Source organism: Lycorma delicatula, chromosome 2 (genome assembly GCF_047948215.1).
Source record: "Lycorma delicatula isolate Av1 chromosome 2, ASM4794821v1, whole genome shotgun sequence".
In the NCBI taxonomy this organism is placed as follows: Eukaryota; Metazoa; Arthropoda; class Insecta; order Hemiptera; family Fulgoridae; genus Lycorma; species Lycorma delicatula.
In genome coordinates, this window is record NC_134456.1 from 100,709,505 (window position 1) to 100,853,683 (window position 144,179).

The 144,179-nt window shown below is 32.1% G+C and overlaps 1 protein-coding gene across 1 annotated transcript; it reads left to right on the forward strand.

Annotated features, from left to right (window-relative positions):
- Positions 1-98,048: 98,048 nt before the first annotated feature.
- On the forward strand, positions 98,049-98,351 carry LOC142319919 (uncharacterized). Its single transcript, XM_075357593.1, has one exon. It carries the CDS (start codon positions 98,049-98,051, stop codon positions 98,349-98,351), a length of 303 nt encoding a protein of 100 aa, XP_075213708.1.
- Positions 98,352-144,179: the final 45,828 nt, after the last annotated feature.

Below are 144,179 nucleotides of genomic sequence, written 5' to 3' on the forward strand. Positions count from 1 at the left end.
TTACGGAGTGCCCAACCCGAGCGTTTGACGGTGATATCTGTGGACTCTACATCAAGTGGTCTGGACTGGTTGTCAAATATGGACATTTCAATCTGATTGTGGATAGTTTCGTATACTTGTAAAACCATATTTATATATATATATATATATATATATATATATATATATATATATATATATATATATATCAGAAACAACTACTTGTATGACTTTTACGGAACACGGCTTTAGCCGCGAGACGGGAAAGTCCTGCAATTGTATTTTCATCGTTTTTTATCAGTATATGATCGTCGTTAACTGATATAAAGTTTGAAGAAAAAGACAAAATTTAGTAGTTTCTACATAATCCTTCTACTCTCTTAAATCATATAAGATAAAAAAAATTCCATCCGGTTTATTGAGTTTCTTAGTTGTCAATACATGAAAACTGATGATCCGGTGAAAACAGCATATGCCCAAATTTGACCGATTACAATCCTTTCTCTTCTAGAGCTATAGCGCTATCTAGACAGGTTAGTTACTATTACATTTTACATAGACTAAAACTAAATATTTTTCAACAAAGTTAGACTCGACCGCAATCGGAAATAAAAAACCACATTATTTGTAAATTAGTAAATTAATTTCGAATTAATTTTTATATTTAAGAATTTAACTCCTTTACAAATTTTTACAAACCCAATGACAGCTCTTTATGTATTTAATCTCTTATTCAGGTGAAACATTCCTTGAGCAGTGTCATTAACTGAATCCCTAAGAGCAAATTACTTCTGTATACGAGCGTTCATATAATATTAGAAAGTAACTAACACATAAGTTAGATTTTAATCTGTAACCTGCAGGATCAGACAACCGCTTTGTGATAATAGGCGACAACCGCATACCAAATGGTGAATAACAATTTTTTTGTCGTGAAAGAAAAAGATATGGTTTTCTTAAATAATTAAAATTCTTTTAAATTTCAAATTTTAAAATATAACTGTTTTTTTTTTTTTTTAATTCTTTTAAGTTGTTTCTTAAGTTGTACGTCTAAGCTCTTTAATTTTCTTTTTTTTGAAACGAGGAAGATATTGAAATCTATTATGATTTTATTAGCAGCAGATTTTTTAATGGCATCTAATAAATTACAATCTTTGTTGTGAAATATTTTGCAATTTAAAAAATATATATTAGCAATCATATTTTTATCTATTTGAATAAAATAAAATACATTAATTTTATAATACTCTACTGAAAAATCGATCCCAATATAATATTTTAACAAATAAAGAAAGACGTAACTATGCCATAATTTTTTTCAAAAAATTTAAATATTTGTTTACAACAAAATTAAAAAATATCGAAATTTCCAGCTATTGTCTTAAATTAAATGATCTAAAATTAAATGATTAAATAAATGATTTAATATTATGTACTGTTAGTCTTATGCTACTATTTAAAATAAAAAAATAAAAAATAAAAATATACGCAGAGGTGTACGAGGGTTTTTGTTTTTGATCACGTTAAAAATAAGCTTATTTGATGTTCCAAAAAAGGAAACATAAATCAAATGAAAACAAGTCGATGATAATTAATATAGAAATTTTTATTAGTGACAAATTATCCAGTCAGATATTAGGCGATAAGTAAAATGATACAAATATTAAAAATACATTATTTTAAAATACATTTCAAAATTTTGAAATAAATTTAAAAATGTTTTATTTTCTGGTTAAATATTCCTGCTTTTATGTTGTTAATAATTGTAAAGATAAACGATATAATTACTTTTTCAAGTTTTTACGATTAAGACAGTATAAATAGAAAGATTTTTTTTTCAAAAATGTATTTTCTAGTTAGTTGGCTAGAAATTGAAAATAACTGCTACGTTATTTATACGATGCCTCAGTACTTTTAAAAACACACTCACACGCGCGCGTGCCTTAAACATTTTTTTTTCAAAAACTTGAAAATTGTTAATTTATTTGAAAGTAAGAAAAAATTGAAACTGTATTCTTTTCCCAGTATGTACAACAAGCTTGTTCAACAATCAAGCTGAAATTCTATATCAAATCCTTGTTTCTTGTAGGAGTTATTAAATTATTTTTTTTTATACCGACTGATATAAACTCAAGGGTAAAGAAAGGAGTATTAGTTGTATGAATAATTAGCGGTACCAAACATTAGTTGAACGAAAGTTGAGTTGCACTAAGAAATTCGGTGGTAAGAATTTCAATTAATTTTCAGGGAAGGTAAGCCCAGAAATTTATAAAAATTATACGTATTATCTTCAAATAGAAGTTTTATAAATTTAAATTCAAATTTAACTGATTTAACCAACAATTTATCTGTATTAGGATCAAAAAGCTGACTAATACAAAATTGTCTCATTAAAAACGGCATGAATTGGCGGATGACTGTAGACTCCTTGAAGTGGATTACAGAAAATGTTTATAGATTTTATTAAGTAAATTTAATAACTTCATTATTCACTGTTGTATATATCCGATGTGATCAGTAAGTTATTTATTTAGTTTTTTCTTCGTGCAACATGTTAACAACTATTAAAATTGTTGTCATGGTTGCAACAGGCTGACGTCCAACAGTATTTACTCTGATGGATGATAAATTTTGTAGCATGTGAAAAATCCTACGTCTAGCTGGAACAGGAATAAACAACCTTAGTTGTACTATTTTTTTAAATTCATAAAGACACTGTATAAAAATATAAGACACTCTTTATATATATATATACTAAATAAGTTATAAAAGAAGACGAAGAAGAATAAGTTAGTTAGTTAGTTAGTTAGTTGGTGTTGTTTTTTGTCATTTATAGTTTGTCTTGATAAAGTCCTAGATCTTGGACGACCCGTCGAGGTTTTCTCCTTTTGTTTTTGTTGTTTTGTTTGTTTGGTTGTGGACCTAATGAATTGCATTAGAAAATTTTCAATTATTTTGGATAATTTTAGAACTTATTTAGGTTTTTATATATTTGTCTAACCAAAGAATAGAGTTTAGTCTTTATTTTATATATATATATCTGTTTAATCGGTTTATTTATTTATTTATTTTTTTTTTTTGTATCACAATTTGTTAACTTACAATCGATTCCAAGGAGAAATCATAAATAAATAGAATTACAATAAGAGCTTTATGAGGGGTTTGCAATGAATCTTCCTCAATAAAATAAACATACATAAGACAATAGTTCAAATATGATACAAATATAAGACGTAAACAAACACAAAAGGCACAGTTCCCGTGTATAAATCCGCTTCCACAAATTCACTTCGTAAAAAGTACAAAACTCCGTAAGTCCGTAAAACCCTAACAAAAGACAAAAAATCAAATAATATTACAAGACAAAGGGAAAGAAAAACAAAACGAAACGTAAATCGCTTATGAAAAGAATTTTGGCCCTTCGTCAGACACAGAAAAGATGCTTGTCACTTAAACGATCTCTTGCAGCCCAAGAGTCACTCGGACTACCACGGTCCAGTACAAGTGAAGGAGTTTGAGTCACCGGACATCCTTAATGTTGTCTAGGAGATCCAGCGCTAGATAGTTCACATGATTACCTAGCCGTTGTTTGTAATGTCAACCGAATCGTTTGATTTCCTCGCGGACATAAGGCGATTCCAAATAGTTATGAATTACTTCATACCGAGCAAACCACAGCGCCTCTGTAATGATTTTTGCCGATTTCTTCTGGAAGCGTTGTAAAATTTGATTGTCGCTCTTGCTCGTCGTATGCCATAGCTGTAAACCATACATCCAAATGGATTTTTTAAATCGTAAAAATGTTCCTTTTTAATTCGCCGGTATAAATCTTACCATATTTTTATGTAATTAACTTATCCAGTATCTAGAATTCATCTTTTTGATTTTAATAATTTCAGTTAGCGAAATCTAAACAAAATAATTCTATAGAAGAATAACGTTTGTGAAAATTACGAAGGCAACACTTCTGACGTTAGGCCGAAATACGTTTTGCGGTTTAACCGAATTATATTAGGTTTAACTGGAAATTACCGAACAAGAAGTAAAATGTATCGACAAGCCACCCATAAACCAGAGGTCTTTATGTAGGCCTCATGCACCAAGAACGTACTTCTTTGTTTATGACACACACAAAACAAAAAAGACAGCCTTTGTTGTCTTTTTTCTTTAAGTTTAAGACGAGTATTTTGCTTTTTATACCTAATAAGTACGTGTGGAGTAAAGTAAAGATGACTAAAACAGTTTTGAAAATGAATGTAAAATAATAAAACCTTTTGCAACAAGTATAATTTGTACTTTGTTGTAAATATAACTCATTATAATAAATTAGAATCCGGTATTATCACTCGCTGATATAATTTTCATTGAAATTAATAAGATGTAACCCGTGGGAAAAATATTTTGATTGTATCGTTGTTGTAATAATATTTAGCGAAAAATTCAATGTGATATTTCAATATGGAAGCGTCCATTATTTAAACACGCTAGTTTTGTCTTTCGTATATACATTCCACACAGCATATTGTCTTCTTCATAAACAGTCAGTATTCAGCGTATCGTATCGCTTTCTCCGACCGCAAATGTATGCAATATATATTTCATAGAGAGAATAACGCATGCGCGACTACTATTTCTAATTATTAGTTACATACCTTTTACTTTTCACGCTTTATAAATAAAAGAGTGTAGCGTCATTTTAAATTACCATCACTTTATTACAACACTCCTATACGTTATTTTAAAAAAAAGTTAATTTTAATTTCTTGTAACTCATGAATGTTTTATTTATATTATCACCCTCGTTGAAACAATACAAACAAATGAAATATTAAATAAATAATTTTTACTTTCATAAAACGTGTATGTTATTACAATACTGGGAAATATATTTCGAAATGCCTTCGATAGAAAATAAATTATCAATACGATATTACAAGTTTGATAAATGGAATCAACATAAACAAAGACAACGGTTAACTAACAATATTACAACTAATTATTAAATAAATATAATACTTGGTGGGTACAGACGGGTTTTTCTTGCTCCGTGTATTTGCTGTTGTTATTGCATTTTTTCTTTACAATTTTGTGGTTTTTTCTTTGTTTTGTTGTTCAGTTTTCGTTATTTTGTGTTCTTTTTATTGATTTTTTGTGTTTCGGTGCTGTTTTTTTGTTTACGTTAACCTATATTTGATTGCGCGCAATTTATTCGTTTTCCGTATTTTTTAGTTACATCTAGTTTTGTGTTACATTAAATACTGTTTACGGTGTTTACTTTCTGTTTTGTCGTTTGGTTTAAATTGAATAAGATATTTTAAATTTTTATTTTGTGTTTGGCCTGCAGGTTGCCAAGGTCTGCTTAGTTAGCATATCAACCGTCATCTTTTTCTTTCTTTCGACTTAAAAATTTTTTTTTTTTTTTGGTGTTCGGTCTCAGGAAATTTTTGGTAAATTTTCTCATCGCGTCGCATCTTGGGTGGTCGAAGGGTTCGAGCCCGCCTCCCGGCGATGATGAGCGTCCCTACTATGATGGTTTTCCATCCGGATTTCGTCCGTTCGCGGGGACGAGGGGCCGTCGCAAGACGAAGACTGTGGTAGTACAGGAGGTTCTCGCTGATATTAGTAGGACAGATAGCGCTGCAGAGGCCAAGGCTGAAGAATATCGGCGTATGAAGGCGTCCCGTTTGGAGTCCAAACGTAGGCAGAGGAAGACGAGATCAAATGATGAAATTGGGGGTGAACAGCTAGCTGGCTTCGAAACCAGCGGGACGCCTCCGCTTTCCCGATGGTAGCACAGGATTTTGGCAGTGTATTGCCCTGAGGATTTTGGGCTCCTCTACCCTCGTTGCCCTTGACAAATCGTATACCAATATTTGTGGCCTCCGCTTGGCCAGCAACTGAGCCTTCAGCCCATTCTTCCTAAGAACGTCGGCCTCCACCAGCCTCTTCGCCTGCGGCTCATTAACAACCTCCAAGACGACTCCATGGTTCCCTTGTTTTTGTGACCCGGAAAATCTGGAACCTTTCCTTTCGCGGGTCTAGGAGACCATCTGCAGGGCCTGCTCTGTCATCGCAGACGAATCCCCCGGACCAGGCGGTACAGGGTGAGTGAAAATGAATTTTATTTACGTTTTGAGGTATGTGGGGTACAAAAGTACCAGTCACTTAAATTGGGTTTCCTTATATATAGTCTTATGTGTATAAACTTTTACGGCAGAAAAAATCTCCAAAACTACACGTTCATTTTCATTGAAATTTAGAAATTCTGCAGCGGAATATTTGTAATTGTGCATGTTAAAGTTTAATGAGGTTTTGTTGAATAGTTCTTGAGTTACACTTAATTTAAGGCTCAAATATTTTTGCTGGAAAATGTCTAAACTACTCGATCAATTTCATTAAATTTAGATATTTTCGATAATTTAAAAAGTGACAAAATCTATGAATATTTCGAAAGTTGCTTCAAATATTGTACTTAAAATCAAAATAAATATCAGCCCTGAGTGGAATTCAAAAATTTTAAATGTACAAATAAAATTATAGTTTTTTTTTCTTTAAATGACAATTTATTTATGATGTTATGTGAACCCATATTTTTTATTCTTTTCAGTACACAGATTATGAATTCATTAGTGATGCCCAATTTCTAACATGGGATATAATTTTCAAAGTCCATTATACGTATAAATTTTTTTGGTTGATATTTACCTTACCAAAGTTATAGACTAATCGACAAAGATAAATAATTTTATTTGCTTAAACGTATTGTAGAATATAGTCCTAAATTTGCGATGCTGAATAAATGGAAGTATATTATTTAAATGCAAATTTTAACAAAGTGGTCCTATTTACAGGTATAATTTATGTAACCGAAACAACGGATATATCTAGTGTCATTATTCGAATATAGGAGTATATATATATATATATACCTCATAATAGGTTATATCTCAATATGCAATGTTAAATAATATATAACCTAAATCACAATCAGATTGTTATACTGATATTTGAATTTTGATAGGACCTATTAATTTTTTTTTTATTCTTTTTACATAGTCTAGGTTATGAGTTCACGTATACTGCATGAAATACTTAAGTACATTTATCAGAGTCAGAGTCATTAGAGATGACACGATCGTGATGTAGAGAAACGAGTCTCCCAGTATGTTACATGCGATAATATCTAAGTACCTCACCTTAAGTCAGATTAAAACCAGCTACCGGGGCATAACATTCATTCATTCACTATTAATGTATCACGTACCTAGACTACTTATTCTTTAAACTGAGTGAGAGAAATAGAATGAAAGTTAATAAAAAAAACAAAGAGAGTGAATATGAGACGGGGGCTAAAAGAGCAAAAGAAAATGAAAGAGAGAAGTAACTTCGCTATCTTCACTTTACACCACGTCATGGTGGTCTTCCTTTTTAGATTCACGACAGATTAGATTGTGTTCAGACATTAATTTATTAAAGTACGTTTACCACAATGTTTTATACACACGTGTAAAACATCTCTTTCTCTCTCCCCGCGCGCGCGCGTGAGCGCGCGCACGGTGAGAGAGAAAGAGCGAGAGACAGACAAATATTTAAGTAAAATGTGTATTTATGTCTGTATAAGAAGATACGCGAACGCAGAGAACATTTATTATTTTAAATGATGACAAAATAATTTAAAAGCTATTTGCTTTTAAGATTTTGAGAAAGAATTAAAAGATTTTCTTTTTGTCGGTATCAGCCCATTTATGTCTGTCTCACTGCGTTCGAACGAAATCTTTTAATATTTTACAATTAGGAAGTGGTAGGCTTAGTGAATGATGTCAAAATAAAATAATTATTTATGAAAATTTTCGGTAGCATAGATGATGATGTATTTGCTTACTTCAACCTATAGTTTACGGTAAGCATCCTATAGAAATTCCACTTACGCTTGTAGGTTTTATTGGAAATACGATTATAATTGTAGATCCTATAGATTATTATTCTGACGAGTAAATTTCATAGATCTCCAGAATTTATTCCGTGGAATAGATAATTAGTTATTTCTCATGTCCAAATTACTAACAAATTATTTTTCAAAGTTTCTTATACTAACAACATTATAAATTCATCTACTGTTGAAAGTATTGTCCTCTCTAGAGTCCACTAATCATCTAAACTTCTCCCTAAAGTACTGAAGAAATCAGAAAAATGCCTTGTGGTCCTAATTTTGAGGAAGGGAAATTCTGCACTTTCACCTCCCCTTGTTAGAGAGGCAACGATTACACAAACTGATTATGGTAATAGGTATTAGCGACTAACGAAAGCTGGGACCGAGCATCCCCGGGGATACGTAAATCCCCCTCTACAAACGCAAACAACCTCTATGGAGGGTAGAGAAGTGATACAAAGCAGAGTAAGGAGGTGCCCTGCTTTGCGTCGCGGCATGAGACCTTACCGTAGGTGCGGGAGGGGTTGTACTCAGTGATACAGAATAGATGGACCGAAGGTGCATCCATATCAGAGTGGGTTGAGAGATAGACTAAAGAATGATTCCTGAAAGAGGAAACTCTTTCAGTAGTTGTTAATGGCGTAGGTCAGGAAAACTTCAACATATCAACATCGCTCAGTCTTCTAAATACTGCGCAACTGAAAGGAATGGAAAACTACAGCTGTATTTTTCCAAGAAAATGTAGCTCTTTGCATTTTCATGTAGCAAAGATGGAGGCAGTTTCCTTGGTAAAATTTTCCGTAGGTAAACTAGTCCCCCGTTCGGATCTCCGAGAGGGGACTGCCAAGAAAGGGGTCATCAGAGAATTAAAAAATAACATTCTACGATTCGTAGTGTGGAATGTAAGACGTTTAAAAAAGGTTCATAGGTTAGAAAGTTTAAGAGAGAAATGTACAGGTTAAATGTAAATGTAGTAGGAATTACCGAGGTTCGATGAGTAAAGGAAAACAACTTTTGATCAGGAGATTATAGAATAATTAACTCAGTGTCAAATAAAACCCATGCAGGAGTAAGTTTCGTAATGAACAAGAAGATATGGCAGAGAGTAGAGTATCTCAAAAATCTTAGCGATAGAATTACTGTATTCAGGATAAAATCAAAACCTAAGTCAACAACGATTTTTAACGTGTATATGCCTACAAGTGTCCATAATGACGATGAGGTAGAGTGTGTATACGAAGAAATTAAACATATAAAAGGGGATCAAAATTTAATAATAGTTGGAGATTGGAATGCAAGCATCGGAAAATAGGAAATATTGTGGGTTAATACGGGCTGGGTAGAAGAAATGAAAGAGGAGACCGGCTTATTGAATTTTGCACGAAGTATAATTTAGTAATTGCCAACATCCCCTTTAAAAATCATAATAGAAGAATATACGCGTGAAAAAATCCGGGCGATACTGCAGGGTATCAGATAGATTATATCATGGTTAAAAAAAGATTTAGAAATCAACTTGTCAACTGCAAAACATATCCAGGAATATATATTGTTAGCGACCATAATTTAGTGATAATTAAATGTAGGTTGGGGTTTAAAAACCTGCAGAAAAAGTATCTGATAAATCGGTTGAATTTAGAGAAGCTTGAGGAAAACAAGGTAAAGAAGATTATTGAGGAGAACATCGCAAGAGGACTGAATAAAAAATATAACTAAGATAATCGTGAAGAACGATAGAATGTTAAAAACGAAATTCTTAAAGCAGAAGAAGCGAACATGGGCGAAAAAAAAGAGAACTGATAGAAAACCTCGGATAACAGAAAATATTTTGCAGCAGATGGATGAACGTAGAAAGTATAAAAATGGAAGTGATGAAAGAGGTAAAAGGAAGTACCGGCAATTAAAAAATACTATAAACAGGAATTGCAAATTAACGAAAGAGGAGTTGATTAAAGAAAAGTGTTCTGAAATGGAAAGAGTAATGATAATTGGTAACATAAACGGAGCATAAGTTAAGCAGAATTTTGTGGTACATACATTAAAATCTTATAACGTGTTAAGATAGTACACCGAACTATAACCTAAACGAAAAATAGGTGTGTGGAATATATTGAAGAGTTGTACGGAGTAAATTATTTTGAAACTTACAGATGAAGAAGATGAAGTCGAAGAGGATGAAAAGGCAGATACAATACTGAGTTCTTAATTTAATAGAGCATTAAAGTATTTCAATAGCAGAAAGGCTCCTGGAACAAACGAAATACCTGCAGAATTACCGCGTAGTGCAGGTGAAGAAGCGATATATAGATTATAAAAGCTGGTGTGTAATATTTCAGAAAAAGGAGAAGTTCCGACAGACTTCAAAAAGAGCGTTATCATGATACCGAAGAAAGCAGGAGTAGGTAAATGTGAAGAATACAGAATTAGCTTAACTACTCATTCATCAAAAATTTTAACTGAAAATCTATACAGAAGAATTGAGAGAGGAATACCTGTTAGGAAAAGACCAATCTGGCTTCAGGAAAAGTATAAGGACTAGGACTAGGAAGCAATTTTCAATAGGAAAGTAGACTAGGAAGCAATAAGATGCTGCCCATTAAGATGAGAATGATATGTACGACAGATAAATGAGGTGTAGTCTTGTACAGACTCAGGGCATTCCTGAGACGTTTCGTTAACTGAACCCCAACCAACAGAGTACACCGATATTCACTATCTAGTATTCAAATCCGTAAAAAGCAACTAGCTTTGACTAGGATTCGAATCTCAGAACCTTCGACTTCGAAAATCAGCTTCGACTTTGAAAATCAGCTGACAATATATATCTAGTCTTTCGATTCTGAACCCCGGTTGTTTGTTACCGTAATCATAATAATGTACGATAATTCTTTAAATTCTTTTATCAAATGGATTTTGTTTGATTCTATTGTACTTACATCAACTTAAAATTTGTATGGTTTATTTGATTTCATTCTTTTTTGGTCGGATAGTGTCACATTGAAAAAAAATCTTTGTAATGCTGTTAATCGGTTGATTTTTAAGTAGCCCATTATTTTTTATAAACTTCATTGGTGTACCTGTGTTCAGTTTTAGGATTCAAACGGCTGGCAGGCTGGTAACCATGATCATGTTATCTCATAGGCCTGGTACTATAGTCTAAATTTCTAATTATTATATTTTAATTATATAATTTTAAGATATCTATTTGTAAGCAATAATGCTTAGTTATATTTTTTCATAGTTTGGAAAATTGTATAGTGTTAGGAAAATTTAATTAGTACAGAAAACAAGGGAACGATATAAGGGTGCGATAGGTAAAAATCACTTGGCGCAGTTTCCTGTGTAATAGGAAAACTTATCTCATATATTACCATACCTGAAAAAATTTTAATTTTATCTTTTTTCTGTTTTTTTTCTATTAAAAAATTTGCCTTTTCATAATCATCATTTAATTGAAATTTGATGTGTAACATTTTAAGTAAAATAAACAAAAATTAAATATTTTGTCCTCATTCAGAATTATGGCCGACTAGATTAATTGCACATTATTTATTGTATCTAAATTAAATATATTCCTGTATTACAATGTTTTTTTGTTTTATATATTTCCTCTAAATTACGGAAAATCCCAAATATTTTTTCTAATTTGTGGAAATCTATATCATTATGTATCAAGTAATGTTTTCTTAAGAATTATCTTAAAGAATCTTCATCGAAATAACTGCTATAATATTACTTGATTTCAATCGGTGGTTGGCTGGTTAGCATATACACTATACTAAGTCATAACCGTTTCTAAATTTGTATAAAATTTTATCGATTGATTGATTATTGTTACAGCCAGCTATCTTTAGTATATTTCATGGGTGTTTATGCATCTAATCCTTTCATTCCGAGTGACAATTAGCCGGCTAGCATAATCTAACTACGTAATAATTATGTATGGATATTTTTCTTCACATATTATCGAACAATTTCTTAGATTTTTATTGTTTGATCATATTTCTGCATATCTCACCGATTTCTTTAAAAAGATTATTTTTTTAATTTACTACATTTGCAATAATATAAAAAATATACAATCTTTACTCTAGACCTTTGGTCTGCGTAGGCGGTTGAGGGAGTTTCCCAATCAATAGGAACTTTATTCCCCACATTCGTTAAAAAAATAAAATAAAACGTTTTCAAACGTTTAAGGAGTTTGTATCAATACTAGTGTAATCTCGTATTACATCAAATTACGAACAAAATCATCTCAAAACTATCGTTCAGTTGTATCTTAGAATAAGTAATTATAAATTAATAGTTTATTTAATAGAGAAATTATAAACTTTAAATGTCTTGGTACATCATGCTTTTTACGTACCCCCAAAAGAAGAAATCCATCGACGAGAAAATCGGGACTTCGCAATGGCCCAGCCTATCCATCCTTTTGAGAACCTGTCGTTGAGCGCAATTCACACAATTCTGCATGATGTGCAGGCGCTCCATCCTGTTGGAAAATTAGGTCTTTCATATTTTCAGTCTGCGGAAATACAGAGTTCTCTAACATTTCCAAGTATATTATGCCCGTAATAGTCTGCTCGTGGAAAAAAATAATGGCCTAAAAATTCGATTTTGCATGATACCACACCAAACATTCACTTTCGGACAGTTTCGGACGAATTCTCCCTATTCGTATGAATTCTGTGAGCTCCATACGACAATTATGGCGATTTATAATTCTTTGAACGTGAAATATTGCTTTATCAGAAAATAAAATGCTCTGCGGGTATTTTCAACACCGCAGAAAAGGTATAACTTGATTGTTAAAAACTGGACTCTTTGTGGCTTATGATTAGATTTAATTTTATCGAAGAGATGCAATTTATAAGTACAAAGTTTCAATCGCTTGGAAACATGGATACTGCTTTTAGGAATTTTTAATTGAGGAATATCACCACGAACTGAACGTTTTGGACTTCGTTAGAAACACATTTGAATTCTTACGTAATTTTCGGTACCTGGTATTTTAGTTCTATCTTGTGAGTGTCCTACTAAAACGCTTTTTTCACACATTTCCGTATGTTTTTGTCATTCGGAAAACGGTAGACTCGCGTAAAATTTCTTTGCACGACAGTGACTGATTTTTTCTCTGCGAACACGCAATGTGCTTTCTGTTGTAACCACGCCATGGTACTTAAGCCCGAGGTAATAACAGCTTGATCTGTGCGACAGTCTAACGCAGCTGTTATCTGACGAAGAATGTGTAAAGCTTAGTTATTATAGCTTCAAAATTACGAGTAAAAAACTGCTGATTACAGTAAAATAAAGACTACATTAGATCTTGAAATCCCAAAGATATATTTTGGATTCCCAGTATTCTGCTAATGGAATATTTTTCACGATTAAAAAAGTTATTCACATAAATGGATTTTACTGTAAATTACAAATACTATCTTTACATTGTTTTCCCCAACCAGTTCTTCCAGCTACTGCCGGATCACTCTCTTTCTCTCTCTCTCTCTCTCTCTGTGTGTGTGTGTGTGTGTTCGCGCGTGCGCGAGTGTGTTTTAGCAACCACAACTTAGAGATTAACAACTGCAATCACCGGTACCGGCTTGCCAGGCCTGACGTAGCTTCAGACGTCGTGCAATGTAAGTGTAAATGTACTGGTTAACATGTATACTGGTTAAATGTAGTCTTGAACACACTCAGGTCGACCACTCCTGAAACGTGTGGTTAATTGAAAATTAACCACCAAAGAATACTGGTATTCACAGTCTAGCATTAAAATTCCTATAAATGCAACTTTAAAAGGATTCAAACTTTAGAACTATCGACTTCGAAAATCAGCCGATTTTACGATGACGAATTTAACCACTAGACCAACCCGGTGAGTTAATTATGTTTCTCAGATGATGACTTTAAATATTATAATTCTGATTACTGAGGTAAACGATGTATGTGTGTCTGCGTTGTAATTCAATTTTTCAATATCTATTTTTGTAAATTGATGTTGGTAATAGGATCAATTACAAGTGAATTTTAATTTAAAATAAGTATTTCCACTACAGACATAATAAAAAAGTTAAATTTTTCCTTAGATATATATAACATATTAGTCTAACGTTTTATACTTATAAAACAAACTAATTACGTGGACATGTTCTTGCCTCTCTCATTATGGGTTGCGCGCGTGCGTGTGCGTGTGTGTGGTTAAAAAAATAATCTTTTGTTTTTGTGTTTGTTTGAATCTCTGCGTTTATATTACGATTTCGGTTACTTATAGTTATTTGTTCTCTATCTAGTCTTTAATTGCTCCGATGTGATAAAAAAATGGCTAAACCGTTTTACTATCTTATAGCTACTAAAGGATTAAACTACGATACGTAAAACTTTTTTCGAACTATTCTTTTCTTCTCGGCGATTCATGTTTTATCAATCAAGATATAATCATTTTAGAGAAAATCTTGGAAGACCATAGATCGAAGAGTAAGTAGCATACAAGCACGTCGTATAAAATATTTTGAAAGTTTTTAGGAGTAGATCCAAAACTTAAAATAATAATAATTATGATGGCTATGATAGTGGTGGTGGTGGTGGTGGTGATGGTGATGAGATAATAATAATTCTTATATGTTTTATAATAGTAATAATAGTTATAACCGTTCGACTACTTTCATTAAAAATAAAGAAAATTTAAAAAAGGATAAAAACTCCCATTTTTTCATTTTTAAATAAAATATTTCCTACATAAATTTCAATTTTTTTTTTTATTTAATTAAGACATATTTAATTCGGTCAATTTTTAATTAAGTCATAAGAATTTAATACTTGCTTTTATGCGTATATCACCTTAACCCACATCCATATTAAATGGTTAGACACATATATTAAAATATTTTTTTCAAATTGTCGCATATGCTTTTGAATTACGACGAGCATAATTGCTTTCACATTCTATTAGTAACGAGGTCGTACAAGCGGATAATTATTAATAAATGTGTAATGTTATTTTTTTTATGAAATTATAAGTAATTCAACATTTTATTACGATATTAATTTTTAATATATACGTTTATATATTTAAATTATTATATTAATTTAAAAATAAAATTACATCTATTTAAACAAACATATAGCAGCGGTTGATATAATTAACCTTACAGGGACCATTATTTCAATTATTAGTGATCAGGAGTTATCTTTTAATCTGATAGCGCGAATCCTGAGACAATGCCACTGATTTACTACCCAACAGTAATAATAATAATACATTAGAAACGTTGGAAATCCCATCGAATTAAAAGAAAATATATCTTACATACTTAGATTCAAATTGAAATCTTCTACTATTACAACAAGAGCTGTCCGACTCCGATCCTAAAAATAAAGATTAAAATCTTTACCGATTAATTTTTTTTTTACATTGTTTTATTTACAATCGGTTTTCCAAATAACGAAAATGTAAGTAAATTGTATAAATCAATGATGATGCGAAAGAAAGATATCCACTGATAATTCCCAAGACAATATAATAAAAGTCTGAATAAAGTATAATACAATTAAAAGTACGACGAATAAAATATAACGAACAATACTTACAAAGCAAAAAAGGATAATGGGTCAACACCACAGTTAAATTATTAATATAACAAAGAAAGGGACAATATTAACCGCACAACTGTCTCAAGACCCAATTCATGCACCTTTAGATTCGTCTCAGATCCTCACTGTTAACATCCAATAGGTTAACAGCCAGATGATTTTCATGCGTGTTAAGTTGACGTTTATACTTTGAGCTCAAGCGATGATTTTCTTTAAGAATAGAGGCAATCCTAGAAATCGCGGATCTTGTTCGCAAAACATGGAACCTCTACTATGTTCCTCGGCAATTTCTTCTGGAACCTTTGGATGATGTCGATATTGATATTGCTTGCCGTACCCTAAAGTTTTATCGCGTAGGCCAGCGTTTTTCAATCTTTCAGTACGTAGGATCCAATTTTCGATCGTAATTTTCATCGCGCCCCTCTCTCACAAAATAACAATGCGTACAATAATAAGTTAATTTTGAGTATTTTGACGCTAAAGCTACACTACACCCTTATCTAAATTGCCAAGAATACGTAAATTTATTGATATTTGGCAACACCGATCTGCAGTATTGACAAATCCACAATCGATGCCTCTCTATTGCCCTTTGTCTTACGTCTACCATATCGGAGATTCTCGCGGCTTCGCGAGAAATTTTGATTTGTCTCGAACATTCTGGAACGTCTGCACAAACGTGTATAAATATACCTCGTTCGATTCCAGCCAGTCTCAGTCGAATCCATCCTTCTATCGCTATCGAATCTATCGTGAATGTGTATGTTGTAATTTTCGTGGTAATTGCGATTCACGATGTTAAATATTCTCGGCAGTAGATTTACTACATGTAAATGTAGAATCATGGATAAATTTTTAAGCGGGCGTAAGCGAGCATTAGACGATAGTGAAGCATCAAGTGCACAGAAGCATTAAAATCAAGAAAATATTCTCGACATTACTTAAATCTTGAGTTAAAATTTTCAAGCATGGCACCGTTGGTATATGAAATTAGTTATAATATAAAAATAAAATAAAAATCAACCTTAATAATATTATGACTCTAGCCTTTCAGTCATCCTCAGAAGAAAACCTGTTTCGTAATTTAAAATTTGAATTAATGTAATTATGGAATATTGAAAGGAAAACAACTACTTGTTTACATATAAAAATAATTACATCAGTAACTTAAGATTGTCTCAGTTGTTATGAAACATTGGTGAAGAGCTTATTCTACAAGCGGCAATTGAGATTGTAGAAATTACGTTTGGAGATAATTTTGCCAAACAACTGCAGTCCATAACTCTATCAAATGATATTGTTGTCCGTCGAATCGGCGATATAGCTGAAGATGTAAAACATCAGCTTTTCGGGAAGTTGCGTGACAAATTGTTTTCAATTCAGCTTGATGAGACAACACATAGCAATAAAATTGCTCATTTCATTGCCTAAGTTCGATTTTGTGATGGTATGTCAGCAGTAGAAGAACTACTTTTCTACAAACCAATAGAACCCAAAAGAAACAGCAATCGCATTATTTTGGTATCATATGATTTTATAAACGAGGCAAACAGAGTGGAAAAATTGCGCTCGAATATGCACCGATAGTGCTCGTTCAATATCTGGAAGATTACAAAGTATACAAGCACTAGTGAAACAAAAATCTTTACAGTATGTCTGGACGCATTTCACAATCATAGAGAACCTCTGGCTTCCAAAGAAATGAGTCCTGATTTGAATATTGTGGTAACGACGGTTGTAAACGTAGTAAATTATAGAAAAATGAGGCTTCTAAAATCAAAAGTTTTTTCTGCACTTTGTTAAGACATGGATGCAGTACAATCAGCGTTACTATTTTACTGCGAGGTAAGATGGTTATCACGTGGGGAATTTTTGCAACGTGTTTATGAATTAAGAGATGAAATCGTCATTTTTCTAGAAAAGGAAAACCGACCGGAAGCCGAAAAGTTTCGAAACGGGACTTATTTGTGATTAAATTGAGCTACTTGGTCGACATATTCAAGAAATTATATATATATATACTTTGAGTCTTCAACTCCAAGGAGAAAATACACATTTATGTTGGATACGAGTGATAAAGTTAATGCTTTTGTAAAAAATTGGAATTGCGGAGCAGAAACTCAAAGAAAAAACCTAGAAATATTTGCAAATGTGAATGAATGTGTAAAAACTTACAAGGCTTCAAAACATGTAAAAGTTGTTTTTGCAACCGTTGATAATCATTTAGCCATGCAGGTAAAGAATTTTAAAAAGTATTTCCTTCCTGACAACACTTGGTAGCAAGTTACGATCCATTTCAAAGTACTCCCGAAGGGCTCTCAACGGCCAAAGAAGAAATCTTCGTAGATTTCACGGAAGTAGCGAAATCAAAAAACAATTTAGTAATAAATCACTAATTGAATTTTGGCCAGATGTGGATGATGGGTTTAGTGCAGTGAAAGCAAGAGTATGTTACATACTATTATCATTTTCAACATCCTACCTTTGCGAAACCGGATTTTCTGAGGTGGCTGCTTTGAAAACAAAATATAGATCTCAGCTAAATACAGAGAAAAAGAGCGTTTATTTCTAATATTAAACCTTCCTTCAAAACTTTACTGTTCAAGACAGGCTAAAGAAAGTCACTAATAATTATTAAACTTGTTTTTGATTTAGTATTCAAATAATCTTAAATTTAGTATTAATAATAATAATTTAATTATTATTGTGCAGAACTGTTACAATCCTATTTATAAGTGCATTATATTAGCGTAAATGTGTATTTTATTATTTATTATGTCAAAATGTATTTTGTTTTGCTTTCCTTTCAGTAAATTAATACATTTTTTAATAATTTTTTTTCGGTATCTTCGCGTCCACCATTTATTGTTATCACGCCTCCCTAGAGGAGCGCACCCCAGAGGTTGAGAAACACTGCCGTAGGCCTATATTGACTTTAAAAACGCCTTTTACGGCAACAATTTGTAACTTAATGGCAACACGGACCTTCTTCTTAGTAATCATTTCAACCGCCTAAGCTCAATATTCAACTGCTTTTTCTTTTCCTTTACTTGATTTTTCTATGTTATACGACCTAGGAAGTCCTAGTATCGTACGTTGTCCGAATGAGGGATGTGAACTCCATCTAGGCAGAATTATTACCAATTAAATCACATTTTTCTTTCAGAAATTTTATAAGCTGTTTTTTTTTTTTTTTTAATTAGTTAGAAAAAACCCATCAAGGTCAACAATATTACAAAATAATTGTCTTGTATAATTATAAAACACAAGGGATATTTTCACTGACTTGATTGCAGAAAAAATACACAATTTAGCCTATAAATCTTCAGAAAATTATTTCTAAACGGCTAGTGGAAAAGGATACGAAATATTCGTTTTTAAAAAATATTACTTACGAGTAATAAAATGTTAATGTAATTTATAAGTAAGTAAACACTTTATTACATATAACAATATGCAGTAAAGTATGAATTATGTATAAGACTTTTGTTCGTATTTTTAGCCTATTTAACACTGCCCTCCATGATGTATATAAACCAAAAACTATATTTCAATAATTTTTTATTTATTTCATTTTCTTACCAACAATTAACTCCTTTCATTTAAGCTTTATTCTTGTCATCCCGTATATTTTTTAATACTAAATATTAACTGTATCTTTGGATAAAACATAATAAATATAGTATGGCGTAGTTATAAATAGAATGATACAAGTAGTAGTAAATACAAATTTAAATTTCAATTTTTTTTTTTTAATAATATTATTATCTAAGTGATCAGGTACATTATAAATTAATCAATAATAGATAATCTTTTTTGTTTTGTTTAATGATACCGCCACATAAGCTCGAAGCTTGTGCTTGAGATATGGAAGAAATTTTTGTAGCGTATGAAAAAATGTCATGTCTGACCGGGATTTTACCCGGGACTTCCGGGTGAAAAGGCGAGACGCTATCACTTCGTCACAGAGATCGGGATTTAAATTTATAAAACGAGTAATTATACAAAATTCTTCAGTTAAATATATCTTAACTAAACAATAACGTCAGAGGGTATAAATTCACATTATTGGTGTCAAAAACTGTTTTTTAGCTGACCGACGAGCTTTCCTTCCAGCTATAAGAAGTGGCGTCTCACAGTTGTCACATGTAAATCTGTTCTACTGGCTGCTTATTCTCCATTTAAGTCCACAGCAGATGATTCTGGATCAAGTTTACTTTTTATCGCTAATAATCGATCCTGTGTTGGAGTAGTTTTACTTTTACGGCCAAAGCTGGCTTTCTTTTGAGGTAAAAAGAAACAGTTTCTTTAAAATGTTTTAAAATAGCATTCACTGTCCCTAGTTCAACACCACCATCAGAAGTTATTTGTCGTGTAATACTGGTATGCTCAGAAAGAGAACAATTTTCGCTTTCTTGAAGATATCTATTATTATATACTCAATACACACGGAACAAATATATGAAAATATGATTTTGTAAGAAAAAATGAAATAATCTTTCATAAAACAATATTTATAACGTGAAAATTGCCAGATACCCTCAAATTAAACAGACATGGAAGATCCAAGTGAATGGATGTGGTCAAGCAATGTAGCCACAACAGAGAGATAAACAAACAATTCCCTGTCTTCGGATTAATTTCACGCTAATGGTGAATTAATCATAAAAAAAAGATGTATTCCTCTCAAACAAAGCCTTAACCATACTCACGTAAATCAACGTTTATTTGAAATTATACTGATGAAAACAATACTCAAGCTTTTTTAATCACCTCCGCTATTATGAACAGCCCCAAAAGGCGGTTAAGCTGACTTTGAAACAGGTATTTAAATCCATACTCATCTTCCAAACAAAACAACCACATTTACTACCCAAAGCCAACACGTTTAGTTTTTATAAAAAAAGAAATATATACATTTCTAAATTTTCTGAAACTAAGAAAACACATACACACATCCACTAGTGTTAATTATATTTAACTATTATGGATTTATAAATTAATAAATAAAAGAAATAATATAAACTGATTTAACTCTAATTATTATAGATAATATTTTCTCACTTATTTATAACAGACGTAGTCTTTTTATGAATAGTAAGACATTTAAAAAAAATAATAATAGAAAGGTGATTAATTACAAGATTGTAATAAAAATAAAAGAGATACTTTATTAAAAGATTATATCTCGGGAGGTAAAAACATTACTACAATGCCCACTGTTAGCTATTCTTTACCACTGCCAGAGATAAAGAGATCTGAGGATTGCATACGATAAGACAGACTACATAACAGAACAAGTTATTTCAAGTGATTTTGTTTATTTATTTATTCATCTTAAGTCAGCTATGATAATTAAAGGAGAAATTAAAATGATAAATGATGTCGTATGAATTTTTTTCAGCCGGTTTTATTGTGTAATCAATCCTTGTACAGTAGACGAGATGTCTTATAATATAATCCAGCCGGACCATCCGTGTTACAATCTACATATTATCTCAAACGTCTTTTAGCAAGAATCTCTACTTACTTAAATATTTCATTCGTTATATTTTTCTCATTTAATTTTTTTTCTGTAAAATTTGTAATTTATTCTTGTAACCCGTTTAATGAATGCAATTAAATTTTCTGATGCAATCGGATCGGTATGTAGAAATTTTCGTGAGAATTTTTAAATTATTTGTTATTTTTTTATTTAACCTGATTTTACATGATTTTTTTACAATAAAAATCAATAATTTAAAACTAATATAAGAAATCTCTTTTTTCTTATCGGCTAATGTATTTGACAATAAGAGCAACTCGATGTTATTAGATTTGCATCTCATAAGACAGCACTGTTCGATTATTATACCATCGCAAAACCTTATGCTCATCAACAACCATACAAAGAACAATGTTAAGGGTTTCTAAACGTATTAGGGAAATGCGTGTTCTGTAAAAAAACACGTTTCGTAAATTTCGTGATTTTTTTTATTCTGCCCAATTACTTAAAAGAGAAAATAATTTGTTATTTAGTGTATAAATTTTAGGAACGGATCTTTTAATTCATATACATACGCCTGAGCTTCATCTTAGGCTTGGAGTCAACCAAGACATAAAATCATTCATTAGAATGGGGAGTCATGCATATATAAATATATACCGGGTATATATATATATATATATATATTTACCGGATGGCTGAAAAGAAGCATTCATCCTCATCTGACTTATTTGTAATTCAGATAACTGGATACGTTTTGTGGCATTCTTCCTTGTACAGAGGGGTTATTTCAATGAACGTATATTTCACTCTTTTTGATTTTCGGACGGTGAGGGGTAGGAGGCAACACAGTAATTTCAAATAGTATAAAAAAAATGTAACTCTGATTCCACAGAAGCGTAGAACAACGGTCATTGTATGTGCAAAGGTGTTCATTATCTATATGTATGACTCCCTATTCTAATCTTGGTTTTAAATCTTGGTTGACTCCAAGATTAAGATGAATCTCAGGTTTATATATATGTATATATTTGTTATGAACGATCTCGCCTGAAAACCGTTAACACGTTGTGGTAGATTTTAGAGCGAGCTTGGACTGTATATTCATAGGTGATGCCTTGTTGCTTATTGAATAATGGTTTAATGAATTGTCGTCTTGACGGTTAATGAAATGAATCGTAACATAACGTATAACTTGACATATAAAAATAAAAGATATAAAATTAGATAGAACATTAAAGCTAACGTTCATCCGAACAAAGAATGGAGTCCATCCGGAATAAGAGTATGACGTGACTGCGTTGGATCAAATTCGAACGGCAAAAAAATAGGTCGCTACCTCATACTGACCAGTCTCTGCCGCATTATGACGTAGGACATAGCGTGTTCAGATCGCCTGACCAAGCTTGCCGTGAGGACTCTAGCCCTCGCTAGTTAGCAGCACCCGACGGTGAAGTGGAAGTAACAATTTTTTTATTTTTTTTTACTGATGAATTAGTTTATCAAAGAAGCTACGTAGTAATCTGAAAATGGAAATGTGTAGTGAATGAAAAATTCTATGCTTTACCGGGATTCGAAACCGAAACCTCCGTATGAAAGGCCGAAATGCTACTACCCCACAGCGGAGATTACATGTATTACCTTTCTATATTTCATTATTAATCTCATATCAGAAGTTAAAATGCGGAATGAAAATTAAAAGTTATTAATGTAATACGAAATAAATGTACATTCATATCAATTTTTAACGTATTCAACAACAAAGAATGACATTCATATCAACGCGTATGTTTTTTAAGTTTAATTCAAGAAAATATACATTAATTTTGATAATTCGTACTTTATTTTGTTAAGGAAGCCTTTTTAAATAAACTTGTAATAGGTTTTTGACATAAAATTTATTTTTAAACAATAAATACACGGTCACGTAGAAAATTTGAAAATATCTTCTATTGTTTCGTCTATCTAGGTGGTGTTTTCATTCCACACAACGTTCATATCTTGGGCTGCAGCTTGATTGGTCTCATGACATGGAAAATCCAAGCGAGGGGAAAATGTAAACAGCTCATGTTTAAGGCGTTATACTTGTTGCTAGGCAAGAGTTCGTAGTTAACCATTTTCCAAAAAACTGTTAATATATAGAATTATTCTAACACCGTTTCAGATATATGGCATCCAACTATTGAGCACAACGAGCAGCAGCAACTCTAAAACATTATACAACATTTCTAGAGTATGTTGGCGGAAAATCATATCGGAGGCGACGTGGAAACAAGGAAATTTACTAAAAACAAGGAAATTCATGATTATCTGCGATTATGGGAATACCTTATGTTCGAAAAGAAAACCAGATGTTAACGCTAAATACAAACAGAAATTAAATAATCATGCATACTATCTATCTCTAAACCTTCTCGACAATAGAAAGGATGTCAGGCGTCTGAAACGCCTTCATGTACTGGACCTAAGCGAGTTTGCATGATTCTCGGGTGGGATCCCTGAGTAGTGGTGTCACTTCGAATACTTCATGGGAAGGCTAGTGTCATTATTTTCTCTTTCATCTGTTAATGTTTTTCCTTTTCTTTAGATTGTGATATAATTCGGTTTTCTTGCCATACTATTCATGTTACTGGACCTAAACTTTTGATAAGTTTTTACTTGCCCGTTTATATAGCGCTCTAGCAGAGCTGTAGCTATAGAAGGAACAATATTGTAATCGGTCCGATTTGGGCATATGCGGTTTTCACCGGATCTTGACGGAGTTTTTTACACCTAAGGAACCCCAAAAAAAAAGGATTGAAATCTTTCGGATGTTAATTTTCACACCGAACATTAACAGCCTCTAAAGGCGAGCGGTAGAATTAAATAAATGAATAATATTTAAAGTGTAAAAAAGTAACTCGGTCTGGCTGGGTCTCGGACTCGATCGCTCGGTTTCTGGTGCAATAAGCCTCGCGCCTGTACCATTCTACCGACCGTACGAGTGAAATTTGTTCTATGTAAGTCACGAAATTACATTAGTTTAGTTAGTACTGACCGTCGCTGCTAGTATCCACGCGAATTAAATACAGTATTCGCGTGTGCCTTAGTTAGAATCATTGAATTAAATAAACGAAAAACTATTATATTTAAATAATATGTTAAATATTTTAAAATACGTTTCGTGTGCATGTATTTGTCTATGTGTCTGTATGTGTAAGCAGTCCATCAGAAACAACCCGCAATTGTAGAACTTTTTCGGATCGTGGCTTTAGCCGTGTGACGGGGAAAGTCCTACAACTGTGTTGAAAACCGTGTTTTCTATATGGTTTTCTTATATGTGCACTATTTGATTTGTGTGTATTTCTATTGAAAATTCTCCCTTCATTTAAATATTATTATTAAATTTATTATGGTGACTTATAAACGATACGTATTATAAACAAAAATGGAGAGACAAAAAAACTGTTCGCCATCATTACTTACTATTTGGTAGTTATAGTATAGTAATGGTCATATCGAAACTTATTTTATTTAAATTACTTTTAAAATTTAATTAAGGGTTGATAAGTTCATAATTACTTTTTTTTTGGGATACAACAATAAAAATGATGTTAAACTTTACTTTTAATACGTTAATCGAGTCGATTTAACTTTATTTTTAAATTTATCTTATTAAATATCAAATAAATTATTATGTTAATCGTGCATATTTTTCTTTAATTATTTATTATTACTGTACTATTGTATACATTTTCTTATTTATAATCACAAGCACATTTAAATACCTTAACGCATCCACAAGTATAAAAACAAGAGTCAACTTATTGCGCGTATATACTTTTTCAAACTGTATCTAATTTTTATTGATTTTCAATGGTAATTTTTTAAATTAGGGAATCTAAATTAACATATTCAACCGTAAATTATTCATGAAAATATTAATAATATAACGATAGGAAATTTATATAATTTAATAAATAGGCTGTAACAAAATTAATATTAATCTAATTTATTGAAAATAAAATAAAAATATTCTTTTAATGTCCTAATAGAAATGCAAATTTGTTTTCTACATAAGATTTTCATGTTTAATTGATACTTTGTAATACTACAAATATATATTTTTTAATGCGACTAATAAGTGTAACGTAATATACAAAATATAATTATCTACACGCCTGAACGTTCGTTAAATTTAAGAAATTTTAAAATCTAATCATAGGAACATAATTTATTTCAAAATACTATAGTTATAATATTAAATAACATAGCGTAGTAAATTAGTTACATAGACGTCATCAAACAATTATTCCATATTTAGATAATTTTTATTGTCAAACTATATGATAAATTTATTCATGTCCTTACAAGAATTTAATTTCTGTCAAAAGGAAGTATTACTTGTCTTGTTTCTAATCAAAAGGAAGTATTACTTTTCAGTGCTGTGAGAATTCGAAACAAAAAATTAAATAATTTTCCAACTGACAACTTTCATGACGAATTTTCTTAGGTGTTTGACATTGGTAGCATAAGTAACTGATGAAAACATATTTTAAGTTAAACTTATTTTTAACATAACAGTATTTTACATGGAATTTAGTGCGTTCCATTAACAATAAAAATATTTCAATATGCAATAGAAAGTAAGTATGAAGTGAGTTTTCTAAAATACGTGTATAACATGAATTAAGAAGTTAAAAGTTAAAATGAAACCCGCTTTTTAAATTTACTTAATACATCTCTTCATGAAATTCAAAAAGGTTTTTAGAAATACTGACTTCTTTCAGGCTTAGATTAAGATTCATATTTATCGGTATTATTCCTTGGTATTGAAAGATGGGACATTAAAAGTATCTACAATGACAAAAATAGAAGCCTTTGAAACACGGACTTATCACAGATTACTTAAAATATCGGTGGAGGTAAAAGTAAAAAATTAGAAAGTTTTAAAAAGAAAAACGGGTCAAAATCGAAGCTATTGACTACCGCTACAAGAAGGAATCTTTCTGAAGATCCGGAAAAGCTGAGAAATGTCTTTATGGTTTCAGTTTCAACGATGGTGAAATCCTGACACTCACCTCCCCGCGATAGAGAAGGAACAACGGCTGTTAATAGCGTGTTGTTATATGCGGGCGGCAAACGAACTAAGGGACTAAGTATCTTCTGGGATAAGAAGATCCCATCTACCAAATGCCAACAACCTCTTTGAGAGGGTAGAGGTTAGGGCACTGTACTGTCATTTGGGCAGAAAATCGACCCAAAAGGCGGCACAAAATTGGTCAACGGCATTAGGATGCAGAAGGCAACAGTAAATCGCTGCATTAAAGATCCTGATAGATATCCCTTTGTGTTCACGTGGCATAGCTCTGTTCAATGTATCACATTAGGAGCTGGCTACGTAAACCGCTACAGAAGTTAGCGGTTCACATACACTACACGGGTAACGAACACTAGAAATAACGTCATCCAAGATGGCCGACCATCGCTATCTTGGATGGCATCATTTCCGGCGACGTTCTCCAATTTCCATACTACTATTATATTAAAAAGGAGTTATCTAGATGAAAACTTCGGTAAGACTTTCCCGCAAACGAACATTCTACATTGTACATTAAGCTATTTATTTTACGTTAAGGTTAAATAAGTCGTTAAGGGATTATTTTTATGATATTAAGTTTTATTAAGTCACGTCATCACTATAAAGAGGCCGATCAAATCAGTACTTAGATGTTATATTAATCATAACTTATAGTTTTATATGTGATTGTTTTTTCTTTTTACTATCTGTTACGATTTAAAAGTTACGCATTTTTCTAATTAAAATTTAACATTTTTTTTTAAAATGTTGTAGGCGGTACAAATGAGTTTATATGGTTTTAATAAATTTCTATTAGGATCCTACGTAAGCTAAATATAATTTATTTATATCGTGTTTTGAAGCATTTATGGCATATTTTATTTTTCCAATTATTAAAAAGTTAGTTATTACGCCATTTTGAGAGATGTTACACTTGATTCACAAAATTGGTATTTATGTATTTTATGTATTATGTTAAACCTTATATTAATGCATTTTAACCAAATCGATACTTTACACCGTTGTTGCGTAATGATCATTAGAAAATTTTCATTTTGGCGGCCATTATGAGGTGAACCTGACGGCCGATCGCGGCCATGTTTATATTTTAGTAATCCTCTAACGATACTTAAATCGAATCCGAGACCAAATTCAAAATCCGAGATAGAAAGTGTACACAAATATTTACACTGAATTCAATAACGAACTGTTCGTATGTAGAAAATTTTCTATAAAATAATAATAGTAATAAATAATGCGTATTTGCGCATTCCAGACATCGTTATCTGTCGCGCCGTAATATTTATTTAACGTAATTTTATTGTGTTTGTTTTCAAATTATTAAAAACAGACATTTTATCTCGTATTTTTGCAGTTTCGTGGAACGATTTATTTTTTCTTATGTCAGCGTTTCATTTGAGGTAGCTTCCAAAACCATATATCTATTAAAGTCAATTGTACGATTTACTACCAAAAGCGTTCATCTGTTATATTTTCGCATACATAATTTTCAGGTAATTCCTACTTGAAGAACTCTGTAGGTTACATAATGTTACGTTCAATTGCTTTATTTTATACTACGTATAAGATGTAGGGCTCTGCAGGTCACCTACTGCTTTACATTACTTTCTTGTAAGTAACATATACGATTTTCTAAATAATTGTTTGTAGTAGTCACGTACCCACACGTTTTCAATCAACGGTGAATTTTTGGCTATAGTTTTTAATGGGATTAGTTGGTGCGTATTTATTTGTTACTTCTGTTTTATTTACGAATGAATCAGTAGCATTTATAATTCAGATTTATTACAAAAATATTATTATGTTAAATAATGTAAGTCAAAATTAGCTAACCACAATAATAATTGCACAAAAATCTGAATTCAAATTAATTAAAAAAAAAAAAAAAAAAAAAAACTACTTGAAATAAGTAGTAAAATTATAAAAGAGAGAAAAATCTCCCACCAATTTTTTTTTTCTATTTTTAAACAAATTAAAAAAAAATGAATAAACAATATAAATCTCATATTTATAATCCTTAAACAAGAAAATAAAAAAATGTTCTTAATTTAAAAACCAAATTGTTAATTTTGTAGGTAAATAATGCAAACTATCATATTAAGATATACCAAAACAGGTATTATATTATTTTTATATTTTACTAAAGAATGTTTTTATTTCTAAGAATACTTACTAAACCTAAAAGAAAAAAATAAGCTTAAAGAAGTAAAAACCTTATAATTTTGCTTCTAATACTAACAGTAAAAATAAAAATTACACTATCTATTACTTAAAGTAATAATTACTGTAAATTGTGGGATCTACATACATTAAATAAGAAAACGTAGAAGGTTTTCAGAGAGATCAGAATAAAACGTTTTACTATTAGAAATTTATCAGTGTTAACAGAAAATCTTTAGGGATGGCACAGTATTATTTATCTCATCACAAAAATTACGAATAAATTATTTCTGCTAATGAAGCTTCTAGAAGTACAGACATAAAGCTGTGGATTTACTACTACTTGTTTTATAGCTCATTATTAAAAAAAAAAAATACTGAAGGTAGGAATATATGGCATTCCTACCACTACTTCCTTCCTACTTCACGAATATATGGCATTCCTAGGTAATCATGGATCTTCTTGTTCCTCGCAAATCATGGCGCTTCCGAAATCTTCCTCAGCAGCACTTTTTTCTGGAATCTTTGGATCATGTTGAAACTGCTCTTGCTTGCCGTACTCCAAAGTTTTATCCCGAAGACTCATATTGGCTTTAAAAACGCCTTGTACAACAGTTTGTTATTTTACGATAACACGGTTTTTTTTCTAATAACCATTTCAACGTTTAAGCTTGATATTTAATTATTTCTCTTTTCTTTCACATAATTTTTCCATGTTAGGCGGCGGTCCAAATGAAGTCCTAGGTATCGTACGTTGTCCGAATGAGGGATGTGATGTCTATCTAGGCAGACACGCGGGTAAACTCCTCTCCTCATCGCAAACGTTACACGACTCGACTTTGCATTATTAATAACTACTTTCCGATTGACTAGCGATTCACTAGGTTCAAATCCGATTGCAGTTTCTCCGACGCTACTGTTGGGTTAACGTCAACCGCCATAATCGCCATGTCATCAGCAAAGGACGCAAGAGTGATATTTTTCATACTTGGAAGATCAGCAATTCTTAAACATTGAAGATGAAATATTCAGGTATATTTGCAAAAAAAAAGAAAAAAAAATATTTTTAAAAATAATTTCCATATTCGTTGAGGCTACTTAAAGGCATGATAATTTTAATAAACATTTTTAAAAAAACTTTTTAAGTAGATGATTTAATTTAAGTAAATAACAATGGTAGTTTCGTAAATAAAGTTAGTTTAATAAAAGCAGTTGCTTTTATTAGTATTTTTTAGTATTCAAATCATGGTGTAGTGGTTCACTCGTCGCAAATCAATTGTTTAACAGTTGTTTTTTTGAAATCGGAGTTTCTGAGGTTCAAATCCTAGTAAACGTTAATTGCTTTTATATGGATCTAAACAGTAGATATCGGTGTTCTTCGGTGGTTGGGATTCAATTAACCACAAGTCTCAAGAACGATCGACCTGAGTTTGTTCAACAGCTACATCAACTGATCAGTCGCATTACACTGATATGACTTTAATTTTTGATGCGGCTATAAATAAAAATATTAAAAAATAAATTAACTAGAATTTTTCATATCTTAAATTTTTGTGAATTAAATGAACGTGGCATATTTTAAGGTATTGTGTTTTGTAACCCAAAATGAAAAGTAGCAAAATTGAAATTAACGTAAATCAAATAAATAGAATTGCAGATTGGCTGACCTTCTTCTACCCTGGCCAAGTTTAATATAAACGACACGCAATTTAACATATATTATTGTAAATATTATTACGAAATTAGTTTTCGTTTTATGAAATTCAGGGTTCAATAATTTATATTCGATTATGCAAATTGCGATTAAAAATTGTAATTGATATGAAAGTATTAAGATATAAAGTACGTTTTATTAATATATAAATTCGTAAAAAGCCTTTGAATAAACCGAATATTAACGATTTTTAGTGGTTAATACAGAAATTTAACTAATTTTTAAAATAATGATATAAAATTAGCCTTGAGAATCTTCATGATGATTTGCATCTCAAAGGTGGTCCGATAATAAAACAATAATTTTTTACCATTAAATATAAATTTATACTATCATTATTAAACAAGAAAAGAAAAAAAACAGACATCAAGTAATCAAAATTTCGGTTTAATTATGTTTTAAATTTATCTGACCAGCATAATTTTTTTATCATTAATCATACATATGATTAGTTTTGAAAAACAGCAGACTTACTGTAATACAAGTAATGGAAATTAGATTTTAATATTGTTTGGTAATAAAAGTTCTTGATATTTAAGCTATAGTTTTAAAATATTTACCTAAAACTCAAAAAATACAAGCAATAATGATTACAATACAAAAAAAAATGATTTTTATATTTGAATTTTGGGGACAACTTACAACTATTTTGATATTCTTCAAGTAAAAGATACATTTTGATGTGAATTTTATTTTACCCACAATAAATAAATATCTACTGTAATATAAAGAAGTATATTTCTTGTTTAAGATTTCATTTATAAACATTTCACTAACAAAATTATATACCGGGTGATATTTAATTAAGGAAACTGCTTTATACTGCATATTGGTTTGGTTGGCATTTCTCCCGCTAACACCCCATTCGGTCGCACTAAAGCATACGACCGAATCTCTGTTCCACAAACGGCTATTGAGCCTCGAAACAGTTTAGCGACCAGTATCCTAAATAGCTCCTAGAGCTTACCTAACAGCCTGAGCGGACTAAGCGCGGTGGCATACACCACCGGCATACGTGTCCCAAACGCTCACTTGTCATATATTTGCTAAAATGGGTAGGCGTACCCCGTCAACTACTAAAAATATATATGAAATCCATAAATTAAAATTCATTTCGTTTAGACAGCAATTCGCTTCCACGTCTAGGTCGTTGAGTTCCAGTAAGTACCTGTCCACCATATTAAAGCGCTTGGAGCCTTAATTGGGCGGTGGGCAGCCATATATATCTCACTAGGTTAGCTTCACACAGCAGTGCGGTAGGAGTCTTTTCCCTTAGGTAAACTACTGATGTCGGTTGAACAAAGCAACCGCATCAAGCAACTTCCACACGATCCGACAATGCAGATCTCGCCACATTGACTCGCAGCTTGTGATTGGCCAATTTTTCCCTTGACCTCTATGTTTCAGGGTGGCCCGGTCTCTGGACCCGCCAAGAGCAGGGCAGTCAAACATCAGGTATTCAATTGACTGGACCTCCCCATAGACGCACAGCTCATCAGCTGCCAGGTAGAACCGAAACAGATATTGGTTTAAATAACATGGTTGGTGGAGTACCTGGGCACCCGTTGCCCTTAAAAACGAGCTTGAGGCATACCATTCCCCCAGATCCTGTATAAATTTATACAAGGATCTTTCCTTTGTCGTGGTGTGCCATTCCAGCAGCCATGCATCCATCGCGAGGCTCTGCAGCAGTCTTTTCCGCAGACGGGAGATGGGCAACTGAACGAAATTAAGATCCGGTGCATTGTGTTCCGTTCCGGTAATGGATATTTAAAACATAACTGCATATTTGAGAGGTATCTGGAAGTAGAAAGAAATGGGGTTCCACACATTTAAAAATATTTGTATCAGAGTGGGTTTATAATTTTTGTCCGCCATATTGAATCAAACTTAACCGTTTTAAATAGGAAGGTGACATATGACATATGATTTCGATTTAAAGTTTAACAAGAAAAACAGTAATGAAACCTGCTTTATTGTTAATGCCTTCGTTATCGAGTTATAAGAATTCAAAGTTACAATGACTGCAAAATAGTGTAAATAATAACAGGAGGTAAAACGCGGTCCACGAACAATTTATTGCTTTTTATATTCGTAATGCTTACAATAACGAACGTTAAACAGCGCTATACTACTGATAATAATAAATAATAACTAATAATTAACAACAAATTAAACGCCTGCAATTGATATCATTTACTTTAAATATTACAATATTTATTTAAAAATTTTAAATAAATGCTTTCCATCGTAAATTACTAATAAAATAAATGTTGGAAGCGTACCATTGTAAAATAAATGTTCAAATTGCTTTCCTTGTACAGCTTGGTAGTATACTAATCTAAAGTAATATTCGTTTGACTCGCATCATATCTGGTGGTATACGACCAGTTTCGGTTTCTTTTAAAGATTCATTGTTATTTGAAGATTTAAAATTAAATAAATAAATTAGGAAACTAATAATAAAACTTTCACCAAAAAAAAAAAAATGAACCGCTAGGCCTACAACTTAATTTTTACTAGCACTACCAAATTTTACCATTACAAGTATGTTGAAGTAAAAAGGTGAAATGAGGAGTTAATAAGTTGCACTGTTTCAACGTAATACAAAGTGTATCGTTGTAAATTAATAGCCGATTTACTTAACTATATTTGTTATATATTTCTAAGTAAGTATTTCCAGCTGATTTGTTTCATTTACGATAAGTAGCTAATAACAGTTGATATAGACTTTTAATTTGTTGTTAATTATTATTTATTGTTTATTATTATCAATATTACAGAGCTGTTTAAAGTTCGTTATTGTATGCATTTTAAATGTAACATTCAACAAAATTGTTTATGCAGCGTGTTTTACCTCGTTTTATTGTTAACTCCATTTTTCCATCATTGCAAATTTGAATACTTATAACTCGATAACAGAAAAACAGGTTTCACCATTGTTTTTCTTGTAAAATCTTTAATCAAAATCACGGGTCATATGTCCACCTTCCTATTTTAAAAAAAATTAAGTTTAATTCAATATGGCGGACAAAAATGAAAAACCCACCATAATGTGTTTTTTACTATGTAGAACCCTATTTCTTTCTGCCTCCAAATACCTCTCAGATACGTAGTACAAAGTTGTTTCCATACTTAAATATACCCGGTATAAAAGAAAATTATTGTTACGTATGTAGATAAACCGCTGATTGCCGCATGTGATATCAGAGATAGGTAAATATGTATAAACATTGTGTAAAATATTTTAACTTGGTTTTACCATTAGGGTTTGAGTAATTATTAATAAAAATTTATTTAAAAACAATTGCGATATTTATGAATATAATGCAATGAAAGTTAATATTTTAAAACACTAAATTGCAATAAAAGGAAAATGGAAGCTCAAATTAAATAAAAAACTTATAAAAGAGATATAAGGATAAATAATGAAATCCAGTCAAAAACCGCGTGAAGATATAGTGGACATCGAAAAAACGATAAGTAAAAAAGAGATGAGATTCCAATGCCATTTGAACTGAATGGGCGAACAGAGATTAAATTAAAAAATATTTATTAAACTCTGGAAACAAAGTAGCAATTACGGGTACTAATAAAAATGAAGAAGAAATTACAGAACATAGGGATCCTCCAAGAACAAGAAATAAAAGCTCTTCAGCCAAAAAATTGACGATTACTGAATTTGAAACGGTGAGAAAGAGAGAGAATTACACCAAGTGAAACGGTTGGAAGAGAGAATAACCAAATACGTAGAAAAATGATAAAATACTGGAAGAAAATACAAAGAAGTCAGAAGAAATTGTATTTACGTGGTCCAGAGTCAACCTAACAAAAAAAAAAATTAAGGAATGTTAAGTGAGTATAAATTAAAATAAGTGGAAAAAAAATTATGCAAACTATAACAATTTTTTTTTTACTATTATTCACACGAAAATACAAGAGAAATTGAGATATTAGATTAACCAATAGTAAAAGAGGCAGTAATATAGGCTTATACGTCGTGTAAGTATTGTATTGATGTTATAAAGTATCTTTTGTTCAAAAATTAATTATATTATGCTCGAAGAGGTTGCTATCGTTAATTTATATTCTATTACCGTAAATTAAAAAAGGAAATTGTAATTTTTAATACCGTTTCAACAGTTAGTAGCTGGTAAACTACAATTCAAATCAACATAAAAGACACAGTTTATTCTATTTGAATTTCAGTTCTATAGTTAGCAGTGTACTCTGATGAGGAACTGTGTTCAAATTTAATTAATGGCAGCTATCATAAATGTTTCGTCTAAAATAACACAGAAGAAAATACTAGAATAGAACTGAACTTACAATCCATCGTGTAGAATTACTTAAAAAAAATTGAGTATTTAAGATCTCCACATAACAGCCTATATATAATTGTTCTAAAAATTGACGCTAGAAATCTCAAAAGAAGCAAAAATAAGAAGGCGGTAAGTGCATAGTGTGTATACTAATGTAGTTGTAGAATCTATCAACATGGTTTTTAATGTGTGTTGATGAATTTTTATAAATATAACATAATTAATTTAATAAACAATTTATTGTATATTTATCTATTGAGAAATATAACAGAAGCGCTGTGATTTGCGAAAAATACACGATTATCCGGATTTCCAGAAGTCACCATTAATCGCCTGAATAACAGCGAAAATGTTAGGCGCCTAAAGCGACTGCTTGTATTAGAACTGTAATTTCTCTGAGATTTGAGATGAATAAGCTACTCTAGGTGTTGTCATCGGTAAAATTCTTCATTTCGTTTCGTCACTTACTTGTTTTTGTTCTTTGATTTGTTTCACTGTTTCTTTGTTGGATTAGTTATTCTTTGTGTGATTATAAGATTATTTTTAACGTTTTCTTTGCTTTTTATGTTCTGAACTTTATCAATGTTCTTTGCACTCATCTTTGTTTATACTTATTTATGTGTACTAGTATAAGATGTATAACATAAGATACAGATAAGATACATAAGATAATTTGAATACATAAGACATGTATATATATATATATATATATATATATATATATATATATATATATATATATATATTGTCGACAAATGGCTTCGAGGGCACGTAATTCATAACCTTGCGGTAGCCCTGAAAAGAGCCATTTTTTAGCGCTAGCTCTGAGAAGAGCTGTTGGGTCTGGAAGCTGGTCTCCGGACGAAGTCGGGAAGTTGCGGCTCGTCCATTGAAGTCCGACCGGGCTTTTTCCTCAGCGGCAGTTGGGTCCCCCCTGCAGCGTGGCAGGGGTGGGCCCCGCAGTGTCGGGTCGGCGTCGGTCATCCTTCGCTGGCGCTGTCGAGGCGGTTCTCTCCAAGCGATCCCATGCTGGGCCAGCTCTTGCTGCTGAGCCCGGCAAGCTGGAGCTGGAGCGGGAATGTAGCGTCTGCGTCCAGCAGTTCCCTCGGCGGGCCGGCCAGGCATGCTGCTCCGGCGGGGATGTTGGTACCCGCTGGGAGGTCCCACATTGAGCCATCCAGGGGATTTCTTCTTCTTCTAACGTCTTCTTCAGGTGGTGGTCGATATTGAATTGCAAATTCACTTTCGTGCACGCTCTTTCATTGGAGCCTGAGAGTGGTGGGGCTGCAGCGCTGCTATGGTGGGAGAACTGCGCGGTGGGAGTGATGCTTGAATCCGCGCGTCCGTATACTGTGCGCTTGCTCACATCGTTGCTACCGTTATCGCCCGCAGATATTAAATTAGGCACATATGTGGTAACAATATATATGTATACATATGTGTACACGTATACCGTTCTTTGAGGGATTTCAATGGTAACCCCAATTTCTTTTTTCGTTGTATTCAAATTTTTCGGTGAATTGGAACCGATTGTAAATTAAGCACTGCGGAAAAAATACACGTATATATAATAAAATATTCTATTATATAATTTCAATGCTTATCAATAAAATATAATTTTCACGTTCCAGATACAAACCAATGATTAAAAAAAATAAAACAATTTATTCCTTTAAATTTTAACAAAACAAGCTACAAGCAATAAAAAGCATACGATTAACTAGAATAAGACCAGAATAATATGGCATTTCTTAAGTCTCATGCAATATTTGAGTACAGAAACAACAAAAAGTACAATAAATAGTATTAGAAGTTAATGTACTGCAGAATCCATTATTCGTCGTCTTAATACCACCGCATTATTATGTTTACATCAAACCATTTACGTAAATAGTTGTTCTCATTTAATATTGAGTTCGTGTATTTGATTATAATAATTATTAAAATGTTTACAATAAACTTTTTCTTCTATTCCTTTCTTCTTTTATGATTAAGGGACGGTCAATTAATCTTTAAAGGAGAATCGGCTTCAGAAAATACTTCAGAGGGAATGTTTATAAAAAAAAAAATTCTTTTTTAAATTTCGTATAAATATTACTTTCATGGCGAATATAGCTAGATTTGCTATATTAAACGGGAAAGTACGGTGATCATGTTAAAAGTGTAATATCGGGTTTTTCAAATCTATGTTTTAGGGTCAAACTAGTTCTCATCTACCCCAAAAAAAAACATATTTACATGCGTACGTATATGTGTCACACTAATTTTGCCTTATATTTCAGGATTGACGGAACCGATTTTCTGTAAATGTGTTCAGATACTTTTATATATAGAGGCATTGATCATATTTTTTTTAAATTTATTAAAGGGGTAGGGGGATTACGCGAAAAAACAAATTTCTATTATCTTCGAGGTATTTCAGAGAAAAATTTATTAAAGATAATTTGTTACCTGTAATCCAAATACAGTATAAAAAAATCCAAAAAAATTTTTTCACAAAATCAATCCCACCTCTTAAAATTGAAAAATATGTTTTTTTGTTATTTACTGTATCTCAATTCGGTTTCAATAAATTCAAAATTTGTTGAAAGAGTACGTACTTCACATATACAGGAAGAGTTATTTTTGTATTAAATATTTTTGGTTAAAGCGTGAACAATTAATTTAAAATGTATGAAATTAAAATTTGTTACGGTTTTCTTGATGTATTATAGTATTTTATACTTTAACTTTACGCAGACTTATATAAATCTGTCAGATTATTAATCAAAATCATTTTAAAAAATCTTATGATGAAGATACTACATATTAACAGGGTAATTTTAACAGGAATAAAGAACACAAAAACAAGAGAAAAAACCATCCAAATTTATGTTTTTATTTAATGAATTTGTATAGCTAGTTTATCATTTATTATTCCTACAATCTTTTGGGACACTACAATGTTTTTTTTTTTTAATTTTGGATTTTGGACCTAAATGCAGACAAGTTTTTGAAAATTTTATTTTAGCTTTTATTAAAGGAGATTTTAGATTTAGAGAAAATATTTCTCAAGCAAATTTATTAATTTGCGTTTTTTTTTTGTTTTTTTTTGGTTCTAACCTAGTTATTGTTATTATTAATTAATTGTTATTATTAATAGCCGGTAAAGTCAGCAACACTTTTCTACCTTTTTCCCCTTTTTTCCTGTATTTCCTTAATTAAATGCTTAAATAGCAGTTTGTTCCACAGAATCTCTTAGGAATAAAAAATGATAAACTAGCTATACAAATTTCATAAAATAGTAACAGAGACTTGAATGCTGTTTTTAATTTTCCTGTTTTTATAACAGAGTTAAAAATATTAATTTATTTTTTCGTTGATGAAATTACACAGAACCTTTAAAAAATCTCGTAAGTGGAATACGGTAAAGGAATTTTTAACATATGAAAAATGCTAATAATATAACAGTTACCTCTCCATCATCCGCCTTTTTCTTAAATATTTTCATTAATAAACTGATAATTTGAGATAAATCTCAATAAATTATATAATAATTATATTAAGGAAACAGAACGGACTTTAATTTCATATATAATACGCTTTACACGCTTTAATCCAAAATATTTAAAACAAAAATAACATTTTATAAAATAAACTTAATTAATTTTAACTAATTGCTTATAAAAACCATTAACTATTTACGTAATTTAAATTTCACGAAGTAGTTTTAAATATAACCTTCAACTGCCCACAAAAATAAATGAATGTATTAATTACAAACAAAATTATAATTAAACTAATATGCATTACTGATGAGCAGACTTGCTTCGTTTAATGATAAATATAGCAACAATTTCATTACTACAATACTAAGACTAACAGGAGATAATTAAAAAATAATATATATACGTGTGTGTGTGCGCGCGCGCTCGTAAATGGATATCTCACGTTTGAGGGACAATTACAAATGATTATTATACAGTAATATTAAATACTAACATTACTGCAGTAGTACATGAACCTAAATCTTGTACACATTTATTTAATAATAATAATAATAATAATAATAATAATATATATATATGCGATAAATATTCATGAACAAACGTAATATTCTTCCTGTATTCCTGTGTATGTATTATAATTATACTACACTATACCAATAATTGTAAGCTATAAAAGTAATTAATTATAGGTGTTTTATAGAGAACCAGATACCATGAAATAGCCACTGGAATCTAAAATGTTAATGTTTAATTATTATTATATTCATTACTTAAACATCCCAATTAATTATTCACAAGGTTTAATAATATAGAAAAATTTTATTAACTAACATTTAGTTATGGTAATTCGATATTATTATTATTTTTGTTTTTAATATATTCTAAAATACATATTAAAAAAAGATTATGAAGAAGAAGGAATGGAAGATGATGTATTCTAAAATCAGTATTGTAGATAATATATATAGTTGACATGTCCACTTTATAATGGGCAAAATACAATGTAATTATGAATAATTTGCATAACTGGTATTATAATAATATATAAGAAAGCAGTCATAAAAAAAAATCATATTGTAAAATATTAATGGCAATATATACATATATATATATTAAAATAAATATGTAAATAATTATATTAATAGAAATAAGACTATAATATAAAAAGAAAGTAAATGTATGTTATTATTATTATTATCGATTTTTGTTTTTTGTTTTATTAAACAAGATAAGTAGAAAAGCTACACACTTAATCCCTGATAATACAAAGTGAATTTATGTGTTCTCTAACTGATATGTTATTTAGTCTATGTACTTTCACAACTAAGGGTTGAATTAATAGATTTACATTGACAAGATAAAATAATTTCATTATGTTTTTATCAATGTATCATTACTCCACTGTTTCAAATAGCTGAATAGCGATAATTGCACATGAATTTTCAAAAATCAAGCGTAATTTTCTTAATTCGGAATCCACAGCAAGCTGCATTTCTTAGTTAATTAATGATTGCACCTTTAGCTTGTTATATCTAAGGATCCCCAGGCAAATATATTATTACTTAGTATCTAATAATAGAACGGTATCCAGAGATAAAATAAAGAAGCTCTTAGAGTGAAAATAAGTGTTGGCCGGGCTTTGAACTACTTACTTTCAGTTGAGGAAATACCATCCATAGGATTAATCATCTGCTCCATTTTAACACGACAAATTACTGTAATTTTGAATGACCAAAAACTGAACTATCATTGAACACTTTCAACCTTCAAACAAACATTATTTTCAAACAACTTGAAACATTTACTGATTATTCTACAGAAATATTTTACGTGTTTGAATGTGTAAATTGAATATCTAATCTACTAGAACTTCAAATAAAGTAATTTTTATATTTTTTTTTTATTAAATATTATAATAACAAAGACAACAAAGAAGTAAGTAGAGGTCAAAAATTAAAATATCTGGGAGAAAACATAACACCGAATATAACTGAAAAAAATGCAAGAAGAATACTGTATGAAGTAATACTTACTATCAGTAAATAGAAACTGCCTACCGTATCACGAAGAACATTTACAATAAAAAATCCCTGTCTTATAACTCCAAATTGAGGTACTATAACACTGTAGTCCTACCAACAGTACTGCACGGGGGAAAATGTCTGCAGTCTTTTTTGGAACGTGAAATAGCAAAAGTAGAAAAAAGAATTTTAAGAAATATTTATGGACCAAAATATGAAGATTGAATTTACAAATGAAAAAATGAAAAATGAATTTACAAACGTATAAAAAAATAGGGAACTTATAATACGTAAAAGAAGACTACAGTTTTATGGACATTTATGTAAAATGAACAACCAAAGATCGACAAAACAAATATTTAATTTATACATAAACAGAGCTACAAAGACCAACCGATTTAAAGAAATAGAATCAAATCTAAAAATATTAAACTATTCTTAGGATCTCTGTAATGACAGAGATAAATTTAGAAAAGCGATTTGAAAATCTAAAAAGCTTGCAGAGAGAAAAATAAATATGGGTGTAAACCTAGATAGATGGACGGAAGAAAAGCGAAAAGAACGCAGCAAAAAATAAAACCTTTTTGGAAGAGAAAAATAAGTCAAAAATATGTAAACGTAATTCATAGTGGTCAGAACGAAAACATATGTATATATTATAGTAACAACTTAAACTCTCTTCAAAACTCCTTTCAACTGATACTAATTACCAAAATGGCAGCAAAAAAATAAAACACTTTTAATTTTTTTTTTAAATTCGCGAATGTTTTCAGTTATATTTTTGTCGGCGATTGTCGTCGATAATTGAAAAATTACGTATTCTGGATCATCATTAATTACGTATTCTGGATCATCATTAATTAGAAGAAGAGTCTTCAACTCTTCTTCTGTTGTAAAGGTAGGAGCGAAACGTTACGTGTCTCGTAAAAAATTGTGTCACCCAGTAATTAGTTCTCCAAAACCTATTGAGATCCATGTTTTTATAACCTGAATCAGGCGGCGGGTCCAACGTCCAGTTAAAGACGTGTCCCACCTTGCTTGCCATTCCTGTATCATCTATCTGTACGCCGTCTCCTTATTGCAGCCTGTCATTATCGCCCTTCTCATAGTGGCCAATTGTTAATTGGGGGGAATCGCTGTTATCACCAGGATAGCTTCCATAGATACGGACCAGTAGGCCAAAGCCATACGTAGTGCCATCTGTCGTTGGACACCTTCAACTCTGTCTGTTCTTCAACTCTAGAGTCTTCCCCAGACTGTAACACCGTACAGTAAGATAGAATCTATGGCGTGGACGTACACCCGTCTTTTGGACGTTCGGGAGGTCGAGACGTGTCCCAACAGTCTGCTCAGATGTTTAACTATGTTAGCCGCTTTCACCGCGGTCTCACACATGTGTGTTGAGAATGTCCGCCGCCGATCCAACCACACGCCTAGGTATTTCATAGGTGTCACGGAAAGAACGGGTTGGTTGTCAATCCGTATCGGAATTTCTGGTAAAGGCCGCCTTCCTGCCTCGTTATAATTATTCTTTATCCAGGAGAGAGTGTCAATCCTCTTTCACGCATCCAATCCTGCATCAATGTGAGGAATTGATTTGCCGCCGTTTCTACGCCCTCCGTCAAACCAGCCCTCACGATCAGGACGAGATCGTCGGCGAAGGCGATGGGGATGACCCACCCCCTCCGGATACCTTAACCTTAGAACTTCATCACAAATAATATTCTAAATAATTGGGCTCAATACCGTTCCCTGCGGTACACCGCAAGTGACTCTGAAGTTTATTTGTTTATCCTCCAGCTGATACACAAGATGTCTATTCTCGAGATACCCCTGGATTATCTTCCTCAGTCTGCCATTGAAACCCCTTTCGGCAAGGGTCCAAAAAACAGCGTTCCGGCGCAATGAGTTGAACGCGTTGTGGACGTCCAAAAACTGACCACAGGTATTTCCTTCTTGCGCCAGGTGCTTGCCGCCATTTATAAATTAATAAGTCACATTTTCAGAAACCATGTTGAAAAAAGTCACATGTCACATGTTCAAAAAACCTAAATTAACAGCCGTTTTCATTCACACCACTTGAAACTACCCTGCCAGACTCTGAGTTGAAGACATAAAATATGTATTAAACTTATCCATGTCACCTGAAGAGACCATTCGGAGAGAAACCACTACAAGTGTAGCGTAGAAAAATGAGTATAACAACACATTACACTAACGGATACATTAAAAAATGGATATTGACAAACTCCTACAAAAATAAATAAATAAAATAAAAGTACACCAAAAATAATAAAAAAACAAAACAAAAAATATATATTAAAAATTCTTAAAATATAACTTAAAGAAAATACTTGTACTACACAAACTTTAATAATCTGGATAAAACGTCATAGTCGGGGAAAGAAATGAAAGAAGAGACAAACCTTTACACACAGAATACCTTTCACCACAAAAAGACAATGCTTCAGGAATACGTACATAGATTTAATGAGGATAAATTTTCCTTGTAGTTCATAATATTTATAAAACATTGTGCTCCAACTGCGGAATTTAAAAAAATTTAAATAACATACACTTAGAAGCCCTTTATAACCACAGAATTAAACTTACCAATCGTCTTACAGGCGCACATAACCAATTTATCAACATCAACAAAAACTAATATATCATGTATATTGGTTTGCTTGCCATTTGTTCCGCCAGCACCCCATTCGGGCGGCCTAAAGCATAAGACCGAATGTCTGTGCCACAAACGGCTACTGAGCCACGAAACAGTTTAGTGACCAGTATTCTAAATAGCCCCTAGAGCTTACCTAACAGCGTGAGCGGATTAAACGCGGTGCCATATCCCACCGGCTTACGTGTCCCAACTGCCCAATTGTCATATATTTAATAAAATGGGTAGGCGCACCCCATCAACTACTAAAAATATATATGAAATCCATAAATTAAAATTTATTTCGTCCAGATAGCAATTCGCTTCCACGCCTAGGTCGCTGAATGCCAGCAAGTACCTGTTCACCATATTAATGCGCTTGGAGCCTTAATTGGCTGGTGGTCAGCCATATATCTCTAAGTTAGTTTCAGACAGAAGTGCGGTAGCTATATTTTCCTTAAGTAAACTACTGATGTTGGTTGAAAAAAGCAACCACATCAAGGAAGTCCCACATGATCCTACAATGCGGCTTATGCCAAATTGACTTGCATCTTGAGATTGGCCAATTTTCCCCTTGACCTCTAAGTACAAGGGTGGCACGGTCTCTGCCCCCCCCCCCCAAGAGCAGGACAGTCAAACATCAGGTGTTCATTTGACTTGACGTCCTCGCAGACGCAAAACTCCTCTGCTGCCAGGCGGAATCGAAACAGATATTGGTTCAAATTAACATGGTTGGTGAGCACCTGGGCACCCGTTGCCTTAAAAACGAACTCGATGCATACCACCCACTCAGATCCCGTATAAACTTGTACAGGGATCTCCCCTTAGTCGTAATGTCCCATTCCATCTGCCATCCTTCAATTGCGAGGCTCTGCAGCCTCCTCAGCAGACGGTAGCCTCATTCTGCAGCCTCATTCAGCAGATGGACAACTAACGAAATTTATATCCGGTGTATTGTGATCACCATTCCGTTCCGGTAGTGGCCCGGCCCGAAACTGCATCCTAAATATCTCGGCCTCCCGGCATCTTCACAATCTCCACATGGCTGCTCGAACTTTCACCACTAAATCGATTGGGAGAACCTTTCCCAATACGGTGGCAGCCTCGTAGGAGGTTGTTTTAAAAACACCAGTCCATACAATTAAAGCTCTGCGCTGGGCACTCCTTAAATTTTTGAAGTGCTCTATTCATACCCAACTTATGCGCCCAAACGGGCGCCGCCGAAGAGGTCATGCTTTCGAAGAAACCTCGGTACACCATGTACATTTGACGGCCAGAAAACTCATAGTCCTTCCGAGCAATCCAAGGCAAGGTTTGTACTCATTTACTTCTTGACATCAACTAATCATGAAATATTTGTGAAGCGAAATACCAGCTGATAAATTGAACTTAATCTTTCAATTTCAATTCATCTAAGGGTAGTTTATAAAATTATTTCCGATTATAAAATTAATAATTATATTATTAATATACGACTGATAAAGCATTAATAACTTTTAAATTATGATTCTTAACGCATTTTAATAAACAAATGAATTAAATTAAATTGATACATTGACCAATTGTAAACATTTAAATGTAACATTAACCTATTTTTTTTTTCAAATTCTAATTACAATCGTTTGTTTTTTGGAACTTGAGTAAATTATATCACATGTACTCACATTACAATAAAATTTACATTGAGATTCCTAAAAAATTACAAAAATAAAAACGAAAATGAAAACGGAAACAGAGAGGAAGGAAATGAAGGATTTATTAACGCACAACACTTAGCGAATGTAATTAAACTGTAGTGTTACAAAGGTCCAGAACGAGTAGCCGCTTAATTCTTCTAACATTCTCATCGTTGTGTACGGGGGTTGTCCCCAGCTCTTGCGCGGACCGGAATGAGGTTACATTCCCCTTGTTAGATGACCTGAATTGTAGACTTATTTGGTTGTAGGTCTGAATTTCTTCACGTCTGTTGCGTAAGACATAATTTTGATTGGTATAAGTGTAGCACGATTTAACTTTAAACTCGTTCGTTTTCTGAGGCATTCACAGTAACGAACGGTGCTGTCAAATCTGGTCTAGTCGCGAGGTGTGCGCTTCCGTGTTTTCGGTCAGTTAGTTTGAGGGAATCGTGTTAGGTTGGAAGTGAAGATGTCCGTTTGAGGCTTACGTGAAGGCAAAATTTGATATGTATTTTACCGATCCAAATGTCTGCCGAGGCATTTACATCGGTGGCATCCCGATTGAGGCCTGGCTGATGAATGTGAGATGTAATCAGTTAGAGGGTCTAAAGAGACCTGCGGTAAAACGACTCAGGGCTTGGAACGGAGGGGGTGGTGTGGCGACCGGTAACGTCACAAGGTGGGTGTCTTCCCCCTACGGGGTTGGGATGTCTACGAGGGTTACAGCCAAGTAGTTAATGGTGATCTAGTCGAAGTTCGTGTTTCAAACTGAAGTATTGTATTTCTTCCTTGACGTACCGCAGAACCAAATATTTATGGATTTAGCAAACCACGACGCCTCAGCTATAACTCTTAGCTAGTTTTTTTTTTTTTAAAACCGGTGTATAATTTCAACATCGGTCTTGCTTGTCGTCCCCTATAGTTGGCGACTTATGTCCATATTGGTTTCAAAATTGCTGAGTATAAAAACAGCTTATTAGACAAATATAACAGACCTTTTGTCGAGCAACCGGTCCATTTCCTTGAACTTCATGTTAAGTTTCTTTCTCCTCTCCCTCCCACTTTAAGAAATTATTAATCCAATTAAAAAAAAAAAAAAAAATACTACATATATTACATTAAATATTGTATTTTCTTCACATACTGGTACTATTAATTTTAAGATTTAACCGAAATTTAAAAAAAATATTATTTTTTCCTTTTCTCAGATAACTCAGTAAGTTTCTATTAGCTGACATTTTTAATCCGGTCCAGGAATAATAACGGAGAATACTGCAAAAACAAAAATATGATGCGACAACCCCGTCGAAATCAGAATGTTTTATTCTCTCCTGTTTCTATTTAAATTAATTTTTATACTAATTATTCATTCAATTTTTCATAATTATATTCATACGTATGTGTCTAAATTTTTTGGGCTATTCGTAGTTTTTACTTAAAGATTGATAAATTAACAAATGTAATTAACGCATTAAAGTAGGCATTGTCTATTTAGATGTTTAGATTCAGCTGCAAAGATATGCTTTCGTTTTACAATGAACAACGTTGCCCTTTCTCCTTGAACCGTTTCATTTCATTGTAGGCTATGTAATTCTAATTGTAATAAAAAATAACTTGCGTTAGTTATATTATACAACTTGACATAAGATGAAGGATACGTGCTTTTAACTTAACGTTGTTGCGAACATTGAGTTACATAAAGCCGTGATTATAAGAAATCGTGATAAATTGAAATTAAGATACGTATCTCATAATTGAACTGTAAAAAATCTACTTAAAATAATGAAAACCTAATGTAAACTGTAACACTTAAAGTATATTATAATTAATAGATTTTTATTACAAAATGTAGTGTCAAATGCTTGGCGATAATAAATAACTCAATTAGTTATCGGAATCATAAAAATAACGGAAGTTTGTTTATAATGCTTTACGTAAGTAATATAACAATATTTTATCTTTGCTACGGTATACGTTATTTAAAAAGACAAAACGAGAATTACAACTACAAAAGCCTAATTAAAGAAAAATCATGTTTATTTTTTTTAGTTCTATAAATTGATTTGTTGAAACGATTATTTATGAATACGGAAATTAAAAATACGCTATTGGAGAATGAACTTACAGTATTATTTCATGCAATCTGGCTCTTCGTTTAGGTGGAACAGAAAATACTCGTGTTTATTTAAATAGCTTTTTGAACATTTAGTATGAAATAGATAATTTATTACGAGACGAAATCAGGAAATATAAATACAATATTTCATAAATTTATGAAATTAGTAGTTTCTTTAAGATAGTTTTTAACTTTAATTATTAGATTTAAAAAATTTATTAACTATCGATCCGGAGTGCAAATTAAGCAGAAAATGTTAATAATGATTTCTATCGAATTTTATAAGAAAACAAAATTGTAACAAAAAAAAATAATAGCGTATATCAAGTACGTTGTAACTTATAAATAATTTATTATTATGCTAAAATATTTAGGAATATTATATTGATATTTTATTTCGTAATATGGATATAAACATCACTAAATAGAAATAATGAAGAAAATAAGTTTTAATATTTTCTTTATAAATAAGTATGTTTATTTTTAAATGAAAAAAATTATCTATATAGCATTTAAAAGTCTCCAGAAGGAATTTACAAATATTTATTACTATTTCTCTAATGTGTACATTGCAATCTGTCTAACTAGTGAACAACAAGCAACCCCCGTAGGCCCAATGAGATGAGGGTGATATGTAAATGAGGTGTAGTCTTGTACAAACTTAGGCCAACCATTCCTGAGACGTATTAATTGAACCCTAATTACCAAAGTACACCAGTATCCATCATGGACTGTTCAAATCAGCATAAAAGCAACTAACTTTACTAGGATTTGAACTTTAGAACCGTCGACTGGAAAATCAACTGTTAAACAACTGATTTGATACGAGTTAACCACTAGACAAGCCCGGAGGGCTATTTATAAATATGGAAAGAAATAAAATTTTATGGAAAAATTGTTGTAATATAGAGAAACCGTTTATAATTCTTACACGAATTTATCGTTATAAGAAGAAATACAAACTCCAACTGAGAAATATATAAGATGCTAATGTAACCTATCACGGTTACTTTTCAATTTTTATCTAAGTAGGAAAAAATCGAAAGGAAAAATTTAGTTACGAGAGAAAACAGTAATTTTATTACTATAAAAATATACAAAAAATGGATATAATAAGTAATTAATTTGGAACCTTTGACAATTTTTATCTTTTTTTTTTTTTTTTGACTTATATATTACCACAGAAGCTTATACAAGAAAGCTTGTACGTGGGAATATAAATGTGGAAATTTATAGCGTATGAATTATCCTATGCTTGACAGGGATTCGTATCCAGAACCTACAAATGTAAGGCCGAGATGCTATCACTTCACCGCGGAGTTCGTTAATAAAATATAACAATATACTTTTATGATTTAATATATTTATTTTACTCGCTTCTAAAGATTAAAACATTTTTAAAGCATTCTCGCGAATAGGATAATCTAAAGTGACTGGAACAAAAGAGCGGGGAGTTAAAACGTGTTTTTGGAATATTTTTTACTGGTTACGTTAAAAAATAACCAGTTAGGATCTTAATTTGCATCTGATCCGAACTTTTTATACTTAACCCCTATGTGAAGTAGAGTTTCTTCCTGAATATCTTCATAAACACGATATTATAAAAACTAGTCGAATCAAAAGTTTTATAGTAATTTTTTCCGAAAATGATAACTTCTTTTCTTTGTTATATCTTCAAAATTGAATAATAATGGAAATAAATAAATATACAAAAATTTGTTTCTTAATTATTTTTCTCAAAATTAAAAATAGGTAAACAAATAAATTTTCTGATTTTTTTCTGGTTAATAACTCTTTTCACACTGATAGTGCTCTATATCCTAAACTATCAAATTTAAAGTTAAAAATAATTCCGCTTAAAAATTCTAGTTAAAAAACAGTAAGTTTTTTATTAAAAATTACTTTTTTTTAAATCTTATGAAAACATTTTTATAGATTCATAAAATTATTACCATATTGAAAAAAGTTAAGAAAAACGTAGAGACACAATTGCTTTCGGGTATTTCAAAATAATACATCGACTTACGAGGATGAGTAAAGTTCTCCATTATATGCTTCCAATGCCAGTTTCAATTAATTACTGAATGTAAAAGAACTTTCTACAAATTGTTAAAAGAATAATAAATTAAAAAATAACAATAGTTTTCTTTCCCTGAATTTTTAAATAATACCAGTTAATAATAATAATAATAATAATAATAAAATACGAGAAACAGTACCAGGATTATTTGTATCTCCATTTATAGTAAGCTCAACGTTTTTTCATAAATGCTTTCTAAATCATGATTTATTTTGAAATTATTTAACATTATTTTATAAATTTTACGTATTTACTTCAAATTATTTTATATTATTACTTTAACCACTTCCGTATTTATTATATAATTATTTACAGATTTTTTGATGGTACTTTGACCAAAGTTTTAACCCGGTTTCACTTGATCCATGTAGACAAATGCTGGGGAATTTGTTTATCGACGGAGAAACATATCTACTCCAGTCCAGTATTCATCTATGCAATATGTTATTATTTACCCGTCAGAATAAAATATGTATTTACTTCTTTTTTTTTTTAAACTAAACTCGCTGTTACAGATTTATTCCTAATAAATATACTGTAACACGACCGGTATAAAGGACCTGAGTAACGGATTCCTGCCGCTTAAGAAGAAAGCAGTAGAAAATATAATAATGGAAAAAATCCAGAAGGGGACTAAAAAGAATCCTTTTCGTAAGACCAACAGATCCGCTTAATAATGGTTCTTTGTAATACTGCCCGCTGACAAACCTACGACAGATGTTGTTCCATGAGAAGAATTACCGGATCAGAGTAGGAATTCACGGGAAAGTATAAGAACTCGGACGTTGGTTCTCACGCTTCAACTTCGGTCTGGTTTTGCACGTAAAGAGGATAGGAGTATAATTCCCTGGAGTATACTCCAGGGAAGTTATGTTTCCGATGAAGCGAGTATTACGCGATGAGTTCTAAACAAGGAGTTATTATGGGAGTTTGAAGCGAGCGTATCCTGCGAGGAGGTCGGTGAAGAAGCGAATCTCTAGTGCATATTTGTAAAACGTCTGAAGTGGCGTCACAAGCATTCTGGGAGGACAGTGGGAGATCGCAAGGGGTTGTTCGGTGAGTTACAATAGCCGATAAGTGAAAGGGATAAAGTATAGAACTCATTCAAAATTGTTAGGGTAGTATTATTTGTAAACGGCCAAGATACGTACAGAGAATGGTATTGAATTTCACTATACTTGTCTTCTCTATTGTTTTATTGTAGTTAATTCAGGACAAGCTATAGCTATAAAGGGTAAGTGTTAGCGGTCATTATAATGTATTTCGTCAATAGACCTGAATTCTGTACGATTCACCGCCTGTAAATAAATCCTGACCTTACCTTAAGTTCTCTTTTGTATGTAATCATTGTTTATTATTATTATCGACACATCATTATTTTTGTTATCACTATATTATTTTTTTTTTCTATTATTATTATTATTATTATTATTATTATTGTAATTTTTATTATTACTGATTTGTTTTATTTTAGTTATGTTCTATATTATTAATCAATATCCTGATCGATCCAATAATATATATATATATATATATATAAATATATATATGTTTGTGTGTGTGTGTGTGTGTGTGTGTGTGTGTTTTAAAGAAATGATTTCTTTCATATTTTGTTCTAAATTTGGTTAGTTTGGAAGGTAAAGTAAGTAAAATAAAAAAAAGCAAGTAGACTTCTTTTAAAAATGTTGTTTCAAATGGTTTTTCTTTAGATCCTTCGTAATAAAGATACTCTCGAGTGATTAGAAATCAAATATCAGCAGAAAATCTCTTTCACATCGGGGAAGAAATCATTTGACACAAAAAATTAAAAAGCCATAACTTGGTTATTGTTTATTACAAAATAAAATTTACAAAAAAATCATGGAATTTTATGAACTTTAAAAATATCTTATAAATATTTTGTTAAAATAAATTGTTTATACAAATTTGCAACAAAAAATTTACTCCCATTTCTCACTTTCGTCCTTCTGTGGACTTCAGTTTTCGCTAGGATTATCAACAATAGTAATAAAATGGATATTAATTAAAATAAATTATCAATGGCACTCAATCGATTTCTTAAGTAATGTCTATTTTTATTGTAATATTTTCATACGATATTCTTCTTTAATGATAATTTATATTTCTTCAAATTCATACGATATTTCTTATTAATGGAAATCAAAAATGAATTGTAAGAAATTAAAAAATGTTAACGAGTAATTAATTTGATAAATCTTTATTGAAATTTAAATATGAGTAAATTAAAGTAATGAGAATGGCAAAATGGTGGGGAGGTAATAAGTTAAAATTTAGGATAGAGTAACAAAATATACTTCAGTAGATGTGTTACATAGGCAGTAATTAGATGGATAGTCGAAATTAGGGAGACTATAATTAAACACAAACAACGCGAGCTTTCCACGAAGTACATTTGTAAAGGTTTTCTATAAATAAATAAAAATTCTTCGCAGTTCTGCGCAAGAAATATACAAAACTTAAACCTGAAAACCGAACAAGGTATAATTGTTTTTATCTTTCTATTTAATATTCTTATAAAACAAATTAAAATATTATAACCACAATTTGGTGAAATAATTAAAAATAATAAGTAGACTCCACACGCAAGTATCAAATTTTAGCTAGCTCAGCACTAACTCATTGCATCTGAGCATATGAAAAATAAAAGTCAACAAAACCTCAATTTGAGGTTATGCTGTCTGTTACCGACTTTAAATTGAGTGTAATTGAAGAACGTCTTATCCAATTTTCATCAAATTCTCACATCCACAACTTTAAATACACTACTACGGAATATCTAAATTTCAATGAATTTGATTTAGTAGTTAGGAGATTTTACACTTAAGCATCACTCTCTCTCTCTCTCTCTCTTTAAAGGAAATCCAATTTTACCCCCCCCCCCCCACAACAATCACTTCCATGCGACCAAAAGCAATACGGTACTTTTCTTCGAAAAATCGGTAAAAAAATATGTATTCTTATATTAAATTTAAAATTACTGACAGCGAAACACGAACAGAATAAACAGAAAAGCAAAAGATAGATTACTTTTAATTTCTCTTTTAGATGTACGTTGAAAATTAAGTGGACTAGTCAAATTCTATATGAAGAAGTTTAAAGATGATTAAGAGAATAAGGTTTACGGAAGTATTTAGTAAAGAAAAACTACGTTCATATTTAACATTTATTAACATACCTAGATTTAGGTAATTTGGAAATGAGTGATTATCACAAGAGTAAAACTACAAAGGAAGGTAATAATTATAATATATATAAAAAACAAATAAAGAATATAAAAATAGTTATCATGATCATAACCGAAAAAAAAATTTTCATCAAATTATTGATGACAAACATACGTAAAAGAACATAAATATAAAGAATATTAAAAACTAATTTTCAACCGTTGGAAAGTTAGGCTACCGTTTAGGTATATAAAAAGGATTGATTATAATAAATGCTTTGGAATCCTGAACTGTAACCAATTCGTTAAAATACTTCAGTTAAACTCAATAATAACTACACGAGTTTATTCAACATAATTACCTAACTAAACGAAATTCTTTGAAAGTAGTTTCATAATCTGAAGATCAAATGATTTTATAAACTGCAGAGAGAGATGAAATTTTATAAACATTACTAATATTTGAATCGAAGATCGTACTGCTAAGATGAGTAGATCAGGATAAGAACTTACAGAAAAATAACAGAAGGTTTAATAAAGTAAGATAGTAAGAAGTAAAACAAAAACATAGTAAGGTAGTAAAGTAAGATAATAAGATATGCAGAAGCACAATAAATAATTTTTTTCTATTAGGATCAGTTTTCTAATCGAAAAGAAAAACATTTCTAAGAGTATAGTATAATGATTAATTAAAATCCCTTCCGTCGTACATACATTCTCCAATGTTTTTAAAAGCATTTTAACCTCTCGTACACGAGCGCGCAGCAACACACACTATATATATATATATATATATATATATATATATATATATATATGTATGTGTGAGCGTGTGTGTGTGTGTGTGTGTGTCCTCTAATTCTTGTTCTTACTAATTTTTGTTTTCTGTTTCCTGAAGTTATTACTATTCAATATAAAAATGACACAGGTAAATATTATATACCCATATTCACACACGTTTAAATTTAAAATTACAATTAACTACAATTTCTAAAGTTTATGCTTACCAAATTAAAAGTTTGTCAGTTGTCACGTGTAGTAAAACGTCGAAAAAACTGGACATGTCGAATCAGGTAAAACGACTAGTCTCGGTTAAGGCAAGCCAGACGGAGGCGGCGCATTGTGTTACCGAGTATTAACACTAGAGGCGGCCAGTGGGCATGCGCCGAGCACCTCTTGCAATTAAATAGCTATACTAACGTGTTTACGACGCTGTCCAGTCACTCTTCAACAGACGGCGTTTAAAGTAAACTCCATTGCTGCGAACGGTAAACTGATTATACGATTGATACAGCGTACATATTCGTGTTTACACATTTATATATGGACGTGTGCGTACTTCCATATTCAGCATTATATCTTTCTAAAGCAATTTGAAACGTAACACTGTAATCACCTCGTAACTATAAAAACCGGAAAGTCCTTATTTTATTCCCTAACAAAATAATAAATAATCGATAATATATGAAATTACATTTAATTTATATTTAACGTTGTTAAAAAGCCGGTACGACTTTAATACATAACATGCTTTAAAAATCATAAATATATTTTGAAATTTTTTTTATGTAAAAAAAACAAATGAATTGAATTTTATAATATTTATTCATATAAAAATTATGTTTTTAATATAAATACATAATAAAATAATTCTTTTTAATTCATTGATAACTTTTTTTAGTAGCGAATATCGTTAACTATCCTAAAATGCTCTATTACGTTTTTGAAAATGAACTTATTACTTCTGAACTCCATAATTGTAATTAATTTTCAGCAGAGACAGAATTTTGGATTTAAATATTTTTTTCAGAAGCTACGGTGTTACAATTCATGGACCCATTGTTTTAATAATTTTTCAGGTAAAAATATATTAAACTATCAGTTTTGTCACATAGAATCCTAATAATTTCAGTACAGCTTTAAATTATAGTTAAAGCAGAAATCAGGGAAAAAACCTTCGCTAGTCGTAACCTAATAACGAAATGAATTTCTAAACTCACGATTAAACAACTTTTTGGTCTTTTTTTTACGAATCCCGTACCCTGTTTTTTGTCATTTTTCACGGATTTATATAAAATTACGGATGTAATATCGTTTAAATCACCCTGTTAAAAGGTGAAAGAGTATTGTAGATAAATAATTCTATAAAACTGTTACCTGTATTTGGCCTTTACGGCTTACACATAAGATAGTGATCATTACTGAGTGTCATCAGCATACGAAAAAATTAATGGTCTTTTTGTTTTGTTATTAAAAACGAAGCACAATCTTACAGATTATTAATTAGTTACGTCCAGCCAGTTTTTTTATTAAAATAATTTTAAAAGCCGGCATTTAGGTTATTTAATATAAAAAATAAACATGATTGAACATAAAATAATGTGCCCTTGCCAATCGTTTTACTGACGTAATATTTTTGTACATTATATCTGATATTTAACGATCTGGTATTGTCTACCTGTGCGCAATGGTAATAACTCGTACAAAAGTTGATGTGTGAGCATAATAACTTCCCGTTCTTCGAAGGACTGCTTTGGTTACTTTAACTAAGTTAAGCGAGTAGAATTCGTTAATGTGTTAATGTGTGCAATAGTTTTTGTAAGTACTTTATAGTTTATTTTTCTACCTACGGCAAATGTGCTTTTCGATGATCTAAAAACAAAAACGGTATATGCATTTGGTTAATATTCCACTGTTGTATGTTTGTTTGTGAAGTTAAGGTGATATTTCTTTTTTTTTCCGTGTAACATTACCTTTAAAACTGTTGTTGAAAAGCCTTGTTATGAATGGCACGACTACATATTCTATATTACTCTAAATTCTCAGTGACCGAGTGGAAAATTGCTAGTCTTATGTTCGGAATAACAAAAATACATAAATAACGCATAAAAAATCAGTGCAAAACGAATAACAGAATAGATCCTGAATTTTACTTGTAATCTTCAAAACGAAAAAAAAAACAACGTTTGTTAGCCGAAAAAGGTAATGTCTATTATTTTAAAGTATTATAATATTAATATGTAAAGAATTAATTTGTTTTAACTCTTTTTATAAAGAAATAATTAAATAACAAAAATTGTATAAAAAAACTGTATTGTAAATTTTATTTCATTTAGCATTCAATTTTAAAACTATTTCTCTTTCATTTACCTACAAATTTTTTTTCATCAATTTCTTAGATTTTATTGAAAAACAATATTTAATTGGTTTTAATTATCGACATGCAAAGAAATTACAACACATACACACACACACACACACACACACATACATACATATATATATATATATATTTAATAAGTTGATTTTGAGTGTACTACGAACATATAAGTAATTACCATTTTCTTTTTTATAAAATATTTACTACTCTAAATTCATAGCATAGTAATTTTATTACATAATTATATTACGTGCTTCTAGCAAAATGCAAAAAAAAAATTGAGCAGTGGTTGAACATTGAAGACGATATTACTATTTTTTAAAAAGGCAGCTGAACATTTTTAACCATTGAAATTACAGATAAAGAACTAATCTGTAACAGCTAATTAACTTTTTTATTAGAAAGTATATAATGAATTGGAATAATGTTAAAAGCAAACTTGGCACTAATGCTGGTCAGAAGCATTCAAGAAATGAACGCGTCGAACAGCTATTGTATATACAACTGTCAAAAAAAAATTATTTAAAGTAACATGGCAAAGTAGAACGTAATTTTGATAAGAGAATAATGATTTCTAATTAATGTGTACGTTAAAATAAAAGAAACAGGTCACACTAAAAATATTTACATAACAATACATGTTCCGATGAGATTCTGTTATTAATGTACATAGAAGAAAGATTGCAGAGCCAGCAACTTATGAATGCGTATTTATGTATACATATACATACATATATATATATATATATATATATATATATATATATATATATATATATATATATTTATTTATGTATACATATACATATATATATGTATTTATGTATACACATATATATATATGTAGGTCACGTTAAATGTTAATTACAAATATTTGGATCTATTAATCCTCATGCAGTTAAATATTATAAGGATGCAACATGTTCTAGTATGCACAGCTATTATTGTTATGGATGACACGACTAAATATTCTAAAAGTTATCGTGCTTTGCTCTAAATTCTCAGTGACCGAGTGTAAAATTGCTAGACTTATGTTCGGATAGTCTTACATTCCATATTCAGCGAATATGAGGAAAGAAACAACAAAAACGCATAAATAACGCATAAAAATTCAGTGCAAAGTGAATAAAAGAATATATCCTGAATATTTTTTGTAATCTTAAAGAAAACGTTTGTTAGTCGAAAAGGTAATATAAATTAGTATTCATCAGATATTTATTTATTTATATTTTTTTACAACGTGAACAATCTATAGTAAATAAATTTAATACTTTTAGAGTTAATTACATTTAAGAAGGAGAAAGTATTCAGCATAAACGAAAAACACACGTCATATGAAATATGATAGTAATAAAAAACCAAGTTTCATTGAGATTTATAACAAATTAAACCGACATTTTATTCTCAGTTATTTTTGAATATTTAAATTTATTTAAAAGAAAATAGTCTAAGTTACTATTTGGACAGAGAAATTTCTGCACAGCAAGCCGGATTAGTCAAAGAAATGAGCCCGAGTGAACAAATTCTAATATTAGGCAGCTAACAGAGAAAACCGGAGAGTTCAACACTCCTCTTGTAATATGATTTCTAAATTACTCAAAGACCTTCGAGTCGGTCAGATGGAAAGAGCTGTGCGAATATCGAAGAAGTTCGGCATTCTTGATCGTCTTGTTATCCTCATTCGGAACCTACATGTAAAGAACAGCGCGGGGTTAAACTGAAAAAAAACGACGATCGTACCATGCGAAAAGGCCTGGAAAACCGGCATGGTGGTGTACGAATAGGAGGCCGGCGTATAACCAACTTAAGCTTTGTTGACAACACGGCCCTATTCGCAGATTCTGAAGTTGAAATGAAGGAGATTCTCGACCGATTTTCGGTCGATTTCGACCGATTCCTCGACCGAAAGTAAGCCACTACGGCTGAAATTAAACATCAGAAAAACAAAAGTTACGATCGTTAACAGAACCAACGATCTTCCGATCAACGATGCGCTTTGTGGTTTCGAAAAGGTGGATCGTTTTTTAAATTTTGGATCCACAATCGATAAAGATGAGTCTTGTCGGCGGTAATACGAAAAATAATTAACTTAGCGAAGGAAGCGCTTACGAAGTTGACAGTTATCTAGAAGGATAGTGTGAACACGAAAAACCACGAAGCTGAGACTGCTTCAGGTAGTATATCTTCCCAGTAGTCAAGTACGACGCTGAAACTGGACACCCAAGGTGGAAGACCGGAGGAGTATTCATGAATTCGAGATTTGAGGCTGCACTGCGTGGCATGGACGAAAAAGACAACGAATAACTCGATTACAAACAAGGTGTGTACGGAGGAGGTGGTCGGCACTAAGCTTCCATACCAAAAATCGTGATATCCGTACAAATCATAATAACATAATGTAATATAATCATAATAATCGATACAAATATTATAACATACAGAATAATCTTGTTAAAAAAAAAAAAAATAGAATAACGAGAAATTACTTGCCGTGTACAATAAAAAATATGCAGCTCGAGACTGTAAAACTGTTTTAATGTAAGAGGCATGCTACAAAATAAAAGATTTAAAGAACACGCAGAATGGTAGCGTTATAGCTTTTCATCCGGAAGGCCTCAGATTAAAATTCTTTTCAAGCACGGCATTTTTCTATGCTGTATGTCTTCCATTTCATATTTTCACGCGCAAGCTTCGAGTATTACGACGAATTATTGATCAGCTATTAAAAAAATTTACCGTAGATCAGTAGTAAAAACTGATCAATCCGATTTAAACAAATTTATATACATTTATAAAACAATGACAAACGTTATAAATGGTTGAATACTGAATAACTATTCTTAATCGAGATGTATAAAGAAATATGCTTCAAGTGATTTAGTCTAACAAGTCCGGTATCTTCGTGGGATCCAGTGACCAGTATGTTGGTTGCAACCCTGGGATCACGTTGAGGTGCAAGTTAACAGTACAACTCTTCAACGTTCTTCGTCGAGTGATTAAAAATCGCGAGCCACATAGAGGATCCTTAGCGTTCCAGTCCCCCCACTGCTATAAATTTGGAACATAGCGTTGCAAAGTACCCCGAAAATAATTCATCGGTGATCGTGTGGTGAGGAGGATTGGCCCCATCCAGTCCAGAATAAGGATGATATCCAAGGATTCGGTTAAGACCAGAGCCTCTAACTCCTCTCACCGATTAGTTAGTCCAATGATGTTCCACATATCAATTTTTAAAAATCTAGAATGCAGCAGATTTTGACAATCGCTTGGGGATATGCGGGAGCAAAAAATTCATGTACAACAGGAATGTTCATTACAACAGAATAGATTGGGACTCATATCGAACCTAGATCGAAGAGGAGCTGATCGTTCCTTCCCGTTGAAATGATCTGATCGTATCGATTATGTATAATACAATTTGTCTTCGGTCATGCGGGAAGGAGTCTGACAATCAATATCTGAGGGAAGAGAAGGCACAGACTAACCGAAAGAAGTGATTGATTTAATTACTACAAAAATGCGACTTATATGGACGTGGCCTTTGTTTCAAACATTACTCACCAGTGTTGCACGCGGGTTAAAAAGATGCTGAAGGATATTAAGAGTGAAACGAGGCTATCATCAGGAGGCTATTAGCCTTAGGGAGTATCTTGAAAATCTTTTCCACTTGGATGAAGATGGGTACACATTATGGAAAACCGCGAGAAAATCTCAGTCAACTACATTATTACTCCTTCCATTGAAAGCATATGATAGGTCGAGGAAAAGGAGCGATGGGCCGAGCTATTTTCAATGCATATGAGTAATACATTTCTCCCACAAAACGGAGGGGATGTTAATGAAGACGGAATAATTGACTTCTTCGACGTCCCAATGCCTTCCCATTAAACCCATTTCAACGACGGAGATTCTGCAGGTAGTCAAGCAAGGGGAACACTCAAAGAATGCTCGAGTTTTAGACTTCATTATACATAAAATGCTAGTTATGCTCCTTTCAAGGCCATTAAATATATTTTACACTTTTTCAACGGCATCCTTCGAACATCGTACTTCCATCAGAGTGTCACAAGTAGTGATGATTCCGAACTATAGTCTTATCTATTCTTATTTTATTTTTACACTGATTTGAATACTAGATCGCTGATACCGGTGTTCTTTGGTGGTTGGGTTTCAATTAACCACACATTTCAGGAACGGTCGAACTGAGACTGTACAAGACTCCACTTTATTTACACTCATACATATCATCCTCATTCATCCTCTGAAGAATTATCTAAATGGTAGTTACCGGAGGCTAAACAGGAAAAAGAAAGAAAGGACCACTGAACTGATAAGGTCGGTTTTGTGCTGCAATTTTTATTTCATAAGTCTTCTCTTTAGTACGGTCCATAAATTTTCAACAGAATTCAGTTCGGTGGAGTATCCTGGCTTTTGGTTTTTGAAGAACTCTTCTGCTTCCTTTGACGTGTGACTTGGTGGAAGGTCCTATGGGAAAATGAGTCTTGATTCTTTTGCAAAAGCAGGACTGTTAGATAGATTTCATATACCTATTATAATGGGTACCATGATTCAATTTCCGGAAAGTTTTGACATATCTTCACGTTTCACATCCCCAGACTCACAAAACAACCGTCAGTTAAAAATTTTATATATATTTCATTACTTGTGGATACGATAACTGGCGTAATTTTGCGCCAATCACTTTCAAATTGATACATAAAATACAGGGTGTCCCATATAAAACGCAACCCAAACTTGGTAGTTATTGAAATAATAAAAAGGCATGTGTAAATGTAAATGTTGTATATTGCAGATGTTGGACGAGACCATTTCAGTAACGAGTAAGGGAGTAAGCTTGACTTTTGAAATTTCATGGATGAGTGATTGATGGGTTGCGTTTTATATGGGACACTCTGTATAACGAACCAAAATCTTGGTCAAGATCGTTAATGAGCAAATTCAGACCATGGGGGTGGAAATGAGGAGCTTTTTTTAAAAACAAAAAAATCGCTATAATTTTCCTAAGTAAAATATCAGATTCGTTTAAAGTTCCTACTATTCTTTGGATAACAGCATAAAATTTATTTACGTAAAGCTTTTTGATATCACCAACCACTGGCCCAGGGAATAGAAATATTGGGTTATGAAAACCAAAATAGTCATACCCACGTTAATAAGCACAGTATCGAATCGATTTAAACTGGTCGTTAGTCCTCTAAAGTATAGTACGAAAGGAAAAGTCGATAGATGGGTGGAATATATTGAAGACTTATACGCAGGAAATGATATAGAAACTGGTGTTATAGAGGAAGAAGTGAAAGTCGAAGAGGATGAAATGGGAGAAACAATACTGAGATCTGAATTTAAGAGAGCATTAAAAGATTTGAATGGCAGAAAGACTCCTGGAATAGACGGAATATCTGCAAAATTAATGTGCAGTGCAACTGATGAAGCGATAGATAGATTACACAAACTGCTGTGTAACATTTACTAAGAAGGGGAAGTTCGTTCAGACATAAATAAGAGCGTTATAGTCATGATACCAAACAAAGCAGGAACAGATAAATGTGAAGAATACAGAACAATTAGCTTAACTAGTCGTGCATCAAAAAAATAGAATTCTGTACAGAAAAATTGAAAGAATGGACGAAGTATTAGGAAAAGATCAATTTGTTTTCAGGAAAAGTGTAGGGAAAAGGGAAGCAATTTTAGACCTCAGATTAATAGGAGAAGAAAGATTAAAGAAAAACAAACCAACATACTTGACATTTATAGACCTAGAAAAGGCATTTGATAACGTAGACTGGAATAAAATGTTCAGCATTTTAAAAAAAATTACGGGTTAAATACAGAGATAGAAGAACGATTGCTAATATTTACAGGAACCAAACAGCAACAATAATAATGGAAGGACCTAACAAAGAAGCCGTAATAAAAAAGGGAGTCCGAAAAGGATGTTCCCTATCCCTGTTACTTTTTAATCTTTATATAAAACTAGCAGTTAATGATGTTAAGGAACAATTTAGATCCGGGGTAACAGTACAAGGTGAAAAGATAAAGATGGTATGATTTCCTGATGATGTAGTAATTCTAGCTGAGGGACAAAAGAGTTAGGAACAACGAGGAACGGCATGGATGAAGTCCTACGCAAAAAAAAAATAAAGAACAAAACGAAAGTAATGAAATGTAGTAGAAATAACAAAGATGGACCACTGAATTTAAAAGTAGGAAGAGAAGAGATTACGGAGGTAGAAGAATTTTGTAATTAGAATTACTAACGATGGACAAAGCGGGTCCGATATAAAATGCCGAATAGCATAGGCAAAACCACCCTTTAGGCAGAAATATAATTTGCTTACATCAAAAATTAATTTTAACGTCGGGAAAAGATTTTTGAAAGTATATTTTTGGAGTGTCGCTTTATATGGAAGTAAAACTTGGACGATCGGAGTATCTGAAAATTGGTTAGCTGGCATTTCACCCACCACCACCCCATTCGGTCACCCTATAGCATAGACCAAATGTACCGTGCCAAAAACCGGCTACTGTGCCTCTAAAACGGTATGGCGTCCTCAATCCTATCTGCTCCTAATGAGCTACCGAACTTGCGTGAGCAAATTAAGCAGGGTGTCGTAAAGCACCCGCTTAAGTGTCCCAGTCGCTCACTTGTCAACAATAAAACTAAATCGGGGAGGCGCACCCCTTGTTACAATTAAAACTATCGAAGTTCCTATATCTAAAAGGCAGCAATTTAGGCTGCCACGCCTCGGTCGCTGTATGCCAGCTAGTACCTGTGCACCATTTAACAGCAATTGGAGCTAGTTTGTCTGGTGGGGGCAGCCATTATCTCAAGGAAGGATTCCTACAACAGAGCTTAGGAGTTATTATTACATTACACAACCCTAAAAATTAACGATGATGGTTGAACATAGCAACCTCATTGAGGAACTCCCACACGGACCGACAATGCGGCTCTCGCCACATTGACTCGCCGTTTGTGAGCGGCCAAGTTACCCCCCGACCTCTAAGTTCCAGGGTGGCTCGATCTCTGCCCCCCCTCCAAGAGCAGGGGAGTCGAACATCATATGCACGTTCGACTGGACTTCCCCGCAGACACACAACTCATCAGCCACCAGGCGAAACCGAAACAGATATTGGTTCAGGTTTACATGGTTGGTGAGCACCTGGGCACCCGACGCCCTTAAAAACGAACTCGAGGCATACCATCCCCCCAGATCCTGTATAAAACTATACAAGGATCTTCCCTTAGTCGTGGTGTGCCATTCAAACTGCCATGTCTCCATCGCGAGGCTCCATAGCCTCTTCCGCAGACGAGAGATGGGCAACTGTACAAAATTTTTTTCCGGTGCATTGTGATCACCGTTCCGCTCCGGTTCTGGCCCGGCTCAAAACCGCATCCTAAATGCCTGGGCCTTCGAGGCATTTGGTATGCCTCCGAAGCATCTTTTCATCTGAGATGAAAAGATTAGAAGCTTTTGAAATGCAGTGCTATAGGAGAATCTTAAAATTCAGGCGAATGGATAAATTCACAAATGAAGAGGTGTTGCGGCAAACCGATGAAGAAAGAAGCATTTGGAAAAATATAGTTAAAAGAAGGCAGGTCACATATTAAGGCATCCTGGAAGAATTGCTTTAATATTGGAGGGACAGGTAGAAGGAAAAAATTCTGTAGGCAGGCAACGTTTGGAATATGTAAAACAAATTGTTAGGGATGTACGATGTAGGCGGTATACCGAAATGAAATGACTAGCACTAAATAGGGAATCTTGTAGAGCTGCATAAAAAGAGTCAAACTCTACCATTCCACTCCAGTTCGCTGGGCTTCAATCACCCTGGCCGGCAGACTCAGCAGCAGTAGAGCCGACCGAGCATGGGATCGTTCAGGGAGAACCGCCTTGGCTGTGCCGGCATAGGACGACACTACAGGTCTCTGTGGGCACCACTGCCACACCGAAGTGGGGACCCAGCTGTCGCAGAGGGGAAGCCCGGTCTAACTTCAATGGACGAGCCACAACTACCGGAGACTAGCTTCCAGACCCAACAGCTCTTCTCACAGCTAACACAAAAAATGGCCTTTTCAGGGCCACCACAAGGTTATGAATTACGAGCCGTCAAAGCCATTCGACGACAATATATAAAAGGCAATGTTCACTACGTGTTTCTATTATAGACTAAAACACTACTGGACTCTTTTATCCGTGGGTTTTGGCAAAATGGTCCGTGTTGTCCAGAGACAGTTTAAAGCTATTGAAATCCTCGATCTGACCAATAAAAAGAAAGTTAGTGGTATTTTTAACCGACTATTGTGTTTAGCGAGTAGTTTGAATTAAATCCGTTAGGTAGTGCTGGATTCATTTACATTTTGACTTTTATAAAGTGAAAGGTTAAATTTGCGAATTCCGCAATGTTTTATTAAACTTTCAATTGTGTTCTTTTAATCTATATATATATATATATATATATATAAAATACTTAGCAAAATTAAAATAATTGCTCTCATCTCACTGTCGCTTCCCTTCTCTCTCTCTCTCTGTGTGTGTGTTAAAGTATATATATATATATATAAAAATTCACAGGGTGGTATATATATACATAAAATATTACTCTCTTCTCACTATCACTCTCTCTCTCTCTCTCTCTATATATATATATATATATATATATATATATATATAAACAAAAACTACTAAAAAAATCAAAAAATCGTGATTTACAACTACAGAGATACCCAAAAGAAGAATTATTTTTTGTAGGGAAGTGGGTTGGCAGTGCTTCTCCTGGTAGACACTCTTCCTGTTCAGTTGCCCACGTAGCACTTATGAGAAACCATCACAGTGAACAAACAGATTGTCACCAACTCTCGGTGATTTTACAATGGCAAAAGAAGGAAGGTGCCCAGTGGTGGCTCGTGTATAAGCACTGTTTAACTGCAGCACCCCCTATTTCCACTTCATATTATTGATAAAACTCCTTTTTTTCTTTACTTCTTTCTTTATACTTGTAGAATATATAATCCTCAACCTTAATCTAAGTAGCCATTACCCGGTTTATGAAAAAGATACAAAAATCTTTGCGTGGAACTGTGCGATTCACAGTTCCAGCGATGTGGTATTTACCTGTTGTGTGCATGCGCACGAAGGAAGCTGCACATAAAGCTGCGAGGAAGAGAGAGCACTGTCGCTTCGGTAGTGCCAACCCTGGTGTATTGGTGGAAGGTAGTTTAGTTTTTACTACGTATATGTATGGAACGTTCCTTGTTTGTTCCCTTTTCCTAGTTTAATCGGTGGAAGGAAGACGAAAGCAGTTTAGTTGTTTTTTTAAAAGTGATCACAAGATGATGGAAAGCAATGGTTCTTTCATCGCCAAATCCGTCCAAAAACATGCTGGAAGAGCAAAAGAGATAATAATTAGTAAAAACTAATTTATGTGTACATAAAAATTTTAACTAATCACCGTTCGACTATAGTTTTTTTTTATCGGACATTTTATTAAATTATTATCTAATAATACTAAAAAATATCATCTGTATTGAATTTTTATTATTTATTATACGGGCTATTATATTCGGTTAAACTGTGTAACATATTTTTGCACGTTATAAAGTGTAGAATAAGATTATTATCCTGCTTCCGGCTAATCTATTTCATTCATTTGTTTTTCGATTCATTTATTTTACAGAAAAATTTAACCATGGCCGTGAAAAGGCTCAGATAAAATTTTCTAGAGCAGCACTCCCATTAATTTAGCTACAAGCCGTCACCCATGTCTTCTATTGTTTTGAAGTAAATGAGACGAATTGTGTAATTTAACAGATAGAACACCATAGACATTTTTTATAATAAAGTTTTACACTAATCATTGTGAGTAAATACTGTTGCGTATTCCCGGTTCAACAAGGATATTAAGACTAACAAACATAACAATAACTTATAAATACAATTTATTATTGTAAAAACATTGAAAATGAAGTAGAATAATAAATAAATATATATATATATATATAAAATAGTAATTCAAATAAAATGACAAAAATTCAAACAGATAAAACATTTTATAAAGTAAAGAAAAAATATAAATTCAAAGTATATAAAATTAAAATTAAAGCAACAATAAAATTATTATAAATACAGTTTCATAGCAACGTGTAAGTAAAATAAAATTCATATTTACTTTACTAGTCTGAAGAAGCAGATACTACATCGTCGAGGCTTGTCACTGGGTGGTTGTGCCATGAAACCATGGCACGCCAATGGGTGGCTGGGCACCAGTTGAGACACTGGGCTTATTGAGCCTTTGGGTGACACGCAGCATGTTTCCAGTTTTTGACAAGGTGTTGGTTGCCAGCGGGCGACTAGTGATAGTTAGAAAGCCGCAGTACCCTTAACAACCGCCCCCCCCCCTAACGTAAAACAAGGAAGACACAGACGACGACGACGAACTGCGGCTTTTTTTTACTTCCTCGCTATCATCCAAAGGGAAACAACGTCTTGTCTGGAACTGGTTTCATGCTGTTTGTCAATGGGTGACAAGCCTAAGATGAAAATAATAATAAAAAAAAATCGGTTGGCTGAGACATGGCTCACCCACAGATTAGAGACAAATATTTTATTGAGAAAGATATAATGTTTAAAATGATTGGTGAAAAAATATCGAACCTTTGTCACGAATTAAATCTAAGACCAGATGACCTAGAAGCCACTACACGTTAATTTTGTATGAACATTTTTCCTCATTTAAAGCTGTAGAATCAGTTCCCAAATTATTTTTCCTTCTTCCTTAATCACACTATATATATATATATATATATATATATATATATATATATATATATATATATATATATATAAACAATTACTCTCTTCTCACTGACTCCCTCTCACACTCTCTCTCTCTGTGGTATATATACACAGGGTGGTATATATATATATATATATATATATATATTAAATAATTACTCTCTTCTCACTGTCTCTCTCTCTCTCTCTCTCTCTCCCTCTCTCTCTCTCTCTCTCTCTCTCTCTCTCTCTCTCTCTCTCTCTCTCTCTCTCTCTCTCTCTTTCTCTGTGCATGTGTGTGTGTGTGTTTATGTATATATACACTATATATATTTAAAAAATCAAACGAACAATAAAATTTCTTTGTAATTTCATAGTATGACGTAGCTGTTTTATTAAGCAACTTGCTTTCACTGAAAGTACATTTATTCTTTCCATTAATTCTAAAATCATTTTTATTTGATAATAGACGTAATCTATATTATGCGAAACTGTCAAGAAACACATGAAGAAATTATTCAAAAAGTAATATAATTTCTCTCTTTCACTGTCTGTCTGTCACATCTAGCTGACTGTGTAAGTTATAAAATAACACGGCATGAGACTAATAATTAGGGACTTATAAATGATAGGACGATAACAAACAAGATGTGTTCAAACAAGATTGTTTGAACACAGATCATAGTACTTGATAATGGTTAATGCACCCCACCACAAAATAACCAAAACTTTACATAATCGCATATGATAAACAAAAAAAACTTAAATTTAATGAATTATTAAAATTTTGAATCAGACAAAATCGTAAAAAATTACGGTTAAATTAAATTTTTAAACTTAGATAAATAAAAATAATTAATATTTAAAGCGTAAAAAATAATTAAGATTGGACAACTATCGAGAGAAAAGGAGATTTCCAGCAACCACAACTGAAATTATTGATTGCTTCATGTGAATCCAAGTAAAAACTCTACACTGTATATAAAAATAATAATAAAAAATATAAAGTAACAATAAAATTATTATAAATACTGTTTCATAGCAAAATCTAACTGAAATAAAATTCATATCTACTTTACTAGTCTGAAAAAGCAGATACTACATCCTCGAGGCTTGTCACTGGGTGGTTGTGTCATGAAAACATGGCACGCCAATGGGTGGCTGGGCACCAGTTGAGACACTCGGCTTACTGAACCAATGTGTGACAAGCAGTCACACGTAGGTGACTTCTACGTCACCTACGTGTGACGTAGCAGGATGTTTCCAGTGTAGCACCCGGTCGAGATATACTGCTTGCCACCGGGTGATTACCGAAAGAAGAAATCCGTGGCTTAGCCGTGCATTGCACGAAATTAAGATAATCTGAATCTTATATCGTAGCGTGTCGACAAAGCACAGCTGAGCCACAGGTTTTTATCTTTCTCTCAGAAGCAACAGCTTGTCAGGACTGGTATCATTCTGCTTGTCAATGGATGACAAGCCTAACATAAAAATACCGATTGGTTGAGCTGTGACTCACCAATAAGCGACATATATTTTATTAATATAATATGTTTAGAATGATTGGTGAAAAATATCAAACATTTTCATGGATTAAAACCAAGCCCGGCTGATTTAGAAGCCTGTGCATTAATTTTGTATGCACATTGTTCCTTATTTCAAGCTGTAGAAACAGTTTACATATTATTTTTTCTTCCTCCTGAATCAATCTCTCTCTCTTTCTCTGTCTCTCTCTCGCTCTCTCTCTCTCTCTCTGTGTGTGTACGATATATATATATATATATAAAATAATTACTCTCTTCTCGTTGTCTCTCTCTCAATCACTCTCTCTCTCTCTCTCTCTCTCTCTCTCTCTCTCTCTCTCTCTCTCTCTCTCTCTCTCTCTCTCTCTCTCTCTGAGTGTATATATATATATATATATATATATATATATATATATATATATTAAACGGTAGAATTAAATGAATGGATTCTATTTAAAGTATTAAAAAGAATCTAAAGTGGTCCCTCGTACCGCCACACTTGCGCAAATAAAATCCTTTATGCCAGCAAGCTTTAGTTCGAATCATTGAATTAAATAAAACAAAAAGAATATCGTATTTAAATAAAATTATAAATATTTTAAATTAAGTTGTGCATCACAAAAAAGTCGTGTGATGGAAAAGTCTGAGAAATATGTCGTCAGCTTGTTTTACAAGCATTGTCATACATATCATCCTCATTTATCCTCTGAAGTATTTTCTGAACGGTAACTACCAGAGGCTAAACAGGAAAAAGAAAGAAAAGTCTTATGTATTCGTGTTTATATATTACCTTATAATTATATCACATTTGAACTGTAGACTTACGTATGTATGCTTTATTGAGGGGATTCATTGCAAACGCCTCATCAGGCGCTCACTGTAATTCTCTTTACATATTACTTCTTCTTGAAACCAATTGTAAATAAACGAAATATAATATATAAAAAGGTTATAAATGAAAATTATTTATGAAAACTATTTGTGTTGTAACATAAATAATTATTGTTATGATAGTGTTTGTATTATTATTATAATTATTATAATAAATGATAATTTTGTTTAATAAATTTACTTACTTTAATCTTTTTGTTTAATAGTAGTTTTATATCCACAAGTTACACATTTTTGTCTGATTTTAATGTAATTACTCGTCGATCTAACAAAAACTGTAAATTCCATTTACCTGTTATTCCATAAGTTGTTGTCGATAAGAAACGACAATAATAATTTTAAAAATTGTATTTATTTTTTTTAATAAATAAATAAAGATCAATCAACCGACACTAATATGTATTTTGTAACGTCTACTACTCGTGTAAAATTAACAGAAATTATAAAATTGAAAATGTAGATAAGTAAATCTACGCTAATTTAAATTATCATTTTGAACACAATTTAAAATAATGACGGTACTTTTTTTTAATTATAAAAAATTATCGCGTATAATTACGTCTTGCTGCTCACCGGTTGTTTACGGTCTTTAGCACGGAAACTAATTTATGGTGTAGATTTCATTTTTAATTCATTTTTTTTTAAACAAAATTGATTTTCTTTTAAAAATCTATTAAATCCAAAATAATAAAAGTGTAGAAAAATTGTTTACAGTAATTGCAAAAACGGCAAAAGGATTTCTAATGATAATTGCAAAATTGAAGAAAAAAAAGGAAATACAGACTTTAAGTAAAGATTAACGACTTAATACCGATTTACTTTAAATTTTTGAAAGGCTTAGTTAACCAATTGTTCACGTATTTCTTTCTGTCGTAGAACATGAAGAGTTGATATAGCTGATCGGTGTTTTGGGAAATTTCCTTAAACATATTATTAGCGAATTATTATTCACTCATTCCCTTGCTCCTTCACAGAGCACAGTTTACGTTTTGAAATTTATAATCGTGACACAGCAGGATCAGTCATTTAACAGTAAGAAGTCTTGCTTTTTGAAAAATCAAATGATTTTTTCCTCAGATTCTATATTTTTTCGTTAAAATTGATTTCCGAATTATCAACAAATAAAAATCTGGAAAAAATTTCTCTGAAAATGTAAGGAGTACAAAAACAGGGAAGAATTGTTAAACAAAAATGAAAAATAAAGTTTTTTGAGAACAAAATAGTACATTACAGATAAAGAATGAAATATTCATCATAGAAAAAGATTTTTACGATAAGGTAACTTACACTTTGTTGCTACCCACGTTCTAACCTTGAATCGAAATTTTTTCTGTCATCGTTTAAATAATATACATTATGTGGATACATCGGATGATGCAATTTACAAGAAAAAAAAAAATTGAATCCGTACGAGACCAAGTCCATCATTTCATGCACCACATTTTAATAAATTGTAGTTCATTTAGATATTTATATTTCCTTGTACGAAGGAAAGAAACGCTAAAAATTTCAGATTTCTACGGAAATACATATTATTACCATATCTGAGTCCATTCTGACTAGTTTCGGCGTGACGTCTGTACATACGTACGTATATATCTCGCATAACTCAAAAACGATTAGTAGGATGTTGAAATTTTAGATTTAGGACTGTTGTAACATCTAATTGTGCACTTCCCCTTTTGAGTGCAATCTACTGGACCAAAAGCGTCCAAAAAATTGCAATAATAAGCCCTCATTGAGAGCTTTTCAACGATATATCGAAGTGGTATTTATTTTCATTCGTTCCAGAGTTATAGCCAAATAGAATTATAATTAATGAAATATTAGGATCTAACAAGGGGAACGCACATCGGTTCCAACCAGACTTCATTTCCTGTTTTTTTACTTTATTTTTTATTTAAATACATTGATTTAGTATTAATTATTAACCTCTGATTGTCAAAAAAAATGTTTACAATAAATAATTCAATAACAAAAAAAAAAATGAAATAAAATTTTATGTACTTTTCATTTTAAAAAAAAGTATATATGTAATTTAATTGCTGTAGAAGGAAGTTATATGGTGTTCACATCAGGTTTTTTTAGTATAAATATTTTTAATTTGTTTACTAAATTATTAAAATTGCTTAAATTTAGTAATTTCACATTAAGAAAACACACAATTACAAATTACGTTTCCATGCTGTAATCATCTGAAAAACTTTATTCATTGACCGAATGTAATAATTAAATTTACGGGGTAATTTTTAGACAATCATGGTATTTCTTTAATTGCGGTAATATCATTTTTGTTTAAATGAGATCATAAAATGTATTAATTATGAAATTTCGAAAATATTAAAATAGTTTGAAAAAAATAAATAATCGCATTGAGATTCAGAGCCGTAAGATAAAAATAGGAATACTTATTGAAAACGTTACATTGCATGGCATTGCTTCCATATTGTTCGATGAACCGGACTATCAGTAAATCTCGTCTTTATAGCTCGTAAGTTCTAAAAACTACATTGTAATGTATGAAAATACATATTATAGTTATCATTTCTTTTTTTTTATTTATTTCGTGAACTCAGAGTTAGTTAGGACTTTTTGGTTGTGAGGACTTATTACTCTCATTATTGACTCATCATTTATTAACCCTGTTTTATTCCCTCAGTATCTTCTTAACTTCAGTTATCTATTATTCTTGTTTATCGTTTCATTTTTACTTTTATCTTTTATTTTTGTTACTACACGTGCTGTTTTTGAAATTTGATATGTGTATATAATTCCGGTAGTCGATGAGCGGTCATTAGATGGAAACGGATAGTAAATAAGTTGATTAAGAAAAAAAGAAATCGTGAATGCTCAACTGAGATCTAACGTTTAAAAAAATGTTTACCTCAGTGACACCCATAAGCGTATAAAAATAAATTTGTATATCGCATAAAAACCCGGTTAGAAAATAAAAATTTCTAATTCTATAAAACGTTGTTGAACATTTTTTTGTACGTTAGATTAGTATATCTTTTCACATTTAAATGCGGTTCATTAATTTTATTAATTCGTGTTTGTTAAATAGTAATTTGAAAGTATAATTAATGATTGATGAATCAAAAATAAAAATGTTTATTCGGTGATATTTTTCCTGGTTATACATAGTTATGATAAAAAAGATAAATAAACTAAGCAAATTAAATAAATAGTTCTGCAAGTAAATAAATAATAATGACATCTTGCAGTTCCATGGAATATATAAGTAAACGGATCTAAAATGCCTGCATCTAATAATATCATGTAATCTTTGCAAGAGTTACTCAATGTTATAAATCAAAATGTACAAAATATTTTATTTTTTTAAAATTTACAACAAATCGTTGTTATGAACTTTAGAATTAAATTGATATTTTATTTTATACCTGGTTTTAGTACTTATTCTTCAGACAAATCCCTATTTAATTATAAATAAGGCAACTGCAAAAACAATTTTTTTTTTAACTTATAAGCATTAAAAAGTAACATCACTTTAAATTTAAATAAAATGCCCTATTTACGAAGACACTTTTGTTATTCCTTTTTTCATTATTTTAAAATTAAACCTGAATGATTTTTCATGACAAAAACCTCATTATCTATCAAAATATAAATCTGTTTTCCTTGTTAAGACATTCATTTACCGATATTTTCATTAGGAAAATTCTCTATTTGAAATGATCACGGAAAACTGTTTCAATCGTCAGAATAATCTGTTGCAGAAAGCCTTTTCTTTCTTTTACCTGTTTAGCCTCCGGTAATTACCGTTCAGATAATACTTCAGAGGATGAATGAGGATGATATGAGTGGATGATATGTGTGATTAATTGAAACCCAACCGCCAAAGAACACCGATCTAGTATTCAAATCCGTGTAAAAATAACTGACTTAACTAGGACTTGAAGCTGGAACTCTCGACTTCCAGCTATGATTTGGGAAGACGCGTTCACTACTAGACCGACCCGGTGGGTTTGTTGCAAAAAGCCTATCGATCAAGTTTCTACCAAAACTGAATTCTATTAAATAAAACTAAGAAACTTTAAATTATTCAAAAATAAGAGTAATTAAATTTCTGCTTAATATTTTGTACGCATTATGATTATTTATAAATATATCGTATTATCTACACGTATAAAACAAAAATTCATAAGCGATTCACACTCAACGCTTAGTACAAACCACTGAGTATAACGTGATAACAATTTTGTACGCGTTCTTCTTAAGGTATAAGTGCACATTAACAAATTATTTTTTTAAATTCTGAGTTTTTAGAGTTTAAATAGAGTAACATTACATAATAAATGTAGTATTTTTTTTAATTTCTTGGTAACAAATGTAGATATCATCATAATTATCGGCGTGTGTAATTTTCATTATTTTTAAATTCGACTTTGAAAGGGATGAAGAAAGGTAAATAAAATTCGTACAATGAATGAAAATTTGTTTCATTTCCGACATCACTAAATGAGATATTCAATCGATTTTGCCTTGCAAAATAATAAATTTTGTATAAAAACTCAAAAAACCGTTTTTGGGTTTTTTGAATTTTAATATTTTACGGGGTAAAAAGCATAATTTGTTTTTTACATTTTTTCTGTTCTATGCTACCGCTGTTGAATCAATCCTTATGCTTATGAGATTTAGTAAATTTTTTTTTGGTAATTTATGTTTGTGTAATTCTGATTATGTATTTTGTGAGCGTAGCCGCGACGGAAAATCTAAAAACCAATTAATTTATCCTCTGCTGATCAAACTGTTTATCTGAAAAAATTACAATACACTGATAGGTTTTATATATTGAACCGGTTTACTTTTTATTTACTATTATTATTCTCACAAGCATGAGTTTATTGAACACAGGGGGGTTCAGAGATCCCTAGACTGTAAGGGCGAGCGAAGAAAGGCCCAGAGGATTTTTGATCCTGACCGGCCAAACATCCCGTTAGTTCTCAAAAATCTTCAGGGGAACGAAAGTAACCATGTAGCGCGGGTTCAGCCGTGACGGGAACACTATTATATTGTAACAAGACAAGAATAACGGACCAGGATAATGGATTCCTTCTGATTAAGAAGAAAGTATGTGAAAATAATAACGGAAGGAACTAAAGTGATCTTTTCCTCAAGCTAACAGGTCTGTATAATAATCTGTTCTTTGTAATACAGACAGTGGCACATTCAACAGCTGTTGTTCGACGAAAATGGTTACCGGGCCGGAATAAAAATTTATGGGAAAATGTAAGGGCGCGTTCGATAGGAATTCATACTCTTCAATAGTTAAGGAATGGGACGGGTAATGGTTCTGTAGGCCAAAATATATAAATACTGCTAGGACCATCGTAAACAGTGAACAGTTAAGTAGCAGTTAAGCGAGGCCGTGTTTGGCGTAGTTGCGATAACTGTGAGTAGTTCTGCAAGGCCGTGTTCAACATAATTGTGTGACGGATGTTCAGTAAGCGTTTAGTAAAAACGAGTGAAGCGTACTTACAAGCATTCCAGTGTGGACAGTGGTTGAATGTTGAAATGTTCGGCGTTTTTTTTTGTGAATAGTAGTAAAAGCGGCAGTATTATATTCGTTACTAAGTGTAGGGTAGTTCCATTGTAAACAGTAAACGTAATAATATTTGCAGAGAATTGAATTGTATGAGCTTTAGACTTTTCTGATCTTATCTGGTATTAAATCAATCGTAGGTATTAATATTAGCGGTCATTACAATGTTTTCAGTAAATTAAACTGCATTATGGTTTTTATAATGTAAATGTAAACAAATCTTGTTCTTATTTGAATTACTTACTACTTTTTACGTCATATATTCACTATTATTATTCTTATCATTATTATTAATATTATTATTATTATTATTTATTTTATCTTCTATGTTTTTAAAGTAATAAATTGTATTTATAACAAATTTTTAGTTAGTTAGCCTCTCAATATTCTGGTTGAGCCGCAGGTGAAAAAAGGAAAAAAAAAAGAAAATATATATATATATAAAATGAATTTAAAAAAAAAAATGCTACTACAATTTTTTTTATGTAGGATCTTAAAATGTAACAGTGAGTGTGGTGGTTTCCTTACAGCTCTAATGAACGCTCTTTCGTAACACTACGAGACACTACATCAGAACAATCTAATATAACATTTGTTACGCATAATTTACATAATCTTATTTCTGCAAGTAGGTATTTGTCATTTAATTATAAGTACCAAATCAGGATTAAATGATTACGGATAAATAATCAAAATAAAATTTTGTTCCAATAAACCTATGCATGGCTCAACAATCTAAAAATTAAATAAAATATTGTTTTTATTTCATAGGATTACTGCTGTTTAAAGAAGAGTATAGCAATTGGCCAAAATTTTGGGAATACGAATTTTCGTTAACCACTTAATCGAAAAAACACAAAAAAGATACGGAAATTTCCGAAAAATTTACATACTTATATACATGTTTTGTCTCTTCTATAGTTTGAGCCAAAAAGTTTCTCGAAGACGTTCCTCCAGGATGCCATGTAAGATCGTGAGAGGACTAAGCAGCTTTTTTCATCGAGTATGTACTTTGACACGGACTGTCTCCGTGAAGTCGCTCTCACATGTTAATTCTAATCTTCAGGATGCCGCAATGGCCCGGAACCCATGCGAATACCACTTCTTTACTCTTCAGAGAGTGTTACAGATAATTTGAATGATCGTTCAGAACATTTTTAGTAATATTAATTCAGTTTATAAACAAAATTAAGTCAGCGTAATAAAAAACTACACAATTTAATACGCTAAAAATATACTCGTATGTAATGAATATAAACTCGTTATTATTGTTTATAAGAATCTAAATAATGATACAAAACTGTTCAGGCACGTTAATATTTTTAGTTTACGATAGAAGAATCTGAATAAATCTGTTTGCTTATATCTGATGGCTGTTCGGTTATAAAGCATATCTGTCAGATGTACCATTGAATGAATAAACGCATAAATATTTCTTTTTATTTCGCTTTAACCAAATTTTTAAATAAAAATAAAATTCTCGGCGTTTACTAATGAATAAGACTACTAAAATAAACATAATTTAAAGAGAAATCAATATTAATTCTGAGGTACGCTCTATATAATAGTTTTATTTTGGCTAACGTTGATCAACTACACTAAACAATTAAAATAAACTAACAACGGCAATAAATATTAAGCGATAATTAACAAAAGTTATTAACGAATTGAAAATATATGAGGTACAGAAAATTTTACGAATTAATTCTAAAAGTAATGTCGGTATTCTATTAAAAAAATTTGGTTTAAAATTACCTACAATGGTCTGAGAAATAACATTGTCAGTTCATGAAATATTGATAATCTTTATAGCATAGGAATTTCTTAGTTAATCGTGCAGATAAGTTGCTAATGTAATAAATTATCAGTGTATTTGCACTAGAAACATCGCCTTGACACATACAGAAACCTATATTCCTCATACTATACCGATAGAAGTATATATGTATATTCATTTACTATATGCGTATAACGATACTGTTTTTAATCATAGAACCAAGTAAATATATTTTATTAGAAATTATGATTCTCAAGAATTAATTTGTTTTTGTTTCTTGAATGACATTTAATTTATTACGAAAAAATATGTGTAAGGTAAATATAAATTTAAATGAGAAGTAATAACATAGTATATGAGCTTTTAAAACACATTTATATTTAACTAAAAGCATTAAAGATAGAAACGTTAGTTTTTCTAAACTTTCTTTATACCGTATAACTAAAATGTAGAGTAAGGAATTAAAAATAAAAAATAACGAGAAGATTGACATCGTTTTAGTCATTTTATTGGATTTATAATCCAGTTTTTATATTATTTTTTGAACTTTTGACATTAAAATAGATCTAATGATCGGAGACTTATTTTTGAAAAAAAAGTCTCTACCGCAATTTAAAAACAAGCTTCAATTCAATACATATTTATGAATATAATTTCTTTGCTTCACGGTTTAGATTCTGGTGAAACCTGTTCCGAAATCAAAACTTATTCCCATCTGTTACGTGTTCTTCTGGTCTCTTCTTTTTTGGGTCGACATTTTCACGCGTTAAACGATAGTCTTCCACTACTCATTCTTTATAAGTGTTCTAGCCATTTGTCCTGATAACGAATTCTAACCTCGGTGATGTTTATAATTTGTAGTTAATTCCGAAAATACTCATTTCCAGGCCTATATCTCCTGGAACAACCTTTAACCAGTCTCATGAACCGTATTTCTATAGCTTCTATTCGTTGCTGTTACCTTTTCTTCAAACCTGTGCTCATTGTTGTACAACAGTGTAGGTATAGTTATAATTTTAAATAAAGATTCTGGATAGGGTGTTTTTTTAAGAACAACCTATATTTAATTTGAAGACAGAAATTATTTTTATTAAGATATTTAGTCAATAGGATAAAATTGTTCAACTAAAAGGGCTTTATACAATTACTTTATGTTCTTTAAAACCTTTTTTTAACCAATTTTTAATTAAAAATATATAGATCCATACAGACTGTAATTAATTTAAATAGACCTATATATTCAATTAATAATCATTTAAACCTTGTTAAAAGCTAAAAGAAAGTCAAAAAGCATTGAAAATAATAATAATAATTTCACAGAACTCTAAGTTAAACAAATTTATATTATTATAAAAAGAAATAATAAAATTAACAAAAGCTCCAACACGATAATCACGTTGTATATCTAGCTTATAGCCTACAATCCATAACATTAGGATCAACTCAACCGTAAAATATTTCCTCCCAATGATTTAAAACTTCACAGAGTTTTTTTACTTTCTGTAACATCTAAAATGTTAAATATGATCGTAAATATTACTTTTATATTTAAATTCTACGGTAAACAAGAACTGTAAATATATTATTAAAATTTAAAAAGAGTAGATTACATACTTTAAAATTACTTGTAACTATAGCTGAATTTTTTAATAGTATTAACCGTTTTAAAAATAAATTACGCAACAGAATCTAAAATTTATATTGTTATTTGCATTTTTTTCACATTGATAAAAATTACTATATATATGTAAAAGATTTATAGTTACATTATTCATGATTTTTTGAATTTGAATAGGATACTTATCTTCAATGTTTGGGTTAGATAAATAAAAGTACGATGGAAAATTAGTATAGCGTAGGAATAAATATAAATAAAGTGCTGTTCTAAATGGTTATTAGATTAAATTAAAAAACGTGAAAAATCCTTACAAAATATTTTACTTAATATCTATAACTAACGCTCATTTTGATTATCAAACCATCATCACCGATAAATTCTAATTAAATAATTTGCAAAAAAATAAATGGATAAATAAAATATACGTTTTTATTTTATTAACTAATAATTTACAAATAATACTCGTACTTATGACATTGTCTTTAATTTTATTGGGCAATCCCAATCAAAAGCTTAACTTAGTTAGCTAAAAAAAAACCCAAATCCATTTAAACCATTCAAAACAACTAAGGTTGACGCTACGGTCTAATTACGTCCTTATATCATTCTGAATATGATAGAAATTTATTACCAGGAAGATAATGATAGCGCAAACCTAAAACCGATTAAATAAATATCAACTCTCATAAACTAAATTTTAAGAGAGGGGATAACCATATAATGTTCTTACGAAAGAAAACTTTCACAAAACGCAGGAAAACGTTATTTAATTATTAGTATTATTATAAAGTAAATATCGGTATTTTTAAGCGGTTTATGGACGATTTCCAATTTATTCTACAATTAGATGTATGATATAAAATCAATTACATCATAACTTGCATACTAATCAAAAATTTTATAAGTTGAGGACTTGAAATTAAAAACCAACTTTTTGTATTTAAATCACTTTACTAATATCCCTAATTTTTTTTAATAATTTCCTTAAGTTTTAATTTTTTTCCAATAATGTAAAATTTCAGATGTTTATGCGGCAAATACACTGACAGTATCACTCTTTGTTATGACCAGAATCTCGGTTATTCCGCCTCAATTGTAATTCCTGAAAATCGGATCAAATCTAGCACCACGTCCGTGCAATTACATTTACAAACTCTTCCGGGCAGGCAAGAACATTGTACTTCTATTTTTCATTTATGTCAGCCAACGACACAATATTATTTCTCAGGAGCTTCCCTATAGAGTACTGGATTGGTGGTGCCGAGCTTGTGCTTTTTGGTTTCGCTGCTTGGAGCAGGAGCGGAAGGCATGACCATAATCTGTTTTCGCCGACGTTGGGCGGTGGACAGACGGGGAGTGTTTATTTCTTCTCCCAGTGGTGAAGACCGGGTTGAGGGTAAGCAGATATGAGCTTACTCTGCCAAAGTCTTGCGCCGCTCAGCGTGTCAGAAACTTCCACTGTTGGCAGGGATTGTCCCATGGCTAAGGGTATCGGAACTCTTACTGCTATGTGCGAGTCCTAGGATGTCAGTATATTTGGGTTATTATATATTTAGCTTAGATAGTTTTTGACTTCTCGACCTGAGTTAAATCTATTAGAGGCGGCTGACTGTGGGAACCCAGGCAATATCCTGGATTTGGGGCATGCCCAACCGTCTCTCCGCCCACAGCTTGCGACATATTGACATATTGAAAAGCTCGGAGAGTTCTAAAAGAGAGGACGAGCTCTTTAGCCGCCCCAAACATTTTAGCGGTAAGAGCATCAAACTCTGATGAAATGCTCACCACACCATTTATGTCGGTATCTATATCGGATTTCGGTATCATTTGATACCGGCAGCAAGCTATCCTCCTTGATTTACTGAGAAAGATTCCATCTCCGTAGCCTCAGATACCTTGGATAGAGTTAATAGCCATCAGGATAATGGAGAAGAAAATAAGGAAAAATGAATGATCTAAAGGTACAGCTAGGCTATAAATGGTATATTTGTAGTTCTTATAAGATATTTTGATAAATTTTCATTAAAGATAGATTTTTAAGGACTGCATGATTATTACACACGTTTTGAAGTTTAAAAATGATAAGAGCCCTAATCACCCTTGTGATCTTTTATTTATTTTTTTGGGGGTTTTAATACCCTATGAAAAATCTATTTCTGGATGATCTGTCTGAGAAGACCAGTCTTTTGACTAGGTCACTACTTACTTTACCACGGGGATGGAAAACTTTTTTTTTCTTTTTTTTTTAGCAAAAAGACTAATACAGCAGTCGATGCTCGTTAACCCCACCACAAAAAATTACTGAAATTCACACTTATTTATTACTTGTCAGAAAAAATATCTTATTTGACCTTAAACCATTGTTTTATAAATTATTATTCATTCAGAAATTATCAGTAAAATTCAACAACTGGTTAAAAAAGCGGTTTATTAATTGCAAATTATTCACGTGTTATACGCCTTTTCAATTTAATAACTAAAACCATTTCTTTGCTTTTTTATTATTATTATTTTTTTTTTAATTTTGTCTTTTTCTAATTACAGTAAATGATTAGAAACTGATTGAAGACGAAATTGAAAGCTGCTTCACAGCCAAATGGGCGAATTAAAGATATTTATTAAAGAAAGAAAAGGAGTAATCCTTTTACTTCATTATTATGTTTCTGTCACCACGGCAACAAACATAAATTATGGATTTTTCGTCGTCAAATGTACGTGCAGTTACCATAGTTACTAACTATTATTCTGTCTTTTGTAATTTAGTTTCTTTTTCAGGTTTCTATAAAGCCTGATTACTTTAATTATTATTTATCAGTATTATTCTCATAACCATGAGGCTAAAAAACATTGCTAATGTCCAGGGGCGAAGTCCTCTGGCTGGACGGGAATGGCGAGCGAAGCGACCTCAACGGTCCTGGAGTAAATCCTGTGGCGCCGGGGAGCCCCCCAGCTCCGTGGTTTTTTTGAGCCAATGTGGGTCTCAGAGGTGGCTAGACGGTCGGCGATAACATGTATTTATCAGTATAAAAAAATGTAAAATATATTTACTGAACTAAATTTGAACTATTGTGCAACAGATTTCTTAGAAATTAAACTAAGAATATTGGGTATTATTTAAATTTAAATGTTGAATTTGTTTCATTACAACTACAAGAGAGCTACCGCTAAAATGATGAACTGTAAAATGAAAATAAAAAATGAGGCTTTATTGTTATTCTTAATTTAGGTGTAAAAGTCAAATCTTATTTTCTTATCTGTTTATCAAGGTTCATTGCAGCACACCGCTAAAAATAAACCATAGGAAAAAATGCGTCCAACTAAAATACGAAGTGTAATTTGCATCACAGAATTTAGAACTAAATTGTTATATTATGAAATCGATTACTAATAACATTATAACTAAATTTTACTAATCCACACTTTATTTCAAATTCCATGTAACGATCCCACTAAGAACTAATCTGATACGAGTTCTTATTAATTGGAATTTGTTAGATGAAATAAAGAAGTGTTTACTACTTAAGCGCAGTTGTTTATTTTTCAACAGACAAAATCAGTTGCTTCCCGGTTACGCTACACTTTTGTTAGAAACTAGTTGAAGTAATTCAATAATGATATACAATGTTTTTAGTTAGGCGAATAGTCAAATCTCCTGCTACTGTCTTTCCACTTTAACATAAACATGAAACTTTACACACGAAGCGCGTGCGAGCAAATTCCCATATAAAACACGAAATTACATGTGACTCTTAAAGTTCTCTTTTTCTCGATCAGTAGACTCGAGTCTTGGTTGTTTACAGGTTACATTAAGTATAAAGAATTATGTCACAAGACGTCTAGTATATTTTTAAATTAAAAAATAAAATAACAATAAGAAAACATTTTTATGTACAATAAAAAATTGTATCATCTTCTATTACACAAAGTTTTTTTCTTTTAGCATCAAAATTCTGTATTTATAATCGGTTCCGATTAAGGAACCACAAGTAATTATAAAAAGCACATGAAGAAGGGTTTTAGGCAAACACCCTTAATATATATACACATATATATATATATAAATTAACATATATTAATTGGGATCACAAAGATTTAATAATTTATTGAAAAAAAATAAATCACAAAAAAAGCCACAACATTATTAAAAATATATATACATAAACAAAATTGTAGCATAACAAGTTCACGGAAAGAAACAGAATGAAGACACCTCACTACGGCTTATTAAAGAAGTTTATCATAGGTCTGATACCGAATGATTCTTAACTCGTAATATTTGCATCTAACACAACAAGCTTTCATACAAGTTGAAAAAGTACCTTCCTCAAACTTGATCTTCATAGCTATCTGGATGGGCGTTTCTCCCAGGTAAAATATAATCAAAGATTACCTACGTTCTTCGACACTAAGTCGAGGGTTCCGCAAGGCTCAGTTTTAGGTTCTATCTTATATTATTTCTTCACTGCCGATAGTCCGGTTGAGAATGGAGTCTCTGTCGATTCTTTGACACGGCTATTCTAACAGTTGAAGACCATCCAACTGTGGCTTCAACTAATCTACGAATTAGAAACATAATTTAATTCAGCTGCTGAATTAAACATAATCAGCAGCTGGCTGAATTCATTTAAGATAAACGGTTTTTCGGACTAAATCGAGCCGTGTGACATTAGCAAAGAGGAGAGAAGACTGGCCACGGGTCCACCTTGATGGCCTTTTAAACCCGCATACTAAAAGTGTTAAGTGACCTGAAACTTTATCTGGATCTTCGTTTGACGTGGAAGGTTCATGTGAGGGAGAAGAGAAAGCATTTTAACATGAAGTTCAAGAAAATGTACCGGTTGCAGGGCAGGTCTTCTGAGTTATCATTGTCTAATAAGCTACTTCTATAATCAAAAATTTGGAAAACAATATGTACATATGACGTCCAACTACGAGTACGGCAAGCAAGAAAGATTTTGAAATTATACAGCGGGTTAAGAACAAACAAAGGAAGAGTATAGCTGAGGCCGCCGCAATTTATTAAAAAAAGTGAAATCTACAAATATTTGTGTCTATGGTATATCAGAAAGAAATATAGCGTTTCAATTTGAAATATAAACTTCGGCTAAATAACCACGTTAACCACTTGTCCACTTGAAAACTTAACCTGCTATACGTAGTGGACCTTAGTAATTCTATAGTGTAATCACATCTGTTGAGTATTGTTCATTAGTCTTTAATTGATCTTTCAAACTCTTCTTTCTCTTTTCTTTCAACAGAATAAGAACGCGTAGGAAAAGAACCAGTCGGGCGTGTACAATGGAAAACTAAAGCGAAGGTTTTGTGATTTGGAATCCTTCTATTAGAATATTTTTCTTGATGTTGCGTTTTGGCCGCTAACAATTTACCATCGCAATAACCGTAAATAAAAATTATGTCAGCATATTCCTCATTTGAAAAACTCAAATGAATATTTTGGAAACGCATACACTTGAACACAGGCACCCATGAACCCCTGAACCACAAACACTTCAACTTCACCCACATTGCACAATGACTACAACTTTTAAAAGCGTACAAAATTATAGACATTCTGCAGATAAATTGTGATTGTTGATCAGTTGTTAATACTGCCAAATTATGACATAAAAAAAAAAAAAAAACATTTATTTTAGTATTTATATATTTTTGCTTTTCTACATTCGGGAATAAAATTTTTAAACTGGTGTTTTATGTTACTTCTCTTCTTTTGATTTTATTTTGGCTAAATGATTTTATTTCTAGATATTCTCGAATGCTAAAGGCGTTATTCTTTTAATTTAAAAATTATTGTATTTTTTCAGCCGCGTTCGGATAATTTGATGTTAATAATATTACATTTTTGTAACTGGTTTTTGTTTTGTAGTTGAATTTATTTACATCATTTTGTTTATAACTGAATTCGCTACAAGTTTTGTTTAAAAATTTAACGTATTTATTATCCATGTAACAAAGTTATTGTACGTAAAACATAAAAAACGGGGTTTTCCCCACTATTTTTTGTGTTCTAGCCGTTTTCTCAAAAACCACTGTAGATGTAATGGTTTTTTTGTATTTATCAGGTCAAAAAACATAAGTATCCATCAAGCTTACCCATTAATTTTGTTTCCTAGAATTTCAGTATGGCTTTATTTCACTGTTTGTTAAGGAATCATTGCTAAATCTTTCTACAGCCGTAACTCGCTGACGAAACGTTTCCGGACCCATGTTTATATAAATTTTTTTCATTATTTTCAATGGTGGAGCACGTCCTGAAATTCTTTCCGTTTTTTGGTGAAACACCCTTTATCAACCCTGATATTTGGTTTTAACAATCAGGCGCATATTAGGTAAATGAGAATTACCATGTCTTAATGGTCCCCAACAGCCAATGCCATTTAAATAAAAAACAAAATATAAACTTGTAAGATATTTTATGTTATTAATCTTTTCTTTATACTTATGATTAATCGATTTCCAGTTTATTTTTTCACGCTAGTAGTTTTATGCCAACAATTTATTGTGTTCTGTAATAGACTATGCTTATTTTTAATTTGACAAGTACGTTCAAAACCTTTTTTAATTTATTTTGTTCGCGTCTTTATTAATCGTGTAAGTTTTGTTTTTAAAAATTTTATTTTTCAAGGTGAATTTAATCACAGACAGTTTTTTCAGTATCATTTGCATACTTTTTTTAAAAATAATTTCTATTCCCGTATGTTGTTAAGAGAGTTCTGTATGAAAGTAAGGTATATAAAAACTTTTATATATGCTATGTGTATAATTTCCAATTATTTTAAATTAATGATAGGTACCTTGTACCTCTTTCGTAATAAAATGAATCGCATAAAACAATAGGTTATCTGGAAGTTAAGTTAAACTAAAATTAAGTTCTAAAGGACAAAGATATGGAAATATTTTTAAATATTTAAATTTGTTTATCTGTATTACACATCACAACTAGTGGTTATTACGTATTTTATCATTATAGTTAAATTATTTCTGTTTATTATTTTTTTGTCTGCATTTAATGAGGATTATCCTTTAAAAATTCATTATAACAAAAGTGACTGTTAGTAGACATAATATCTTGTTTTTGTGTTATTAAACCCGGATTTTGTTTTTTCATTCAAAAACTGGTATAATGAAAAAACAAAAAAAGCTAATGCGACAAACAAGCGTATACATACATATTCACCTGCACGCACAGGTACGTATGCAGTGCAGGATTCGTTTTGAAGGATCTGCAAAAATAATGAAAACAAGATCAGGTTATTCAGCCTGGAGCAGTCACGACTACACTAAACATCTACCAGATATCTACTCAGCTTACTATAGTAACTAGAAACATTCGGTTTTTTTTTTTGGTTTTTTTGACAAAGTAGTTGTATAGGAATAATATAATCTTATTTTTTCTACTGCCAACACTTGTCATTCTACTAATTATATTGCTTTTTAGCGTTTCCATCACAGATTTTTTACCGCTTCTGTCTTTAGTTCAACTGGTATTTTGTATTATATACAAAATTTGATCTCACGAAATCTTCTAAAGATTTCTTCCCTTTTTACTTAACTTTATCTGAAAGATTAATGCCATTATGTCATTATTTTAAGGAACATTAATGAACCCGAAAAAAAAATACAAAATATAAGAAACAATTTTAAAAAAATATATCTAAATTACTAAATCATTTGTAAGTATTATTTTTGTGATAATGTAAACCGTCTTATCTTAAAAAATATTTTTCAGCAACTATTCAAGAGTAATAAAAATGACATCGTTCTACAGATATTACGCAATACCATCGCGTATGTTAACACACAACTACACTAATAAAACATCGTGATAATTTATAGTAGAAAATTTTTTGGAAACAAAAAAATATATACAAGTACGTGTACTTTTTTAATAAAATATCGTGAGAATAAATTATTTCTAAATATTTAAAATGTTTTGAATTTCTCATATTTTTCAGATTAAAAAGTACACACAACATCAAAATCTACATATTCTAATTATAATTTTAATAATAAAGCTAATGCATTTATAACAATATTTCATATAAAACTGGAATATTGATGTTATTCAGTGTTTCAAGTATACGCTGGCGAGATTCATTACAGAGGCACCAAAATTTACACGGAACGAAGAAATTCATAACTATCTGGAATTTTCTTAGCTCCGCAAGAAAATCAAAGGATTCGGTTCACATTACAAAAGATGGTTAGGTGAACTATCATATCATGTGAACTATCTAGCGCTGAATTTCCTAGACAACAGTAAAGATATCCGACTACTCAAACACCTTCACGTGCTGGAAATTAGGGAGTCTGAGTGACTCTTGAATTAGGACGACATCCCTTAAGTGATGGATATCTTCGCTATGCATATGAAAGGTAAATTCCTTTCATAAGCAAATTATGTTACTGTTTTTCTTTCTTTTTCTTTTGATTTGATTTGATTGATTGGACTTTGATTTGTTTTTTATTTGCGTTTTACCGAAATTTTGTAGTTTTTAAGAAGTGAATCTATTCAAGAACATTTTTAAAACTGAGCTATAATCTTATGTATTTATATGTTATATTATATTTACATCACATTTGAAATATTGTTTTATGAATGTACTCGTATGTTTCATTGAGGGAATTCATCGGTAAACCCTCATCACGCGCTTATCTTAATTCAATTTATTTATAGTTCCTTCTTGGAACCATAAATTGTATTTATAAAATCTCATCCCTCTTCCTTAACAATTTTTATTCCTTACTCTGCCCTTCACAATTAAATTAGGTTCCCATATTAATTATTACAGTATTTATTAATTGCTACTTACTAAATACAGTATAATTTTAATTAAAATTAATTTTAAATGCCGCTTCCTATGATAATGACGTGTAGAAACAGTAAATTTTTAGGCACTCTTTGATGCTAATAAAATATTCTTTTAAAATAATTGTTTCAGAAATTTTTTTACGGTTGTGGCATTCATAGTATCTGAATTACAAGAGCCATCGATCAGAATCCCTTTTATTAAGGCCGATAAAGTTTAACCACCTCAACGTTATCTGCCCTTTGGCCGGTCCCTTGCACCATGAACAGTCAAAATTCTCTTCTACTTCCAATTAAAATTATTACTCCATGATTTCTATAATTTAATTTTATATCTTCTATAATCTTTGTGGCCTCTCTATTTCCCACCTTATACTAATCCTTCGTCTCCTATATTTATTGCTCATGAATAGGACTTTCTTATTCTGAATTGAACACATTAATTTACAATTTTCGTTAACGCTCCTCCTTACTTTTTGTTTTCTAACTTCTATCAGCGTAATTTTTTCCAAGCTTCTCACGCTCACTTGTCAAATAGAATCCCCAGCCCTTATCTTATATTGTTTTTTTTTTTTTATATAAAAGTTCACTTCAAACTTCATTTAATATGATAGTTTAACAAATTTAATTCCGTGTAATCAATAGTGAAGTTAATAATGCTGCAAGTGGTGCATATAAAGAGTAAAGGTGTTATTTGTAAGATTAAAGATCATCTGAATTTTAATGGACTTGGGATAGATTGTGCTTATCAGTTTAGTCCGCTGAGTATAGAAGATAAAGATAAAACTAATACTATGAAAAGCAGTAAAACAAGAAAAACAGTAATATAATTTGCCTACGAAAGGTATTTACCTTTCATATGCGTAGAGATATCCATCACTTAAGGGATGTCGTCCTAGCCCAAGAGTCGCTCAGACTAATTTCCAGCACGTGAAGGCGTATGAGTAGTCGGACATCCTCACTGTTGTCTAGGAAATTCAGCGCTAGATAGTTCACATGATTACCTAGCCATCTTTAGTAATGCGAACCGAATCCTTTGATTTTCTTGCAGACCTAAGGCAATTCCAGATAGTTATGAATTTCTTCGTTCCGCGTAAATTATTGTGCCTCTGTAATGAATCTCGCCAGCATATTCTTGAAACATTGTATAACCTCATTATTGCTCTTACTAGTCTTATCCCGTAGTATACCATTCTTCGTAATACTATGGACTGCTTGATTTTTTAAAAATAGATAAGCCATTTATGGGAACAATCTGTTTATTACTTTGAAACATTCGAGTGCTGAATGTTACGCACAGTTTTGCAACAAATTTTTTCGTTCCACTCTAAAAGTCGACTTGTTCGTATAGCATAATCACACCTAGTTAGCATAAACTTTCCACTAATTTCAAGTTTATAAATTTGGTAAGATATTGTGATATAATTTCATTATTAAATAAGTTAGTACTTTTTTTTGTAGAAATACATTTAAGAAATATTTTTATTTTAAAGTTAATGATTCACCGCATTAACTAGAAAATTATTTATCCAATACGATTTAGCATAAGAAAATTCCTAAACCGAGATTAAAATTTTATTAAATTGTAAATTATAGTACCTTCCGGATGGAATAATAAAATTTTACCACTCTGGAGGTCATGGAAATGTGATATGGAAATTTTTCAGTTTAAAATAATTTCCAAGTGAGATTACAACCCGGGACCGTCTAAGAGAAAGGCTCTTAGACGGCTCTTATCCTATTAATCGCCAACGAAGATTAACTTTTAGTATTAAAGTAGGTGAAACCTACCTTAATAATAAATGTTTGTTTTCAGAACAGACAAAAAACAAAAACCATTTTTTTTTATTTGTTTTTTGTTTTTGTTTTAGTATAGCAAAATAGTTAATACAGAAACAATTTTTTTCGTAATTTGAAAAATCTTGTTTCAGGATATTTTAATCTATTACATTGGTATTCTATGAATGATTTAATAAAGACGAATTAGTTTACCGTGATAAAAATCTACTCCTATATAAAGCCATAAGAATTTTATATTCCAACAACTTTATACATGTAAATACTATGATTAAACACCAATGCAAAAACGCAGTTTCTCAGCTAAAATTGATAAATAAATATCTTTAATGAGTGAATATAAAATCTTGCTAGCTTAAACTAGATGAAATTTTAGAAAAAGCACTTATAAGAAAAAGGTCTGTTATAACAACAAAGATTTTCTTGAAAAATAATGCAGTATGTTTTGATTCAAAACTTAGTGAACTTAATATTAATAATACATTAATAAAAAGGCTTTGTGTCGTGTTAAATATGTCATCGTTCCTACTTTCGTCATTTTCTATCCTGTTTACTTCGATGCAAGTGTAATCTCATGCACTCAATAGTATTCAAATTAAGGTAAATATTCAGGAACAAGAAATTTTTTAAATTTGACTCTTACAATATCTGATAATAATATGAGAACTTTAGATTGTAGATGGTTTAATAGTTTACGAGAAAGAACGTGAGTTTCTTTTCAATGTTATCATTATTAACTTAAGACCGGTATTTACAATGAACCATACAAGTTTTTTGCTGCTTGCCACTTTTGCTGGGGACCTTCTCTTGTTCTCGTTATAATACGAGTAATAATAATTATTATTAGAATTCTAAGTACTACTTTAATAAAACAAAATTTATTCCCATTTTACATACTTGATCGTGCATAGTTTTGATTTTTTATTTCAAATATATAATTTAAAATGACAGTTATATGGGTTATATAAAGTAAGATTGCGATTTTATAACTTTATTATTATGGAGAATTTCGTTTTGTACAAGAGTATATTATTTTGTATAATAATAAAAATGCACGGCCGCGAGCATTTTCATTATTTTAATTTAATATTTTAAACGGATATTTTATTAAAATATGAGTCGTAAAATACTAATCCTTTTTTTTTTGTAGGTTTCTATGAATAATGGTTGGAGGCAATCTATCACAATTACTCCAAAAATGTCATAATCATACAAACAGTAAATACCTTATATCAAGCTTAATAAAAAAGCGAGGAGCTAGAAATATAATTTATAATTAGCCTCATTTTTGACCTAAATGTGCTATAAAAAATTAGTATAGCACACCCAATCAAATGCGGTTTCTATTTCACCTCACAAGTGGCACCCCTTCATTCTAATCACTACCGGGTCTGGCTGCATGGTTAACATCGATCGTTTCAGAGAAAACAACTTGGACTGATGTCTCGTTTACTTCAGGTGTTTCTCATTCGATCAAGTTATAAGAAAGACTGGAATAAAGTTGTGTATTATACGTTACAACTTGAACTTGAAAAAGTTATGTTTTGTAAGCGATTAAGTTTGTTTATTTATTTCTATTGAGAAACAGTGCACGATTCATGTTTCCTCAGTTCAATATTTAAACAAACAAAAACTAATTAAGAAAAAAGACAATTTAATCGTTAAAAAAACACTAACCGATGTAAAAATTTAAGAAATAATAAATTAAAATATTTATCTGTTTGGTATTTGAATAATTTATACAAAATATTTTTTAAATAACCAGTTACTTAATTAGGCTAAAAAAAGTAATTATTTGAGCTAAGAATGAAACTGTACAAAATATGTTAATCACAAAAAAATATTTTGTTTAAATCGATAGATTAACTTGCAATAAAAGTAAATTAAATAAGATTTGATCAGTAGAAAGAGAAAAGAAATAAAAAAGTGAGTAACGAAAAAGGAATTTTTACGGGGCTAAATAAGCAAACGTAAAAAACTTAATCAAAGCCCAACTAAACAGCCTAAGCTCAGAAAAAGATTCCTGAAATTTTTGATAATTTCACGTTACAATTTTTCTTCTCTCGATATCAGAAAATTCTTCTGTAATTTATCTTCTAATTACCGACCGTTTTGAAAAATAAATTTTCTATTTTAACGTTAAGTGTATTTTACGATCTCATATCTCAACGGAGTATTCTTGGTATTGAAAATTATTTTTATTTAATTACAATTAAAAGCAAAAATTGATTATTTACAAAAATTTGCTTCGATTCAAATTTCACTGGAATTTTTCCCAGGAGTAAAATTCAGGCTTGCTGATACGTTTTACAATACGATTACGATACTTTGATTCAGTACTTTAAATTTTCTGTTGAGAATGCTCATTGTTTTAGCGACTACTAGAATATTTTTTACGGTCATTTTTGACATTATTCCAAAAACGATCGATCTAAAATACATAGAATTCCAGAATAAGTCTGAATAAAATTTATAAAAGATTTAACCAGCATAGAATAAATGTAAAAAATGGTATAGATCATTCCCATATATATATATTTTTTAATTACAACTGTGTAACGCTTTTGTTTGAAACCGGTTTTAACAAATTATGTTAAATCATAAATAAATTTAATTTTTAATTTACCATATTTTTTTAGAAAATTTCATTACTATTAGTCTGGAAAGTTTTTATAGTTATTAAATTTTTAATTTTCAGAGGTAAGTTGGGAATAGCATCTCATACGAAATCTTTTGTACTGTAAAATGATTGATACACATTTCTTTTTCTTTATGATAGAATTTTTTAATCTTTCTTATAATTTTTGATATTAAAAAATTGAATATGTATGTAAGCTATCTTCCAAGTGTCAGGCGTTTGAAAAATAATTCTGTATATTCTATCTGAATTAATATATTCCATCCTAGGTGAGAATGTTTTGAGGGAAAATACACAACAGCGAACAATCAGTGATATATAAAAAAAAATAAACGATATAAATTTAAGAAATATAATAAAAAGAGGAGGAAAAGATACTCCAAAAATAAAATATTCGCTTTAATATTTAAATCACTTAATGTGATTAATAATTCGTTCGTTAGAACTGACTGAGTAGATTATATTTCTTCCCCCATACCTTTTTTCGATTTAATGTTGAGATAAGGATCTAAAATTGGTCAGAACAGTTAATTCCGTTTACTATCCCATACGTTGTAAACATTTTTTTTTTTTTTTTGGTGGGGGACAGCTTGGCATTTGTTTTTTTTTAATATACTTTCATTATATTTCTAAAAAATAAAGATAAAGGGACCAAAGAAAGAAAACTAATAATTCCATAAATTCATAAGTAATATGAACACGCGGTATTCAACAGATAGTTTCAAAATTAGAAGATATTATAACGGATATAAAATGAAATTGAATATTAAAAAAAAAATAAAAAATGAGTAATGAGGATAGGACATAATAAACCGATGATTTTCACCATAAAAGAAGGAAGATGTTAGCAGCAGAAGTGCATGAAGGAAGTAATACAGACCAGGTGCTCAATTTGGATGTTATACAAAAGATCTAAAAAGTGTAAATGAATTAAAAATTATAAAAACAGGAACTAGGAAACTTTTGTAGAAATATTATAATAGGGAAAGATAGGGACAGTCATTTGGAACCGTCTTGTAAAATATTACACCTGGAGGCTTCTTCTGCACGAATGTGAAACACAGATACAAAGAAAAATGGAGAAAGAAAGACTTGATGCATTTTAAGCAATAAACTACAAGAACGAATGCAGTAGCTTAAAGGCTTAAAGAATAGAATGTATTTTATTAAGTGTAAGGATATTATAGAATTAATAAAATACTGAATTGTTATATTATATATTTTTAAATGTTGTAACTATTCATAAAAGACTACTTTGTTTGGCTTGTGATAGAATTATAGTTGCTAATACTCGTCTATATATATATATATATATATATATATATATATATAATTTCAACAAGTGTTTCGCACTTGTTATATTTTTTCCAAATACAGATAATGTATTACAGAAAGAGAATTAAGCGTAACACTTTATTAAAACCATAGGAGAATTGCCTCATACTTAATAAAAAAAAACAACAAAAAAAAAACGTTGCCGCCATTAATATAACTTTATTAATTTAATTAAATGCAATTATTTAGTGAATTCTATTCCTAGGAATAAACAAAAGCGACCGAGTTTTCTTAAGGGTATCATTGGTAATCCATTATTCTAGTTTTGGTTCCATCGAAAAGTTCTCTAAAAAAATTCAAGACTTTTTTTTGAGTAAAAGTATTCGTTTAATAAGTTTAATATTCTTCAAAATTAAAACATTTCAATAAGTAAGCACCACCTAATTTATTTATTTTTTTATAATTTTCGTAAATTTTAATCGACTGAAATTTTTGTTAAATATTTCAAAAATAGTCTTAAAGACACTAACGATTAAAGACAATACTTATAAAAATTGAGGGTAGTTAAAAATTTCGGCACTAAATTTCAATATTGGCTGTCCTCAATAGAGCACAGAAAAGTAGATTAATAAAAAGTTTGTATAGTCGAGTAACAGTTAGAGAAATATATCTTTTCTTTGCTTATTTTGAATCTTTTGCCGTTACAAGTATAGTCTCAGACGACCGTTTAAAAATTGTTTGATAAATAAAAGTATATTTTACAAACACGAGTTGGGAGTTTTCCTTACATACCGAACAAAATAAATATATCATATTATTATTTAGTGTAGAGCGAGTTTTTTTTTTCATTTATTTATAAACTCGGCTACGCCACTTGCGTATAAAACGATAAAGTTAGTCATGCAAAACAAACTAACAACATATTGATGGATATATCATGTATTTTACTACAGACTGTGTTAAATGTACCAATACAAGCTAACGTATAAACAATCCGACACAGAAAATACAAATAAAATTGTACAACAGTGAGTGAGTATTAGTGGTTACAACGTTACAATGTACAGGGGCGAGGACACAGCAAAGATTCGCGTTTCAACAAGAACGTTTCCATTAAATCACAAAGCTAGCATGTAACACGATAATTTTACTGCCTACACAATATACATATACAAACGTGTACTTAAAGTAACACCGGTCACAATATACTGTATACCTATGCGTGTACATACTGCACTACACAGTTCTACAACAATACGCCATGGTCTCACCTTCATAAACGGCAGTAAAACAACAGCAACAATGCAAGAATACAAAACAATACAACATATAAGAACATTATAACGCTAGTATTGCGCTCATGTTAATATAGTTTTAAATAAAACAAAGGGAATTAAAATTTCTATTATCATCAATAATATTCTAACAGGATGTAGTGTAACGAAAACAAAATTTTATGTTATCTACAATGTATTCACTGCCATTGAAGATAAATGAGCTTTTATTGTTTTAAAGATTCATTCGATTTTCAAACCCCACAAAAAAATCAATATACTTGAAAAATCTATTGTAAAATAATAGCAAAATTATCTATAAAATTTTCTAATTGTCGTGTAATTAAATCGTAATAGTACATTTTGCAACGAGTCGATAATGATAGCAACCGACACACGAATGCAAAATTACGATAAGAGCCTTGGCGAGTATTGTAAACTTCGCAAGTGTGCATTGATGGTTATTATAGAGAGCTACATACCCTATTTTGTCTACGGCTGAGAAAAGATTGACATTATTGATTTAAATGAACGATAGAATACATCGTTTACGAAGTAGCTTTTATTTTAATATTTCAAAAAATTCATTAAGTAATGAACAGAAATGTAATAACATTTCTGTCGCAATAGGTTATTAATCATAAGATATGACTTTTCTTCAATATCGATCGATGTTAATGATATTTTTTCCTCAGAATCCGACATAATTAACAAAAGAATAAACAATGTAATGTATAAACAAACGTAGTTGCGTAACGATGTATTTTCAGATTAACCTCGGCTTGCTAACTATTCTTCTTTCTTTTTCTGTTTAGCCTCCGGAACCACCGTAAGGTATTACTTCAGAGGGTGAATTAGGATGATATGTATGTATGACACTAGTTGCATACCCCGACGATTTGGTGATGGTCGTTGATGGCTCCACAGAAGATGAGGTTGAGAAAAAGGCGAATAGGGCCATAAGACAGACAAGCATGTGTTTGGTGACAAGGGGACTACGACTCGCTCCACAAAAACCGCAACTCGTGGTTGTGGCAGGCCGACGTAACATTAGAAGAATTCAAGTTACGGTCGATGGGATTAGACTAGAAACAACGCTCTGCGTAAAACACCTCGGAGACGGTCCGATCAAAATGGGCTACACAACCGAACCTCAATGAGATATGCAGTAAAGCGGAGCGGATCGTCAATGTTCTGGGTAGACTGATGGGCGCCATGCGGGGACCCAGAGTCGCTAAAAGAAAGCTGTTGATGATAGCAGGGACTTCTATAGTATTGTATACAGTGCCTGCCTGGTTTTCGGCATTATACAGCAAGAGGAATGTGAAGATGATGACATCACTGCACACACGAATTAGTTTATGGATCATGAAGGCGTACCGGACGGTATAAGGAATGCGGCGGGAATCCTGGCCGGGGTACCGCCGATCCAGTTACGGGCTACCCAAATGTAACGGATCTATGAAAGCATGGACAGGGAAGATGCCATCAATCTCTTGCTACAAGAATGGCATGAGAATGGACCGCCGCTACAACTGGGACAAGGACAAAGAAGCTTATTCCTGAGAGAGAACTGTGGCTGGGAAACAAACACGGCAATGTGGGGTAATACCTGTCACAATTCCTCTTCGGTCACGGAGGATTTGGTATATACTTACACAAGTTTAGAAAAAGGAAGCTCCCAAATTGTGTGTACTGCGGTCAAGAGGACACTCTCTGCCACACCTTTTTTGAATGTGCACTTTGGAAGGATCAAAAAGCAAGATATAACATACAAGGGATTACCCCGGAAACTACAACAAAGTATATGCTAAGAAGTAAATTGGAATGGCTGACAATAGAGAGAGAGAGATTCGTGGCTGAGGTTATACGAGTAAAGGAAGTGGGAGGAGTTACTTTCAGAAAAAAAAAAACATAACGACCGAGACCCGGATGCTGGGGCAGGGTTGGGGAATGACATAGCCAGACCCGATCTCTGGCCTTAGCGATTAGAGGAAGAGGCAAGATGAAAATATGGAAAAGATCCGGAACCGGTGAGCCGACCTGCCATGCCCGACGTACTGCCGGTAGGCGGAAAAGCTCATTATAATCTAAAGACACTCCCCTCAGCTGAGTAATACTTGATTGTTGAACCGGCCCAGGGGAGCAGGAGAACAAACACAAAAAAAGAAAGATATATATCAATGTAAATTAAGTGTAGCCTTGTACAGTCTCAGATCGACCATTCCTGTGATGTGTGGTTAATTGAAACCCAACCCCAAAGAGCACCGGCAACCACGACCTAATATTTAAATCCGTATAAAAATAACTGTCTTTACTAGGATTTGAACCTTAGAACTCTAGACATCGAGATCAGCTGATGTTGCGATGACTAGTTCATTACTAGACCAACCCGGTGGGTTAACTATTAAACTGGCTTGCTAACTATTAAAATGGATTAAAATCAAAGTAAAAAAAAATTGATACATTAAACTATACCCGCTTCTGATTAGTCAGTGGTTGAAAAGAGTAGGCTTTTCATTGGTTGAACACCTGTATCATATTGAAATCTGTTTCATAATGACCCTCATTATGAGACATGTTCCAGCCAAGTAATTCAAACGTCATAATATAGCCGTAGAAAAATTGTATTATTAATTCACTGACTAATTGTTATCATTTGTTTAATATTTATTATTAATTTATAATTGTGCTGTAGAACACAAGATGGTATAACAAAATATTAAACTTGAACGAGAAACTGCCGTGAAAATAAAACAATGAATAATATTTTTTCATGAAAAAAAAAACAGAAAAATGAGGAGAAAAGTTTTATCTTTCGTTATGAAAAAGCCTACATCAACAGCTATGGTCATTAGCCCGGTGGAAATTGGTAGTGTATGAAAAGATCCTCTGCCTGACAGCGATTCAAAGCCGGGATTACCGCACGAAATGAGACGCTTCCTACTCAACCACGGAGTCGCCTAGAGGAAAAATGTATTTTGAAATAAATGAATTCATTAAGTGTTTAATTGAGAAGAAGATTCCTGCCCCAAACTTCGGTGAATTTGTCAGAAAACTAGCCAGTTTATTATTAAACATCAGCAATTTGTTAAATTTTGAGTTTAACTCTTGTATGGTATTTATTACGAAATTTAACTTTGAAGTTAGATATAGATTAATATGAAGAATTGGAATCCTTAATACAAATAAAATTCGTCTGGAGCGCTTAGATCGATTTAAATTACTTTTCTTAGCATAATCAAATATAAGGAAACTGTACACATCATATTATTTAGAATTAAATAATGCAGTTTAATAAATTAAAACCATTTGGTTTGTCAAACTTTAAAATGTGATTAAACAGTCATAAAAAATAATTAATGTTTATGCACATTATAACGCTTATAATTTTTTCTAAATAAAAAACTTATTTAAAATGGGTTTTACAACTTTGAAGTCGTATATCATTATATTCGGAATACTTACAGAATAAACTGCTACTACTAGGAAATCCCAGACTTAATTTTAATACGTAGTCACCTGTAAGGAAAATGCGCTTCTTATTCATCTAAATCCAGCTCGGGAATGAGGTAAATTTATACCACATCCGTGAACATGATATCTTTTATGGTATTCTAATGGAAAAGGACTGGCTATGTACATTAACTTAGCTAAGAGCACAAAAAAACATTTAACTTTTCAGCTATCACGAATAAGTTTACAAATTAACTAGCATTTTGTTGCCATAATGCTGCTTTGTGGATGTTTATTTTTCAACTTTTATGAAATTTAAACTAATCGATAAAAATTACATTTTACAGGAAAGCCAGCAAAAAGCTATATACAAAATTTCCCTAAATTATTCCCCAGAATTATGAGAAACGTGCTTTTGATTTATTGATATTTCATGACGAAGAGAACAGGCGATCCTAAAAAAAGTTTTAGATAGGTCTGTTGAGTATACCGTACTGGTTACGAAAAATTACGTTGAACAGTAATTGCAAATTTCATTTAAATAAAACAAAACACAATAAACACTCATCATCAAAAAATCCCATTCGGCACGCCGGAAGGCGGAGGTAGATTTCACCGGTGCTAAGTAGGAGATAAAAAATATTTCCACCTTAAAGTTAAGAAAAGTTTCAAATTTACTCAATATAATAGTTTCATGTGAAAAAAATTTCACGTGTTTAGTATACGACAAGCCCCATCTTCTTACAATTCCAGCAACATTTTGGTCATCCCTTGCCGTAATGGTTGGTGATATCAAAAAATTTTTCAGTGAAAGGTTTTAGGTAATGTTTAGAGGACTAACGACCACTTAAAACCGATCGATACTGTGCCTATTGAGAGAGGTATAATTTTATTTGTCTTCAAAACCCCATTTTTTCCACTTCCTGGGCCGACGGCTGGTGATATCAAAAACTTTACTTTGATAAGGTTTAGGCCCTTATCCAAAGAGTAGTAGGAACTTTAAACGAATTCGATATTTTACTTAATAAGAAAGTTATACCGATTTTTTTTCGAATCCCCCTCATTTCCACCCCCATGGACCGATTTTGGCCGTTAGCAAACGCGACCGAGATTTTGGAACGAGTTATTTTTGAGGAACAATTTTAAAATGATTGCACAAAATTACGGTAGTTATCGTGTACACACGAAACTGAGATATATATATTAAAAAAAAAGTAAAAAAAATTGGATGTCTGGTTGTCACCGCAGACAGAGACCGTCGCGGATGACCTGACGGTACTGGTCAGTGGAAGGACTGAACGGGAGATCCAGGACCGGGGCAACTCGACCCTCACTTCGATAGAGGAACGGTTGCGAGGGCACGGTTTGGAGCTAGCACCCGGAAAGCACCAGTATATCACTCTGACAGGCAGGAGAAGAGTCGAGCCAATCGAGTTGAAGGTAGGGGACCATTGCATTCAATCCATGAACGAGGTGAAATACTTTGGGGTCACCGTAGATAAATCTTGAAACTTCAACGAACATGTACTTGCGATCTGTGACAGGGCCAAAAGAAACTTACCTGTGTTGAGTAGGTTAATGATTTTACACGTGGCCCCGAGGACGTCTAAACGTAAGGCCATCACGGCATCGATAACATCCATTTTGTTGTTTGCAGTCCCGTTCTGGGGAGCTACCATAAACATTAAAACAAATCTGCTACGGTTGAAGAGAATACACCGAAAATCTCTGTTAGGTATAATTCCTGCATACAGGATCTTATGAGGCCGTGTGCGTACTCGCGGGAGTCCCTTCCATCGATCTTTTGGTGAAAGAACGAATCAACATATACGGTGGTGGGATTAAAGTCGTGGTTAAATCGAGCACCTTGCGTGTCTGAAAAGAACAATGGCGGATGGGAGAAAATGCAGCCTAAACGAGGAAATTAATAGCAGACCTGGTAGTATGGAATAGGAGAAATCACGGTGACATGAGTTATCATGTTACACAGTTGATAACAGGTCATGGCAATTTTGTGTCATATTTGTACGGTATTAGCAGGCAGGAGTCATCCGACTGCACGTATTCTGATGCCCGTGACTTTGGAAAGCATACGCTGTTCCACTGTCAAAAGTGGGAAGAGCACCGTGGACCTGCGGGAATTACTGGTCTAGAGCCGGAAGGTCTGACAGCGTATATGCTGAACTCGGAAGACAACTGGAAAGCGGTTGAAGAATTCGATAGAGCGCCACTTCGGGCTAGGGAAGCAGAGGAAAGGAGGAGGAGTTTCTAGTGGAATAGGTGGAATCATGACCGTCAGGTATGTGAACGGTTGGTGGGATCGCTCAGTGTGGAACGCCGTAGGAAAAAAGCTGACGATCGAAGGTTAGTACACACTGATCTCGCGATACGTAGCAGGGGTGATTCAACAGAAAGATTGGTGAGCGAGGGGGTGAGGAGTCGTCTTCGTCCAGGCTTTTCGGATGGGCGGTGGAGAGGAAGAGGGAAACTCCTAACCCCCCCCCCCCCACAAGCTGGAAAGATTGAGTCCAGTCGGGGTGTTTCTCTGGGGTGGCCCCCGTTAGATGCCAGACATAAAAGGACCGAGTCCCGGCTACTGGGTTGGGGTGACTGGGAACGGCATAGCCGGGCCTGGCAGTGCTGTGGTTAGAGGCGTGGCACCTCCCAAGGATGTGTTATGTTTAAATTCGGGTCCGGCCTTGGGATGGCATGGGAAATGATAGTTACTATTATTCTATCGTTTGTAATTTACTCTTTTTTCAGGTTTCTATAAAACTTGAATACCATCATTATTATTTATCAGTATTATTCTCACAACATGAGGATAACGTACGGAGGTTCAGGGGGAAAACGGGAATGGTAACCGAATGAAGCAAGCTGTGTCGATATCCAGGGCGCCAGTCCTCCTGGAAATTTGGGAATGAAGAACGAAGCGAGCTCTGCGGCCGTGGGGTAGATCCCTAGGTCCGGAAGATCCGAGAAGCACTTAGGTTGGCTCCTGAATTCACTTGGACTGACCTGAGCGCTGTGGGTCCAGGTTGTGGCTAGATGGGCCAACTAGTAATTAATACATATGAATTAAAAGAAAAATATAGGTACTTATACATATAATATAAAGTACTTATAAATAATACTTAATATATATTACACTAATAGTACTATACTACTAGTAGTATACTTACTAATAATAATATAAAGTACGTAGTACTTAATTTATAGTACTTCTAAATATAAGTAAAATATAAGTATGAATTGTTAAAAATTATACTTCTTTTTTTAGTAAACTGGCAGAAAATAGATGTTAGTAATAATAAAATAATATTACTAATTTTTTTTTTAATTTAAATTTATTCCAATTATACAAAATAAAAAATATTGTATATTTATTCATTAAAGCTAAGCTAAGCTTTATAGATAGACATATTTTAATCCCATTATAATACTAATTACGAAAACAAATGCAAAATTATATTTCTAGAATGCAAATTAATTCAAAAGAAAGATTATCGACATAATAATAAAATAATGAATAAAGAAATGAAAGCGTCAAACTATAAATGAAAAAAGTAATTTTTTTCCAATATATACGTTGCAATCTGAACAACTAGTGAACAATAAGAAACTCCCTCCCCCGCGGCCCAATAAGATGAGGATGATACGTATGACATCTAAATAAGGTGTAGGCTTGTACAGTATCAAACCAGTACTCGGACTTCTGGTTAATTGAACCCCAATCACCAAAGAAGATCAATATCCACTGTCTAGTATTCAAATCAGAACTAACCTTTTCTAGGATTTGAATCCCAATAACTTCGACTTTTTAAAATCGGCTGTTAAACAGCTAATTAGCGACGGCGACTTAACCGCTATTCCAGCCCGGTTGGCTGGAAATCAAAAATAATAAATCAAAATATAGATTTTTAGTATTATCAATCGTTATATAAATAATATCAATTTCTTAAATTAAAATTTCTTTTTTTTTCAGTTAATCTTTTTACGTATATGTTACATAAGGCTTCATAAAAATAAGATTCATTTTTTTAAACTAATATTATTTAAAAATACAGAGTTAAATTGCTTTTTTTTAAGAAAATCAGTTACATTTGCTTTAAATAACTTAAATCGGTGGGAAAATGTTTAAACATGTAAGCAGCAGAAGTTCATACTAATAAAGTGACTAATGAATTAAGTCACAAATTTACTTTTTCGTAACAAATGAATAAAAAGAGAGAAATTTGTCAATGTTAAAAATAATATAACTGTAGATAAAACACAGATATTCACTTTTTTTAAGTAATAAACTTACGAAAACTAAATCTTTTAAATTCAAAATTGAAGCTGTTTATCATATTATTAAAAATTCATATCAGCTTTTTTCAATGATTTTTGTAATCATCTTTAGAGACTGGTGCTACTGGTTTTTCGCTCTGGTGTAATCTTATGTTATTGTTAACCACTTTTATTTTTTGAGTTAAGCAGACAAACAGATTGAAAATTACGTTAGATGTTGATTATCTGTCTTGTTTGTTTCGTAATTCTTTTCTTTTTTGTTTGTTTGTTAATTTTATAACCGTGAAAAGTGACATAAAGTTATCTTAAATATGTTAACGGACTACTACAATGAACAAATATTTTATATTATTTTTAAGTTTTTGTTTAAGATAACAATCCAAGTCATTGAACTAAAAAACGTTAAAAAAATAAAGAGCAACAAATATTTTAAGCTTTAAATTAGACTGCTCAGAAATTCAGGAAAAAAATGTTTTTCAAAGAAATCATAACCACAATGTTTTGCATATCGTTTATTATTTAATTATTGAAGGTGATTTATAATAATTCGCGCGGGTGTGGTGGTACTAACGGCGTCGGTCGGTACTAACTAAACTAACGTGATTTCACAACTTACATAGAACTAATTTCTCTTGTACTGTCGGCAGACCGGTGTAGAAACGAGGCTTATCGCACCAGGTTCCGAGTCAACCGGGCAATCGATTTGAGGGCCGGCCGGACCGAGTTACTTTTTTATACTTTAAATATTATTCATTTATTTAATTCTATCGCTCACCTTTAACGTCACAACGTAGCAGTAGCATTTTTTGGGGTGGGAGTGCGATTTGGCAAGAATTTTTTTTAGAAATATTGTTATCTTTTAATTGTTATCAAATGTGTAAGAAAAATGTGAGCGTAATTAAGCGAAATCTCGAGCTACTGCAAGTGATAATGAAGGAAGGCTTGCTCTGCAGCCTCACCACTTAGATCTTTTAAGTTGAAAATTTAATGATATCAATGCACCATATATAGAAGTAATCTGACCAAGTTTAGTGAAAATCGGTCTGGAAGTTCTGCAGTTATAAAGTGGTTTAAGGTGCGTGTTCGGTGTTGACCCGAACACAAACACGTACATACGAACTTTAATATCCGGAAAATTTTCATCCGGTTTTAGTTTTTCCTTACGTGACTAAATGTCAAGATCCAGTGAAAACTGCATATGCCCAAATATGATCGATTACAATACTTTTCCTTCTATAGCACTGCTCTAGCGCTATCTACACGGGAAAGTAAAAGTATTGTTATGAATGATCTCGCCTGAACACCGTTAACGCGTGGTAGATTTTAGACCGAGCTTGGACTGGTTCATAGGTGATGAATGAAGACAACGCCTAGTTGCTTGTTGAATAACGGTTTAATGAATTGTCGTCTTGACGGTTAATGAAATGAATTGTAACATAACGTATAACTTGACATATAAAAATAAAAAATATAAAATAAATACAACATTAAACGTTCATCCGAACAAAGAATGCAGTCCATCCGGAATAAGAGTATGACGTGACCGCCTTGGATCAGATTCGAGCGCCGAATGAATAAGTCGCTACCTCATAATGACCACTCCCTGCGGCATTATGACGTAGGACATGGCGTGATCAGATCGCCTGACCAAGCTAGCCGTGGAGACTCTAGCCCTCGCTAGGTAGCAGCACCCGACGGCAAAGTGCAACGTAACAGTATAATAGATTATAAGGAATAGGAACGAAATTAAGATGATTTTAAATACTACTAAATGATTTCTGGTAGGATTTATCTTGGTCCAGAATTTTTATAGAAATAAAAATATATTTAAATATTAATAAATGATTTATTTTATTAATAAAATTTTAATGATTCACGAAATCAATAATTTATGGATAAAGTTTAATTTAATTTATGGAATAAACCACTCAAATGTTTTACAATATTATTATTGTTTTAATATTTCTCTTTATCCTGTTTATATTACTTACCCGGCAACATATGGAACATTTTCTCCTACTGTAGTTAAAGGTGTAACCGGAAAGGATATCGGTCAAAAGAGAAATCTTAAAAAATTTGTCTTTTTTAAGATTTGTACCTTACAGAGACGTTTAAACATATATATTTAAATAAATTGAAAATACTCGTAATTTACAAGATTATTTATTACTATTCTAATAATCCCAAGTTCAAAAAATATTTCTTTCTCAGACGGACGTTAGTGAGTATGTACGTACACATGTATGTTGGTCTTATAACCCCGAACTCCGTTTACCGATTTTTTCACACTTGCTAGACAAGTACTATCTTCAGGAGGGAAGAATACAATAGATTTTCGCAAAATTTGGAAAAAGGGAGGTGTTTTGGCAGAATAGAATTTTTTATATTTACTGGGATACATAAGGAATATACTTGTATTAGAAAAGTTGAAGTATTTTTTCTGAAGATTACAAAAGAGCTTAGGTTTAGAGGTTTAAAGAGGTTTAGGCGTTAACTCGTTGTCAGATAGCAGTTGTTCAACAGCAGATTTTCGAGACCAAATTTTTGAGGTTCAAATCCTAGTAAAAGGTAGTTGCTTTTAAACGGGTTTGAATACTAGACAGTAAATACCGGTGTACTTTGGAGGATAAGGTTCAATTAACAACTACACGTCTCAGAAATGACTACAAGACTACTCTTCATTTACATGTCATACAAATCCTGCTCATCACAATGAGCCGAGAGGAGAGGTTGCTTAATGATAAATTATTGAACGGATTGCAATGTACACATCAAGAGATAAAAAAAATTACAAATTACAATTTTATTTAATATTTACCTCTTCCCCAAAAATGACGTTTTATATATATAAAATGTCATTTTATATATATATAGGTATATATATATATATATATATATATATATATAGGTATATATATATATATAAAATATGTTTTAAAATATGTATTACGATACTCGCTTCAGAAAAAGAATTGAGATTTTTTGATCCTGTATTTTCTACGACAGGCCTTCAACCGCTATAAAAACTTTTGCCAGTCTCACTCCAATGGTCTGGGGTAAAAAAAAACTTTTTTATATCTTTTAAACATCGTTTTAAAATTTATTTTAAATTTAAATCCACTCTTCTTTTTCTGTTTACCCTTCGGAACCGCCGTAAGGTATCATTCTCAGCATGAATGAGGATTATATGTATGAATGTAAATGAAGTGTACCCTTGTACAGTCTCAGATCGACCGTTCGTTAGATGTGTGGTTAATTGAAACCCAACCACCGAAGAATACCGGTATCCAGAATCTAGTATTCAAATCCGTATAAAATTAATTGCCTTTATTAGGATTTGAATCTTGGAATTTGCAAGTTACGGAAGCATATAAAACGTAAAAATTTCTGATAGCCTCACTCTTCAATATGTTTTGAAAAAAATAAATTACCCAAAAATGTTCGCCCCCTTCCTAAAAAATTAAAATTTTGTTTATTTTGAATTACGGCTGCATCTTTGTATTTTTAAACGGTTTTAAAAAGTTATTTTTTTAAATTCAATATCACTTCCGGAATATTTTCTTAAAAATTAATTTTTCCTGAATTGTTCCCCATTAGTACGGGAGCCTCTAAAATGAAAAATAGTTTTTTTGTAATTTCAAGTTTGGGGGAAACCCAAAAATTAAAAAAAAAAAATAATAAAATTGAAAAAAGATTTAAATTTATTTAATATTTTAACTGTTAAAAACTCCGCTTAATACATTTGGTCTAATACTTTCAAAAGTCAAAAACATATTTTTCGAAATGGTGATGCTAATATTAAAAATTCTGTTTATACCATTACTTCGTTCAGCATCTTGGCTTCAAAAATTAAATGATATATTTGTAATCAAAATGACTTTAAATGTATATTCAATTAATAAAATCAATCAATCACCGATCATTTTTTATTGATAAATAAATCTGGTAGCCTGTGAAAATGTCATATCTAACCAGAATTCAAATCTAGAACCTTCAGGATGAAAGGCAGAGACGCAACTACACCTTCATGAAGGTCAACAACGGAACATTTATAGAACAAAGGTTTTCAGTAGTACAGCCATTAATAAAAAAATAAAAGACATTTTGAATTATCAACATTGTTTTACACTTTCAATATTTAACTACATTGTTGCATAAGTTTGCGCGCGTGCACTCAACATACAGAGTATTTTTCTATCATAAATCATTTTAGATCAATTATATTACAAATTATTATAATTTTCCATTTATGTTATATTCAGTTACATAATATATGTTACGTTATATTGTATTTTAAATATACAGTTTTTCAAATGTCGTCAAACACTCAGCACAAAGTTTTCTTCCTTATATGTAGAAATATTTTTATAGCTTAGCAATACATTTGAATAATATTTTATAATATTAAAGTATTTAGTTATTTATATTATTAATAAATATTCCTAATATTTATTTTTATGTATATTACTAAGTCAACAAAACAACAGAATAAAAATGAATGAATGTATAACGACAGAAATATCTTTTGCGACATGTTGTGTATATAATTGGAAAGATAAAAAAGTATAATTAATGAATCAAAATTTTCACGAAACAACAGAAAGGACGCTAATTTAATAAATAAAAGATTTTAATATTGTTAATATACTGATTAAAAAAAAATTATTTATATAAGTTTTTGAGACAATGTTTGAATATGTTTTAAAATAAAAAAAAATAATTATTCTTCGTTAAAAATTTTTGACAATGCAAAAAAATTGTAACAATTTTATAAGGTCTAAGCATTTTTAAAATATATTTAAGCCAACTAATATTTTCCAGTACTAAATAATATAATGGTAATACTATTAAATTTAAGCGATATGATGGATGAATTAATATACTGTGCTTTTAAAATAAAATTGGGTGTCCATAAAGTCTTTCAATGATTACAAAAATTTATTACCAAAAAACTATTACAGTTACAGCTTTGCGGTAAAAGAAAGAAAAAGTTATCATGTGTTTTTTACCATTTCAATAAACTTCAACATATGCGCCTTTTGTCCCTCGTATAATTTCCAAGCGATAATCAATTTCACGCCATGTGCTGGTCAAAATTTCTACGGTAACACTAGCAACAAGTTCAGTTATTCTCTGTCTCAATATGTCCAGATCAGGTACGGGTTTTGCATAGACTTTATCGTTAACATAACCCCAGAGAAAAAAGCCTAAGGGAGTTATTTTTGGTAATTTCGTGATCAGGGAGTGGAACCGTCGCGCCCAATCCATCTGTCGTGAAATGATTCGTTCAGAAAATTTGTAACTAATAATTCCCAATATGGTGGTGGTGCACCATCCTTGTGGAAAACCACGCTAGGTTGCAAGTCATTTAGTTGAGATCTAGCAAAGTGTGGCGGCATATCCAGGTAAATGTTGGCTGTAATCGGTCGCTCGATGAAAAAGAAAGGACCAATGATTCTGTTACGCATCAAACCACCACGCATTCACTACAAGAGAATCTTTAACTTTTCCCTGGTAAAGTACGGATTTTCTGAGCCCCATATTCACATATTATGCCTTTTTACTTTCCCTGAGGTGCGGAAAGCAACCCCATCTGAAAAACACACACGCTACGGTACTCATTGTCGTTATCAATTGGTTGCAAAATCTTGGCCGCAAAAGCAGCGCAACGAGAGTCGTCATCTGGCTGTAGATGTTGCAATATCTGAACTTCATATGCGCGCAACCTTAGTATCTTGTGTAAAAATTTGCGCGCTGTTGACCGGGGAATCCCTAGATCACGAGATGCACGACAAGTAAATTTGGAAGAGCTATGTAGAAATGCTTGCTGCGCACCTTCTCTTCACTAACGGATGGCCTCCCTGTTCGCGGAAGGTCGACTACACTTCCAGTCTCCTTTACCACGCAAAAATACTCTTGCTATTAGGTGCCGGTCGTCGTATTCGCTTCTAAACTTTCGGTGCACGGTAATCGGTGATTTCGACTCGTGATACCAGATTATAAATTGCGCTTTCTCCTGGATGGACGCCATTTTAAAAAAAATTGCTCACAGTGCCCTCTACCTGCAAGAAATCAATATCAAAACACTTGATAATTGTTTCCTTTCTTTTGCCACAAACCGCACACCTGTAAGTATAATAGTTTTTTGTAATAAATTTCTGTAATCACGAAATGACTTTATGAACACTGTACGTAATCGATTTGGTATCAATTAACTTCATTCTCTACCTTGTTTGAGAAAAATCAGGAACGTCCATTACAGTTTGAGTCGAATATGTAACATAAAATGTAAAATTCTTCTCAATTATAAAATTAGAGTCAGAATATTACTTTTTAATGTAAAATTTTTTATCCACTCTACGAATTTCCTACGTATGTATATCAATTGACTGAACCGATCAGTGAGATTTGAGATACCAAACAGTCTCGTCAATATGGCTCTAGATCCATTAAAAAAATATTTAATTTAATTTGAAACAAATGTTCTCCTAATAATTTATATTTTAATATCATTTTTATAATCAGAATATTATTTACCGGTATTAAATATGATAAGATATTTAAAAAAAGTTTTGCTACATATTTTTATATGCAACTCCTATTTACAGATAAAAAGACCGATTTATAATATTAGGGTAACAAAAAAAGAAACTAGTAGGATTTAGGTTACTTAAAAAATCGTTTATTCCGTTCAACATAATCTTGGTTAGAATACTAGATGTATTGTTTAAGTGTATGTACATGCTCTTATACATTTTCGATTGATTTTGATATTTTTTACTACCGAGTGAGCATCTCAAAATTAAACAGAGCGCGCTCGAACTTCTGTTATTTGAGCCACTTTAAACGTTGTTATTGTTAGCTGCACTATTAGTCGTATAGTCACCACCAAGTAACGGGCGAGCCTGGAGTGGCGATGATTACTACTCAACGTAAAAATATGTTTCCCGGTCTTAGTAATCCCCCTTACCGAATAACAAATCTATTTTTAACAAATGAATGCAACAATTTTGAAATGAAACACACTCGGCTAATTCTCGGCTAAGTAATAATAAATGATTATTACTGTAACTTTAATTTCTGGAAAATGAATTATCCGTGTAATCCCTCAGCAAAAACGCTCTCCTCGCTGTCATATCTATCTTCAGTATAATTATCACTATTATCCCTGTCATACATAAAGAGGGAATGAAAGATTCTTCAGAGAATCTGTTAACGATATCTGGCTCCAAAATTCACCTTCGATTTTTCTAAACTTTTCACAGTAAGGTTTCCACTGATCGTCACTCATCGAATTCATTTTATCTTCACACACTTTCTGCACTTCTGACAATTTAAACGTTGTGTTGTAGTTCACAACATGTTATTTTACCTCTGACCGTACCGCGTTGATTTAATTTAAATCCGGATGGTAAGGTGGAAGCCGCAGAACATGATGCTCACTTCTATACAACAATTCGTCAAATCGGTATCGTTTTCTGTTACTTTTGTTCGACTTAATTAGTTCATGCAATTACGGTTTAAACATTTGAGACGAAAATGGAATATGATGTTTCTGTAGGCAATTAGACATGTCTTGTTTCTTGCTTGATGATACTGGTAATTTTTCAGAAAGGGTATTATGATACGGAGCATTGTCAACAACTATTACAGACTCAGGTGGAAGGTTGGAAAGTATTTTTCTTCAGCCCGTTTCAAAAAAATTTTAGAATTCATGTTATCATTGTAATCGCCACTTTTAGATTTGGCTGTTCAAGTTAACAATGAGTTTGAAGGAAAGCCCGTTTCACCTTTGACGAGAATTATAATTAAGCGTTCACCTTTATAGGAAATATATGTTTATTTATAGGAAAATAAATCGTGCACCGCTGACGAAAGCCCATAACTTTGCCATTGAATGAGTTAATAAACATAGGATTCATCTAAGTATACGCGACCGGTTATATTTTCTAAAATCACTGATTGCCTGTAAATATGAAGTTTTACTAGTTTGAATGCCGTTAAAACTAATTTTCATTTTTAATTCTTTAAAGAGTTTGTTAACTGATGCAGCTCTGCTATCTTTGAGTGAAATTCATTCACAGTTCACCTAATCATATCTTTATAAAAATCATGTAATCCGGTATCCGGATTAGAACGTTTCTTTTCCTTTTTCGGGGTGATGAACGAACATTCTGGCCCTCGGATCCAAAAAGTTTTATTTCTTTCTTTTCTTAAACTTTGAACCTGAATCCTCCACAGGGAGAAATCTGGGCCACAGGGAGCTGCAGTTCTCTCTTCACACTTTTTAACTTTTCTACAGCTAATGATTCTTTCTTCATGAAATCAATCATACACGTTGTTTATAATTTCGCGCGGCTGTCTTCGAAGTATTTTACCTTTCACAACAGACGTAATTTCAGCCGTAACTATTCGCACACGAACGAATTATTTTAAAGAATTTAAACTGTAAACCACGATAAAAACATTTTACAAAATATCGTATCGCACATTAATTGACTATGTAACTAAATACTTGACACACCGAAAAAGAACAATACTGAGAGGCAGAACCATAGAACTGAACTTTATATACATGAAAAAGCAATATAGAAACAAAAATAAAATAAATGTTTTATATTTATAAAACATTTAAAGAGAAATCAAAAAATAACACGATGTCACTTTCTTAATACTGTAAACACACAAAAATACATTGCTTCGTAAACAACAGTTGGATCAGATTTATGCTACTACGAGATGACTAATCATGTGTGCCAATGTTTAAGACAACGATAGTACAGCAGCGACGTGCGATGTAATCACCCAAGCTCGCCGATACGTCGCGGCTACTGCATATCACGCTACTTTCGTCTATTGTTGAAGATATAAACTGATCACGCTTAAAAGAGATATAGTTTCGTTTTTTGAAGTCGGGCTCTTTTAAAATACCTTATTCGATCGAGAAACAAATTATTATCTTGTGCATTCTAGATCCTTTCAAGAAACGCAACGAATACTCACAGAAAACTTTCCGAATGTCAGTATCCGAGCAAAGAATAACATACACGATTAGGTTAATATATAACGTGAAACAGGATCGATTTCAAACGCAAAACAAATATGAAAACTTCCGTTCATTATGTGTAACGGACTTTCGAGAGTGCGTACTGTATTTTTGTTAATATTCCTCCCTTCCTCACAGGTTATCCATCCAATTCTGAGGTTTCTCAATTGAGTTTTTGACGAGTAATATCTACAATCAGTAATCATAAAACGGCACCAAAATAGCATACGTCTTGGAAAACACTAACGAAATTATCTATTTTTTTAATTACTTGGAATATAATAGAAAAATAGTTTAAATATAAAATTTCAATTATAACGAAAATATTAAATTATATCTTAAATATTCTGAACCGTTTTTTGAGAAATTTAGCTCTCAGAAATTCTAAAATATTAAACGTGCTATCGTGCAAAAGTAGTATCTTTATACAAATATATTTACGGTACAAGTCGGTTTAATAATCAATTATATAGCTAAAAGAAACCAAACATTAGGATAAAATTAAAAAAATCGTGTTTATGATAAGTATTACAAAATTGTAAATAAAGAAACTACAAAAATATAGCCTGTTTGATGAAAAAACTAGATAATTACGGCTGTTATACAGTTGTTATTTATTACAATAAATAATATCATGTGTTGATTTCACTGAATTCTTTATTTGAGATGAACACAGTGTAGAGCAGGAAGTCGGTTAATATTTAGTAAGGCAGGTTGTGATTAGGTTACGATTTGATTGGATTTAAGTTCTGTTGGACCATCTCACGAGATGTTTATCTGACAATTATCCGACCGTTCGTTTAAGATTTGAAATACTTGCCAGAAGTGAAACTAGCTAACTTCTCACGTAACATAACAAATAAACGTCAGCTGTTTTACCGTTCCTTATCGTCCGTCTACATAGTTAAGAAGGTAAGGACAGTGATGCAGTTGTTTAGAACAACCGCTTAGACAGACTTATTGGATGTATCTCACTCAATCCCGTTTTTGCTTCGAGTTCAACCATGTTGTGACCTCAGCTACTATTCGTAACAGTATATATTAAATAAAGAAACGCCACATGTATTTCCCTTCTATAAAATCACGTAATTTTTTTTTAAATAAAGAAGAAAATATTTTTTGTATATTTTCATAGTACGTAGATGTTTATTATTTTAAAATTTTAACGCTAAACAAAACGAAAACAACGATAAATAATTTTTTTTTTTTTTGTTACTGAGCTATTTTTCTTAATATTAAGTAGCTATCGTTTCTACATCAAATTAATTAAAACATGGTGATTTAGACAGGGGTTAATCCCTCGAGCTGAGAGTGCGCGGTATTTAGTTACGTACGTAGATCGTAGTCTTGGAAAGTTGATATTAAAGCAAAGAGGAAGCAGCTAGATATTAAATTTAAGGAGTTATGCTGGTTAATAGGCAGGAAAACGCAACTGTCCTTATATAACATGCTACTATTGTATAAAATGATCCTAAAACCGATTTATACACTCGGAATCTTACTTTAGGGTACACCAATATGGAGTCTATTCAGCACTTTCAGAACAAATTAGCAAGATGCATAACGCAGGCGCTATGGTTCGTTCAGATCACCGAAATCCATGAGGTGTTGGAGTTACCGTATGTCCGGAAAGAAGTCAATTGACTGGCAACATAGAAAATATAAATCAAAGATTGTGTGAACCATCTAGCAGTTAAACAGTTGAACAATGGCGAAGATGTTAGGCGGTGGAAGCGGCTACATCTTATTAGACCTAGGAACTTAAAAGTGATACTCTGGACGACGATTCTATTGCATCATTTAAATATTTATGTTTATGTTTCTGGTTTCACTTGTTTTTATGTTACTTTTTCTTTTATTCTGTGGTTTTATTCGAATTACTGGACTTTTTAAGGATTCTAGTGAATAGTTTTGTGGAATAGATTTATCATTGCATATATCTTTGGTTTAATACTGACGTTTTTAAAAGGGATTTAATTAAGGTTTAAGGAAAACCCTTTTCACTTGCGTATTTTGATGAAATACGCAAGTGAACTGCGCAGATGAATGCGCAGTTCTCCCACCATAGCGACGCTGTATGGGCCCACCACTCTCAGGCTCTAATAAAAGAGCGTGCACGAGAGTAAATTTTCATCTCGTCGTCGAGCACCACCTGAAGAAGACCAAGAAGAAGACGATGGAAGAAGACAGAAGAAGTTCCCTGTTCGCCTCAACGTGGGACCTCCCGGCGGATGCCAACATCCCCGCCGGAGAAGCAAGCCTGGCCGGCCCGCCGAAGGAGCCGCTGGACGCGGACGCTACCTTCCCTCTCCAGCTCGCTGGGCTTCAATCGCCCTTGCCGACAGACTCAGCATCAGCAGCAGGAGCTGATCCAGTATGAGATCGCTCGGGGAGAACCGCCTCGGCCGCGCCGGCGAAGGACGACTGACGCCGACCCGATACTGCGGTGCTCTGGGGACTATGACCGATGCAAATGTCTACCGAGGTATTTACATCGGTGGTATCCCGACCGAGGCCTGGCTGATGACTATGAGATTTAATCAGTAAGAGTGTCTAAAGACGACCTCCGGTAAAGCCCCTCAGGGCTAAGAACGGACGGGGTGGTGTGACGACCGGTAACGTCATAAGATGGGTGTCTTCCCCTATGGGGTTGGGATGGGCCACCACTGCTACGCTGTACTGGGGACCCAACTTCCGCTGAGGGGAAGCCCGATCTGACTTCAATGGACGAGCCGCAACTTCACGACTTCGCCGGAGACCAGGTTCAGGACCCAACAGCTCTTCTCAGAGCTAAAGCAAAAAACGGTTATGAATTACGAAGCCATTCGTTTGTTGCAGAGTTCTATGTGTACAATTTTCGTCAGGTTGTTTTTTTACCTCCTGGTGTACTCCACCGGAGCTACAATCGGACAGCCAAGTGGACAGCCAGTCTATTGTTTCATTGTGTTGCATACATAGCCTACATTTTTTGTAGATATTTTCATTAAGAATAAATTTCTTAAAATTTCTTGATGCTACTATTTGATCCTTTATGCTACACATAAACCTCTCCGTCTCGGAATGTAACTTTCCTTGCACAAGCCAATTATTTGAAGCCGCTTTGTCTACTCCTTCCTGGTCTAGACGTTGCCTATATCTCCCATGCAGCTGTTTCCTTCCCCAATCTAAAATTTTATCTGCATCGCTCTCTTTCTTGTGTTCTATGTTGTAAGTCCTGTTGGCTAGGTTTAATGGCGTATAGTTTTGGTCATCCGCAACGATGGCTTGATAGAAGAGGTGTTGCTTGCTGTGGAAGTAATCCCTTAAGTTTTCGTTCTGGCGGTAGCATAGATTTTTAATATCGAGTACTCCTTTTTCACCTTCCTTTCTCGGAAATGTGAATCATTCTTTTGACGACTGGATGTGTTGGAACTTTTCTCGGTAGAATATTTTTCTAGTGAGTCTGTTCAACTCGTCTAACTGTTTCACTGTACTTTATTATACCTAATGCATACGTAAGTCTGCATCTGTGTTCACTGCCTTCACTTTATTTTCCCCATTAAGTTCCGATTTTAAAATTAATGTTAACCTCTTTTCAAACGTTTTCTTAAGTTTTTGTTTAACGCGGCTTTGTGCTCTAATTTGTTTGATCGCATCCTAGGTACTTGTACATGTCCTCTTCTTTCATTGCTTCTATGCTACCTTGGGTTTGAAGGTCGTAATTTTGCGCCAGAGGGAACTTTCCATTCACAATGGTGTTTACCTTTCATTTACTTATTCCTAGTTCCATTCTAATGTCTTTGTTGAACGTTTCAACAAGTTTGAGTAGTTGCTGCAGCTGATGTTCAGTCCCTCCAAATCTTTAAGTCGTCGACATAGAATAAGTGTGCCAGTTTGTAATTTCCTGCTCGCGATTTTGTATTATTATTATTATTATTTTTATAGTAAATTTTTTAGATTTTATTTTATATTTCCTTAGTAATTTATTTAAATAAGAATACGTTGTACAAAAGAGTTACGTGGTAAAAAGAAGAAAGCTACCAAGCATGAGCTAAGGCTGACTGGAATAATGGAGTGTTTATTATTTTTTTAATGGTTTTTTGAATACATAATTAGACTAGCATTAGTTTATAACAATAAATATGTTTCAGGATATAACAACCACAAGCACTAATGAAGACAAAAAAGGAAAGAAAGAAAGGAAAGAAACACTTATGTAGACGATTCAATTTTCCTTCAAAACTTTCCATCCTAAGTTATCTGGAAAGAATTTACAATAGGACAAACGAGACAAAACTTCCTCTCTCTACAATATAAAAGAATAATCATAAAAATCATTCCATTTTGTGTCATTTAAGGCATAAAAATTAGTTTAAAACAATCCGAAAACAGGCTGTCGAATTAAAAACTATTTATAAATCTTTATGAAATCAAATACGAGTACATGTAAAATGTAAAAAGAAAAAAAAAGAAAAGAAAACTGGAGAATACTTTTATTTCGCTACTGGAGAAACGCTCCAGCTATTTCGCTACTGGAATAAAATTAAATAACAGACTAGCTTCCTTATAGAAAAAATAATAATAATAAAATAATCTAATAAATTAGAAAATAATTATCGGCAGGGAGGAAAAACGATGAAAGTATTTCCACCAAATTATTTTTCATCTCTAAATTCCTCCAAAAGGCTTTATCTCGTTTCTTTGGTTTGTTCCAAATAATATATTGTGTAAACATCCAATCTTTTTCACGGATATGCTATTTTTTTTTTTTTGTTCCCTTCACACTCTGTTTTGCATGCTATTCTTTTCCCAATTTTATGCAAAAGAAAAAATATTTTTTTCGCTTTTCAAGAGAGAGAGAGAGAAAAGCAGGAAATTAATTTCAAGAAATAACAGTAATAATTGGAGATACAACTAAGGAAATAATGCTTGAATTTTCAGTTACAAGAAAAATTGTAGGATTTACGGCCAGTTGCGTAAAAAAATTATTTATTACGTTAAATTATAGATAATAATTTTCTAACATCATGTACTTTTTTTCTTAAGCTGATAAGAAAAAAAATTGTTAGTTTTTAAAAACTGTGATTCCCGATTGAAAGCTATTAAATAAAAATATAAAGACAGAAAAATATTCATTACTAGATAGTTTAATAGAAAATATTTTTTTTAGATTATGTGTACTTTCTTAGCGTAAAGCCAAGTTAGATAAAAGAGATAATAGAATAAAAAATCATTTAATTTATGATTTGAAGAAAATATTATGTAATAAAAACAAACTGAAAAAGTTGGATGAAAATTGGAATATAAATTAAAAACTGATTTTTTAAATCGTTATTAAGTTTCTAACTCATCGGCGAAGATATAATGCGACTAATCAGTTTTGTATTACATTATATTCGACGATCTATATACCCTATTATATAATTTCCAGTGTAGTATGTTAATTTTTGTGGTTTTAAAAACGAAAGACACATTTTATATAACTTTCTGTGTTATTTAATTAATTTTTAATAATAATTATTTTTGTCGACTTGCCAGGAGCTTTGGCTCTGGGCAATACGACCTGGGCTTCGTCTGGGCTCAGGTCGGATCAGACGAACCTCTAGGAGGTGACCCCAGGGACACAGGGCTTACCCAAGAATCGCTGTTCGCTTTGTTGGCTTTACCCGCCATTTCATCTTGCCTGAGGGCTCCGCCCCTTGGTCCCCCTCACGGTTGTGAGAATTTATAGAAACCTGAAACAGAAACTAAATTACAAAGACAAAATAGCAGTAACTTCAGTAACTAAAGTACAGACACCTTTGACGTCGAAAATTCATAATTTATTTCTGTTGCCATGGTGACAGAAATACAATAATGAAGGAAAAATATTAAAAGGAATTTTTTTTCTTTAATGAATATATTTAATTCACAATTTCACCCCGAAGGAGGCTAGGTCCTTGGTCTTTGGCTTAAAACCTTTCGTGGAATAACACGACTGTATCCTGCAAATTTGAAACCAGTCGCTCGGTTTGTTCTTGCGTAATGCGAGAAAAAAGCAGACAAACTTTCAGCGTTATATTTATCAATTCTTTTCTTAATTACTTATTTATCTAATTGTTTACAGTTTTTCATTATAACATAGTTAACAAATTATTTTTATATTTTCAAATATTAACAAAAATAAACTGAAAAAATATGTCTATGAATTGGCAAAGTCATATTTTATTTTTCATTCTTAAATTAGGTTTCTTTGATAATTTAAGTATATCATATCATACCTTTTTTAAAAATTAACGGTTAATAAAAATGTTTGACATTTACATCTCTTTCTCTATCTCTTTCTCTCTCTCTCTCTCTCTCTCTCTCTATATATATATATATATATATATATATACATACACTTTACATAGCTAGTACATATACAATTTTCGACAATTAAATCAAGTTCAACTTGTATTATAGCCTGTTATAATTTATTAAACTTAACCCGCTATCAGATCAAATGAATAAAACGGCTTTATATAGACTATTCAAGCTACGATATAGATTTGCTTACAATTTATGTAAGACCACCACGATAAAGAAGCAGTGTTGGTGGTACGAGTGATAGAATAAGGTATACGCAATTTACAAAGATAAACACGAAACGGTCGGTTGTTTTAAATTATACCGTTTTTAAACAACGACCATATTAAATAAACCAATCGTGTTACTGTGGATATTATTAAATACTGTATCGATTTGAAATTCGTTTTTCATTAAATATGTTGTCAACGATAGGCGTGCAGCGTTAACTGCAGTAGTGCAACAGAAGGGAAGCTGGTTACAGTAAGTTGCAGCTGCATTCAATGTTGCACCCGATGCGATGCGATGTATTGGACGGGTATATCGGTCGTGCTGCCGCCCACAGAGAGAAACCATTACGAGGATAATGCAGCCGTAGGCATGTACTATTCCGCGTACTAATCCCGTAACAAGCCGGCGCAGTTACATTAAAGGCTACTCATTAAGAGCTTCGTAAAGACACGAAAATTCTTCTTCTTTTATCGGCGTACAACTAGGCCGGCCCACGCTGACTCGTGAGTAGACCGATGTCCTGAAAACAACAGGTGGCGTCTCATATTGTAACGCTACATGGAGAAACCTGCTCGAAGTACGGTCGAGCTTACGACATTACGTATGACCCATAGAGATAACTACAAACTTATCGACCTACCTGCTTACAAAATTAACTCGAGTTTATTAATAAATATTATATGAAATATGTATCTGTAAAAAATCCCGGTGATCGTTACTGAAGAAATAAAAAGTAATCCGTGTTCTACTAATCATACATCGAACTTCAATATATCCTTATATAGATATAAGCTATACCCAAGAGTTTTCGATACAGGCTATCTCATAATACATATAACATTCAACAATACTGAAATGAGATTGAAAGTAGCCGTATTAAATGCAAAAAATTAATGTTTTTATACCGTGATACAATATTAATATTAATATTTACATTCAATAAGTCTTCTTTCCGTATCGTTATCGTGTCTGGTTGTATTATATATTACATCATTATTCCCTTTATAAGAGAAAAAATAATTACGAAGAACAAATTTCAGAATACGAGATTATCAAATTACTTTCGCAAAATCTAAACGTACCTACTTTCCCGGTTTACAAATTTTTTTTCCGTTCTTAAGATTCTTTAATTTATTCCTTTAATAAATTAGATAAAAATAAAAAAGATATTTGTAACAATTTTATTATTAAAAATTTGCATTTATTCAGAAAATTATAAGATAAATAGATGAAACCTTTCTTTAATAGCTCTGTATAAATTGCATTTTTACGGTAAACATTATATTAAATAATAATCAAAAGAATAGTTGTGTTTATATTACAATAATTTAAACTGAATTATCGTTATCCAAAAATTAATATTCTTACTTTTAGAAGTTTAGTAATGAGCAGATACGGAAATAAAACCTGATGAACGAAAACGCTAAATTTTATTTTTATAAATATAATTTTGTATAATTTTATTTTTAATTTGAATTTTTTTTCTTTCTATCATTCCCACTCCTACTCGATCGTGCTGTTTTAAATTTAAGTAGATGAACTTATTTTTTATAGCACTGTATACTATGTAAGGCAAGGTATGCTGATAGGGTCAAATTTTAAAAGTCCAGGTGTCCATACGGCAATCTGTGGCCGTCATGGTGGCCGCCACAGACGTGCGATCTGTGGCGACTCACCAGGCAGTCCTGGATACTCTGTTGCTCCGGAGGATGAAGCAGAAGTGAGCGTTAGACCGGGTGAGACACCATTCCCTGGTGTATGGGCTGGGGAACCCGTAGGTATAGACGGAGTGGTTTCTCCAATGGCATTGAGAAAGGCACCGGGATTGACCAACTTGATTCGGATATTTTCCATCATCTGCTGCCTGTCATAAGAGAGCCGCTTGGCAGATTGTTCTCGGGGTGCCTAAACAGGGGTTTCTTTCCGACTTGTTGGAAGGTGACTTTGGTGAGGGCGCTCTTAAAATCAGGAAAGGAAGTGAGTCAGCAGTTATCGACCCATCGGCCACTTTCCGGTAATCGGCAAGTTGCTTGAAAGGCTGGTTGTGGAAAGTCTCAGGGAATGATCGATATGAACTCGCTTCTAATTCGAGGCCAGTATGGCTTCATGAAAGGGGTTGGCACCGAGGATTACTTCTTAAATGCTCTTGCCGAGGTGGAAGGCCCTACTGTAGTTACGTTTTGGCAATTTTACTTGACTTAGAGGCAACATTTCCTTCCTTGTGTTGGGTCCTCCTTGTTCCTCCTTCCTTGTGGGGGTTGAGTTCTGTCCTCTATGAATTGGAACGCCACAATGTTCCCGTAGACCTGCAGGCCGAAGTACGTGACTACTTGTCTGATCGCACGGCTCTATTTAAGGATGCGCACCTAGTCATTGAACGTCCGTCACCAGGGAAAGCCCGCAGGGCTCCGTTCCCGGACCCTTGCTGTGGAACCTGGTATTCGACGGATTTTTGGGACTGACATTCCCGGAAAGGGTCACGGCTCAGGCTTTCGCCGATGACTGTCTCCTGTTAGTTCGCGGTAACTCACGAGTGCAGCTGGAAGATCGAGCGCCAGCGGTTTTGTCAACCGCAGAAAGCTGGTTGGGAATTCAAAATTTAAAGATTTCTGCGCCCAAGACGAAGTTTATGCTTCTCAAGGATGCAAACAAATTTTCATACAGTCGTAACCCCCGAATTAACTATAAAGGCTGTGTAATCAGCCGAGTTCGAGTTCATAAGTAACTAGGTGTTTTGTTTGATGAGAAGTTGCTGTTCAGCAAATACATTAGGCAAGTAGCGGCAAACACCGTCTCTGTGATACACAAGCTTAAGAGGATTGCTCGAAAGGATTACGAGCTGTCGGGCCGTCATTTATACATGGTGTACCGAGGTGTCTTCGAAAGTATGACTTCTTACGCAACGTCCGTTTAGGCGCATAGGTTGGAAAGAAATAAAGCACTTATTCAAAATTTAAGGAGTGCCCAGCGCAGAACTTTAATTGTATGCACTGGTGTTTTTAAAACAACATTCTACGAGGCTACCACCGTATAGGGAAAGGCTCTCCCAATCGATTTAGTGATGACAGTTTGGGCGGCCATGTGGAAATTGCGAAGAGACCGTTAGGCCGAGGTAATTGGGATGCGGTTTCGAGCTGGACCAGTACCGGAGCGGAACACTGATGACAATGCACGGAATTTAAATTTCGTTCAGTTGCTCATCTCCTGCCTGCGGAAGAGGCTGCAGAAGCCTCGCGATGGAAGCATGGTAGCTGGAATGGGACACCTCGACAAAGGGAAGATCGTTGCATTAATTTATACAGGATATGGTGGGATGGTATGCCTCGAGCTCGTTTTTAAGGGCAACAGGTTCCCGGGTGCTCACAACCATGTTAATTTAAACCAATATCTGGGTCGGTTCCGCCTGGGAACTTATCAGCTGTGCATCTGCGGGTAGTTCAGCCGAATGAACACCTGATATTTGACTGCTCTGCTCTTCAGGGACCTGAGACTACGCCACCCTGCAACTTAGAGGTCAAGGGGAAAATTGGCACTCACAAGCAGCGAGTCAATGTGGCGAGAGCCGCATTGTCGGACCGTGTGGGAGTTCCTTCATGCGGTTGCTTTGTTCAACCGACATCAGTAGTTTAACCTGAGGAAAAAGACTCCTACCGCACTGCTGTATGAAGCTAACCTAGAAATATACATGGCTGATCACCAGCCAATTAAGGCTTCAAGAGCTTTAATATGGTTGACAAGTACTTGCTGTCATTCAGCGACCTAGGCGTGGCAGTAAATTACTGTGTAGACGAAATAAATTTTAATTTATGGATGTCATATATATTTTTAGTAGTTGACGGGGTGCGCCAACCCATTTTAGCAAATATACGACAAGTGAGCGGTTAGAACACTTAAGCCCGTGGTGTATGGCACCGCGCTTAGTCCGGTCATGTTAGATAAGCTCTAGGAGCTATTTAGGATAATGGTCGCCAAACTGTTCTAGGCTTACTTACCGTTAGTGGCACAGACATTTGGTAGAATGCTTTAGGGCGACTGAATGGGTGGTAGCGGGAGAAATGCCAAGCAAACCAATGTCTGGGTTATTAAAGTTCTTGACTTTTCATAAATCCCTCTAAAAAAAAAAAAAAATAGCATTAATAATTCTGGAATGATGTATGTATGTATATAGGCTTATTTATTTATTTATTTTTTTTTGAGATGTCTAGTCTACAAAGATCGATTCGGATGAGATGTAGCATGATGACTTGTGTATAGGAAATAAATTTAATTTAATTTTGGTCACAGTCAGTCAAGGGGGGGCATTGAAACAGGGATCTTATGGATTGCTAGTTTTGTAATTTTACTCAAAGTAAAATAATTTCATTTTTATAAACCTATTTACTTGCACACTTCTGTGCTTTAATGTTCGGTTTATTTTTCGTCTAAGAAGTAATCTATGAAAAGGAAAGTCCTTGGTAGCTGCTAAAGAGTCCAGTTTCTTTCAAACATTATTTAATTATTATTTATTTTTTTTACAATTCGATTTTCTTTGTAATTACTTATTATTTCTATGCTATTTTTAATATGTACAATTTATTTTGTTCATATTTTTGAATATGAACAAAATAAATTTTATTCTTTACATTTATTTCAATCAAAAACTATTTCTTACCCTTTCTTATAATATCACTGCAAACAATTGTCCTATTTTCAATATTTAAACGGGGTATTTGTTAGTAGGTTGAAGGCTATTTTGCATGCATCAAGTACACTCTCCATCTAACAGATCACTCTTATTCGGAAGTGTATATATTAGTGTCATTTAAAAGTATCTGTTTGCTTTTTTGTTATAGCATCATGCAAGAACCAATCAACCGATTACTTTCTAATTTGAAGAGTACATTCATGTTATTCCAGGAAATGTTTTAAGCCATCGATCGAGACCTAAGCTTCCTTGAAGATTAAGATATTAAAAACAATCATAATTTTTTCGCCCCGAAGGGAGGTGAAGTTGTGAATTAAAGATATCATTAGAGAAAAACTAGATAATCTTTTTACTTACTTCATCATTATATGTCTGCTACCATGGCAAAGAAATAACTTATGAATTGTGCACTTTAGTTACCATAATAACTAATATTCTATATTTTCTTTTTCAGGAATTTCTTTTTCGGGAATTTATGAAGCCTAAATACTTTTTCAGAATTCTATAAAGCCTACACACTATAATCATTATTTATCAGTATTATTCTCGCGACCATGAGAATAATGTACAGTGCGGTGATCCAGTGGGCGAAGCCCTCTGGGTAGATAGGAATGGTGATCTAAGCAAACTTTGCGGGTGTCCAGGGCGTCAGTCCCCCTGGAAAATTAGGAATGGCGAGCAAATTGGGTTCTAAGGGGCCAAGAGGCTTAACCCGTGGTAAGCTCCTTGGCTTCAGGAGGCCCTGAGTTGGCTCCGAGATTAGCCTGGGCTGACTTTAGCCTCGAGGGTCTAGGTTCTGGTTTGATGCACCGACAAGTGTATGTATGTATATATATATATATATATATAATTTTTTTTTCAGCTTAAATTATGTTAATATTCTAGGAATTTCAATTGACAGATTGAATTAAGTAACGCTTTTTGTAGTCGCATTTATTCTAGTATAAACCAACTTAAAAGGCTAAGCCGGAGTCTCCTTTTTCTTTTCAAACGCTACATCCAAATATAACACTGCCCAACAACAAAACCTTTTTTTGACTTTTTCCTTCATTCATGAATCAAATCTAACTAATTTCAGTTTGAAAAAACGAATATAACAAAGAAAACGTTTTATTAGTTCTAATTTCTGTGATATAAAATATGTGGAAGTATTTTATTTTAACGGATTAAGAGAAAACAATACATTTTAATTACATATACCAACAACATAGAAAGTTCATTTGACATTTATTTAATGACAATTATATTCAAAGAGTTCTTAATTGATGAAAGAATACCTGGCAGTTGCTTGGGTCTGAAGAGAATCATGTGGTGGCCTCATGAGATCGTTGTCTTTTGACTTTCCTCTTGCAAGTGAGTTCCAGAACATCCCTGTATACAGACCAGCAGTAATCCGCAAGCATTGCTTCATTCCAATGGCCCTGATATCTTTGCTCATTGACAACTCCACAACTAGGAGTGAAAACGTCCAGGTGTGAGTGGAGAAAATGGATTTTTTTTTTTTTTTTTTTTTTTTTTTTTTTTTTTTTTTTTTAAGGGACATGTTTCATCCGAGTTGATGGTATTTTTTCAGAAGTACTGTCACCAACTGACTGCAGTTTTCATCTCTTTTGTTGCCTAAAAATCCATGAATAACTCCCTCTAAGGATTCCCAAGCTTCCGTTTCTTTCTCCTCAAAATTCGATCAAACACAGGATCCTTTACAAGTTGTCGAATATGTTACATAACAAAAACACCTTCTTTAAATTTTGCATCATTTAATGTAGGAAATTTGTCTCTTATTTAAAGACCTGTCCTTCTCGGTTCATACGTTTGACAAAACTTTTTGTCAAATCCAGCTTTATATAAAGGGGTGTAAGAAGAAGGTATTTTCACGAGAAGCTCGGTTTTCGTAATTTAAAAGTCAAAATTCGTGGCCAGATTTTCCACTTGTGTTCAGCATATTTGATTGAATCTAGTAGAATTGCCAAGAATGGAGAAGTCTATAAATAACCTCCAATCAGTTGAATCATGATTCATATTCAAATATTTCATAAAGCCATTAAATTCGCACCAAACAACGATTGTTTTTCTTCTCAAAAAAAGAAAGCAGATTCTTAACACGATGCCGGTACTGTGAGACCCTGACATCAGGTTAGAGAAGATTCCATTGCTGTTGTCTTGAGTCTAGAAGTTTTGCCTTCTTCTTCGACAAATCAATCGACAAATGAGATCACTCAATTCCGCTTGACTCAGTCTGTGCAGTTTATCATCTTTTTCGTCAAAATCAGATTCATGGGATATGGAAGGCTTGTTTTGGTTCTTCTTCTTCCACACTGTTCATTTTCTACTTCAAGCTCATAATTTTGGGGTGGAGTAGGAACTGGTAAACTATCTGAATGTTGAATAGGTCGAATAGCAGATGGAAGATTAGGATATTGAACTGATCCTCTTTCCTCCATTTGACAATCCTGCCTTTATAGGTGGAGTCAAGGAGAAATAGCAATTATCCATATGATTTGTAGGCTCCCGGCAAACCATAGGCACAGCAAAAGCCGTAGATCATTTTTTACTTTTCAGCCATTCACAGTATAACTGAACAGGAGTTGCAACAAGTACGTGGAGCCCATGACTTATTCCGGTCTCCTCCCTTCCACCAAAATAATTTTGATATGCAGTTTTCACAAGAAATGTCAGATTGCGTTTCTGTTACGAAAATGTAATTTCACTACAAATGTAATAAAAATTATTCAAAGAATTTACCCATTTTCATGGCATTTTGATTTAACAAATTTTTCACTTTAAAACTACTGGAAAACCAGAAATTCTGCACTATTTACAACACAACCAATATGAAACTCACAGCCACAGCAACAATAATAATGTTTATAACCTACAAACAGCTGGAGAACGTTGTGTTTTGTCATTTAACAGGTGTGACAACTCCAAAACCAAAATTACCCCCAAAAATAAAAGTGTACATCGGGTAAAATGTTACATCTCCAAAACAAGAGTTAATCCGTTATTTTTATGGTGATTTTTGAATTCAGCATATGGAAATACATAAAAATAAGCTATCACTGAGCCAGAAAAAATTTCATTATTGGGCAGTGATAATCAGAGATACAATTACTCTTAACTGAATTTAACTTCTCGTATTACTTGTGTAGACTCTTTAAAACGTTGGAATCTAATTAAAGTAACTCGCTAAGAAATGCCATAGTACTATCGAAGTAAAATCAACCTTAGAATAATTTTAAAAAGGGAGAAAATGTAATTTTTCTTTTAATATTTAATAATATTAAAAGAGCAATATGATGTTTTGTATCGTTATTATGTTATTTTAAAGTTATTTATAACTGAAATATTTACAGTACCTTTGACAGTATGTTGATTAAATTCTTATCGTCTAACCACTTATTAACAAGAAAAAAAAATTATATAGAAGTCTTCACGCAAAGTTTCTTATTAGTGAAGCATTTAATGATACAAATTTAAAAAATATATATATAATAACGATAATAATCAAGCGAAATTACTTATGTCTTTTAGTGAATTAATGAAATTTTAAAAAAAATTATGAAATTTACAAAAACTGTTACTACAGCCTGTTATAAATCATGCAAAAAAAGGAATATCACTTTAAAAGTGAGCAAAAAAAAACAAATAAACTGGGAAGAAATATATGTTGACCTACAGAATTAAAAATGAGAAACATACATAAAAATATATGTATTTTTTAGTATAAAAGTAAAGAAGATTTAAGTAACAACATAAAAAGAAAATGTTTAACTAAAAAAAAGAAAACGAACTTAATAATGCACTCATAAATTATTTAAACGATAAAACGTAACACAAAGATTCCGAAGGTTAGAAAAAAATACTCGTAATTGAAAAAAAGACAAATATATATTTATAAATAAACACAATGAAAAAAAATTAATAATGTGATTTCTTAAACTCGTAGGTTGATGTTTACGTATTAAACCAGTCCACAACCGGTTATTATTGGATATTCTTAAAATAAATAATAAAAAATCCATTAATAAAAAAAAGAAAGATTATATTCAGTTATTTTTGAAGAATTTTATAGTGATCAGCTTGAAACGAAATCAATACTGAATAATTTATTCTTTTTTATATTTTGTAATTATTTATCAGTGTAATCTCATAATAAACTCTGGTAGGTTGCTAGTTACGTAATAAAGTATGTAGCTCGTGTCATTAGTTCAATATAATAATTAGAATTCAAATGAAATAACTATTAATATTGGTAAAATTTTGGGGAGAGAGAGAATGATTAATGGGTTATACTGTATAACCACAATACTTATATGCAACTTATTTACAAGGTATTTATAAAAATATGTATTTTATAAAAACGGTTTTATCTAAATGGAAATTAATTAAATCTTCAAAATTGATAATTAAATTCAAAAAGGATGCTGACGATTTATTAATTGCCATTAATCACCACATACCCTAAGGCAGGTCCCATTTCATTTTAGATCATCATTTTTACTCTTTTCCGGTCTATCTTTTTGCACTTTCTATAATTTTTTCAAAAACTGTTCCAATCAATCCTCCTCTTGTATTTCAGCTAATTAGCGTTCCAAATCTGAATTATTCTTTATTTTACTTTTATCCTTATTATTTGTTCATATTTCACTTTGTATCTCCATTTAATCCTTTCTCCAATCTTCTCCATGCCCACACTTCAAACGCGCCTTTCTTTTTCTCTTTTTTTTATGTCTTATTAAACATCCACACAGAAACGTAATAATTTGAAAGACGCTTCTTTAACTCAATTACGTAGTAAATTTTTTTGACTTAACGGTTTGTTTCTTCGCCATTAATAATGTTTTCATTTTTAAAATCTTCTGTTACCATGGTAACTAAGTACTAGGAGTGTTTTATTATTATTATTATTTGTGCGTAAAAATTGCAACATTTATTTATTATTTTTCCACATAGTTGCTTTCCACTTGAACACATTTTTCAAAGCGTTTCACTATCTTCTCATTGTCTTTTCAAGGAATTCTTCTGCCAGTGTTGGCAGACACTGGGGGTATTTAATCACGTAGTAACGCCATTTTTTCAATTCGTCGTTATCATCAAACCTCTTTGATGCAACTCTGTTAAAGGTGAAGAAAAAGAAAACAATCACTGAATTCGACTGCTTCCAGGATGATTCGAAGATCTTCCAACAATTTTTTTTTTCAATTCCCTCACTATATGATTTGTCGTGTGTGGTCGGTCATTGTCATGCAAAAACGAAATCCTGCGGGATACCATCTCACGTCATTTGTTTTTTTTATAGCGCTTCTAAGATATTTTTACACGTTTGCAGTACGTATCGGCGCATTAGTAGTAGTATCGCGATCACTGAATTTAACAAACAAGATACCCTACACTTTAGCAAAAAAATTTTCTTACAAAATTTGAAGATTTTTTTTTATCAAGATTACAAATTTAAAAAAAAATGATTTAATAATCTTTCTGCAAAAATTGACTTATATAATTATTTTTAGCTAAATCTGTCTTCAGAAAAGGAGTTATTGGAAGTTTTTTGGATCTTCTATATATATTTTCTACATCTATAAGCTTTCAAACCACGACAAACGTTTCTGCCCATTCCTCTCTAATGGTACTCGGAAAAACAAAAATGTTTGGAAAAGAAATAATTTTTTTAATTTAAAAAAAATATTCTAAATTTAAATCCGTCTAACAAATTACTTATTGCATTAAAAATATGAAAATCTTTTTTTAACACTTATTTTTTAGCATTTCTTGAAAAAAAATAAGTCAAATTTTCAGGCCCTTCCCAGAAAATTACACCTTGTTTATTTAGAATTATAATTAACTATACCTTTGTATTTTTAAAGATTTTCAGAAAAATTTATTCTTGCCACTTAGAAATTTTCTTTTACGCATTTGCTTCTTCTCGAGTAATAGAGCCCCAAAATGTAAAAAAATTCCCAATTTCAAATTTTTAATCCTCAAAATATATTTTGTTAAACAATGTAGTCAAACACAAAATAAACAAAAATAAAATAACTGAACCCCTGATGGAGGAGCGCCTAAATTTTTTCATTAAGCTTTAATAATACTTTTTTTTTTCAATGAAAAGGAATTATTTAATCATAAAGATTCAAATAGAGCTTAAAATGATGTAACTGAAAAAACTAGAAAATCTTTCCTAAAATAATTGCATAACTTGACCAGCGTAGCCGGGAAAGTTTATGATTCTTTATTTACGTAGCCATTTTCCGATTCAAAAATAATTCTTTAATTAATCTTCTATCTTTTCTTTCTACTTTCTGGCTTCTTATTATTTCCATTAGTTTACCCATTCGAAACGGTAGAATTCCTTTTCTATATTGATAAATTACACGCTTATTCCTTTATTTATTTTTGAATACTTGTCTCCAATACCAGTCAATATGAAAATATAAAATAATCTGGATGTAAACAGGTATCTTAAAAAAATAAAGTTTCACTTGTAATGAACTTAATCCAGGCCCATTTCCCTTTTTCTTTTTTTTATTTAGCGCTCAAAAAGTACTCGCTGGTTGTGATGCCCTAAAAATGTTTGTCCTAAAAAAGATTTCCTACATTTGATAAAAAATCAAAATAACATAAGTTTTAGATATACTGGAATATAAGAAATTTATGGACTAACTTGTTATCAAAATAAGTTAGATAGAGAGGTCACATACAAGAGTGACTGGGATTGATACGCTCTAACGACGCATTAAGGGTGTCGTGGTTTGAGAGTTGGCCGCGCGAGGGTCGGAGAGTATGCACGGGGTCCATACTCGGACCCCGACTAGGTGTAGTGATGGGAAGGGTAGCCTTCCTAGGGAGAGGCATCACGGCATCCAAAAGCGGAGATTGTGTTGCTTCCGTGAACTTTGAGGGACCGCGTCGGGAAGTCCAAAGGGCGGACGAAATAAAGGGTGGGTGGTTAGTCGCCGCCGCGTCACTTGAAGCCAGTCGAGGCAACGTCTTTTAGACAGTTATCGGCTGCCCCTCAGTGGTTAAAAGAGGATAGTAAAAAAAAAGGTTAGATAGAGAGGCAAATAAGGCTAGAATAAATAAAATGCAGAAGGCCTACGAAGAAAATATCAAGAATGGGAAAGAATCGATATTATGCCACAGTAGTTGGGTCTGCAGTGCTGTATACTACACAGGGTGTAACTCTAAACCTAGGAGAAATTGATAAATTGGTGTTGTCAGAAGGAAAATACTAAGATATTCGGAAAACGCAGAACTGATGAGCGTTGGAGGTAACCGAAGAACAAAGAACTCTATCTCCATATAGACAGACTCGCAGATGCTATTCGGGAAAAAATATTTTACGCGCACTTGGCCAGAATGGATGAAAACAGACTGGCGAAGAGGACTTGAGAGAAGAGCAGTAGAGCCAAAACAACATAAGTGATTCACACAGGGGAAAAAGTTTCCGTAATTTCAGGGATAAATCCAACTGATATAAGGAACAGAGATACATTTAAGAAGATCTCTGAAAGTTTCCAGAAAGGAACCAGAGTGTAGCAGTAAATGATGGTCGCAGGAAAGGAAGGAACAACATAGTATGAAAATGAAGGAAAGTTGGCAAAAAAGGATATCATCCAAGAATTAACTATTAAACGTGGTCCTGTAGTGGCCGGTGTCGAGAAAAATAAAACCATAAAACATTATTCGTAATAGTTACTTTTAACAATCTACCTTACTATTATTTTCGTCAATAAAAAATTATATAAACACTAATTTTTTAATAATTTGTAAAATTAAGTTTAAATTTTAAATGATAGCGGAATGCTACAATAATTATTAAGATAAATAAATGAATAACTCATTGCAGAAAATTAATCATTGAATTGTACGACGAATAATTCCTGTACTGAATATTTTACAGTCATTGATTTGGCAAAACGTTAAAATTGTTATTGTATTCTAAAATTAAAACGGTATTTCTTTGGGAATACGATTATGTAATTTTTATTTATAATTCAATTTTGTCAGATGAAATCTTCTTAGGCAATTCGTGAATTTCATTGTATTCAGTTTTAACTTAAGGGTATTAATTTAAAAAAAAGAAGAAATAACGGATGTAACCCACCAAATTTTAATTAAATGTGCATATTTAAATAATACCTTAGGGTATAACTCAACGTGAATCGTTGAGTTTATCTGTGTGAGGTCATCTGATCGATGGTGAACCCGTCAACTTACGGGAAGTGAATTGCTTATATATGCGTGTATTTACTTAACTGTACCGCCTTATTCTCATTTATTTATATATTCATTGTTTATAATATTAGAACGATTTTCCAAACGTTATCATTATTTTCTTCTCTAAATATATATTTTTAAACTTTTAAATTTTCTTTTTTTTTAATTTTTATTTCATTTACGGAAGTTCATGGATAGATAATTTTATCTTAATTTTTTAATTCAATAATTCCCTAATAATACATGTACGTAAAAATAACTGAAATATGGATTTTCAGCATAAAACTGAATAATTTAAACATTTATAAACCAGGTTTCATTATTGCTATATAGTTTAAATCAACTGTATTGAAATCTGAAAACATGTTATCTTTAAGTACAAAATCAATATTTTTTCAATCGATTTTTGATGTAGTTTCATGCTCCGGAGTGATTAAAATTAAATTGTCTTGTGGTAGCATTATCCATGCTTTCATACCTTATCTAATATAAAGAGAGATTCATGAAGAATGTAACAAACAGGAAATATTCGACTGGTGAAAATAGGTTCGGAAACGCTTCGTTAGCGAGTATCGGCTGATGAAACAATCCGCCCTGAATTCTGTTCCTTCAATAAAATTAAGTTGTAATTTACGAATTACTGTAATTCTTTGGGGTAAATTTATATTTTTATAACAAAACTGTAAAAAATATTTTAAAAATAATTCCTAGAACCGTATTTATTTTTAGCTTTCTCGAAATCTGAGGGAAAAGACTGAAGGACAAAAGATTGGGTTTAAAAAACACATTATTTTTAATTTGGCGTGGCATAACTTTATTGAATGGGTAATAAATTAATTTTGTTTTTATATTTTTAATTTTAATAAAAATTTCGATTTTTATTAAAAACAAAACAAATGAAAATGTGACAGATTTTAACTACGTTTTATACATGATTTATGTATACCTCCGATTTGTACATGATGCACGCATATTTGTGTAGAACGGAAGGTTGTGTTCAATCTGAAATCCAGTTAAATTTAGATTGTGGTGTTTATTCAGTATTGTTTCCTTATGTTTGTATAATAGCCCGAGAATCAGAAGATGCTCTTCTGATATGCAAACAAGCTACTTTGCATATTCTTAATGCAGATTATAAAATGAAAATTTTTGAAAACCAAGAAAAATTTCATTGCCATAGTAATGACATTTATCGGAATGTTTCTAGGAAGATTCAAAATAGTTATTAATAATCACATTCTTGAGCAAATATCTCATTTTATTTATGTTGTCTATGTCATAACGTATGAAATAAATAAAAACTTGTGCTATAAGACCAGCAAATTTCAAGCTACTTTCGGCACAGTTCAGAGGTATCTACGTAATAAAACCAGGAAATGGTCAGATGAAGTTTTTAAAGCCGACCGTTATGCTTTACCCAAACGGAATTCATAGAGAATTAAGGAAAAGAGATCTGAATAATACTGAAGTTGCCAAGATGTTTTGAAGAGTTGCTCATCTCCCGCCTGCGGAGGAGGCTTTACAGCCTCGCGATGGAAGCACGGAGCAAGAATGGCACGCCATAACTAAGGGAAGGTCCTTGTTTAGATTTATACAGGATCTGGGGGATGGTATGCCTCTCCTTCGTTTTTAAGAGCAAAGGGAGCCGGAGTGCTCTCCAACCATGTAAATTTAAACCGATATTTGTTTCGGTTCCACCTGGCAGCTGATGAGCTGTTCGTCTGAAGGGAGGTCCAATCGAACGAACACATGATGTCCGATTACTCAGCTCTTGGGGGGGGGGGGGCCAGAACTCAGGCCACCCTGAAACTTAGAGGTCAAGGGGAAAATTGGCCACTCTCAAGCAGCGAGTCAATGTGGCGAGAGCCGCATTGTCGGACCGTGTGGGAGTTCCTTGAGGCAGTTGCTTTGTTCAACCGACATCAGTAGTTTACCTAAGGGAAAACACAACCGAGAGATATGGCTGGCTACCAGCCAGATTATAGCTCCAAGCGCTTTTATGGTGGATAGGTAGTTGCTGGCATTCAGCGGCCTAGGCGTGGCAGCGAATTGCTCACTCTGACAAGATAAATTAATTATTGATAGTCATATATGTTTTAGCAGTTGACTGGGTGCGCCTACCCGTTTTAGTAATATATGATAAGTGGGTGGTGGGACACGCAAGCGAGTGGTATATGATACCGCACTTTTAGATTAGCTTTAGGAGCTAGTTAGGACACTGGTCGCTAAACTGATTCGTGGCTCAGTAGCCGTTTGTGGCACAGACATTCGGCCTTAAGCTTTATGGCGACTGAATGGAGTGGTGGCGGGAGAAATGCCAAGTAAACCAATCTATTTCTCCTTCTACCCAATTTGATCACAGTTAGATTATAACAAATTTTTAAATAAAAATAAATTACTAACAATTACGATAAGTAAGCAATATGCTTTTATATAATGAAATATATATTTAAGAGTTAGTACCAGATACTACCACACACTGGTCCTGATGTGAGATCAGGCTGGATGATTGAAACATGGTAATCATGTCAGAAATTACCATTTCCCTCCAGTCCATTTTGTTGGATCGGTAATTTTGCCAACTCGTTATTATATTGATTATTTTTCAAAGATTTGTATAGATTACACATCGGTTGTAGTCTGCTACTACTATGATGTGACGTCACTGATAATCGATAAAATTAAAAAATAATAAATGTTTGATGTGTGTTTCGGTTAAATAATATGAATACATACATAATTTTATATCCGCGTGTATGTGTGACAAAATACGGCAATACAATTTTAATAATAAATTGTGCGTCTTCTAGAGTGCATCAATCAGTCGGCTGCATAAAATACCAACATTACAAGTGTGTTGCATTTTAGTTACTTGTCTAGGTCGCTTTACTATAGAACAATTATACGTTTCCACCAAAAGGGAGGCGTAACTAGAACATTCTACGCTGTTGTTATTCTTCTCTAGAGAAATGTACTTACGTTATATATAAATAGTGTTATATAGACAACTTTACAACCCTGCAGGTTTTTTCAGTAAAAATAAATCAGGTGCTAAACACATGTCTTACTATTCTATTGTACTTCGTTCATCACACAACGAGCAAACAATAATCTTAATAACTTAACAACACATTAAAATTTGTATTAACCTCAATCAGGATGATGTTAAATGTAACAAATCAACTAATTAGCTACAATTTTTGATACTGATGATATACACATGTAGTCATTAAAACAATTTAAATAATCCTCAATTCACAAGCTAATACATTTATTTTCTCAAATATTTGTAACATGTATTCTTTGTTTAGTGTGCGCGCGCGCGTATGTATAAACGTACTTATAATAATACGAAGATGGGTATGTTTATTTGTCCCATATATAATTAAACATATATGTATCTCATATGCGAGATTTAAGTCTGATTGATTGAATAATTGTATGATTTCCGTATCATCTTTTTTTCTTGCACTCTAGATCTCTCGATCCTTAGGAATCGATCTCCATCTTCGAACCCCCACGTCTAACAAATCATGAATACCTTTATCTACCCATCGCATCGCCTTCCTCTTTTTGTTTATTGTTTTATTATTGTAAATTATTTTTGTTTTTATTGTTTGGTGTTTGTTTGTATTTCATCCATTCTTATAGCACGTTTAAATCGGTGAATTCTATGCGGTTTACGATATGTTAGTCTAATTCAGTTCATTAAATTCTCGATTCTTTCAAATCTTCTACTCACCTTATCTTTCAAAACTGATATGAATTCTCCTTTAAAATATTCGGATAGGTCTTTCATCTGTAACCTTTTTCCGAATCCTTTCCCACTTACCTTTAATTTTTAGGTTCCCTTCTAAATTGTTTTAAGAAACATCTTGGAAATAATATTTTCATTAATTTTTTTATCAACATATACTTACTCATTTCTCTTTCCATATTTTGTACAATTTGATTCCTTCTGGCAACAACCTGTGTTACAATGATCAGAACATTTGCGAAACGCAAATTTTGTTTAATCATTTTTTTTTTTTTTTAATTGATTTGAACGTAATAAAATCCTAAAGTTGTCTAACAAAAAGAAACCATGTAGCTGATTTGATTATCATTTAGCTGATATACTAACATGATTGATTTGATCGCAAAAACACCACTGCATGACCGTACCCTAATAAGTAAATAAGTTACTTTTTACGTTAAGAATTATTACTAATTTATTCAGAACGTTACGTCTACATCTCAGAGTTATAACATTCTCATTCGGTTAGTATAACTTTTTTATCGGTACCTAGTAGCGTTTAACTCCGAATGAGAAATTAATAAATATTAAAAACCGAGAGAAAAAATGAATAAAGACCAAATATTTTATTCTATTTATGATATTAAATTTTTCTAAACTTGAAAAGTTACGATCCACATTTACTCTATAACTCAGTTGCATACATTTTACAACGACATAATTAAAAAAAAAACAAAATACCTAAAATTTAAATACATAACATTTCTGCTATTAATGAATGGATCATATTTGGTTGAATTCCTAGTATAATTTCATAAATATTTTTTTTAACATTTCAGTTAACTCAAATATTACGGTTTTAAAGTTTTCAACGTACGGCAATAGCCGAGAAAAGGAAAAAATCTGAAAATATAAAGTGCGTTTTTATATATACTAGCTTCCGCGTCACGGCTATGCTATGTGGTTACTTGCGTTTCCCGTAGCGATCAGGAATATTTAGCCGGTCATGGCTTGCTTCGCTCGTCCTTCCGGTCCAGCCAGTGGGCTCAGGTCCTTGGACCCGCTATAAACTCATGTTTGTAACATGAGCCGTGTAGCCATTAAACTCAGGTTTGTGACAATAATAATGATAAATAAAAATTAAAGGCAGTTCAATTTATAAAAATTATTAGTGTAATTTATTTCTTCAGAGCAAGAATTTGGTCAGTAAAGGACCCGAAATTTTACTGGGTGGTTTAAGAATATGGGTTTCAAAATAGTCTCCCTCCATCTTAAAAATGTTTGTTAAAACTGTTTATCCGAATTAAAAAAAAAGATGTATTTTGCCCGAATCTTAGCGTTCCCCGACTTAGTATTTCCCATTTTTTTAAATTTTTTATTATACTTATTTTATGTGTTTTAGTGAATTAACCGGAATTACGTGCACCCAATCGTATCGTACATACAGTAAAAGTATCTGTGTTTGTTGAAGCGGATTGATTACATGTCGCAATCCTTAAAAATTTGAAATTTTTAAAAACCCGAAAATGGTTTTTGGATATTTATCTGAAGAGTATTTGCACGCCCAAATCTAGTAAATATATCATTTAGTGTAGTCAAAAATAGGAAAAATTTGCAATTATTGTTCATAATTTTGTTTACTATTTCACTATATTTACTTCACTTAATATTTCACTTCTTTCAAGGACGAATTTCGAAAAGTTTAAAATTGGTTTTCATATATTCACATGAAAATTACACGCAGCAAAGATCGTGCCGATATCTTCATTGTTTACCGAAAAATTAAAAAAAAAATAATGGATTTCATTGTTACTTTATTTAACCCTTTAAACTTGGAATTACAAAAAAAAATCTTTTCTTATTGTTATCTTACAACGGAAGAAGAATGTGGATATATATTTTCATAAATTTATCTTATGTAGTTTTTGCGATCATGAATCAGTTAGTCAAACAGAAGAAGTTGCTTTATAGGTACAGGTATAAAATATATAAATAAACAAAACATTTACACCAAAAATTTCTCTTCTGGTTCCATATTAAATATAGTAATTTAAAAATGCTCTTATAACTTCGCTTCTGATTTAACTACTGCAAACTTTTTTTAAATGTTTAACAAAATATGAAGTACATTAAAAGTCATAATATAAAACGATCCTATGAGTCTAACGGTTGGTTGAAGAATATTAATTAAAAGATATCAAGAACTTCTGCTGATGGTTCTAATAAAAAATACTTAAATAAGAAAGGGTAACCTTTCTTTTGATTCTTAATCAAGAAAGCTCCAATAGATACCACAGCAGACATTTGAAACCAACCAGCAATACAAGCCAATCAGTTTACAAATTCAAGAAGTAAAGTAGGAATATATAAAATTCGTCGTAAAAAGTTATTTGAAGTTTAATAATAAATGTTTTGCTTATTTTCTATTATAACAGAAGATTATCGGTCAATCATCTTTAAGAAAAAGAAAGGAAGATTAATTTTGTACGGAAACAACTGTGATTTACAATTTTAAAGACTTTTATTATTAGTATTTGGACCATTAATTCCAATATTAACTGTTTAAGGTTTGTTATTGGATATAATTCTGAAGGTAATACGAAACAAAAAATTTACTAGGGGAGTTTTACCTTGTTTTATTACTACTCCGATTTTTCCTTTTTTCGAAAATGTGACTGCTTATAACTCAGAAACGAAGGCATTGATTGAGAGACGGTTAAGAAAACGGATATGTAGGTACAAAAATTAGTACAATAACAATGATCTACTTCAGAACATGAAAAGCAAAGTAAACACCAACAAAGAGAATTAAAAATCTCACGAAGAATAATTAATTAAACAAAGAAAGAGTGAAACCCATCAAAGATCCAACAAAACTAAGTGGCGAAGTAAAATGAAGAATTTTAATGATTCACAACCCTAGGGTATCAACAAAATTTTAATCAGCTACCCTAGGATAAATAATTCACCCGGAATCTCGGAGAACTTAGAACTTATATACCTATCATATGCAGTCGCTTTAGGCGCCTAACTTCCTCGCTGTATTCGAGGAGGTTAAACGCGAGCCAGTTAATATGTTTGTTCAGGCTCATTCTGTGTTCTGCACCGAATCGCCGTATCTCCTCTCAAACGGTTGGTAATCCCAGATGATCGTGTGTTTCAGTGTTTTTTTAAAACCACTGAACTTCTGTTATATTCTCAAAAGTGTTTTCTGAAATCACTGTATGACTTCGGCGTTAGTCTCGTTTGTAGAACCACACAGTTGGATTCAGTAGGTCGAAATCGGTTTCAGAACCGCTGAATACAGAATTTTTTTTGTTAGATAACAGCTGCGACCCGCCGCAATATACTTATATATATATATATATATATATATATATATATATATATCGAGCCTTACTATTTATTAATTCAACCGATTTCCTTAAATTTTATTATATTTAAGTCGTAAAGAAAATTTTTCAACTGATCTCTTTGTAGATTTACCACATAAATTATTTTGGATATTTATACTACGAAAAATTATATTGTCGACAAAGACTGCACAATAAAAAGCTATTATAAATATTTTTCTTTATTTTTATTTTTTATTTTTAGCTTTATACTTGTTTAGTATTTGATTTCTACAACGTAATTACATACAACCTGATGTTATTCTGTTACTCCAGTTACTATCACGCAAAACTTATGAAAATTATTAGGTATACTTAGATAATTGATAAGTAAAAATGTAATACTTATTCACGCATTTTATAGAGCGCCTTAGGTAAAATTCAGTAGCACACTACACATCATTCTCTCTCATTTTCTGCATTCTATTTTTACTTTTATCAACAGGTTTTTTCCATTATGTATTTCTTGCGAAGGCCTTTCAGGAAATGATTTTTTTAAATCTTTCTACATTAAGAAAAAAACAAATAATAAAACAGACGTAAAAATATTTTTTTTAAATTAAATGTTTTTTCGAATATTTAAACATCTGCAAACTCAGATTAATAAAGAGCCAGTAAATGCTCTTAATAAAAACAGTATATTTGTTTGTTTTTAATTTAAAGCCGATTTCTGACGTTTGTTTTTAATTTAAAGCCGATTTCTGACGTATTTTTTTAAAATACAATTTTAGAGGTAAACTCTAATAGTTTTAAAAATAAAAACAAAAAAAATAAAAGGAAAAATACGAGATACTGTGACGGAAGCAGGAGGATAAAAATATATAATTACAATATATAAACTACTCGTAATAATGAAATAATTGAATGAATCATACAAGTATCACATGATGTTATTTCCGTATAGTCATAAATCATAAGAGGCAGGATAGTCTGAAAAGATAATAAATTTTAGTTATTAGAAAATACGTACATATATATATATATATATATATATATATATATATATATATATATATATATATATATATATATATATATATATAAAATTCCCAATTACTATGTGCCTCTTAAAGGCTGTTTCAATAATTCCACATAATCTTAAACGGTAACTAAATTACATTTGTCACGTTAAATCTTTCCTACGAATTTGAAACTTCGTAACTCGCTTCATCATAACGATATAAAATAGACATCGGTCCTTCAACAATCCCTTTTCCGTTAACATATATTTAATTTTACTAAATAGTTGAAATAAATAAATAACTAGTAAAAAAAATAAATTAATGCTTATAGGAGGCCTTAAACGGCCATATCAACATCATTCAATCTTCTGAGTACTGCGCAGCTGAAATCAATGGAAAACTACTGCTGTTTTTTTTCCAAGAAAACTGTAGCTCTCTGCATTTTAATCTAACAAAGATGGAGGCGCCTTCCTTAGTAAAATATCCCGGAGGGAAACTAGTCCACCGTTTGGATCTCCGTTTGGATCTCCAACTGAGGACTACTAAGGAAGGGGTCACCAGAAAATTAAGAAATAACATTCTACAGTCGGAGCGTGGAATGTTAAAAATTTGAAAAAGGTTGGTTGGTTAGAAAATTTAAAGAAGGAAATACATAGGTTAAATGTACATGTAGCAGGAATTAGCGAGGTTATGTGGGAAAAGGAATACGACTTTTGGTTATGTGATTATAGAATAATTAACTCAGCATCAAATAAAGGGCAGGCAGGAGTAGGTTTATTAAGGAGCAAGAAGATAGGTAAGAGAGTAGAGTAATTCATAAATTATAACAATAGAATCATTATAATAAGAATAAAATCAAAATCTAAGCCAAGAACTGTTGCTAACGTCTATATGTCTACAAATGCCCATGATGATGAAGAGGTAGTGTGTATACGAATAAATTGACGAAGCAATTAAACACATAAAAGGAGATGGAAGTTTAATAATAGTTGAAGATTGGAATGCAAGCATCAGAAAAGACAAGGAAGGAAATATAGTGAATACAAGCCGGGAAAAAAGATTGAAAGAGAGATTATATCATGGTTAAACAAATATTTATAACTCAACTCGTCGACTGTAAAGCATATCCTGGAACAAGCATTGATAGCAACCATAATTTAGTGATAATGAAATGTATATTGCGGTTTAAAACTGAAGAAAAGGTGAATGGGTGGAATTTAGAGAAGCTTGAGGAAGAGAGGGCAAAAAAGCTTTTTTAGAAGGACATCGCAAGAGATCTGAGTAAAAACGATAGGGTAGAGAATAATGAGGAAGAATGGAAAAATGTAAAAAATAAAATTCTTAAGTCAGCAGAAGGGAACTTAGGCGGAATAAACAGAACTGGTAGGATATCAGAGGATATATTGCAGTTGATGGGTGAACGTATAATGTATATGAATGATAGTGATGAAGAAAGTAAAAGGAACTATCGACAATTAAGAAATACTATAAACAGGAACTGAAAATTAGTGAAAGAAGAAAAAGAAAATTAGTGAAAAAGAAAAGTGTTTAGAAGTGGAAAGAGAAATGATCATTGGTAAAATAGAAGGAGCATACAGGAAACTTAAGGAGAATTTTTTGGTTCATAAGGTAAAATCTAATAATGCGTTAAATAAATACGATACACTGATTTATAATACGAAAGAAAAAGTCCATATGTTGGTGGAATATATTGAAGAGTTATACGGAAGAAATGAATTAGAAAATGGTGTTAAAGAGGAAGTCGAAGAGGATGAAAGGGGAGAAACCATACTGAGATCTGAATTTAAGAGAGCATTATACAAACTGGTATGTAATATTTATAAAAAGGGGAAGTTCCGTCAGACTTCAAAAAGAGTGTTATAGTCATGTTACCAAAGAAAGCAGGACCAGATAAATGTGAAGAAAACAGAACAATGAGCTTAACTAGTCGTGCATCAAAAATCTTAACAACTCTGTACTGAAGAACTGAGAGGAGAGTGGAAGAAGTGTTAGAAGACCGATTAGGTTTCAGAAAAAGTATAGGGACAAGGAAATTAATTTTAGGCCTCAGATTAATAGTAGAAGGAAGATTAAAGAAAAACTAACCGACATACATGGAATTTATGGACTTAGAAAAGACATTTCATAAAGTCAACTGGAATAAAATGTATAGTATTTTATAAAAATCAGAGTTCAACTATAGAGATAGAAGAAAAATTGCTAACACTTACAGGAACCAAACTGCAACCGTAATAATCAAAGAACAAGAAAGAAGCCGTAATAAAAAAAGGGAATCCGTCAAGGATGTTCCCTATCTCTGTTACTTTTTAATCTTTACATAGAACTAGCAGTTAATGATATTACAAAACAATTTAGGCCCAGAGTAACAGTACAAGGTGAAAAGATAAAGATGCTACGATTTGCTGATGATATAATAATTCTAGCTGTGAGTAAAAAGATTTAGGGGAAATAATGAATGGCATGGATGAAGTCCTTCACAAGAACTACCAAATGAAAATAAACAATAACAAAATGAAAGCAATGAAATGTAGTAGAAATAATGTAGATAGACCACTGAATATAAAAATATGAAAAGATTAGAGGTAGATGAATTATGTTATTTGGGAAGTAAAATTACTAATGATGGACAAAGCAGTAGCAATATAAAGTGCCGGATAGCATAAGCGAAACGAGGTTGCAGTGAGAAATATAATTTCTTTACATCAAAAATTAATTTAAACGTCAGGAAAATATTTTTGAAAGTATATGTTTGCAGCATAGCTGTATATGGAAATGAAACTTGTACGATCAGAATACCTGAGAAGAAAAGTTTAGAAGTTTTTGAAATGTGGTGCTGTAGGGAGATTTTAAAACTCAGATGGGTGGGTAAAGTGACAATTGAAGAGGTGTGTTGTGGCAAATTGAAGAAGAAAGAAGTATTTGGAAAAACATTGTTAAGAGACAAACTTATAGGCCACGTATTAAGGCATCCTGCAAATAGTCGCTTTGATATTGGTGGGACAGGTAGATGGGGAAAATTGTACAGGTAGGCAACAATTGGAGTATGTAAAACAATTGTTAGAGATGTAGGATGTAGGAGGTATACCTACATTAAACGACTGGCACTAGATAGGGAATCTTCGATATCTGCATCAAACCAGTCAAATGGCTGATGACCAAAAATAAATAAGTTTAACACAAATTTACTACTTAATTTAAAAAAAGAATATTTCTAAACATTCTTATCTTGTCATTTCCCTTGACAAATTTGGAAGTTATACAGTTTTTCAGTTTTCGAATAATAATTTTCAAATAATATCTATTTCAGTCAGAATGCTTATTACTATTATTTTTTTTCTTTAAACTATGAAGGTTTTCTTTACTATAAGATGATTAAGAAGATAAATCTATCAATACATAAATAATAACCATTATTACATCGAGGGAGGACTGATACTAGAAAAAAAATCAAATAAAATCCCTCTTACATTAGCTTCTACTGAGTGAGCTCTTCTGCTGTATTCGAGCACAATGAAAAATAGCTAAATATCGGAAAATTGATAGTTGGAATTAATCAATTCAGAAAAAATAATAATAAAATATTATATTTTATGCAGTTAAAAGGAAATATTTAAGGAGTTTTTTTTAAACAGTGGGGGATGACCGAAGGTTGAAACGTCTACATGTCCATGACTTAGGGACTACTGAATCGACAGTTTGCAGTTACTAAGGCCAAATCTAGTGATATTATTTATTTATTTATTTTTTTTTTTATTATATATACACAAGTTTTTTTGTTCTTTGTTCGACTAGCTATCGCTTGATTATTTGTTGTTGTTTTTTTTTTATTGAATGTTATTTGTTTACTGGTTTTTATTTGATAATATTTTGTTTTTATGTACTACGAAATGTTGTCAGAAGTATTTTTCCTGATGAACTTTTAGATTACTGTTTACTGATAGTTATTATTATGAGTTGACTTATTATGGGAGTTCCTTAAGAACACCTTTTCATGTGATTATTATCAAACTATTTACTTACGGTTCCACTTAAGGAGCCGATTGTAAATACGTTATTGCAGAAAAATAAATCAGACAGTATTATATCCATTACGCAATAAAAATATGTCCCAATAAATGGGTGGATAAGTCTCAATTAATCACACATCTTAGGAATGGTCGGTCTAAATCTGTACATCTCATAAATTTTCATTTGTATGTCTACATATCATCCTTATCGTTGTGGTGTTGTGGGTTGCACATAATATAAGTACATAATGGTATAACGCGTTTATAAAACAGAATAGTAGTAAAATTAAAGTAGTACTTATACAATAATCATAATTATTTTTATTAACTATAAATTAAACCAATATAGGTGATTCCAAATTGTACGGCAATCTCTCAGGGGATGATTCTGTAGTCAAAAGTAAGAAAAAAGTTCATAAAAGCACAGGTCAGAAACGAATTCTTTAGCAAGTTTCGACTCGCCAAACATTCAACACTGCTTTCTACTTCTTCTGTAAAATTAAACCGTACTAAACTTCTTGCGGTACAAATCGAGATGTAATTTTGATATAATGTGGTTTTATCTAGTAAATTGAATAAAAGTGCTCCCGCACCTCTATTTTACTAAGTTTTTAAAAAAACGGGCTAAACACGAAAACGTTTTGTCGGGAAATACATATTTTTAGGTTTAAAATAAAGTAACTTAGTTAATTTTTTCATAAACAAATAAATATTTTATAGAGAATTTAATTCTGAGGAAATTGATTTCAACATGCAAACCGGATCGGAAAATATGTGGTTTCTATTATCTGATATCTCAATTCTTTTTGTGTGCCAATACGCGCGGAATAAATTAACGACTTTATCCAACCCCAAAGGAAAAGGTCCGCTGCCGTGAGATCGGGAGATAGAGGTGGCTATTTTACTATCCGGTTTGATCAATCCATTGCTTACTAAATGTGTTATTTCAACGATTCATCACATCACGACAGGTGTGAGCAGGTGCGTCATCAGTGAAAAACCACATCTGCACTCTATCTACAAGTTGAATATCTTTCACGAGTTCCATTAGATTTGTTTGTAAAATTGCAAAATCGCTCTCCATTGAGCCTTGGCGGTAAGCAAAAAGGACTTATAAGATTTTCACCAAGAAAGCACACACCATACATTAAACGTTAGAATTGACTTGTAGCAATCTTATGGAGATAACCCACGGGATTGATCCAGCGGTGAACCTATCACCGTAAATCAGCTGATTTCGATGTTGAGAGTTCTAAGGTTCAAATCCTAGTAAAGGCAGTTAGTTACTTTTGAACGGATTCAAATACTGGATCTGCATTCATACATATCTTCATTCATCCTCTGAAGTACTACCTTACGGTGGTTCCGGAGGCTAAACGGAAAAATAAAGTCTCACGGGTATTTTCTTCTGCCAAAGTGTATGTATTTCGATAATTTACAACGCCATTTCTGGTAAAAGAGGTTTAGTCAGTAATAAGTAATGATGTTAACTACCGACAGAATTTTATTAGTTTGCAGAAATCAGGTAGTAATAACTCTCTTACTCGCGTATAAAATGGTGTAATTGTTGCTTCCGTAACGTTCGCCACACTCGGGATTGTGAAAGAAAAACTGTGCTTGAAAACCTTTTTTTATTTATTTTTTTTTTGTAGAGGTGGGAAATCCATTTTACAAACGCTGAAGCAGTGTTGCGGTCGCTAACAGGCCCCGCTAGGTTTTAGAAAAAACGTATGTAAACTTGCGCACTACCGACTAAACCTCTACCATTGTTTACCCACCCACCCTGGTATAGCCAATAAAGCATTCCATTAGGGAGGGGGAGATCGTCCACACACGCGTACGCCACAACATACAAGTACAGATCACAAAATACAAATTCTTACATAAGATCATTACATAATAAAAACGATACAATACACACATCAAATGAACAATGCAGTGTGCAGCATCAATAACAGCAGACTGTACAATAGTACCTGACACCCATTTACAAATACAGCTAATCAAGAAACATAATATATTCAACAAAAAATGTAAACAACATAATTTTAATTTTTTAATATATACATGTTACATAATACCTAAAATGAGGGGAAGATACTTGTACCGCATTCAACATTGCTTCTTGAGCGTTGGCATTTCTCACAAAATGTTCACGAGCAGCATCGAATCATTCTGCTTTTTGCATACCTCTTTCTCGAACTCGCATGTCCAAAGCCTCAAAGATTTTATGAACCGGAACTCTTCCACCTGGATAATTTTTCCGGTATTGACGCGCAGCAGCCAATCCATTTTATTTACTTTACCGTAAATTAACATGTCTGTCAACTCTCCAAATGAAAAAAAAATTTTGGTGTCACCCGCTGTGATTAACTGACCGAACAATAACAGCACAAACACCGATCAAATAAATAATAAATTTCTAGATAATAAACTAAATTGTTGATCAAACAAATTATATTTTCCATAGGTTGGCTGTTATTCCCAAGCTATGAAAAATTAATTTTTTTAATATATTTCAGAAGGATGTCATTGAAATTTATTTTTATAACTTTTAGTTGTATGTAGCTTATTCTGTTTAAAATTGTATCACTTTTCCGATCCAGTTTGTGCATTTTGTATCTAATGTTGAATTTCTCAAATTTGTGTTTAACTTTAATGGGGAAACGTGTATTTTCGGACAAAACATTTTCGTGTTTACCCCATTTTTCATAAAACCTAAGTGAGATAGAAATCTAAGACAACTTTGAATTCTATTTCTTAGATAAAAAAACCACAAAAGAAAGCACCAAATTTACTCCTAGATTTGTACGGCTACTCAAGAATTTTAGTACGGTTTAACTTCATAGAGTGAACAAAAAGCAGGACTAAATGTTTCGCGAACCGTTTTCTGACGTATGATTATACGGACCTTTTTCTTTTTTTGGCTATAAAATCATCTTCCGAGAGATTGCCGTGCAGTTTGAAATCACTCTGTATGTATTTACAGGAGCCTACGTATCTAAAATAGAAATTTTTTAAATGTTTTAATTATTTTTTTTAATAATTTTCATCATACAAAATATTAAGATAGTTGTAATTCGCCGAAGACCTATAAGTTTTAATAATTTTTTTTTTTTAATAACCATTTCTTTACTAAAAAATTAGATTATTATTTAGTCAATAAATTTAAATGTCAAGTATGCTGAAAATTTTTCCCCGACGGGAT

Bases quoted from the DNA above. Each gene is read 5' to 3' on its own strand.
- LOC142319919 (XM_075357593.1), top strand. From the start codon at position 98,049: ATGAGTTATCATGTTACACAGTTGATAACAGGTCATGGCAATTTTGTG.